Below are 144179 nucleotides of genomic sequence, written 5' to 3'. Positions count from 1 at the left end.
TCCAATTTTTATTTATATATATTTGCTACAACAACAACAACAAAAAACAAACCCCTGAATCAAACAGGTTTTGTATTCTGTTTTGGAAAACATTGGGAAGACATAGTTTTTCAGAAAACAGTGTCTTGGTTAAATTATCCAAATCACTGCTTTTCATATCTCGAGAGCACCACGTTGCCCTCATGTCTTTTCCATGGCATGAACTTATATAGAGTGGGAGTTCATTAGTTTGCTGATGAATTAGAAACATCTGTGGGTGTGAGAGATTGCTCATCTAGAAAGGAGAAAGTAAAATACTATTAATTCTTTATTGAGGAAAACAAGTATAAACATTTCCAGAAAAACTGATACATTTATCCAGCTAACTAAATTTATATTCACTAAATATATTGGATGCTACTCCTTATGTAAGATTTAATATATGCCTCTGTGATTGGCTTTTTAGAGGGAAGTAAACATTTTGTTTCATTTGTTAACACCTAAGTATATATTCTTTTCTAGGGGGAATTTAGTCCAGTTTATTTGCAACATGTATCAGTTACTTGACCTTGAAGAATGATTGCGTGATAGAATGATTATATAGAAATCAAAAATATTTTCAAATTAAAACTGAAAAAAAAAGAAAAAACAGACTTCTAAACCCAGGAAAGTTTACTCTGAGATATTTTAAGAACTAAATCTTATTTTCCTTCAATTTCTGTAAGGAACAGTTGGTTCTTGAAACAGAAAAGTAAAAAGATGGTCTAAAACCTTTTTGAATCTAAAAAGGTCAAACTTGATTGTATGGAGTTATTTTTAGCTCGGCTTTGTAATATCTTTAGCAATCAAGAAGAGAGAAGATTCATGCTCATATTCTGTTCTCAGAGGATACAAAGATCAAGACCTGGTATTCGACTTTTATGATTAATTACAGTGTAATATGTATTTATAGTCTCTTCTCTAATAAGTATTCATAATGAAAATAATTTCCAGAGTGCAACCAAAAGAGTCAAAAATGAAAAATATTGGGAGAAAAGGATCTATAGTCTGTTTAACTTATCACAAACTGACTTTCGGTTGTAATACCAAAGCAAAGCATTTCTTAACAAAGCTTAGACAGATTACGGATTCTTTAACTATGTAATTAAACCTATTTCATAGTCTAGGGTCTGAGGGACAAAGCCAGACTCTGGAACAAAGTAAGACAGTCAACATTGTAGTAAGGATAAAGGCCACAGAAAATCTGATTAAAGGAGGCTTTTAAAACATTGATTTTAAAACTTTATAGGGCATGAGGCAAATGCCAGAAGAAGATGAGTTCTGTGAGTATGAGCCTTGGATAAAAGGATGGTGACTTGAGGGCCATGTGTAGGTATTTATGAGTATGAGGAACAACATTATTTCTTTATAAAGAGATCTGTGTTCTTTCAAAACAGCCAGTGAATATCTTCACGAGCTGACTAGGCTTCAGATCCAGTAACTCCATTGTGAATGTAAGAAAACCTAATTGGAGGACCCACTGGCCAGGATGTGGGTTAGAGATCCAGGCTAAGTAATACATACACGAGAGCAAGTCTGGAAACTGCCCAGAAGCCAACCAGATGAATCACTGAATCCAACCAGTGGAAATTGATTTTACTGAATTTTGCGGGGTTTAAATTATTTCATACTCTAGGGACACATTTTCTTTTAGTTAAAATGAAACCTAATACAGTAGAAATCAAAATAGTTAAAAAAGTAGATAAAAGGACTTGTTTTATAGAATTACTTACTTTTATTTTCTTGGAATAGCTGAATTCTGTAATATCATAATATTAGACTCATCAAGTAAACTCAATTTATTCACAAAAAAGTAAACACCAATTTTCAGAACCAAGTCTATTATCTAATTAATAACTGGTAACAGTGAGCAATGCATATGCAAAAGGCTCTGTTTTAAGCAAATAACATGAGTGAGTGATACAATCATCACCCTGAGAAGTGGATACTATTATTTCTCCAACTTATTAACATAGGCACAGTAAGATTGGGAACCGTAACCAAATACGTCCCCCATAGGTGGCAGGAGTGAGCCCAGCTCCCAGTCTTGTTCCGGAGCCCATGTCCTTAACCATGACATTGCACTGTTAAAAAATGTTTTGTTTTGTTTTGTTTTTAACATTTGAGAGAGTTGCTTCTACCCAGCTGGTGTTTGCTAGGGGGAAAAATGTGTTATAGAATACAAAGAAATTTAGCATCTTCTCAAGATGACTGTGAAAGTCCAAATTATCTAGATATTTACCATCCCGCTCGCTAAATCTCTCATCCTGTATGTCAAAACATCATCATGAACCTCTTGCAAAGTCCCTCTAACTGGTATCTCTGCTTTCAGTCTCTTCCTCAGATAATTTATTATCCATACAGCCACAAGAAGGGGTCTTTTAAAATGTGATTTTTATGATGTCATTCCAAGTTTAACGTTGTTCATGGCTTTTCACTGCACTTTGTATACTGTCTGAGTCAGTTTCCTTTTCCAACACCACCCCTTGTCCCATTAACCCTCATTCAATATTGTCCTGGAATACTGACTTTCTTCTCCTCAAAGACTCCAAGATCCACCCCCATCCTCCAACTTACTGCTTTTCTTTCTGCCTGAAACATTATTACATTCAAACTCACTCACTCCTGCAGTTCACAATCATATTCAAATCCACGAAGGACTAGCTCTTGTTCATCATTCAGATCTAACCTTAGATACTATCTCCTCAAAGAGGGCTTTGTTCTCCCCTATCTCAGTGTTATGCATGCACAGTTCCTCAAATCAGCAGGAGTTTTCAGGAAGGCAGGTCCACAAGCATCTCATGTAATGGTCATGCCTCCTCACAGAGAGAGGATGGCCAACTCAAGATTTCCCTCAAGGACACCTCTTTCCCAAGGCTCATTTCTCCAGCCTCCTGGCTGGCTCACCAACAGTCGGTTTGCAACCTTGTGAATTTTCTGGGTGTAACCTAAAACTGGCCCCTGTCCGCAGAGGACAAGGAAAGACCAAAGAAGAGAGGCAGACAACTCCACATTGGTAAGTGGCTGTTTGAATAAGCATATGAGGTGACCACAAGTGGAGTAACTCTCCACACCTTTCTGCCAGAATCGTAAAACTTTATACTGAGGTCTTAATGGAGTTCAGTCACATACACAGTTCTGATGGTCTCAACAGCACTATACTCTCTAAGACTGTGTCCTTGAAACAGCTCCTAGTGTGGGAACGGTGGCCAGAGCATACATTCCAAGGACAGGAGGGGAGGTCAGGGGTCTCCAATGGCTCGGGTCCAGCTCATGGCTCAACTGGCAGTCACATCGTCTGGACGACTTCCTCCAACACAACAGAACTCCTGGGCATTTATCCCAGAAAAATTAAAATGTTTATCTATTTACAAACCTGTACAAGATTGTCATAGCAGCCTTATGGAATAGTAAAAACATGGAAATGACCAAAATGCCTTCAGTAGGTGAAACAAATTGTATTATATCCATTATTTGGAATACTATTCAGCAAGAACAAGGAACACATGACTTCACTCTCGCTGAGTGAAAAAAGATAATCTCAAAAAGTCAAATACTCTAGGATTTCATTTATACAATGTTCTCCATATTCTAAAATTATATAGAGGAAAATAGATTGGTGGTTACTGTAATTTGGAGATAGTGGAGGAGCTGGGGTGTGACCATAAAATGGTGCTACTAGGGAGAGCTTTGTGCTGCTCAAAGAGTTCTGTGTCTTAATTTCGGCAGTGGTTACACAAATTACACATGTGATAAAATGATACAGAACTATATACACACATGAAATTCCTGGCTTTAATATTGTACTATTTAATGTAGCCATTAGGGGAAACTGGGTTAAAGGCACATTGCACCTCTCTGTGCTATTTTTCAACTTTCTATGAATCTATATTCATCTCAAGTAGTTTAAAAAAAAAGCATTAGGGTACATGTAGTTGGGGGAAAATATTGCAACATTTAAAATGTAAATTGAAAACATCTGAGGGTAGAGGGCACACTACTATGATTCATGTAATCCTTGTAACTAAGAAATCCTATGTTTTCTAGCAAGAAAGTTTCTAGCAAAAGCAATGAAAGAATGCTCTTTCTAAAATTTTGGTTGTGGTGCTATATTTACTCGTAGGAGTAGAGGTGTTGAGGTTTGAACACAGTTATTCTTTTGTGTGTATTTCTTTCTAATAAATTCAAAAGACCTACATTTTTCTCCCAGATGTTTGATTTTCTAATACATGTCCATTCAACCTCTAATGTGACTGATATTTAATTGAAGATGTTCAGTAACGCAGCCTTGTTAAATCTGAAGTTAACACCACAAAGCACATTTTAGGTTGGGGAGGACTGTGTAATGGTTACTAGGCAGCATGTAATTTTGGTGAAAAAAAAAAAGATGATAAAATAGGACAAATTAAGCTACTATCAGACAAGAAAAAAAATCTAATTAAAATCCAGTGTACCAGAAAGTAGTTCAATTAATACCAACTTATCTACTGTGGTTTTTAGCTCCAAGTAAATTTCCAACGATATGGAGTAAATCTTTTATTACATCATTTTTCTAGTTCAGCAACTCTTCCATTTACACTTAAATGTACTGTACACTCTTGACCAAACATCCCCTGGACACTTGAAACTTGGGCTTTTCAGCATTTGATATTCAATAATCACTCAGTCTTGAAACTTACATTCATTTACTCATTCAGAACGTCAAACAAAGTGTGATGTTCCTACTGAGCATGAAGCGTAAAATAATAGATAAAAAAAGACTTGGCCCCTGTCCTCAAGGGGCTCACAGTCTGGTGGGGAAAGACAGAGAGATAAAAAGGCAGTGTGGTAAGGACTATGACGGGGACATACAGGGCACCACAGCAGCACATGGAGGGTCACTTGACAAACGCTGGCAGTAGCAGAGGAGAGGAAGTGATCACTGGGCTGATACTGAAAGATCAATCAGGTTTTCCATATGCAGACGACTAGGAAAATGTGTTTCAGGCTGTTTCAGGCAGAGCACGCATGATGGTCCAGAGCCAAAAGCCTTACCATCAGCGGGAACTTACTGCCGTGTCATAAAGAGGAGGGTGAGATCCGGTTGGCTTGGAGTTAAGAAAGAACAGTACCATCGGAGCCTTTGTGGGTGAAGACAAGATCAGCGTTATGAGGTAAAGCCCGAGTGCTGTGTTAAGGTGAGATTCAGGCTAGAAAGGACAATACCAGTGGGAAAGAAAGAGCCTCATGGTCTCGTGAGATGGTTGAGGAAGAATCAACAGGACATTACGAATGTTTAGATATGACTGAAGAGGCTTAACAGATTTCAAGGATGATGTTCAGGTTTTTTGTTATGGTATCTGCTATGTCCACTGGTTTGATGGGCAAACTCATGGAGGACGGATTATTCATGGAGGACGGAGAAGTAGCATTAGTCATTTTTGGAAACAAGCAAGCAATTTTGCATGTGTGTGTGCACGCATGTACATGGGCATGAGCAAAACAGACAGAGGTAGACAGTATTTTGTTATTAACTTGACAGCAAATAGCTGGAAAACAGGAATTGCAAATGAAGGCTGTGGGAAGGTCTATAAAGGACCAGCTTTGTTCTTATTGCTTTATTCTTGCTAATGCACTTGTCTCCTCAATAAGCCTGAGATTTTTTTGTCTGAGAATGTTCGCTGACTATAGGAATGTGCAGAGTCTGGACACAGAACAAGCTGGAATTGCTAAAAAGTTAATGCCCTAGAATTACCCTCAACCAATGAGGGACAGAGCTGATGCAAAAATGAACCACCTCCCGACTTCTTTGGTGGGATTAGGAAACTTAACAACGTACACTTAATTAGAGCCAAATGCCTGGCACAGACCAAAGACAAATATAAAACCATTTATCTGACCTAAGAGGAGCCGTTGGCTGCTCTTTCCATTTTAAAAATATAAGACCAGGCATGCGCATGATGAGATTGGTAGAAGTGCGTGAGTTCTATGTTGCAGGGGCCAGTAACCTCCCTTCACACATGCACGGGAGCTGAACTCTTTGCTAAGGCTTGTACTTCAGTTCTGTTCTGTCGGGATTGTAATTTCCACTACTTGTTTGGTTCATTCTCTTTGCCCCCATGCTTCTAAGATACGTCTGGTCCTTCTCCAGAAGCAGGACTCTTCCAAGACGGTCATTTCTTGTTGGGACCAATTAAGTCCCTTTCTGTTGATTTCTCTGTAGCCAGTGTTCTGATCTCCCAGATCTCTCTTGAATATGTTATTATTTCTTCAATTAGGTGGTGCTTCCTCTTCTAGAGACGGCTTTCGCCTGCTTCCCACCATCACCAGGCCTCCACTCAACGTGGTGGGTTCCTGGGCAAGCTGTGCCAGGCCTGGGCATTTATCTTCCTACTCACGTGTAAGTCGAGAGCAGAAGTACCCTGGGTGCCTTAATTACACAACATGTGTAGGTTTATGGGGTTTTTCGATTTTGTTTTTGTTTGGAATCTCTTCTTATGGATCTGCTTGCATGGTTGTTGAAAAACAGATTTTAATTTAATTACCTGCCATTAATCTATGAATCTGAAAACCTGCTTTTAGGAATTTTGAAGCTTAGCTTAAGGAACTTAAAAATCTACTCAGGGCCAATCTGAGCTATCAATGAATGAGACAATAATCACTGCAAAAAACAGAATCAGACAACTCTTAGTATCAAAAATGAAAGGAGTAAGTAACAAGTTATTTTTTTTCCAGTTTCTCTTCATGTCTCCTCATTTGATTATTAGAGTGAGGAAAAATGACACAGTGGAAGAGATCTGGGGGAAAAAAATCTTTGTAACATTTTTGAATAGTAATTATTGCCATTTGACAAAGTCATATTTCTCCCTTTACTATGTAACTTGAATAGGTTACACAATTTTCCAATTTAGTTACATCACATTTACTTAGAAATAAATTAGATAAGTTTTAGCAAATTCTTAGAACAGCCTCTGTACCTGGTAAGAGCTGAAAATATAGTAGTTACAATTGTATAAAAAGAGAATCAGAAATAAATTATTCAATTATACTTGAATAAGAATTTGAGTAAGTTGTTCCCTGCTTAACTGGCTTCTCAAGTTTCTACCATTTCTTTTGCCTAACTGCGATTCCCCCAGCCCCATTCCTTAAGTGCTCCAGAAAAACAGACTTGCTTCTTTGTTGAGCGAGTATGTTTGAAGAGGCCCTCTTTGCATGTATCAACAGAACCGAAACAGTGTGTAGATTCTGAGATGCATACTTTAAAAAAAAAAAAAAGACATTTTGCGTTACATGGAGAGGAAAAGGGCAGAAAATGCATATATGCTGGTTTTTAAAGTTCAGTGTGTTTGTAGCACTGTGAAAATGACTAGTTTCTGAGGCTCCCCAAATTAAACCCAGCCGGGCCAAATGCTAGAGCTCCTCCTAATGGAAGTAACTGATGAAGGTGGGACATTGTTAGTCTATTCTCCTAATGTCTAGGCGAGTAACTGGCGAAAGCCAGACACTCTTCCTGTTTGCACTCAGTTGAATGGTTCAGAGCAAGACAAACATTTCTTCTGTAATATTAGGGAAAAATCAGTTCTAGCTCCAATGATGAGGAAAACCGCTCAGTTATTTCTCTGGGTACAGAAACACAACTGCTTTTAATTGAAAGAGAGCTGACTGAATGTCATCTTAAGATAATCATGAACATTTGCTCAACTAAGTCATTCCATAGCAATTCATGCACAAAAAATTCCTTTGCAAAATAAAATTTTAAAAAATCTGTATTCAGAAAGTATACACATTCAGTTTATACCATTGAAGATCATCCTGTTAAATTGGATATGGGGCTCATAATAAAACTGCAGGATTTCCTGTCCTACTTTTTAGAGCTAACACATGTCACCACTTGTTGCCTCAGTAAGAGAGGCAAACAGTCTTAAGGTGAGAAGCTATTTCTTTTCCAGACAAGTATCAGGTATATTATTTGCAATTAACGAAATGACATATCTAGATTTCTCATCTTTGTAGATAAGTATTTTTATCCCCCTAATTAATTCAGATGCCTTTGTGTTTTTTTTTTCTTTTAAAAAACAGTCATCTTAAAATAGTTTCTAAATAAATTGCTCTAAGGAAATAAAAAGGAAGGGTTTATTACAGTCCTATGAAATATTCTTAAATGGCTATTCCTGTCAGATGTGTACAAAAGGACAACCAAAAATAAGGTGACAATCATTTACATTACATATAATGAGTAAATAGGTATTTTATCCAAAGTTTTATGCTCATTGCTTTTTTCTTCTTTATTTACAAGGAAAAAAAATGTGGACCTCAGTGCAGAAATCAAAAAAGATGACATAATTTAGGAGTAAGGACTTTATCTGAGAAACTACTGAGAACTGTGTAATGTTAATGCATGGATTTAAGCTATGTGTCATCTTGGAAAGGGCTTATCTGATGGGTTCTAACTGAGAATGAAGTTTCCTTCTTTAGGATAAAAACAGGCACCCATTCAAAGGTGGAGATACTCAATCTATTTCATCTTTCACAAAGAATTTATATCAATAATGGATAATAATTCTTGATTCTGGATCCAAGAAAGGCCAAAATACTGACACCAAATTTTTTAAATGCCTACTTGTTAATTTCAAGAGATAATAATCTCCAGGAGCCAAATGTCAGTGGCTGTGTCATCATATACTCTTCTTTCCTTTTAGGGGAGGACCAACTAATGAGAAACTAACTGACCGCAACCAGTAAATATTTTGATTATTACAGATCAAATAAATATCAATGCTAAACATTAGATAAAATGTTAATTTGAATTTTGGAATTATAAAATAACAGAAATATAACTGTTCCTTCAGGGCAGGGACCGTTTCTTATGAGTCTATGTATTACTGACGTTTAACGTGTACCTAACAATCAGTATATATGCTATAGAGATTTACTGTATGAGTGATATATGGATGAATGGATTCAAGTTAGACTGGGTTCCATTTCTAAGCTTTTAAATTTGGGGAGACTAGACTATTGAGAAAGGCTTCATATTTTTCTCTGATTATTAAAAATGTGTTTTTTGTTTTTTATTTTTATTTTATATTTTTTAATTGATGTATAGTCAGTTACAATGTGTCAATTTCTGCTGTACAGCGCAATGTCCCAGTCATGCATAGACATACATATTTCCATTTTCATATTTTTCATTAAAGGTTGTTACAAGATACTGAACATAGTTCCCTGTGCTATATAGAAGAAACCTTTTTAAAATCAATTTTTATATATAGTGGCTAACTTTTGTAAATCTCAAACTCCCAAATTTATCCCTTCCCACTCCCCTTCCCTGGTAACCATAAGATTGTTTACTATGTCTGCAAGTCTGTTTCTGTTCTGTAGATGAGTTCATTGGTGTCCTTTTTTCTTTTTCTTTTCTTTTGTTTTCAGATTCCACATATGATATCATACGACAGTTTTCTTTTTCTTTCTGGCTTACTTCAAAATGAGGTTTTTAAAAATACTACTTGTTTATTTTTATTTCTTCACAAAACAGACTGAGGATACATCTTTCGTACATTATGTATGACATTCAGACGTGCTGTCAGGTACTCGGTAAGTCAATATTGACGATATTTTATAAAATTTAATTGGGTTTGAACTATACTTGGCCTGACAGACTGAGAATTTTAAGTGATACTTAATATAATAAAGTATATCTCTTTGTAGGGTCATCTAGTGACCTTGCTAAATATTTCCTCTAGCTTCTCCCAAATTTTAAAGAGAATTCTAGGTTCTGCCTCCTTTCTGAATTAAACTTCAGAAAAAACATACAGAGTCAATAAATCCATAGATCTTTAAATATTTGAGTAACAATGTTGTATTCTCTCTGTTCAGCAGATTTAAAAAAAAATTGCCTCATATGCAGCAGACACTCAAAACATTTTTTGAATGAATTACAAAATGCATGAAGGACAAGTTGATGAGGTTATGGGTTGGCTTATGAATCATGCCTTTCATAATGGTGATGCAAATTCAGCCAAGTTTAATATTTCATTTTCACTGAAAGTAATTCATTTTATTTTTCCCATTAAATTTCATCTTGCTTTTCTATTATATTTAATTCTTTAAGCAGTCTTAAAGAGAAAAGAAAAACTGACAACAAATCAGTTGTAGACGTCTCATTGCTGAAATCAGCCATGGTTCATTCATCTGACAGATTATGTTGTTTTAATTGAGGATACTGTCTTCTTCTTGAAGAGAAAGCCACTTCTCTAAAAGGCTCAGCAACCGAGACAGGGAATCTCTTTAATTTTCCCATTAGCTAAAACTAACATCTGAACATCCTAAATCTAACCTTGTAATAACAAGAACAAAACGTACCTTAAAGAAATGATTAATTTACTATTAAAATGATTCATATTCCAATTAGTCTCTAGGAAGTCACCAGATCAGTTTGCTCGTTTAATCTGGTCAGGTGTGGTTTTAGAAAACAAATAGAAAGTCTTCTCCTTTCAAACACACCTCTGGGAAATTCTATTCGATCATGATGAATGATTTCAGAACCCGTGATTAAGAAGCAGCATAATAAGACATAATTCTTATTGAGTATTTTCAATCACGCTTTTCGAAAATATTTTAGAAGAATTCCTTTATTCCTAGCAACAACCCTAAACAGCAAGTAATGTTACTACTGAATTGTTATAGATGAAGAAACTGATGCACCGGAAGGCTAAGAAATCACTCAGGAGTGACACAATTAATAAAGCGAAGTTAACAGGCAGTAGAATTGACACATGAAGACTGGCAGCCTGGCTTCACAATGTTCAGAGCTGCTTCCTGCAGCTGTAAAACACAGAAGCTGAAACATGGTCAGCATCGTCCTGGTCCTAGTAGTCTTGGAGCAGCTTTCTGACTGAGTTCCTCAGTTGCAAAACTGAGATATTATGTATTTCCTACTGCATAATGCAGTGTTCAAGAGCAAAGATTCTGGAGCTAGACAGGGTTTGAAGCCAAGCTCTGCTACTCTCCAGCTGTATCACTTGAGCAAGTCATGGAGCGTGTTTGTGCCTTGGTATTCCCATAAATAACAAGTGAATAATAATATGCATATCTCATAGATATTTTGAGGATTAAGTTAGTCCCCACCCGACCTTACTCTCTGGTTGTTTGACTTAGGAGTCTGGTAAATGTAAGCACTCTACAAGTGCTTGTTAAATATAATAAAAATGTAGGGATGAAATTAATTTCAATAAATAATGGCTGTGAAGCATCAAACAGAAATTAGAAAGCAGGCATTGTTGTCTTCAATAAAGAAATATGAGAGAATATTCAATAATCTCTCTATTTTCATGTCTCATCAATCTGATCCTTGGATTCTGTGCTTTATTCTAAATTAATTTTAGTTACCATGAAATGCCAATTTTATTCTCAGTGCCTGGCTTTACTATTTGTTTCCCATATCTGTACAACCTCTTCTTCTCTGTATCTTTTCTTTCCTTCTTTTTCTGACCTCTGTTATCATCATAATCATAGTCATTATCATTATCATCCTGACATAGCTTTTAACTTAGTCCTCCACTTCTCTGGGAAGTCTTCTCTGGCTTGTTCAAGATCAGTAGGGTGGACCTCACTCTGTTCCCACAGCACCCTATACTGACCCTGTCATAACGCTTAACCACCAGCCTATATTCCAATTAACTTCCTAGTTGCCTGTCTGTTGTTTATCCTCAACTAAGCGTATCTTATAAAAATACTCCATTCCTCTAACACCTACCAGAGTTTTTGAGATGAAGCATTTTTTTTTCCGTATACGTATTGAGTAAATTCAATCTTTCTCAGTTGACTGACAATAAGGTCTACATCAGTGGTTACCAAAAGATGGTGTGTAGAAATACTTTCTCACTCAGTGAAAATGCATACATAAACATGGTCAGTTTTTACAAAAGTAAATTTAGATACTTTTTTTTTTTAAAGTTCTACAATTATGCCATTCCCATTATTTCAATTAAAAAATTTTTAATGGAGTGGAAGTAAATAATAAATGAATTGGTTTACTGTAGTCTTTTAGAAAATTTAAAAGCTGGCAATTTATGACTCCTACAATCTCTATTTTTTTAAATTTAGCTAATCCATAAGATCCAAAATTCTAGTGTAAAGGAAATGAGGCAGAGGAATACGGACATAAGAGGGTGATGCTGAAAATTATGATGGTGAAGAGGCTCTAAAAAGAGTATGTGGCATCTTTTTTTTTCATAATGTGGCTTAGAATTAGTGAAAACTTTATTGTGATAGTCATGAATTTTATGCTGTTTATTGTAATCTAAGTGAATATTCTATTTGTTGTACCTGTCTCAGTACCTAGGTTTCATAAACAGGGAGTCACAGCGCGTCTGCATTTCCATAAGGCATCCGACAGAGCTCCAAGAAATACTGTTAGACCAGGTATAGAAATATTTCATTTCTAATAATGGAGAGGGGTGAAGTCATAGCCTATAAGAGATGGATATGTGTCAGCGTCAGCTTGGGACATTACAGCATTTTATTCGGCTCAGGCACATTCAAAATTTTATTATTGACTTGGATGAGGACACTGATGGTCTGCCTATTTAATTCTGAGGGGGCAGGTATTGTAAAGAAACGAAATGATCGACTGCAGATTCAGATACAAAAAAGTCCTTGAGAGGTTAAAATAATTGATCATTTTAAGAAGAAATAAATACTAAACGACAATACAAATATATGCTTGTTTGCCAAGAGGAAATTCGCAAGAACAGTAAGTTAGTTAGTTACCCATTAAAATAAAGGTAGAAGAGATGTAGGAATTTTAATTCATTGAGAGCTAATAATAGAAAGTACCTAAAAATAGTTGTGATTTCCTTTTGTATTAATGAATTAAAAATAGGATCAGCACAAGAGAGAAAACAATTCCTTGTTTTTGATTAGTGGGTTGATTACAAGATGGTTTGATAAAGGCAGTGTATCTACAGCGGAGCTACTAAATGTTGAAAAGAATCAACCAGAAAGAAGATTTGGGAAAAAAAATGGTCTCTATCTTCAAATAATTATTTAATTATTTATTTAACTTTTTCATTTTGGGGAGCAAGTGCGTATTGTGTGTGCGTGTGTGTGTGTGTGTGTGTGTGTGCGTGTGTGTGTGCGTGCATGTGTGTGTGTGTTTATATGTTGTCCAAACCTACAGATTCTAGAAAGGTATTCATGAAGAAAAATGCTTTTCATTTACTTATAAAATATTTCAGATTAGGTAATTTCAAAGTCAATGATTGTAGAGCCAGTCTATTATAAACAGAGGAGGTAATAATAAAGTCATTTTCCTTCAGGTAAAGGTTAAAAGGAATAGTATTTTACTTCCTTCCAAACAACTGTTGGGAAACGCAATTACTGTGCAAACTTACTTAAATACTGTGAGCTGTGAAATGCATCCATTGTAATAAACTCGGATTTGATTTTTGCAGATAAGTACTGTCCTAGGTGAAGGTGTGAGCCATATGAAGAGGACAATACGTCAGATCTGAATATGTTTTATACATTTCTGCCTCTGAAAACGCATCTTATTCATGACAACAGAAGAGAGCAGATAATCTATTATTGCACTGCATTGAGAAAGTGGCTTTATAAAATATATTTGGGGTACTGAAGAAGGAATGGAGTCTAATATGTTACTCTAGAGCTTTCTTTCCCCAAATATTTCTCTTCCATCTTGTTCCCACTTACTGCAACAGGTAGAAGAGGAATCCTCTTTAACTTGAATAAATGGACTTTATTTCTCTCTTTTTTACTACTTTTCTTTTATTATGGATGTCACACCTCATTGGTCCAGCCTACGGATAATGTGTCATCATGATAAATGCCACCCAATTCTATGAGACAATAGTCTAGTGAAATGAGGGTTCCATTATGAGCTGTAGTTTACTTCTGATTTTAACACAGACTGGTTGAGGGACCTTGAGTAAATTGGGTCATGTCAGCATACTGCATCTCTTGGCTGCATTCTTGCTTGCTTTATATATATAATGAATGTGTTGCATATGGTAGCCTTTCAATATGAATAATCAAAGTTATTAATAAGATAGTTACAATACTGCGCTATTTTATAACTAACATTGCTAACTTCCTAACGTCTTCTCAATAGCCAGTTTCCTTACCAAGACTGAAGGAAGGCTTTTCTATCTGTATGTTGTATAACTTTCCTTAAAATATTTTAAAATTTATTTTTCTTTAGTAAGGTATAATTGACAAATAAAATGTAAGATGTTGAAAGTACATCATGTGATGATTTGAAATAGGTGTACAATGTGAAATCACTCCCCTCTACTAAGTTAATTAACATATCCATCATTCCACACATTTACTTTTTGGTTTGTTTGTGTCTGAACATTTAGTTCTACTCTCTTGGCAAATTATAATTGTATAAAACAGTGTTGTGTATGTTGTATATCTTTTATTGATTTTGGTAGAAGTTATTTGGGAAGTTCAGCTTAGAAAGTGGTTCTGAACAGGACTAGACCCATAACTTTTGCTATTTAGATATTATAGCTCCCCAAAGGACTTAAGCATAAGTGTTTGTTTTTAGTTAAATATTCTCTTTCTATAATGAATAACTTATTTACTTTTTATATGGATAAAAAAATTAAAAGGTACAATAGTGTATAAAATAAAAAATTCTTCCACCTCACTACCAATTTCTTTGTCTAGAGAAGTATTTTTTACCATCTATTAATATATAATACCTCTACAGGTATGATTGTATTTCTTTATTAATTTCAGCGGTATTCAACCCTACCTGCTCGTATAGTTTGCTTATCAATTAATAATATAGCTTGAGATTATCTCACATCAAGATCATGCATGTATACTTTATTCTTTTAATGACTGCATATTGTTTAATTGTAAAAATGTATCATAACTTATTTACTCAATTCCACATTCAGATTTTTGCAATGTCTTGTGATTGCAAACTATGATGCAAAGAATATTCTTCTGTGTATGTGCAATATACATAATTTTAGGAAAAATATCTGGAAGTGGGATTGCTAGTTCAATATGTGCATGTTAAATTGTAAAAAAATGTTGCAAATTGTTCTTCAAAACTTACATGGATTCATCTTCCATCAGCAATGCTTAAAAATACCAATTCCTCTTACTTGCTACTCTCATCAGTGAATATTGAATATACCAATTCAAGACATACGATTTAAAATTTTTTAATTTATTTACCATCCCTTAGTGTACTCTAAAAAATAAATGTTGCTTGAAAAATAAATGCAAAAAAAATCCAAAAAAAGATTAAAATAGCTTATGACTTTCTTTCAGTTATGTACATTTTCTAATTATATATTATAATATTAAAAGTTGTGATAAAAATGAAGAAATAAAAACCACATTGAGGTCTTTGGTTTTTGAATCTGATCACATTCTGTTAAAATGAAAATTTAAGGACAGCAGTTATCATTTCAACATTTTGAAAAGCAAAGTAACCGGGCTTCTGATGCTGCAACTTTAAATGTGATATAAAAGTCATTGTTAACTAAAATAATTCATTTTAGATGATTGAATTTTCATCGTGTACAAGAAAAAGTTTCTGGGAGAAAGATGAATACGTCCTGAGCCTAGCAACCCCACAGAATGACATTTGATTATGTTTCTTGGTCTTTTTATATATTCATGTAAGAATCTCCAGCCTTTCAACATTTGGTAGAAGTGATATTGTGGCCTGACGAAGACCAAAGTAGGAAAAATAAATTGTTTAGTGCGTTCCCCTTGTCATTCTCTTATTTGTTTATTTTTTAGCTATTCCTTTATCAAATTAGTTTTAGTTTCAATCTTGTTTCAACAGACAGGACAAAGGCCCCCAACGGTAATTCTGAAATCTTAATATATTTTAGAGCTACTGAACAAAAGAATTATGATGACTCCATGTGCACAGAAGATGAGGAACTGTAAATCAAGAGTTTGACAGTAATAATTTAAATTTTATCTCAGCCTCTGACTTCATATGCAGCTTTTGCCAATTCATTTAACGTTCAGAGTCTCTTGTCTTATTTGTAAAATCAGTGTGTGGAGGGTTAAATGAGATAACAAAGCAATTGGCACAGTTCTTATTAAATATTTACCATTTTTGACCCATTTTTCAGATAAGGAAATGAAGGCTCAGAAATATAAAGATGAATTCATTGACAGTAAGTCAAGAAGTCTAATTACAGTTGGCAGGGAAATCCAGTTGTAATTTTTTTTTTTAAAGATTAGAATACCTGAAACTAGAGTTGGAAATAATTTTGAAATCAGGTTTTAGTCCCAAAAGGACCCTACCTGCTAATTTTTATTTTCTGGTATTTATTTAGTTGCATAACAAGAATTAAATTCAGCTCTAACTGACTTCTGATCCCATGGGTTTGCTCATTATACTATCTAATATATAATAAGAAAAATATACTTAACAATTTGAAATTGTAGAAAGGGGAAATCTTTGATAAGACAATATGCCATTTTTCTTCAGAAACTCTAAAATAAATCAATTACAAAGGAGAAAAACTGGTAATTTCCTAAGAATAAAACAGAATAATGTGAGAGATGCTAGAAACTTTTAGAAAGCCTCGAACTTAGAGTTGGATTTAGCTGCGAGCCAGTGATGGACAATACTGTGTGGTATCACTTATATGTGCAATCTAAAACAGCCAAATTTGTAGAAACAGAGAGTAGAATGGTAATTACTGTGGGTTGGGGAGTCGGGGAAATGGGGAGATGTTGGTCAAAGAATAAAAACTTCCAGTTAGAAGATGAATAAATTCTGGGGACTCTAATGCACAGCATTGTGATCATAGTTAACAGTACTGTATGATATCCTTGAAACCTACTAGAAGAGCGGACCTTAAATGTTCTCTCCACAAAAAAAGAAAGGTAGTCATGTGATATGATGAAAATATTAACTAGCACTACAGTGGTAATCATACTGCAATATATAAAGGCATTAAATCAGTATACTGCACACCTTAAACTTACACAATGTTGTGTATCAATTATATCTCAATAAACATGGGGTGGGGAACGACAAGAGAAAAAAATCCCTCAGATTTTCAAAACTTGACAGAATAAAAAATACTTTCCAATGAAATGGGTTTACTACAGATTGCACATGACATACAAAAGGCACTAAGCACAATGCATGTTAAATGGCCGTCAGTACACGGTAGTGACCATTATTAACCCTATACAATACTAAAGGGAGGAACTTGCGTATGTACAACCTCAGTGGTACAACCTGTACAAGGCTGGCAATTTAATTGTGCCAATACATCCTTTAGGTTTCTGAAAAGAAGTGTGAGTGTTAAGACAGGTACATACAAGTTTTTGCATATTGGATATTTATCATTTTTGTCATGAGCATTCATTCTCCCTTCTTTGGCAGGGGGTGTTTAGGTGGGTCTGAGCCCACCTTTAGCTTTAAGGTACCATATAAGTCAGTCCAGGGCAATCAAAGCATAACATTCTCTGTCCATAGTTACTTGTCTCAAGATAGACACATGGCGCAAACAAAGCTAATTCTTGTCTATACGTACAAGGGTTTTTCAAGAGAGAGCCATTCTTTTACCCATAGTCTAAAACCTCTAAATGTAGATACAGTCCCACAGGCAACTGTCTCACCTTCATGCAGAGGCTGAGAACAAAGCCAACTTATCTGAGTATCTGAATCCAGTATGTGAAAAATAAATTCTCCTCCTTTGGATTTGCTTAAGCTGATTATCCTCTCTGCTTTCCTAAATTTTTTAATGTTTTTCTTTTTCCATGTCTAGTTCAGATTTTAACAGCTCTCTTTATTCGACTCCTTATTTGAATTCCGGGAGTACATATGGCCAAGATAACCCACATTTTTGGCACATCTTCCTAGTGTACCTTGGATTACTGAAGCTTAATTTTTCTTGTGCCTGTATCTTCCCATTACCCTCAGTGCTCCTCATCGCTCACAAATGTACATACAGATACACACAATCCACACACACAGACACACATCTTGATTAAAAACTCAAACCAATATGGGGAATGTACTTGCACACATTTTATTCCCCACAGGGCTAACACATGTTACCTTTTTCCTGACCAGATTCTTAGAAAACACTAATTGATTTACGTGTATTTCTCAAAATTGATTCAAGATACCAAAAAAAAAAAAAAAAAAAAAGATGAAAATGATGAGTGTAATCCTATTGTGACCACTGATATATTCAAAAGTCTACATGGTTTTATAAAAGGGAATATATTCTGATATTAAGACTAACTTGACTTGAAGGAATGAGAGTATGTCATTAAATACTATTCCAAATATGATATCCAGAAAGAGAGACACCTTGGGCAAATACATATGTACAGGCACCAAAGATAATTAGGAAATATTCTCTGAAATGTATCTCAGGCCAGGGAGAAAATTTGGAGGCTGAAACCTTCTTTGGAATTATGCTACCGTTGTAAATATCAAAGCAACTACCTTACTGCTATAACTATATTTAATACTTTGAAACATTAAGTGATTTTTAGATTGAGACTTTGGAATCAATAAACATGCAAAATGAAGAGGTTGAGGATGCCATATAAACACTTTTGTTAGCTAATGTATGTGTTGTCATCCCATGAAAATAAAGTTAAGGATAAAAATATTGTAATATTAAATGTATTTAGGCTTAAATGCACTATGTCTACTAGCTATTTGGAAAGACATTAGCTGGAAAAGAAGTATTCAACTTTCTGTTACTTTATTTCCCCCCTTCTTTGACCTTCTTCCCAGTAAGAGTTAAGCACTGATTGATAGCACTGATTACAGTTGTTCCTTTAGATTAAAGATATATTTGAATTTGTGCACATCATTGATGCCTTTTACAGCTGCCCAATTTTAAAGGCTGCATTTGAGGATAACCCTGAAAACTGAACGTCATTTTTAGATGATACTCTGCTGCTTCTTCCCTTGAACAATCCTAAAGACAAACCAATTGGGTGCTAAATAGCTATTTCTACTTCATCATATTTTTATGAAAAATACAGGTGACTTAACATAAATTGCTGATTAAATATTTTAATGTTATGTCTTTGCATGGGAAGACCAAATACTGCAAAAACTCAGATTTTTCTTGTTATATTGGTTTAATGCTTTGTAGTCTGCCACTTCCTTTTTTTCCACTTTATTTTAGATTATGTAGTAATAATTCCTGAATGATTTATATCTCCTGCATTTGGAAATCTTTAAAATGTTATTTTTCAATGTCTCTAATCTAAGCTTAAAAATATGTCATCCTTTTTTGATTAAGGTTCTTCTTTAGTGTGAATCTGAGTAAACATGAGCATGATTAAGTTTAATTAGATTGAGTTACCACGGAGAATGTGTAACAACAAACAGATAAACAGGAATATATTCAGCATTTCAAATATACGATGGGTATCCTGTGCACACATCTTGATCACATATTGTTTATTTTTCATGCATATGAGTCACAGTATGAACACGCATGAAATTTTGCCCATCAATTAATTGTCTTATTGTGGTGCAGAAAGTAATATATCAGCATATTGGAGGTTATATTTTATTCCATTACCACTACTGTCTTTTAGAAAACGTTCTTCTGTACCGTCTTAAATGGAGTTAATTAGTTATTAACACATTTTGAAAAACTTACAAAATATATTACAAATATTACTGTACCTTTATACAAATAATTCAGTATTTGCATGGCTGTTCTATGTGCCTTTTATAAGATGTGACTTTACGTTTTCTATTTCATCCTAACCCCTCACTTGCTTTACTCTTAAGTCTCTAGCTGAAAGCTAATTCAAAGGGAGAGCATTGTATGGATTCAGTAACTAACATTAATTTTATTAAAGACAATGATAACAGTAATAACTCTACATTTACTACATGATGCACCACACGCCAAGCAGAGTGCTAAGCAGTTTTATGAGTCATCACCTTGCTTCACACAGCAACACAAAGGGCAGGGTAAGATTATTCCCCCAATTTAAAACGAGGAAATGTTGAACTGTAAGGATTTAGTAACTTGAAAAGATCCTACCATTAATACATGACTGGGCCGGGCTTGAGCTCAGGTGTGCCTGGGGACTTGAATGGTTACAATGTATGGAACCACTGAATGGAAGAAAACGATCAGGAGTATGACGGAGCTTTTTTTTTGTAACAAATTATGAGAATGTGAGCAGAGGAGAGCACACAGAGGTTCCACAACATTTCTTTCTTAAGCTATAAAGACTTCTTTTTTTTTTTTAAGATGAAAACAATTATGGTATTTTAAATAAAAATCTCCCAGTCTAGAATAAGTAAGATTAGAGGTGAAATATATTAGCTGTATAATGTCATTATTTTAAGCTATTTATAATTTTAATGAATATTAGAGACCAAATGAAATGTATAGCATGATGTTTTTAACCCAGTGTGAGTGGGAAACAATATATGAAATTTTGACCCCATCATTTTGTTTCTGCTCTTCAGAACCAGAACCTTTTAACTCTCAGTTAGAGAATATTTTAACCAAATTATACCAACACAGATGGATTTTTATCAAAAGGTGTTTTCTGATATCATCCCAATTAAACAAATGTAATTTTTTGACCAATACTATGAACACGACAGTTCAGGGATGATTGTAAAGAAGAACGGCTATTTTCTAATACATTTTACAATGAAGATTTGCTTCATTTATTGAATTGTTTATTTTGAATCTTGTTGATGTTAGCTTCTGCGGTTTTGTTTCTTTTCAGTTCATTGTATTCTATTTTCCAGAAATGAAATTAGGAAGACAGTAGTCTCATAAGAAAGCAAAATACAGAAAAACAATTTTTTCGTATATAAGTTTTGTCAGTAAAAACTGATTCTTGCAACAATTTTAAGCAATAAAAAATTTACCGAGCAGTTTTAGAAACTGTTAAGTTTTAGTCCCTGCTGATTGTGTCTACAAAGTCAATTTTTTACTGGGTCCATTAGTATAACTTTTAAATGGTATTGACACTAATTTTTTAAATCACTGTCAGATGTGACTACTCTATATTTTATTTCAGGTTGATGTTCTTATATAGCGATGCGGCTTATGAACTGAATAAAAGATTTATGATTGGTATTTATTCCTTAGCTAATGCATAAGCATTTAGAGCAAATTATCTCATGTATTTCATTACTGAACTATGATTCAAGGTGGACAGATGTTATCATTGCAATAGCTTTTCCGTATATTTCTGAGCACTTTGAATCTGTACTTGAAACCTCCATGCTGTTTTCCAAACAAAAAGCGAGTAAGTGATGAGATGAAGATGCCTTGTGAATAAACATGCTCTTATGACCAAATTAATGTAGCCAGAAAGGCAAAGTGAAAACCTGGCTTTACTGGAAAAACACATGCCAGTTTGTTCAACAGGATGCAGCTTGATCTGAGTGGTGCTAGTGTGGGTCATTCTATTTCCTTCTTTTTGATAATTTGTCTTTCCATATTTTCTGTAATAAATCTGTATAACTTCTGAAATAAGAAAAAGAAATGAAGCAAAATAAAACAAGTAAACCAAGCAGAGACAAATGATATATGGACTTAGAAAGGTCTTCTGGGTGTTTTGTAAACGGCAGTCAATATATCACAATTGCAGACGAAGATTCAGGTTTTGAAAAAAAATCAGTAGCTATAGTATGTGCAAAGTCCCCAGAAATGGACCATTCTGGAGGCAAGGAGCCCAGTTAAGGAGGCTATCTTGGCCTTGTGGGTGAGGAATGATGACTCCTTGAACTGAGCAGGGCATGCGGATGGTGAAAAGTTAGCAGACTAACAAAGAGTTATAGCAGGAGAAAGACATAACCCCGTAGAAATAAGAATAAATGTCCAAATGGAATGGGTTTCAGCCCCAGGATCTCAACTGGCTCTCAATGTCAAGAAATAAACAAACAAGAAACACCAAAAAGAAACAAAAATAAGAAGCAATAAATGGTGATGTGTTAAGAATCCCACAGAAAAGCGTTCTTTGTGTCTCTCTGGATATTTTCATTCAAGCATGTGGATTTCTCTAGAGAAAAGCTATCCAATCTGCTACCTGGAGTGGGCTGGAAATAGGGATTGAGGCTGCCACTTCATGCCCGGGTGCCAGGCTTTTGGGAAACAAACAGAAGAGGATGAGGGTGTCTCAAGGTACCGTATTTTTATTTCTGTGTAACCTGTAAGAACGGCTTGGTAGGTTTCCCTAGAAAGATGGAGAATTCCCTGGCTTCTCTCCCCAACTCTCACTAATTCCATTATCTGATTAGGGAGCGTATCACAGGGAACTGGCTATGCTCAGCATCCCCCCTTCTTCTCTGTCTTTTTGGGAGCCAGCCTGACCACAAGCAATCTCAGTTTCTCTGGGCCATAAATTTTACAGTGGGGAAGTCTCCAGGGGAATCCTAGCGCGCCACAGTTGTGATTTTGATAGACTACGCAAGTCAGTGTAATTCTTCAAAGAAAAATTAGCAAGCCAATTGGAGCTTACCAGATTCAGTTCAGGCAGAGAATGAATCTGCTGCTTGCCAATGGGTTGGAGATGTGGCTTCTAGCTGCATGCAGATGGGAGGGAGGGAGGGAAATGAGGGTGCGGGTAATGAGATCTGGGGGGATGTCTAAAGCTTCTTAAATAGATTTCCAAGTCATTCACCTTTTCAGGTCCATTCCTCGAACCCTACGTCCAAGTATCTAGTATGTCCAATGGTGAACATTTTTCTTAATTGAAGTATAGTTGATTTACAATATTATATTTGTTTCAGGTGTATAATATACCAATCAATATTTTTATAGATTATACTCCATTTAAAGTTATTACAAAATAATGGCTATATTCCCCTGTGCTGTACAATATATCCTTGTTGCTTACTTTACACACAGTTGTTTGTCTCTTAATCCCATACCCCACCCCTCCCCTCCCACCTCCCCTCCTCCTACCAGCAACCACTAGTTTGTTCTCTATACCTCTGTCTGTCTGTTTTCTTACATATATTTGTTTTATTTTTTTAGATTCCACATATAATAGAGTCTTTCTCTGTCTGACTTACTTAACTTAGTATTATATTCTCTAGCTCCATCCACATTATTGCAAATGGCAGATTTACTTGTTTGCTATGGCTGAGTAATAGTCCATTGTGTGTACATATGTCACATCTTCTTTATCCATTCATCTATTGATGGGCACTTGGGTTGTTTCCATATCTTGGCTATTGTAAATAATGTTGCTATGAACATTGGGGTGCATGCATCTTTCTGAAATTAGTGTTTTCAGTTTCTTTGGATACATATCCAGCAGTGGAATTGCTGGATCATATGGTAGTTGTATCTTTATTTTTTTTGAGGGCACTCTATGCTGTTTTCCATAGTGGCTGCACCGATTTACAATCCCACCAACAGTGTAAAAGTTCCCTTTTTTCCCACATCCTCAAGAACGGCCAAGATGGCAGAGGAGAAAGACCCTGAGCTCCCCTCCTCTCGCGAGCACACCGAAGTCACAACTATGCACAACCACCATCGACGAAAAAGACTGGAACCTACCAGGAAAGGTCTTCTCCAACATAAAGAAGGAACCACAAAGAGACAGTAAGAGGGGCGGACTCAGGACATACTCAATTCCCATACTTGAGGGTGGGCGACCTGCAAACCAGAGAATCATTATAACACAGCGGCTGTCCCACAGGAGCCGCAGTTCTGCAGCCCCGGGGGCGCAACACGGGAAGGACGAGCCCCCGGGACATTTGGCTTCAAGGCCAGCCCGGCTTAATGCAGGAGCCCCGCAGGACTGAGGGAGATGGAAACTTCACGCCTAGGCGCGCACAAAATCCCCTGCGCACCGGACCCGGGGCAAAAGCAGTAACTCCGTAGGGGCCTGGGCCCGGCCTACCTGCTGGCCTCGGAGAGGCTCCTGGAGCGGCGGGGTGGCGATCCTCCTGCGGACACCCCGCCCCGGGGCCCTGCGGCCGCCACGCCGGCTCCTCTGCGTGGACGCCCGGCCCCACCCAACCGCCTGCAGGCGGCCCCTCAGGCCAGACAGCTGACCGGGCGGGACCCAGCCCCAGCCGTCAGCGGACAGGCTGCCTGAAGGCTGAAGTGCCCGCAGCTGCCTCCAGGCAGGGCCCTGCCCACGCGGGGCCCAGGCCCAGCCCCCCCGCCCACCCCCGCCAGCTGGCGGGCGCCGGCCCCTCCCCCGGGAAGCCGGCAGGGGCCTCCCGACCAGCCTCGCCCACCCAGAGACAGATGAGAAGCAAGGAAACAGCAATCCTGCAGCACAGGCCAGAGCCTCCCCTCGGCCAGCTGGGCTCTGGCCCTCCCCACCGGCAGGCCAACGCAACCTTCGGGGCACCCCAGACACTACACCCAACTGCGTCAGGAACCCCACACCCCCACCTTCCTCCCCAAAGATCTGGAACTGAAATGAGCTCTGGGATCCCTGGGTCCTGTAGCCAGACTCCAGGAACCAGCTCTGACCGTCAGGTGTCTGGCACTAACTCCAGGATCTGGCTTCAACTGCGAATAGGTGAGCAACAGCCCCAAAGTCTTCGGGACCCTGACTCCAACCACCAGTGAGCCGGCACTAGCCCCAGGGCCCCCCAGGGTCCTGTAACCAGCCTTCTCTGCATCCTCACCAGCTTTTGTTACTTGTAGAATTTTTGAAGATAGCCTTCCTGACAGGTGTGAGGTGATACCTCATTGTGGCTTTGATCTGCACTTCCCTGATGATGAGTGACTTGGAGCATCTCTTGTTGTGGCTGTTGGCCATCTGTGTCTTTTTTAGGGAAGTGCCTGTTCGGGTCCTGTGCTCATTGTTTGGTGAGGTCGTTGTTGTTTTGGGACTGAGTTTGTGTGACTTCTTTGTGTATTTTGCATATTAACCCCTTATTGGTCATATTATCTTCAAATATTTTCTCCCACTCAGTAGGTTGTCTTTTCCTTTTGTCAGTGGTTTCCTTTGCTGTTCAGTTAGGCCCCATTTGTTTATTTTTGCCTTTATTTCTTTTGCCTTCATAGACAGATCCCCCAAAAATATTGCTACGATTCATGTCAGAGAGTGTTCTGCCTGTGTTCTCTTCTAGGAGTTTGATGGTTTCAGGTCTTATATTTTGGTCTTTAACCCACTTTGAGTTTATTTTTGTACGTGGGGTGAGGAGACGGTCTGATCTGATTCTCTCACGTGCAGTCGGGTAGCCATATGGCCTTGTGTGCAGGGCATTGCTTCTTGCTGAGAGAAGAGGCGGGCAGACATGCTCAGTTTTTCTCTGCTTTGTCAGGCCAGGTACCACTTGACCATCTGTCTTCCTCTTCCCAATATTCCGTTGACAGCTCTAGATAATAATTGTTTAAGTTCTATGCATTTCATCATTGTAGATATGTGCCTATATTATGGTCTTACTGATGTTTTAATGGGGGTGTAGAGAGGGAGCAGTGTCAATAGAACAGTGTTGAATTGGCCGTATTTTTACTGGCAGTGCCCAGGTGTCATCACCAAGTGGTTAGCTAGCCAGGAATGAAGTGAGCAGATTCTTCTACAAATAATCATTAATTAGTAACATCTTAGCAATCATTTGAAGTTCTTTTATAGCCATAGAAATGGTGGTCAGATGAATTGTTACTTCTTAATTATCACTCTACATTTACATTCTAAGAAGAGGGCTATGGTTTGTAATCATTAAAAGGGGTATTTAAGATAAGGAAAAGAAATTTTGTGGAAAGATTGCTGACACTGGAATAAGAAAACCTGAATTCCATCCTGGTCCTATTTACTGACTACTTGTGTAGCTGTGAAATGTTGGACCATAATTGTGCTGTTAATTGTAAAATGAAGGTGGGAAGGTGGTTGTAGTAGACTGGCTCTGCGCTGCCATTTAGTTTTAAATTTCTGTGCTTCCTTCCCTTTTAACATTTTAGTAAACGTGTCTAAATGGAAAGTTTGGGGGCAAATTTGCATGTTCATTAATAAACAAAAGGCTAAATAATACAAAGTTACATTTAGTACCTACTTATTACATACTAATTTTCTGTTTTTTTTTTTAATTGAAATACAGTCAGTTACAACGTGTCAATTTCTGGTGTACAGCACAATGTCCCAGTCATGCATATATATACATATATTTGCTTTCATGTTATTTTCCATTAAAGGTTATTACAAGATATTGAATATAGTTCCCTGTGCTATACAGAAGAAACTTTTCTTTTTTAATCTTTTTTTACATATAGTGGCTAACATTTGCAAATCTCAAATTCCCAAATTTATCCCTTCCAACCCCCTTCCCCCAGTAACCATAATTAATTTTCTATGTGTCTTAGTCTGCTTGGGCTGCTGTAACAAAACACCACAGACAAAGTGATTTAAACAACAGACATTTATTTCTCAGAGTTCTGGTGTCTGGGACATCTAAGATCAGGGTACCAGCACGGTAGAGTTCTTGATGAAGGCCCACTTCCTGGCTTGCAGATGGGCGCCTTCTCCTTGTGTCCTCCAGTGATGGAGAGAGTGGGAGCTCTGGTCTCCCTCTCCTTAGAAACACTAATCTCATTCAGGTGGCTTTGCCCTCAGTGAGGTCATCTAAACCTAGTTACCACCCACAAGCCTCACCACCAAATAGAATACTAATCACATTGAGTGTTAGGGCTTCAACAGAGGAATATTGAGTGGACCTAAACATTGGGTACAGAGCATTATGTGTTCTATACGTATTAATTTATAAATTCTCACCCCCAAACTAAGGGACTAAGAACTTTTAATCTCTTCCCTTAAGAAATGAGGAAATTAAGGCACAGAGAAGTGGTGTGATTCACTGTAGATCACACAGCTAGGAAAGCTTGTACTAGAAATGCAAATTACACAACCCATATTCTTAAGCACTGTGCCTTACAATTGTGGTGGATTATATGTTATAGCTACTCAGTAAAATAAGTTAAATCTGTATCTTTCTCATTAGGGTTTGTTTTTTGTTTTTTGTGTGTTTTTTTCCAATAAGATACCATTTTATCCACTCTAACCATCCGTTAGTTTCAGGGACTGAAATGATCCTGAATGTTGAGTATGCCATGGCAATAAATTCTAATTCTTCTTCTAATCTTTTTCCTTTTCTGCAATGTCCAGATAAACTTTCAACAATAAAATTTCCCAAAGTAATATATTTTGTATTAGAACATAAAGCTCAAAAATGATAAATATCACTAATGCCACCATCTAGAAAAAAAAATTCCTGTAATTGTACGTGAAAAAAATACATGAAAGAAAATAAATTCCTAGTATCTAAAAAGCATTTAATGTGAGTTTGTAGTTTAGCAAGTATCAACAAACATATTTGTATTTTAAATCTGTCAACAAATATGTGTTCTGATTTTTTGCTGCCTCCATTTTAGTGATGACTTTAAATGCTCTAAACCTTGGCTTTATGAGAGTCAGCATTAAGAGAGGCTGCACTAGGAAAACTTTTTTTTTAACTAATATTTTATTAGTTTCATTCTAGTCTCTCTTTCTCTTTCTCTCTCCTTCTCAAAGAACAATTTTCAACTTTGTTCTATTAATTCCCAGATCATTCAGTCGGACAACTCAATTTACCTTCAAGGAAAATGTTGAAATTATATGATTTTGTGCACTGATTTTTGGAAAATGCTTCAGAAGTGATTTATGATATAATGAGAAAATGCTTCTTCAAAACAGTATAACCACTAATGGGATCTATGGCACTAGAATAGGAATGAAAATAAGTGGTCAATTGATGATACTATGAACAATTGGCAAAATCAACATTTAAGTGCATATAAAAGAAGCAACCAGTCTCCAGATGCTCGAGGATAGACACTGTATTTTTAAGCCTGACTACAATGTGGAGGAATGAAGCAAAACAAGTACATTTGCAAAAAAAGAAGGCAAAATTTTAATAAAAGAAATTGATGTTAAATATGATTGGAGAACTAAACACTTACTAATATTTAAGTAACACAAATTCAGTTTTAGTATTCATACCTGATAGAACTACAAAGATATACATGTGTGTAAACTGAGTCTGTAAGTGTGAAATATGCTTGAAGTCCATGCTGAAAATAAGTCTCATTGTTTTGGAGGTGGGACTCTAAACGTAAACGTATCTGCTACTGGGACCAGCAGGTAAGATGAGTATTAGTTGCAGAATAAGAAAAACGGTAAAGTTTTATTTGAAGATAAAACTTCAATATATTAAACCATTCAAGTAAATACCCATGAGTCAACATGCTTTACAAAATTTGACATTGTCAATTGGCTTCAGATATTTTTCAAAGAAAAAACAAAAATACGTGTTGAAAGAATTAACATTCCCTGGGTAACCATGCCAGATCAAACCAGGCGTTGTTCTAAGACTAGACATATTTTACATACATCAACGGATCAAATGCTCATAACATTTTTATAAAGTAGCTTTAATCGTTGTCCTCATTTTATGAATAAGGGAATCAAATCAAGAGTTTACGATAGAGGAGAAGGATTTGAATGCCGGCTACCTGACTACATATGACATTTTACACATAGCTCATTGGGGTAAGCACATTCAAGGTCTACCAGATATTGTCTACAATTGTTGTTTTAAATAACACCCTTACAAGTCAGGTTTGAGAGTTGATGATTCTCCACATTCTTGTTCACAGATGGTATTCTCATACATTATAATTTTTGCAAATTTGATTGTGGTATATATTGCATTTCCCTAAATCTGAGTAAAACTTGAGTATCTTTTCATTTGCTTCTTAGCCATATAATATTTCTCTAAAAATTTTTATTACATTTTAATTAATTATATGAAGGTATAATTTAAAAACAAAAAAGTGTATAGATTCAATGAGTGACGACAAGTTATTCACCTGTGTCATCTCTGTGAAACTCATTTTCTATCAATATCTCACATGCTTGGATCTAGACAAACACTGGCTTTCTGTCTTATCAGTTAGATTTTTCTTTTCTAGAATCTCATGTATATAAAATCATACAGTATCTAATCTCTCCTGTTTGGCTTCCTTCACTCAGCCTATTTTTGAGTTTCACGTGTGATGTGATGTGTATTAGTACTTTCTCCCTCTTATTTGTAAATAAGGTTCTGTTGAATAAATATATTACAACTCTTTTTCCATTCACTTGTTGATGGACATTTGGATTGCTTCTCTCTCTCTCTCTTTTTTTTGCTATTCTGAGTAAAGCTTCTACGAACATTGTGCGCAAGTCTTCGTGTGGACATAGGTTTTCATTTCCCTTGGACAAATACGTAAGAGGGCAGTTCTTAGAGCATATGATGGGTCCACATCCTTCAATATTTTTAATTTTAGTCACTTTGGAGGGTATGCAGAGCCATTCATTGTGCTTTTATTAATATGCATTTCCCTGATTAATGATTCAGCTCAGAGGCACCACCCTGCCCCACGTGGAATCACCCTCTCTGGAAGATTAGGAAATTGTATCTTAGACAGAAATCTGGGGCTTTCACATCATTTGTTTCTCCTTTCTCGGTGGTCACTGTGCTTGCCCTCTTTCCTCCAGTGTCTAAATACCATGAACCTTTGTGCTTTTCCAGTTTTCTGATTGTTTGCAATGAGAAGGTAAATTAGATTCCCGTTACTCCATTATGACCAGAAGCTGAAGACTCTTCATTGTTCTTTTTTCAGAATAAATGTTAATATTTTTAAACAATTAGTAGTTAATTAAACTTAATATTGCTGATGAAATTTAATTTAATTATATAGAGTTTAGGAGTTTCTGTGGTTTTCATTATTTATATTGCATAGGTTCCTTCTGGATTCTGGATTACCTTGATTAACCCTTAACATTTGTTAAATTAATTTGGTGATAAACTGTCACATTCTATATAAGCTGGAAAATGTCTTTAATTTTCTTCTCACATTAGCAGGACAATTTAGGTGCACATGAAATTTTAGTTTATCAGTATTTTTTTTTCCCAGCATCATGAAGATAATAGTTCCTTGCTTTGTATTTTTTCTGGTAATACTTTCTTGTCTGTCTTATACTTGTCTTCAGTTTTAAGATTTTTTTGTTAATATTCAGTAGATTGAGAACAGAGAGGAGAATAGAATGGTGGTTACCGGGGACCAAGAAGTGGGGAAACTGGGGAGGTACTGGCTGAAGGGTACAAGGTGCTGGGGATCTAGTGCACAGCATAGCGGTTATAGGCAACAGCATTGGATTATATATTTCAAGTGGCCAAGAGACTAGATCTGAAATGCTCTCACCACAAAGAAGAAATGAAAAGTGACTTTATAGAGATATTAATTAACACTACGGTGGTAATCATATTACAATATATAAATGTATGAAATCAGCCACTATATGCTTTAAACTTGTACATTGTTACATGTCAATTTTATCTCAATAATAAGGAGAGAAAGAGGAGAGGAGAGATGAAGAGAGGAAGAAAAAGAGAGGGTTACTGGCGGATTGATGGATCATATTCTTTCAAATTTGAAGTATTGCTACAGTGTGCTGAAACTGCCCTTACAATCAGATTTCCTTAATCAAGAGTAAGATTCAGTTGTGAAAATGGATCTTTTTCCCCTTTGAGGTCAACTTATTACTGATGGAACAGCACAGCACTATGTTTATGCTGAAATGGTTTTTTGAGCTGTGCAGGAACAGAGGTGGTAATACATTTAATTTATATTTCAATTCTGTGTCTCTTGAGTCTTGGCTCTGCTGTCTCATTTTCCTTTTTTGTGACAGTGGTGCATGGGGTGATGGCTATAGATTTTCATCAGTTACTCCCAAATCCCTACTCGCATCGGTATGCAGCGGCAGCCTTCTCTCTAGAATGTTTCTTCTTGTTTTGCTTTGGAAATCTGGCATTTTCTTTTTACCTTGTTCATTTCTCTCTGTTCTAGAAACAGAAAGTTATCTGAAACTTGGGTTGCTATTAAACTAACTTAAGTAAAAGTATTTAATTAATTTAAATCAGATTATATCAACATCGATTAACATCTGTATCTTCCAATTAGTTGCTATCAAATTCCATGTACAAAGGAACTTATTTCTGTTTTCTCAGAAATGATTAAAGACCATTGATGTGTTTGTTATAGTTGTGGAAAAGAGAAACACTGAAAAAATCTGAGCTTTGTAAAGCTGCCATCATTACCAAACCTAAATTTTTAGTACATTTATCACAATTACTCTTACATGTCCACTTACCAAAGTTTTTTTTTGAATTTTAAGCAACATCTGCAAGTTTGGAACACTATGTTTTTTCCGCTATATGTTCCTTTTTCTTCTCAGATAGAGATTCTCCTTGAAATGAAATGGTTTCATTCTCCCCATGAACCAGTGTGTACAACTTACAATCAGGCAAAGAAACTATAAAATTGTGGGATTAAAAGTCACTATAGTAAATGATGTGAAAAAGAAAGAACAAGTTAAAAAAATCAGATATTGTGATGCACAGAATGTATACAGAGGTCAAAATGGACCTTCTAGGCCAGAGTTAGAAAGTCTAGGAAGAAGGAAATGTGGAAGAGAGACCAGAGTGTGTGACATTTTAAGGAAGGTTTTCTCTAATTCCATCTCTTTTGTAACCTGGTGCTCCATTTTCAAGATTAAGATTTCCTTTTCTCCATATAAATTGTATGAGTTATTACATTTTTATTTGTGCACGCAGAGGTAGTGGCAGCAGCCAGCATGGCTTTGGAACTCTGCCCAACACTCTGAAGCCAAGGTTATTATCATTAATACAATAATCAGTGATAAGCAGAGCTAGCAAATTGTAGGCCAGGCTCTGAGCTTACTGCTTATTTACATTATCTTAGTTAGTCACTGTAGTAACTCTGGGAGGAATACTGTATCCATTTTACAGGGAAGGAAAATGAGGTTTGCAACAGTTAACTTGCCCCAAGTCACAAAGATAGCAATCAAGTATAAGAATACAGAACCTCCATGTCTCCAAAGTGCATGCTTTGAACCGTTACAGCAGATTGCAGAAAGCTTCTTACTTCCCTCCTCTTTCTCCTTGAGATTTTCACACGGAAGGTATCGTCTGGGCCTGCACCGTCCTCACTGTAATCAGGGTGGAACAAAAGCAGATCCTTGGGAAACCCTCCAGGTCCATCTCCTGTCCTGGCTGGGTGGGCTCCAAGTGCATCATTTGGCTGGGCCGCTGTGAACAACGTGAGGCCTTGGCACCTGCTGTTCCTTCTGGTGGGAAGATCCCCCAACCATCTTTTTTTTTTGCTTGTTTTTAATCAAAGTACCATCAGTTATAATGTGTCAATTTCTGGTGTACAGCACAATGTCCCAGTTGTGCACATACGGACATACATTTGTTTCCATATTCTTTTTCAAAAAAGGTTATTACAAGATATTGAACATAGTCCCATATATATGCAGCAGAAACTTTTTTTAAATCTATTTTTATATATAGTGGCTAACATTTGTAAATCTCAAACCCCCTCCATCTTGACAACTCATTGCTTCTGTATCTTGAAAACCTCACCAGGTCCCCCAGGTATGAATCAGGTAAGCTCTTCAACCCCTGAGCCCCAGGGGCTGCTCACTCCACCTTGGCCGATCCAGGGCCTTCACTCTCACCATAAGCACGTTATGTATGATACGGTATTGAATCTGTTGGTTGAGTTCCCACTGTCTTCAATAGATAATGAGATGAGAACAGGAACTCATTTTTACTTCTACCCCTAGTGCCCAGCACAGCAAATAGAACCTAATAGATTCTCCAAAAAAGTATTGCATTGATTGAAAAATGAATAAATATCATAATATAATTCCTGAATAATTCTGTGTTCTGGGCAATGTACTTAGTTTTTGTTTTTTTTTCCCCCATGCATTACCTCATTCAATTTTGCCAGTCAATCTGGAAGCTAAATAATCCTTCCACCCTAAATCCGAAGAAACTAGGGCTAGAGAGGATATGGCGTTTGGCCTTGTTCACACAGGCAGTTTGTGCCAGAGGAAGTTTGAATTTTGGATTCCATAAAGTTGAACCCATCACTCGTAAGCTCTGCACTTTATTAGATCCCTTCATGAGTGGAAATAATGCAAACATCAAGACGCATGATTTTAGAACGTGGTCTTACTGATACGCTCACCTCTGAACTCACAGTGCGTTTTGTCTCTTCTCTTGACTCTTTCCCTTGTGGTTTTAGTGAAACTGTGTTGAGGTGAAGAGTGGAGTCTTTGGAGTCGATCGGAGCTGAGGTTGTAGGTGACTCAGTGCAGACCAGCTTCGCCTTTAGGTTCGTGTTTGAGTTTACGTGTTGGATCCTCAGTGATGAGTCACTCGCCGGTAGGAGCCTCAGGATCCTGGGACGGTGTAGGAGTGAGCAGATAGCAGAGCTGCGGGTGGCCAGCAGGGCAAATGAAGGTTGGGTCACCAGTGAAGAGAAGAAGGAATATAATGAAGGATAAGCCTGCAATTAAATGGGAGGAAATAAGAATTAGAAGTCGATCAAAAACAGATCTTCCCTAGAGGTTGCAGACGGTTTTAGGGGGGCTGAGGTGTAACCTATAATGCGGTTACTCACGGGGAGGTTAAGTTTAATCCAGGGACATAACCAAGCCCATGCAGAATGCAATCATCCTTAGAGCAGATAAAGGTGAAAACCATACATTCTGTGTCCCATCTGTAGAAATCTTTGGTCTGTGGCTATCTCTGCTCTTTTCTGCTTCTGCCAACCAGACTTTTTTTTATTGTTTTGTTTTTTGTTTCATTTTTCCCCCCCTTAGGTTTGTATTATTTTTTATTCCTATGGATAAAAAACAGGATATCTGACCTCTCCTTAAAGGCAGATCTCCTTCGTTCCCAAGGACATTTGTATTGAATGAAGAAAAGCCAGATGGAACAGGTGGGAAGGGAATGTTCACTTATTCCTCCTGCATTACACTAGGATGCCCCGATCTCCCTGCCACCTGCATCATTTAGCAGTCCTGATTAAAGAGCACAGGGCCTGGCAATCTGCAGAAGGCTGCTCCCTGGCGCTGCCTGGACCGCCGTGGGCTGCGAGCAGCCTTATGGTCTCCAGACAATCTGTCATTTCTGCTCTGTCCCGATAACCTTTGGCAACAACAAAAGCAAACAGGTACCTGAAAGCCAAGGATGCCAATATAGGGAATTTGCCCTTTCTTTATTTTAAAAAATGCAGGTGTCATTGGCACCACAAAAAGTCATTAGCTCTTGAGAAGTTTCATTTAGATTCTAGATCACCTATGGGCTTGTTATAATTTGAGACCTAAAAAAAATGTGGTCATCATCTTTGTTATACTTTTTACCCTCTCTTCACCAAATTCTGCAAATAGGAGGAAATATTTGGGGAGACAGTAACTGCATATGTGTGTACCTCCGTTTATATCTCTTTTGTATTTCTCTCTCTATGTATGGAAAGAGGGAGAGGGAGAGATAAAAACCCACACACTGTATGACACACATATGTATGCACATACATACTTACTCTTTCCCCAAATACAGGAAGGAGAAAGTTAAAACCCAGATACACAAAGGAGGCTCTGCATCCAAACGTCTAACAGCTCAGTTTCCACTGAGCTGTGCACAGCGTTACAGACTAGGAGCCTGCAAATGCCTACAGATTGAGAAAGATAGTATCAGCGAGTGAAGCGGAGTCTCGAATTCCTGCCACCCTCTGGTAAGCCCCACTGGTTTTCAAACCCGCCAAGGGCACTCATCTTCCCAGTGCCAGACCCCAGGGCTGAGGTACCCCATATGGGAATTGAATCTATGGCCCCTTGGGCAGGACGCCTTAGCCTGGGGCACTTGCCAGGTTGCAGGTCTAGACCAGACTGCTTCTCTCTTCTTCCTGCCAGACTGTCTATGTTTGCTTCTTGTACCCTTCATTGTGGAGGATCTGTTCTGCTTGTTCTCAGAGAAAGTTGTTCCATGTATAGTTGTAGATTTGATGTGTTCCTGGGGAGAGGTGAGCTTAGGGTCTTTCTTCTCCATCATCTTGGTCCCGCCTCCTCAACGGGCCCTTTCTAATGTACTGTTGACAGCCTTTCTTTACATATCTAAGTTCAGAATAAATTCCAACCTGTATGTACCGTTTTCTACATTTCCATTCCCCTCCCCACCACCTACACCTGCCCCTTGGCATCAGACAATCAACAGGAAATGAATAAAACTCATATATTAAAGCATACCCAAGCAGAAGATAGACTGTTTAAATCATTGTCCCAGGAAAATGGTATTTCGTTGGTAGGCCCAATACTCTCATTGTTGGGTTTTTCCAACTATTTTTCCCATTTGGAGAAATAAGCTTTTTTTTTTTTCCTTTTTCTTTTTTTCATTGACATTCAAAAAATATTAGCTATAATGTTGAATCCACCTTTAGCTGGGAGCTTATCCACGAAAGCTTTCATTACTTTTTATTTATAAAGTAAAGGAATTGACTTAGATAACCTTTTAAGCCCATTTAGGTTCATGAAAAGTGACCTAGTTCCAATCCTGTTTCTAATCCTGGTTGGGCATTTTATAGCTCTACAACAGTGAGTTAGCTTATTATTCTTTTTAAACCTCAGTTTTCTCATCTGTAAAATGGGATTGTCATCACAACTTCACAGGGATATAAGAATTAAATAAAATAATATATGAAAATGATACAGTGTAATCCCTATAATAAATAAGAAAGCAACACATTATTGGGAGCTATAAATTAGTCATTATTATCCCTGTTATGCAATGGTTTATTTTCCTATGGAAGGTTTAGTTTAGGATCCGCAGAATACACCAATATGATTGAACATCAAAATTTAACTTTTCAAAGGGGCATTAGCCAAAATTTTGGTGGGAGAAAAGGTTCCTTTTCTTTGGGCTGCATATTACTTTAATCTGACCTTTGAATAGTCTTTTACTCAAGAAAAAGTTTTTGAATTGCAAATGTCCCTGAGAATACTTCTTTAATGAGTACCACCTAAGGCTTGAATTTAAGAACAGTTTAGGTATTTCTGTTTCCTTCTTTTTTTTGTAGTTGCCACGAGCGGAAAAAAAAAAACTCAATTTATGTGGATAACTGACTTCCAAATACGTGGATTCCGTTTCCACATGTTAATTCATCAAGTCCCAGGGGTAGTCTATGCAGAAACAGGACTGCTGGGTACCAAGAGTTTCACCGATATTAACAAAAAACAAAAACTGTTTAAAATACTTACCTTTTAACAGCTGAATAACTTTGTTAAAGAGAAGTGCTCCACAGTGTTTTGAAGAGACTTTGTTGCATCCCTCACCTTGAGGTAATCGTGATGCCAGAAATCCAAATTGCATTCAACAATGTGTCATAAACTTCAACTTCCGTGTCATAAACATCTAGGCAATGTCTCATTATCATGTGCCAAGCTCTAAAACTGGATTATTCTGAGCATAAACTATACTTCATCTTTCAAGATTATTAAAGTGCATAACAATGATCATATCCACTGGTTTTTCCCTGCTCTCATTTCAGTCGGAAACTATGTTGTGGGAGAGTAGGTTCTTCCCTTGCACAGGAAAGTATTCAAGAGCAAGGCGTGGTAAAGTGAAAGCAAGTTTATTTAGAGAGCTACACACTCCGTAGACAGAATGTGGGCCGGGCCATCTCAGAAAGGTGAGAGGGAGAGAGACTGAGAGCTGTAGGGGTATTTGAAGTTTAAATAGTAGATACACACTCCATAGACAGAGTGCTGGCCGTCTCAGAAGGTGAGAGAGAGAGCGCGACCACGAGGTGCGGAGTTGTTAGGTTTTATGGGCTTGGTAATTTCATATGCTAATGAGTAGGAGGATTATTCCAACTACGTTGGGGAAGGGGCAAGGATTCCCAGGAAACGCCCCCCTCGCCCACTTTTTGACCTTTTATGGTCAGCCTGGGAACTGTCACAGCACCTGTGGGTGTGCCATGAGGCTCAAGGTCTGCTGGAGGTCGAATCTTCCGCCTTCTTGGCTCTAACCAGCGGGTCCCATCCTCAGTTGCTGTGTCATTCCTTCAGTGGCTGTGCCCTGCCCCTTTCGCCTCACTTCACCTAGAGCAAGTGGGCAAAGGGAAGATAGCCACCAACAGCAGGAGGAGATGTTTCTGCTCAGCCTACAAATAGCTGTGCTACAACGTGGAGGGGAGAGTACAGTCTCATTTATGATGTCTGAGATTGCGTTTCCTCTTTAAAGGACAAAGCAATTTAATTTTCAAAAATATTTGAGTTTTATTATGAAAGGGAAAAAAAAACCTGTTTCAACAGGCTTACTGAATTTTATTTCCTCATTGAACTCCTACTCATTTTTCATTTGTGGGGAGAATTTATCATAGTTCCTGGTTTTATACTGAATGAGACAAAATCTCTGAGATTTCTTTTAATAAAACTTTAAATTCCTTGTTGTTGACAGTACAGTGTGTATCCTTTCCCTAGTAAAGCCATACTTTATTGTTTCAACCCCCAGTCTTCCCCTCCTTCCTCACCCACAAGTATTGTTACTTTAGTTTCCAAAATAGAACTAATGAGTTGATACACATAGGCTGTAGGTAATGTTGACACAACATGCACTTTATTTAATAAAACCAAATCTCACATCTGCTTTTGGGCTCCTCTAGTAACTTAATCTTTTCAATTATTCTTATTTCCAAGTCCAGATTTTCTCTTTAGATTTACTTTAAAAAAAAAAAAAATGATGGCTATCTCTTTCTTGAGATTCTGTATTTAATATATCACTGTTATAATACTTTTATTATTTGAACATAGTTTTTCCCATCCTTTAAACAGGCTTATTTTACTGCTTTGAAACCAGCCTGCTGTAGATGGCTGGTTTTCCTTGTCTTTCTATTAAATTTCCACCCCGACTCTTCTATCAGGATTCTGTGCACTCTGACAAGGATTGTTAACTGCTGTCTACCTTCAGCACTGGCCTTCCTAGTTGTGTGTCTACAAGATTGCTATTATTTCCGATAGCATTCATGGGTATAGAACTTTTGCACGCTTTGCTCCAGTATAAGTAAGAACCCCCTCCCCCCCAAGTGGTGAAGATAATTGTTCACACAGCTTGTCCTTCGTTGGACATTATTGCAGAAATGGAGCTGAAGAGGGTGATGAGTGCAATCGCAGGTTCAAACGTACATAGAAACATTCTTGCCAAAGTTTCAGTAGTTTTTTTTTTTTTTAAATAAATACTCCTTACTTGGTTGTTGATTTCTTGACTCTTGAAATTATTGCTTTTGAAAACCTGTCAAGTTTTATCATTATTTTTGGAGAGTGGAACTGCTCAGTCCTTACTCTGCCACTCTAGAAGTGTCCGCATAAATTACTATTGTTCCTGTTTTGTGCATAAACGAGGCTCCGAAGGAGCTGAGCAATGGGCCAAGCCAATATTTAAAGTGAGACCTGACTCCAGTAGCCACGCTCTTTCCGCTACAAAGGACACCAAAGTGTCTTGCACTGGGCCACCCCCAATCTGTAGCTTATGTAGGTTGACCTTTCCTTTCGACTTGAAAGGACCGTTATTTTTTCACGTTGTTTCTAATGCTTTATCTTACTAATTTTTCAAACAAAACATAGACCATTCGTCAAGAAGATCTAGTGTAATTTTTTTAAGATGAGTTTTGAAAGTATCATCTTTATAATGAAGTACAAATTATTTTTTTAATCTGGCAAAATCACTTACAGTATGTTAAGCAAATCAACGGAATTACATGAATTTCTTCATTTATAACAACTCTACGGTGAGATCAAAGAAGGTAAGATGCATAAAGTATATTTGGATGGACTGTTAATGAGGACATCAACTTTTACGTAGTGACATACGCTACATGTTCTAGAGAAACACGGGTAAATTACCAACCCAAAATGAAAAGAATCTTAATATTTTACAATCCTGTGGATACTTTGATGTGTCTAGACTATAAATGTTTTATTGGAAGATAATGTGACTTTTGAAAATGTAGTAGATCAGCATTCTGAAAGAGTTTTGCTGTTTGCTGACTAATACAGGGAAGGATAACCTGCCTTTTCTCTGTGAAATAATCTTAACCCCAGACATTAGGATAGCTGCTCAGTTAATGATGACCAAATGGATGTGTGGATTTGTACAGACATTCTGAAAATCGGAACTCATTAATCACTTGAATTAGCCAGATTCAACTGGCAGAAACATTACATGTGAGAAAAAAAGTAGTTTCAAAATTGGAGTTACAAAGAAACTCAAGTTTTTTGTGTGTGTATGTGGTAATATTGGAATATGTAGCAATGTGCGACCCCTTCCCCGCCCCTGACACCACATAGCTGGAGCTGAGGCATGGAGACTGGGCGTGTGCTGTTTTCCACAGTCCCCAGTGACTCCCTTAGTGTTGTTGACGGAAATAAATGCACAGCCTAAAAGTTGAGAGTTATGTTTTATTTAGTGGGAGGACTCGAGCCTGGATGACAGCCTCTCAGGTCGCCCTGAGGGACTGCTCCAGAGAGGTAGGGGAGGAGCTAGGACATAGAGGAGTTTGACAACAAAGACCAGGTAGTTGGAGCATTAAAAGATTACTTGTTAACTGAAAAGACCAGACATCTCAAGTTCAAGAATTTAGCTCTTTTCTATGTATGGGAGGAAGCAAACATTTGGGCTCATTGAATTCATTCCTTTGACAAGCACCTAGCTACCTAGGGCCAGTATCCTGTCCTTTCTTATTCTGAGTTCCCTCAGAGTGCCCCATTGTGACTGGATGCAGAGGCCAGGCTGCAGTCTTGTCTTCACTGGGGGCTGGTGGCAGCCGCTGATGACTTGATGGCTTCAGCATTCTTTGTTTACTGATATGGCTTGCAGTATTTTTCGTTCACAGTGTCATATTTGGTCTACTTTACATTTATGTGTTAGTTCCCTGGCAGTAGACTTTGTGACTCTCTGAGTTAAGTATTAATGTGTTACTATCTTTGGTTGAAAGCTGTGTCCCTTATCACCAGCAGTCTCCCCAGCACTAAAGTGCCTGATAAATATTGAACCATCTTTCAAAACCTAGCTTAGCAGACACTTTCCTCTGAAAACCTCACTCACACCACATCCCACATATCACTTCCCCATGCCTTGTGCATTTATTGGGAGTTGTAGGTCTTTATTAAAGTGTTGTAACTTTAGGTTCGCTTGGGTTCTCTTTGTAATTGTGAGCTTTCCAAGCGCATACTGTGATCTTCATCTCTGTAATCTCAGTGCCTACCATGGTAGCTGAAGGGTTCCAAGACATCTCAACTGTTGTCAGTGGTTAAATGGTTAACAACTCATCAGCTGGCATTAAATCCCAACACCACTTCAGTTCCCCTTATATTTCCAGCTTCATTTTAGACAGTATTAGTTCTTACAGGTTCAATTATCTCATCATATGAAGAGGGGCTGGGTACCCCTGTTACGTGTCTCATAGTGTCCTCTACTTTTGTCATAATATTTTTATTATTATTTGTGCCTGATTCTGTCTCCCTCCCCCACTAGAACTTTGATTTCTTAAAGAAAAAGGCCATGAAATATTTATCTCTACGTCCTTATTATCTACCACAGTTTTTAACACAGGTAGAGGGAGACTCAGCAAATGTTAGGAAAATTAAATTAAATTAAATTCACATGCAGAGTTAATCTATCTGCCTAAATTGTGGCTATCATGTAATCAAGTCCAATGACTGTTCTTGTTGGTCACAAGAGCTGGATAATGTTAGAAAACTCTTAACAGAAGGTCTTAACGAACAGGTATAATTAAATTCAAACAGATGGTCAGTCATAATGCCAAGTCCATTCTTATTCTGATTTCTTAGATAATTGTTACAGTGAGCCTTGGCATGGATGTAGTTTGATAGCCAAAATAATCACCATCCACTACATTCATTGTCATGAGAGCCAAGAAATCAATGAATGTGATGGTTCAGCTAGTTTACATGGACAGACTAAGTCATTTGGTTGGAGGATTTTAAAAGTATTAATTTTGCTAAGTCCCGAATCATTTTTTTTTAAGAAGATGCAGGTTTTATTTGTACAAACACAATTTACTTTGTTTTCACCTGGCCACCAGCTGACGTAGAAAGATTTTGCCTCACATGGTCTTGCCTGTAGGAATCAAGTACAGTTTTAGGTCCATCATTGAAATGAGTTTTCCATTGTCTTTCAAATGATGACAAGTATTTTGTACGTTAACTCTGTGATTATAGAAACATGAAGGAATGTGATAGCTCCAGGGGAGCTTTTAAAATCACAATGCTCAGACTCCTTCTGCAAAACCATTAAACCAATCTCCGAGGAGTAGATCAGAAAACAGATTTATTACATTAACAATAGATATGAACAAACTACCATCATATCAGCACTTTGACTCTGCTCTTTTTATGTATTCCAAATTTTGAGTTGAAGTGCTCTTGGTAACGCCAGATACCAGGTGTTTAGCAATTCCTTCCTTTGAAAGTGATTAATTAAAAAAATCATAGTTTAAGATCATACTATTGATAGAAAAGAGAGTCAAGCATTCCATTTTGTTATTGAATAATGTTAGCTTTATTATTATAATAGAATACAGTATGACATAAAATTAAGAGCTTCTGCTAAACTCTGTAAAGCAGTACATGCATCTGCCATGAACAACCTCAATTCATGTTGGGTTTTATTGCCACTTCACTGCACTAAGGTGCAATAAACATTCAATGTCATCTTTTAAAAATTTTTCCTGGGAGTTAACAGGAACTGTCCCCTATAGGAGTGGATCTTTATTTTCAAGGAAGACTTAACTAGGGTTACATGGTTTAGCAAAGCACTGTAGAAAAGCTACGTAGAGTAATTTGTCTTTGATAAGTTGTGCAATCAATTTATACAATAGAATTCTGTCCACATGTACTAACAAACTAAGGAATGATAGAAATGCAGTCATTGCATAGCAGAAAGCAGACTAAGAAGAAATATTCACATCTAATGAGCAAAATACAGACCAAATGTGGGCCACGAGGAGTTTGGAAGATAAAATGCTCTTAATAAGCACATTAGGTTAACGCCGAAAAATAACGGGATAAACAGCAACACAGAAGTTAGAGCCATATTTTACTTTATTTTCTATACATGATTATCTACACATGAGACCATAGGATGAGATATCCTTGGTTCAGCCTTTGCTGGCTTAGCTCAGTGAACTTAGGCAGGACCGAATCAAACAATAAAGCACATTTAAAAAGAAAACCAGAGTTTGTTTAGGAAAACACAAACTGTATTTTCCTATGTCATTGGGTAGCAGCTCTTTGAGAAAAACATTGCTCAAAACATGGGTATGGATCCCAAATGTCTTATTTGGTAATTGTGATAACAGGCTTATGTCATGGTATTCTAAATGTGGTTAGACCATAACTCATGGATTCTGGATGCTAACTTTAAAGATCTCTGAAACTCTTACCAGACAAAAGGAGACTTCAAAAATACCTTCCGCATAAATATTTATCTCTAAAACATCTGGGAAGTAATGAAACAGACTAGAATCTTCATAGGGAGTGTTAATTGACCTCTTGTCATTAAAGCCCTTACATAGTATGCCTACAAATATATTGCTACAGTATAAACGAAAAGTAATAATATTACTCAATAAAAGCTATTTCCTGTACATTCTTTCACGTATTTTTATATTTAATGCTACATATGGTACAACACTTATTGAAATAGTTGGTATCAGCAAAGATAGCAGTAAATATACAGGTGATTTTCTAGCTCCCACTAATGTTTTTCCATTTTCTTTCTATATTACAAGAGCCTAAAATAGGGAGACATGGCATGACTTGAGCAGGTTGCAACCGATTTACTACTGTACACTGGACAACAGTTTGAAATTGCAAGCTGTTCCTACATAAGTGTACTTTATCCCCATATGTTTTAAGTCCCATCTGGCTCCTTCAGGCTGTTCTGGTCTTAAAGGCAGGCTCTAAATGTATTTCCGTAGCATTTAACAACATTCTAACAGCTAAGAGCGGTGAGTCCCACACAATATTTTAAGAACACAGCCTTAAAAAAAGTAAAAAATGTACAATCTCATGCTGGATATTTACATATATAATTTATATATTCTATATTTATTTACTAGTCATAAATTTCAATCTAAAGCTTTTAATGTACTGTTATATAAAATGATACATTCAACAATTCTAGAGCTTGCAAAATATTTTTGCCCCTCTAAAAACATCTTCATAATGAAAATCAGTGATTATTGGACCCATGTGCTATCTGGATATAGACAGGGTGGAAAATAAATCTTTAAATTTTTTTTTTTTGGTTTTATTGAGTGTATATTTCTGTTAAAATGATTCCTCATCGAGTCTAGTGGTAAAAGTGTGGATGGTAGCAACGTAGCCTGTTTAAAGGCATTTATCTCCACTGGATTAAATGTGCTCTACGGCGAGGAATTGCACCTTAGCCTATGCAATTTCCATCAATTTTAAAATAGCATTTAACAACAAAATAATGCATTAGGCATTTCTTTTTTAAGGAGAAAGAATGGGGATTTTTAGCTTTGGAAACAAAATGTTAAAGCTATACATCAGTTTAAAAAAAACAAATACGTAAGAAGCACATTGTCATTTGTGCAATAAAGACATAGACTTTTTAAAAATTTTTCTTCCTTAAACATTATAATTTATTCTTTTAAACACCTTCACATAAAAATATTTTTGACATATACAGTATCTTTTTTTTTCTAGAATATTTGGAAATATATATCTACAAATGACCTGGAGTTACAGAGTTAAGTTTGATTTTTCTTTTACTTTTTCTCCTATCTTTGGATCTCCTTCCCCCTCCTTTTCATCTCTCTTTCCTTCTGTCTCCTTCTGCCACGATTTTGCTCTCTTGCTCCCTCTCTCAGAATCCTGTCTCTCAGCTGTATGGTCTGCTCTTGGGCTGCCAGACAGGGGTCTGTTGTTCTTATATGAATTATGGAAATAAGGAAACCTTCAAATTCTTCAAGACAGAGGCAATAAAGCAGATGGGAATTACCGTGTTGAGAACAGAAGGCAATTCCCAGTGCAGAGGACCCAACAACGGGATGTGAGTGACAGAACCTACTGATGTGGGCTGGGGGCTTTTAGCTGAGGCTCTCTGTTTAAATACGTAGCCCAGTAGACCAAGTTAAAGATTCCGAATAGGAGCGGGAAGGCTATCCTTGACAGTCGATCAATTTTGCTGACACTGTTAAAGGTTTTCTTCGGTTCTGGTGGTTTTGTTTCCGGCTTGACTTCTTTCGGTTCTATGGTTGCACTTTTAGCAATGGTGGCTAAGCCGGGGTCACCCCTGGCCAAGTTAGGAGTGTAGCTGGTTGCTGTCGGAGCGTAAGTGTTGTTTTTCTTAATGAGGGGATCCTTCACTTTCTTTGGCTGTAGAAGGAAAGAGTAAAAATATTTCGTTTAGTAAATTGTGGGAAGCAAATTCATAAGTTGCTGAGCAGAGTGGCCTTTACTTTGGAACTCAAACATGTGCTTTATGTAAAATCTGAGGGATGTATTTATGACTGCATTTTGGGGATAAATGAAAAACGCAGACACAAACATCTAGTTGTAAGATTGACAAGTTTGCTCTAATGTAACAGCACGATGATCTTGCAGGACATTTGGTCCTTTCAAAAACATCCATAAGATATTTGGTCCATGTCAAAGGTCCTTGAAATTTAGTCCTGTCCCATTTGTCCATAAGCAGGTATTTGGTCCATGCCAAGTGGTTTTGGACAGGACCAGATATCAAGGACCTCCAGCATGGACCAAATGTCTAAATGGACGTTTTAGACAGGACCTAATGTCTGCTAATCCATGGTGATTATAGATAATAATACTGAATCATACACCTGAATGTTGCTGAGATGAGATCTTAAATGTTCTCATCAGAAAAAAGAAATGGTAACTATGTGATGGGATAGAGATGATAGTTAATACTCTGGTGGTAATGAATTCACAATCTATAAATGTATCATATCAATCACATTGTACACCTCAAGCTTACGCAATGTTACATGCCAATTATTATCTCAGTAAAGCTAGGGAAAATGCAGACAGGTATCTTCCGGGATTTCCCATCAAGAGGTGGAGTGTATTTCCCCACAAAAGGCTTTGCAGCCTCGGCCTTTACCCTCTGGAAGCATGCCCCTGCCACATGGGGGGAGCCTGGACGAGACCACAGAGGGACAGGGGCCATATGCAGCGAGCAGTCCAGCCGGCATCAGGACCCAAACCTGTGAGAGAGACCCTCGTGATCTTCCCACCCTGTTGGAGCCTCCAGTTTACTGCAGCGATGTGAGTGAGCCCAGGTCAGACTAATAGAAATGCCACCAGGTTTTTTTCCCAGCCCCAAATGCTTGGTTGTTATTTCAGGTCACTAAGTTTTTGGGTGGTTTGTTTTGCAGTGATACATTACTGAGCCAATTATTATTCGCTGCCTCTCCCCATGTTTCCAGTAGACAAATGACAAGGCAGGGTTAGTCAGGATATCCTGAACTCCTGCTCCATGTTAGCCGCTCACCAATGTGACCTGTGTAGTAGTTGACAACGCCAGCATTTCGTAAAGGTACAGACATTTCTGAAAAATGAAGTGGGTCGTTTTTTAGAGGTACATGGTCTGACATAGTTACCACTAGTAACTTATGACTACTGAGCACTCGCAATGGGGCTAGCCTAATTTGAGATGTGCTGGAAGTATAAAGTACACCTAGGATTTTGAAGACATAGTATGAAAAAAAAGTATAACGTATCTCCTAAATAATGTTTAGCATTGTTTATATGTAAAGATAATGTTTTTAATGTATTGACTAAAGTGCATTATTAAACTTAATTTCACTGGCTTGCACTTTCTAAATAAGGCTACTAGAAAAATTTTAATTATATATACGGCTCACATTTGTGGCTCACTGACATTCCTGCTGGACAGCACTGGTCTAACAGTGTGAGTCTCACTCTTTCATGCACACTAACTCACCAGTTAAAAACTGTTAAAGTGCGAATGTCTTGGGCACAATCTCACACTTTGAATCAGAATTCCTAGGGATGGGAGCCTGATCATGGACGCTGTGAAAAAGCTACACAGAGAATACTGATGAGCAGCTAAACCTGGCCAGCCAGACTCGGCATACTCTGAATAATTTGTATTTTTATTGTATTTTTATTATCAAATCAGAATAAAATATTACTTCCAGAAGAGCTGATGTTTTTCACAAGGTGCTATAGACAGGGATTTTAAGAGGTTAATTTCCTTATTAACCAACTTCATGACCTCTCCACTACCTTTTTTCCTCTCCAAATCCTTAAGCATACATTGATTGCGACCAAAAAATAAAGGAAAAAAGGAAAAAAACCCAGATTTTTTTTTCTAGGATTAGGTCATTAAAAGGAAGGCCACTAACTCCACATTGATGCCCATTTTTAATGAAGGTAGATTTGTTTAAGCCTTATGGGGAGTGACAAATGCTATAATTATCTGTATAAAGTTGAAGTGGGTAAAGTGATTCCCTCTGAATATAGTCCAAATGACTACAAGTCAAAACTTGATATGACTCATTTCAATATAAACAGCCAGATTAAAGTGGTATTATGTCTATTGCCTAGAAAATAAGAGTTTTAATATATTAAAGGATACATTGAAAAGCGTGTATGTCCTTTAGATAAAATATATGTGCACTCTGATGTTGAAGAGGATTCTGATCTAACCAAAATTTGTTGAGTGACAGATACCTTGTTTAATGAACTGAAATGAATAATCTGCAAAAGGAAAAAATCTTGGAGAAGAGTTTATATTATTGGTAGATTTCATCTTTCCCACTGCCAACTATCATAATACCCCAATCCTAAAATTTCTCAAGTTGTTATTTTTTGATTTGTTTTTTTGTTTGTTTTGGGGTTTTTTTTTTCAACATCATGTTGAAAAGCTATTTAGAAATATCTGGCTGGTTTCTCGGGAAATAATAATAGCTTTTTTCACTTGTGAAAATGTTGAACTACCTGTATTCTTTAAGAAGCTGGTATTTCAGGATTTAACCATGTGGGGGTGAATCTTGAGAAGGCTACTGTACACTCACTTGATAATGTGACGACGTATGAGAATCTTCTTTTTATTTTCAAGCTATACGATGTTAGAGACTGAAATCTTAACTCTCCTGAAAACACTAACCTGGTCACAGAAAAAGGACAATTTTTTTATCCTCTCTGAATGATGAAGTGAGACCTGGATCACACTGTGATCACATCCCCTGTAATAAGCAAATCAAACTGGCAGAGCCCTGGGGAAGGTTTTTACAGAGACATAGATAAAATGCAGAAAATATTCTCTTTCTCATTAGGCTGGCAGGTATAGGTATAAATGTGTTATATAAATAAATGTATATATAGCTAGACCTTTACCTTTATTTATACATGTGCACTGAATAACATGAGCTGTAGATCGAGATTAAAATATTTTATCTGAGACAGAACACTTGAAAGACGAATAGCAGGTCAGAAAGAGAGAACTAAACTATGAGCTCACCCATGCCTCAGCCCAAATTCTGCGCTTTCCAGACCAAATTCAGTTCCCCTGACAAGTCACTAACAACTGATACTGCTGAGCCACAATCAGAAAGACACTGGCCTCTTGCAGCATGCAAAGGAGGAAGCTAGAAAAGCAACTTTCATCAATATTTGCATTTCATTTTGCATTTGTATATCCCCGATATTTGTGTATCATTCGTCCTGAAGACCTTTAGTTGAGTATTTCAGGGATTCTAAGATGTGCACTTTTGTCTCAGATCTTTTTTGTTGTTGTTGGGAGGTAATTAGGTCTATTTATTTATTTTAATGGAGGTACTGAGGATTGAACCCCAGACCTCATGCATGCTAAGCACGCGCTCTACCACTGAGCTATACCCTCCCCCTAAGATGTGCACTTTTAAAGCGTCCGTATCTATGACTTTGGGCTCTGTCTTACAATTGGTCATGCCTTATGCTCACTCATCTTCAGGTCTGGTGAGCTCTCTCCTTTGAGGCTGCCTTTTCTGTTCTAGAACAAATGGAGGGCCATCAATGGCAAAGGTAAATATTGGACAAAAACTCTATCTTCGCTCCCTCATCCCTCTCTCCAGCTGGTAAATGCAGTCCCTTTGTCTCTTCTCTTCTCTCTACTGAACCTGAGCCAATATCCTTGGTTTGAAAATTCAGAGATTTTCTATGGTGTGCAAGGATATTTCAAGGCAAGGTGAATTTTTAGGACCTGGTTCTCATCCATGTTAGCTGTAATAGGGCCTCCTGTACAGAACCATCTTTGTTTTCACTTGTGCGGGAGATCACTGGGGTGGTCCACTGATTCCTCTGTGTCTGAAAGGTCAATCTCAGGGCTTTTACTTGGCAGCATATTTTCTTTCTTACTTATGCATGTATTAGTGGTACATCTTTTTTGGTGGTGGGGGTAACTAGGTTTATTTATTTACTTACTTATTTTTTTTAATGGAGGCACTGGGGATTGAACTCAGGACCTCGTGCATGCTAAGCGTGCACTCTACCACTGAGCCGTACCCTCCCCGCTACTGGTATATCTTATAACCAGTAACATTTTAGGTTCTACTAAATGTGGTAGATGTTTTCACCACCAAGGATCCTCTTTTCTAGTATATTTGTGAAGCTGTGAGGGGAAAATAATCACTAAATGGGGTTCTTTACTATAGACCTTCTCAGACTTTTTAATATACCGTGACTCTGTGATACAGTATGCAGAATTATTCAGGTGTATTTGACCACAGAACTGTGTTTTCAGGGACCATCTCAAGAGACTAGTATTCTGTGTTTGCTGTAGAGTGATTCTTCTTAGATTACGTCTAGCTGTCTTCTAGATCTCTCTGACTTTGCCCTTCTTCCCATCGTCCAAGGCTCACTTGTATTTTGACATATTTTCCCTTCAAACTTCAGACATAGAAATATCCTCCCCAACTGTGCTTTAAAATCCACTCTAAACTAAGATGAGGAATTTTCCTATGATTTCTGTGCATTTTAATCCTTAAAGCAAACTGGAAAAAGACAGTATGTGTCCCAGTCTTTAGTGAAAACTAGAGGTCATGCATTTTGAAAATTCAGTTCAGTTGAGGCACTAACGTAATAACATGTATGACCAAATTTATTAGGCTCAGAAAACAACCCGAAGACTATGATTTTCAAGCTATAAAAATTATAATGGTGTAATTGCTCCTACTGTAAGGTTTGGTAAAACTGTTCACACATCAATGGAGACCACAGGAAAGCATATTTGAGTAGAAAAGTTTACCTTTGTGTTTCTCCTTCATCTCCTTCCCTCTGCTCTGCACATCTGTCCACTGAAAGGATCTCTCTCATTAGCAGTAATGAAATTCTCATAGCACTTAATCATGCATGACGCAAGAAAAAAGCAAACTCTTTAACCTCTCTGCATTCTTCATCCATCCCCCCCAAGTCCAAACATTCCATCCTATAGGTTTAAAAAGACATACTAGTGATGTATCACAGGGATGGTAAAGCATTTACCTTTTCTGGAACCACACTTTTGCCATCCCACGCATAACCTCTCTTGGTGAAATAGTTTACTGTGGCAAACTCGATCAGAGCTGAGAATACAAAGGCATAGCACACTGCGATAAACCAGTCCATAGCCGTGGCATAAGCCACCTTCGGGAGGGAGTTCCTGGCGCTGATACTCAGAGTTGTCATGGTGAGCACAGTTGTTACTCCTGTAAAGAAAGAAAGTGAATTTGTAGCGTTATCAGGGAGGCCAGCCTACTTGTACAAAGGGAAACCAGCAGTATCATGGACAGAGTGTATTTTCCAGTTCATTCCATTTTGGTCTGGGATGGATGAGTTTTAATTTAACCCCACTATAGTTTGCAGTTCATGGCAGGATTGAGGGGGAGCTTTTGGAGGGGAAAAACTGCCCTGCTATTGAGAAGCTGTTAATCAGATAGTAAACTCTTTTAAATAGGCATCTTGAGCATAGTGTCCTGGATAAGAAAGGAAATAATATTCCTTCACTGTCCCCAACTCTCTAAAATATAAAGCAGAGATCTTCACTGTCCTTGATCCACACGTAATCTCTGGATCCTCGGCTCTGTTTAATATTCTACCTGTGTACTTGGAATGTATAAACCACAAAACCAATAACTTCTTGATAACTGATCACGATAGATAATTAAATTATCTTTGAGTAATATTTTGTTACATTATTAGCTCTTTGGCTTTTGTACAATTTGTTCCTGATTCTTGAAATAGCTACTCTTTCATAAGAAATTCCTGAAATAAGTTGCATGTGACTTGCTTGAGGTCAGTTAGCTAAGAAGTGGCAAAACCAAATCTGAACGTATTTATCTGATTCAAATGTTTGCAATCTTTCTCTTTCTGTTAATGCTGCATCATCTTCTCTATTCTGCGAATCTATCCCTACTGATTAAAATCACCTGATTATATTCAAAGCAATTTTCAAGTCAGTTGCTTTTCCTTTATTTAAATAATTGGTTGGTGTAATAATTGAGTTGGTTTGTGAATGATATATCCACTGATGTTTATTTAACAAATTAATATTATCAACCTAATATACCATTTAGAATATTTTAAGTTCCTTTGAAGCCATTTGAAAATACATGGAAAACAATTCACAGAAACCCAGTGAGAGGGGCTCAGGTTGCCTAGCGTAGAAAAAATCGTAACTACTTCCAATGACTAGTCCCTCCTTACTTATTAGCTCTCAAGTAAGCAAGTTAACTTCCAGGGACTTCAGTCTCCGTATCCGTAAAAGTGGTGATTTAACATTCATTCTCTTGACTGTCTATGTCGTGGCTGAAATTCTAAGGGAGGAAAATTTCTGCACCGTCATTCACGAGATTATTTGAGGATTAAATATAGTAAGTGAAATGCATTTTAAAGATGATAAGCAAATTATAGCTGGAGAAGATTTTGTCATCCCATGTGTCTAGAACTAGATCTATGATGCCCCCTTTTTGATTAATTTTTAGAGAATCAGCAGACCACACAGCTGGTAGGTGGCTAACTTTGCTAAGCTGCTTTAAACCATCCAATATTCCCTAGTTTTCCATGAAGCTCAAGGTAGATGATCTTTGTAACTACATTAGGAAGTGATAGAATTAGGAAGAAACACTGAGACTTGTATTAAATCATATTTTTGATACATGGTCACCGTGGTAGGGAATAGACTGACTCTGAACTTTGGAGGTGTTACAGAAAGTCCTGGGGCATTATCCGTGTTACCTATGGTTTAGGAAATATTGGCTGGAAAATAGCCCCCAAATTTACATTTCAGTGATAACTTGAGCAAAGAGCAAGATAATTAACTGTCAGCATTTGGAGACCAGAGCAACCCAGTTTCAAATCCCAGCTTTCTAAACTGCTGAGTGACTTTGGGAAAATTGCCTCACAATTCTGAGCTTCTGAATTTTTTGTAATTATTTCCTTGTAAGTTAATTTTAATAAGCCTAACTCAGAGGGCTATTGTGAATATTAAATAAAACAATGTAATAAAGCATTCAGCACTTAGCCCGATACTAAAGGCATAGTTAATAACTTATTATGGACAGCTTTAATCCTTTTTGATAAATCCTTGCTAAAGTGAGTTTCATTTTTTTTTACCCAAATTTTGGTTTATGTAGGCAGCTGCTAGCTGTTAAAAGTAATTTGGGAATGGGTATTCTTAAACAAAGGGCATTCATAAATTAAAAACAGTGAAGAATAGCATAAAGAGAGAGGTGTGTCGTGTTTGTGTGTGTGTGTGTGTGTGTGTGTGTGTGTGTGTGTGAGATCTTACAATTCCTGCCATAAGGAAAGGGAAAAAACCCCAAAATGTGTTAAGAATCTATTGAATTCCAAGTACTGACTCTGGCAATTACATATTTTATTGTATTTTCTCACCTCATCTTTTAAATGGCACTATTTTATTTTAATTGGACTCTCAGTTTATGGGCAGCTGAAACTTAGAAAAATGAAGAATGAACCCAAAACTTGGGTCTTTCCAGGAGCAAAATCGCATGACCACACTGCCTCTAAACGAGAGAGAGCCCAGAAGGTCAAGAAGATGACGTTTAAGACCTAAGATGGCTTCAGCTCTGTTGCATTTCAGATGCCATTTAATAAACTGTTATAAGGTACAACTTTGGGTTTTTTTTTTTTTTTTTCCCCTTTTGGTATTTTTTTCTTTAAATCCCCATGACCTTCTCAGGCATCCCTAACAGCTCAGAGAAGTGTGCTGAATGCGGACTGAAAAGAATAGAAATGTGTACTAAATAAATGTTAAGAGGCTAAAGGTCTTGGAACGTTGTATTTGTGATTTTATTGAACTTAAAACATTAGAAATATATAACTTGATACAGGGAACTACTTCCTGCAGTTGAGTTTACAGATAGGTAGTTATGTTCTCCAAAAGGGCATGAGTCGGCTGAGACAGAAGATTGTCGGAAATGCTAAGAGCAAGGTTTTTGACTTCTAAAACATTCCAAAGTGACCTGGAGAATATCCAAAAAGGAAAGATAGGATTTGTTGGGGACAGAGAAGGGAAAGTCAGCACATATTTATTTATTTTTATTGAAGTATAGTCGATTTACAATGTTGTATTAATTTCTGGTGTATAGCATAGTGAAAAGTGAGCGTTTAAAAAAATCATTTTCACTGTAGGTCTGGGCTCATTCTACAAAAATAAAATATAAAGCATAAAGTAAACATCTTCTGTTTTCTTTTTAAATTTTTTTTCAACTTTGTATTTTGGAGGGAGGCAATTAGGTTTATTTGTTTATTTATTTTATTATTATTTTTTTTAATGGAGGCACTGGGGATTGAACCCAGGACCTTGTGCATGCTAAGCACGTGCTCTACCACTGAGCTATACCCTGCTCCCTTCTTCTATGTTCTTAATTCTTAAAAATTTCTAGTGAATAAAGGGCTCAAACTACACATACGTGAAGAAGTGAACATCTGATAAGAATTGAATCTTCAGTTCTAATAGGTGCCATAAGCACTGGTTAATATTTACAAACTGTGAGGAAGGAAAACAAAAAGTCTGGAAGGAAGTGCTCTCTTGCTCTGCAGCTGGAACCCTTCTTGATTGAGCCGTGTTCTTCGGCTAATGTCATGGCAAAGATTTGGTGGTTTGCAACCCAGAAGCGCCTTGCTAATGAAGTTCAGAAGAAAAGACTTGTTTCTGAGCACTGGCAGCAGAATTGCTTTCCTCTGAGATAACTGATCTTTCATACTTTGCATATTGTTGAAAGGTGATGCCAGAGGGGTCTCTGCCCATGAATAATAACCCTCAGTTTAGATTGCAAGGGTCTTAAGGCTTTTGTTTTGTAGTAAAGAGTTTTAAGGACAGCACGAGCCTAGTAAGATGTTTTCGGAATGACCCTTGATAATTGTACGTTTCACCAATTAAATATGTGGTCGTTATTAACAAATGGATGACGCTGCTCGCAGTCACCCCCTTCCATGCTTTGCCGTGGCCGCAGGGTGGACAGGGGTACATGGTCGTCATTGAACCCACAGATCCAGAGCTGAGAGGCTGAGTCTTACTCCAGACTCCTTCACCTAATAGCTTCTGCCCTCGGGAAGGTTACCCAGTCTCTTGTTCCTTAGCTTTCTTGTCTAAACACAGGGATACTAACAGTACAGAGGCCTTTTTAATATTATATAAGATGATACAGGGTTACTTCCTTCAACAGAGCCTGATACAAACGCCCTTAATAAATGTTCCGCATGATTTTATTGTGATTCAAATCTGAAGCTCCAGAGTATAATCTTCGTGAGGGGAGAGGTTTATGCCACATCCCATGCCTGGCACATAGTAGGACCTCACAGTAGATTTCAAAGAAAAAGTCAGCGACTGACTGACTGAATGAATGAATGAATGATGCAGTAAGTGTTTGGTTTTCATCAGTCTGAAGAGTACAGTTAAGTCAGTGTACTACAATACAGGCAGGAAAGACCTCTTTATATGAAATATAAACTTGTAAAATAATAAATTAGGGGGTGAGGTTTCCTAGTAGCAAAAGGTTAGTCCCCTTTAAACAAATTTCCATTAGATTGACTTAAAGTATCTAGGGCATTTAGAGGATTTTAATAGGAAAAAAAATTTGTAACTCTTCAGAAGTGCACACATTCGGTAAAATGAGATACCCTGGTACCAGTATGATGGTCATGGATGAGTTTTTCTACATAAGGAAAAGCCCTGCTTTCATATATGTCAGGAAGTAATTCTGCTGGTATCTTCTCAATTGTCAAAAAAAAAAAACCATACACTGACAAATGATTATGCATTCTAAATGTATAATTTAAATATTGATATTTCTGTGTGTGCTTTAATCTATCATGATGCATTTTAAGCTTGCTTCATTCCATTTCTCTCCTAAAATATCAAGGCAAATGTTCTTTAATCCTATCTATTAACATGCACTAAAACAGCTTACTATTTGAAGAAAGATTTTTGTTTTTATAATTATGTCGTAATGAGATTAGTAACTCCTTGAACCTATCCATTGGACTAAGTCCAGATGTTAAGGTATAATTATTTTTTTCATTCTGCTTGCAATGTCACAGCCCTCCAGACCCTTGCATGCATGTCCTGACTGGCACTTACCAAAGACGGTCCTTGCTGGTACAGACTCTCTGTTGAGCCAGAAGGAAACTTGGGAGAGAATTACCGTCATTATGCAGGGCAGGTATGTTTGAATAACAAAGTAGCCAATCTTTCTCTTCAGGTGGAAATGAGTGGTCATAACAACATACTCTCCTACAGGGGAAAACAGACAGGAAGGTCAGCAATTTGACCTTGAAAAGAAATTGTCTCTGAGTTTTTCCATCAGCAGCAAGAACATGGAGTTTAGACATATCCTTTCTCCATGTGACATCTGGTTCCCGGAGAGAAAAGCTTTTATCCAAGAAAGAAAAGAGATTTAAAAGACACACCAGAATGGCTCTGATGATGACACTGAGGTGCCAGAGATCTCACTGATATTCGTACATCCGAATCCTGGTACCTGATACACTTAAGATACAAAGCTGAGCATCTATTTAGAGATTGGGTTTAATAAGCAATAAGGCATTGCACTAGATCCTGGTGACGTACCCCCAACAGATTGGGAGAGACTGGATCCCCCGTTTGTCCACTGCAGGAAAGATTCAGGCTGTGCAAGTCACAGGAGCTGAGTTCCAGCCCCAGCACTTCCTCTTGGCAGCTGACCTTAGGTAAGTCATTCGGCTTAGCCTGATCCTCCAAATGAAGAGAGTGAGATGGAAGTCTCAAAATTTATTTTGAGGACCACCTTCATCAGAATCACCTGGGAGGTTTCAAAACATGCAATTCTTTGACACACACAAAGTCTTCTTTAAGGTAGGGGCAGGAAAACCCATCTTTGTCGCTAGCTTTTGAACTTGTCCCCATTCCTAGGCCAGTCTGGGACCCAGCGGACTAGCTGGGCACTCTCCATGGTCTTTACATATGCCAAAGTCTGATCTGATTAGGAGGCCCAAAGCAATAAATACACCCAGACTGCAGGAGGTGGCTTTTTTTAAATTGATGTGTATTTTCTCAGTTACAACTCTTAGAAGTTTTTAGCTTTCCTTACTCTGAATATCTACTTAGCTATCTGTGTGTGGGTAGGAAATAGGTGTATTCTTACTAAGAAGAACCTTGCTTCCTTTGATATCCACATTTCCCTATCTTCCTCCTTCCCTTCCACTCCGAACTTCAACCCTCCTCATCCTGTGGTTTACGTCTCAGCCCATGGCCGTCCAGCTTCAGCCCCTGTAACGTGGTTAAAACTGACCGTGGTCTCTTATTTTGCAAAAACTGGAACATCTCAGTCTTAAAGACGATCTCAGTTTTCAAGCTGAGTACTCATCTTCTTTGCAGCATTAAAAATTAAGCAATGCTGAGGGCCCCGGCCATCTTGATAGCAGTCTCTTGACTCACATTCTCCTTTTCTCTCTCCTTTTCAGTTCCTTTTGCTAACTCACCGGTTGTTTCCATCAGAGAGTACTGAGTTCTTTCAATCTATAGGGCACTCATCTCCATCCTTCTGCAAAGCCAATGTAGAGGTTCCCGGTACAGCTTTCTTCTCCATTTTTTTTCTTGACCCTAATAAGGACTTTTCCTTCTCATCCCTGCTCCTAGGGTCATTTTTATCCAGATAACTGCAGAATCTACATCTTTAAGTGACACTGCTCTGCAAAATCACTGTATTTCCGAATATTCCATAGATACTGATTTTTCATTGATGTCATCAACTCAGTATGTTCAAAAATGATATCACTTAAACTTTTCCCTAAGAAAATAATGACAAGCATAGAGCAGTCCTTCTTTTCTGCTTAGCGTCCATCTCTAAATGAACGGCATTCCCATCTATCTATTCACCCAGGCTAAAAAATCCAGAATTAATCCTTGAGTGTTAGTGGACTTCCAAAAGAGAGAGAAAGGAATCAGTTGGATCAACACAATTGTAATTTCACCTGTGTGGTATCTCTTAGTCTATCTTATCTTGTGGTCACTGCTCTTAACTTCTCTGTAGTCGTACAAAGTAAATCTACAATCATCTACTGTCTTGTTTGTCTCCAGTCATGCCCTAGCTCCAGTTTTCCCCAAATTTTGAGTTCAGAGGGGTCGTTTCAATGCACATGTAAATAAGCTAAAATACCTTAATGGAGTCACATTATCTACACGAGAGGTTCCCAATCTCAGCACTGCTGGCGGGCGTATAAGAACAGGTCATTGTTTGTTGCGGGAGCTGTCTGGTGGAATGTAGGATATTTAGCCACACACCTTGCCTCTTACACACTAGATGCCACTAGCGAACACTCTCCCTGCCCCTCAGTGTGACAGTCAGCAATGTCTCCAGTGTTACATGCTAGCAAGTCAACTCCCTAACCTACATTCAAGACTCTTCACATCAAAGCTCTAATGTGCCTGTCAGTATCATGACTCGTGTCTCACCACACATTTTCACATCTCAGTATCTTGACCAACAGAATTCTCTACTTGACATCTTCTCTAGCTAAATATTTTGTTCATCTATGGATTGGGCTCAGTCCATAGTAGACTAGGAAGAAATGTACTGTAGAGGATGTTTATTAGCTTTGGAAGCAAATGAATTTGGGTTCAAAACCCAGGTATGTTATTTTCCCGCTGTGTAGCCTTGAGCAACTCACTTAAACTCTCTGATCTTCAGTTTCCTCATTTATAAAATAGGGACAAGTGTATCATGGGGAGAATAAAGAATAAGGGCTCTACTTGAGATCATGCTACATAAGAGTTTAAAATAAATCTTAGCTCCTTTCTCCATTTTCTTCTTTCATCTCTCCAGTCAGCTGGTAGAAGTATAGGTAGAAGAAATGCCCCTTATACTCTCTACGGTAGGAAATCACCCATACATTAATTTATGCTTTGATGGTTTTTATTGATGATAACACCTGCCATTCACGGATCAATATTAAATAACTTCAAATTTATTTAAAGTTTCTGTTAACATTTATTATAACATCACATGTTTTTTATTTTAGCTTTTTATGTGCTTATATCCCTCCACCAAATCAGCATTAAGAAGAGAGACGCCTCTCTGAGTGTAGCATGGCTTCACATACCCTAAATTTTCAACTCCTGCCTTTGGTGAAAAGGGATGCATGAAGCTTAAGAACACACTCTCCACTTAACACCTGGTAGTGTCTCTTTTTTGAAAAGTAAATAAAATGTCAACTAATTTTTTTTTGGTTTTTGTATATACCTTGGGTAATGTTTCCAAGGTCATCTGAAAGATGATTCAAATTTGAGAAGAATACAAAAAAAAAAAAAAAAAAAAAAACAATTTCCCAGGAGTCTGCCTTAGATAGATATAGCCAGGGTGCATATCACTTCCCATGAGCAGGCATTATTATTCCTAACCATCCACTCAGCTGTGGCCTGCAAAATGTCACCAGCTCAAAGAGAAACCTCATCTCTCATATAATGCCAGAAAGATGAGTGTCTATATATATCCCATTATCATCTTTTGTTGTCCACAATGTGACATTTGGGGAAAATTCTGCAAAGAATATTATTTTGGAGGAGCTATTATTTGACACTGTATTTGTTTTATAAACCACTTCCTCACTAACAAATCAGAGGAAGCAGAGGAAAACTTCAAATCTTTTGAAGTCATCTTTTTAAATTAAATAAAATCTAAGCTTTGTACAAAATGTTGATGGAAAAAATGTTCACATATTGAGGTATAGGAAAGTCCCTCTGGCTCATACATGATGCTCACTAGCACAGCCTGTCTCGTGGCCTATCCAATGTGCCTTGTACACTGACTTTAACCGGTAAAGAAAGTAAGGTACTTAAAAACCAAAATGGAGTAACTCTGGTTCAGGCATCCAAAATGGATATGGGTGGCCATCATGGATGTGGTTTCAGACGCATTCCTGCATCATTGAGAGCTTGATTTTGCTGACCTTTATCAGACTCCAGGACACCACCAGCGATTCTCAAAACAGTTATCTCCTAGCACCTGCCAGCTGCAAACTTATGGTCTCAAGGTCTCCTCAGGGAACTATGCAGCCATTTCAGACCCCAGCCAACCCTTGCTTAACAAGCACCCTTACTTCTTGCCAGCTCCAGTTATGATTTTTGACAAGCAAGTTGTGGAATTTTATGGTTTTTGCCAACATAAGCCTCCTGTATTTTGTAGTCTGGCAGAACACAAGCACTTCTCAGGATCAGACTCTAGTCCACAATGATGCTCAAATAAACCTCTTTCCCTGTTAATAGGTTGTTTATTGATTATTTCCATCAACAGTATTTAAATAAGGAAAAGGTGGCAAAATCAGAATCACACTGTAATAGTTTAAAAATGAAAGAAAAATACAACAAAAAAAAAGTCACCTAAACTGGATTGAAAGAGTATCTCCAGACAGCAAGTGCTTATGTACTAAGCGTGTCAAATTCTTCTCCTTTGATTCAACAGTCTAGAAGAACTGTAATTCAGATATCTTTGCACATCATGTAACCCTGAGGGATGCTTGTAAATTCGAGTAAACACCTGGCTTCACTTTATTTGACTTCAGTTTTCCCATTTTGTTCAGTAAATGACAGTGTTTTGCTTAACTATTTCCTGGGATGCTGTGAGGATAGTGTGGAATGAGAAACGTGAAATTTACTTTAAACATTCCGAGTCACGTGCAGATTTACAGTGCACAGGCAGGAAGGACAGAAATGCATTGTCCCTCTAGCTCTAGAAATCAACCACTCATTTCTTCAACAGAATTGTAGTGGATGTCGATTCCATGTAAAGTAACATTTTCCTTTCGAATATTCTAAATTTTTATGTTTTCTAAAACGCTACCTTTTTTTTTTTCCCAAAGGAAGAAGGAATCAAAAATACCATATATTTTAACATCTGCTTCAGAGAATACTGAAATAGAAGTAAGGAAACAGTGGTCATAGTTCTAGACCACTTAACTAACTCTTTGGACTTGTCTCCTCCTCTGAAATATGATTAGGTTGACCAGAAGCCTGTATAAATCTCCTCCCCCCACCCCATCTTCCCCTTCACAAACCTGTTTTCACATTTTATGGTTCTGATTATTTCTCTAGAGATCGTGTACTAGGCTGCAGAAATGGGAGCCCCGAGGCTCCTCTGATGAATGTCAGTCACCACTGTTGCTCCCCGGTCAGTGAAAACACTTGCTTTTTGCTCATTCATTTTGACCCTGCCGGTTCATCCTTAAGTCAACTCAACCAGAGAAGACTGTCTCGAGAAACAGAATCCCACAGTTTCTCTTGGTCATTCATTCTAAGGAGAAACAGCAGTCATTCGCAAAGAGGAGACCTTCTTATTCAGCAAAACTCACCTGTATTTCCTTTGATCAAATCTGTGTATTGACTTAGGTTAATATGACGACTTTCCGTTGCAAGCTCTAAAAAGTATTTTGTATTGTTACATTCTTATCATTTTCTAGCCATGGTATTATTCTTACACCTACTGACTAATTTAATAAATTTGCTTCTAAGTCGTATGTTCTCGCCCTTTAATCACTGTTACAATTTTCATGTGGGCTTTCCTTTAAGAACCATTTAGGAAGCACAATGTGGTATAGCAGAATGAGACGGGGGTCATGCCTGGGGGCTAGTTTAAAACTGATCCTGATACTTCAAGCAGAAACGACTTCTTCCTACATGCCATCACGTAGTTCTCTTCCACTAACTGCATCATTATTATGAATAGTAATCTCTCATATTTGTAACATAACTTTTACATGCCAGATACTCTGCTAAGCAGTTTACACGCATTTTTCTATTTCAATTTCACAGTAGCTCATGAAGTAGATCCTCTGATTATCTCCAAATAGTACAAGAGAAAAGACAGAGAAAGGTCACCCTGTTAATAAGGGGTAAAACCAGCGTTCAGAACCTCACAGTGTAGCTCCAGAACCCACCCCTTAAGCTCTGTGCTTTACCACACTGTTGCATTTTCACACACGTCTAGCTTGCCTGGTACTAGTGTGTCATGTGGTTGCGAGTACACTGTCTCTAGCTAGACTACCCAGGTTCGAATCCCAGCTCTGCCACTGCCTGGCTGTGTAACCTTGGGAAAAGTATTAAACTTCTCTGGGCCTCAATTATGTCCCATCTGTAAAATGGAGATAATGATAATACGCACATCCTAGGACTATTGTGAGGATTAAAACAATACAGCGCACGTTAGCTACTTACATCACTCAACCATGAGCTTCCTGAGGGCAGGAATCATGCATCCTTCATCTGTCCTCTTCAGGCCCAATCACAGTGTCAAACACCGTAAATAAGCAGATGGTTGAAGGAATAAGTGAATAAATGAATGAATAACAGAGAATTGCATCCAATTTGAAAACTGAGTAGATTCATTCTTCTGTGTCCCTGTAACAGGTTTGCTTTGCTGGGTAACTAAGTGTCCTTCAAGCTAAGTCTCCAACTCATGTTCTTCCCCCAGAACTGATGGCAGAATCCAGTGAAGGGACTGTCCCTCTGATGTGTTTGCACATAATTAAAAAACCAAAGTGTTGGACGGGGCCGCCTATTTTCCCTCCCCTGGCACTGACGTGATCTAGAGGCATTTGACCTGAGAGAGGTCATTGGCAGTGTGTGAGTGTTGTGTCCACATGTGTGTTGGTTGCAGGCAAGTGGGGAAACACTTTCTAACCTTCTAGTCTGAATTGCTTCTCTCCCCACAGAGAATGTTAAGGAGGTGCTTCGTGTCTGATTATTCTCAATGTGTGTGCTCATCCCTGCCGCCATTCCTCGTCTGGTAGAAACAGGGAGGTAATAGTACTCAGTGTCATTTATCTTAATGTTTTCAGGGCTCCAAAAGGAGATGTGAAATACAGGATTGAAGACTTTGCAAAAGATCTTTGTTTCTTCCCATAGAAACCAAGGTGGATTTTTGATGAGCTAAGGTGGGCCCAGAGGAAGTGTAGTTCAAGTGTTTTATTGTGGAGTTGAAAACATACATCAAATTGAGCTCCCACATTTGAGAATTTGCTCATTATTTCCCTCACCTCTCCCCGTATCTTTTATGGGAATGACAAGGAAAAGCTCTTGTTTTGTACAAATTCACTGCTCTGGGCTGGAATGACGACTTTTAATGGACCAGCCAGCTTGGAGGTGGCGGGTTGGACCCCTCTCTTTCACCTTTGCCCTTTTGTGGCTGTGTACGTTTTCTGAGTAACAAGAGTGTAGGTAGGCTGAATCCTTAGGAAACCAGAGGTGGGGAAGGTCTCCAAGTTCATCAGACCAAGTCACTGATTTTGCAGACATGGGAACTGGAACATAAAGAGGAATGCAGGGATATGTCAAGGTCACTAGCACTGGACGAGAATGGAAGTACTCTTTCCGCCCAGCAGCCTTCGTAGCTTGCATTTCCTTCTGTTACTGCATGATGCTACCACGCTTGAATTACCGCTTCCCTGACACCCTCAACGTCCATTCTAATGACAGTGGAGGGAGAACTTCTTGAGGAAAATTTTTATGTCTATTATTCTGAATGCTCTGGGCTTAGAATAGTAAGTATTTGGCTCCCAACAAATACAGATTAACAAAATGAAAGTCAACCCTTGCAGCAATCCTTTTCTTGATTATCATAGGCTGGATTCATTTATTTTTTTATTCATTAATTCCAAGTGTTTATTTAGTGCCTCCTCTGTTTCAGCGACTATAGTAAATCATAGGCATACAGAAGACAGACACGGACTTGCCCTCACAAAAATGTTAATCACAGCACTTACCACCCATTTTGATAATTATAGTTTATGTGTTTGTCTTCACTTAGACTTTAGATTTTATAAATGCAAGGTATCTCCCTTGTCTATCATTGACGCTAGTGGCTTGGGACAATATCCAGTTAATAGTAGCGTTCAATTTTTAAAAAGTAAACACTGCTCATCTTTGTATCTTTTCCAACATAAATTGTGAGGAGGAAAAATTTTCAGGATTTTCCATGTTCTAGGATATTTTTCAGGACAGTAACAAAAACTACTTCATACCATTTTAAGGATCTACTGCATAACACTTTGTTCAGTGTTCTATATGCTCCCATCTTTAATGCAAAATTATATACTCCCCATTCTTAGAAGAGAACAGAGTTTCTAATTGGATAAGTGACTTTCCCAAAGTCATAAGGCTTCTAAGACGCAGGACTAGGACTTGAGTCCACATTGCTTTCTCACTGCAAAGCCTGAGATCTTTCTACCATACCAGGGTGCATTTCTAAAGTACGCCAAGCTGAGAAACAATCTTTTCCATTTTTCAAGATAAGAAATAAAATATTTCAACTTCTAGGGTAGCCATGGATGCTATAAAGTAAGGAAAAGGCAGATCCTGTTAAGCAGCAATTATCCAATAGTCAGAGTAAGATATATTGACCTATGACTTGAATTTAGAATAATCAGATTAGAATGATCATGGTCCTAATTATAAAGTTTGAAATCTAAGGAAGAAATTTTTCTGAGAAGAAGAGGAATTCTGTCCTTATTGATCACTAAATTGCCTTTTTCTTTTTAGAAATTACAAATCATACTGAACGAACTAATTAAAAAATTTAAAGACAGCCATAAAATTCTTGACCCTTGCTAAGCTTTCAGTAACTGAACATAATTAAAAATACTGGGATCGAGAGGCTAAGCTTTCCTAATTGTTAGAATCCAAATTTTACTTATAATTATCTGGCCCTGTGATCACATTTCAGTTAGTCACAACGGGATACTCTCACAACTAAATGTATCTTATTTCTTGAAACAACTTCAAAAGTTTAAAATTTGGGGTCCAGCTGCTTGATAGTATCTAATCTAGTTCTGAGTGTTTCATTGGTAAAACAGTTACAACACCAAGAAGGATGGTGGTCCATCTACTTTTCTTCTGGTATGTGTATATATATACATATATATTTTTTAATTGATGTATAGTCAGTTTGCAATGTTGTGTCAATTTCTGGTGTACAGCATAATGCTTCAGTCATACATGAATATACACATGTTTGTTTTCATATTCTTTTTCACCATAGATTACTACAAGATATTGAACATTGTTCCCTGTGCTATACAGTATGAACTTGTTGTTTATCTATTTTATGTGTAATAGTTAGTATCTGCAAATCTCGAACTCCTAATTTATCCCTTCCCATCCCCTTCCCCCAGTAACCATAAGATTGTTTACTATGTCTGCCAGTCTGTTTCTGTTTTGTAGATGAGTTCCTAGTGTCCTTATTTTTTTTTTTTTATTCCACATGTGACTGATATCATATGGTATTTTTCTTTCTCTTTCTGGCTTACTTCACTTAGAATGACAAGGTTGTCATTCCATCTACTTTTAATTCCAAAATAGAGTGATCAGTGTAGGTTTTAGTGGTGGAAGATCCCTGGCTAGAGTTACAAGTGAATTTGTAGGGGGAAAAAAGGCTTTTGGGCATCTTACATGTAACGATTGCTGCTAAAAATTTACCAAGTTTCATTGAATCATGACAATAAATGGGGCCTAGACGATGTTAATAGCTAACATTTATTAAAAGCTCTTTATGTGCCAGGAAGTGCGATAATAACCTACCTCTTCCTCTCCAAGGGTTCATGTAGCTAAATACAGTGCTACCCTGATCACAATAGAATAGAACCTTTATTTTGTAAACAAGCAGACAAGCAAAAACTCAGAGACCAGAAAGCATTAAATGGCAAATTCAAGGTCACAGGTCTACGGAGTTTCCACTAGTTCCCAGCCCAGCTGTGCCCCAGTTCAGTGCAGTTTTGACTCTCTCCACTTGTGTTATGGAAGGACTTAACTGAATTTGCACATTCTTACAAAAACTTTTCCAACTCCTTCTTCCATATCTAAAGTAACCAAACAGCACTTACCTGTGCTAGACTGGACAATTCCAGAGTCTACCGTTTGCCCAAGAAGGTCATACTGGTTTAGGCGCGACCCGTCCTCTGCTACGACCACGGAGCGTGCTGGTTCTCGGGTCCACTCGTAAATGACTTCTGCCCTCGTGTAAGCGTCTAGAGGGAAAGAATGGAAAGAAGTCCATGTCTTTTGCCACTTTGCTCTCCCCAGTTAGTTGATGTGTTCTGTCAGCTTCATCCTTCCTGGCACCTGGTCCCGGGGGTCAGCCTAGGAAAGGGCAGCCCACGTCGCTTCATGTAGGAAAGCTACAACACATTTTCCTCACTCATTCAGTTATCTGTTCATGCATAACAAATGGTTATGAAGCAACTGCAAAGGACAGCGTGCCTTGCTGAAGACACAGGCGTGAAGATAACAAGCACCTGATCTTGTGGAACATGCATTTCAGCAGTGGGGACAGAAACAGAGGTGCTAACGCATCCGTAATCCCAGGGAGTGTTAAATGCAGTAAAGCCGTACACAGCAGGTATAGGGACGGAGAATGAAGGGGATGGGACCTAGTCTAGTTAGGGACTCAGAGAGGGTTACCGAGGAACTGCCATTTATACAGATGCATGACTGAAACCTACGAGCGAGCCAGCTAAGTCTTGGGGCAGAGTACGCTGATGGGTGAGCTAACAAGTTCCTTCCTCCGGAGTGGGTAAAAGCTTGATGTGTTTCAGGAAGAACAGGAAGACCCGTGGGGCCAGAATGAAGACTTGAAATGAGGTTAGAGGTGGTAGCTTGGGACCAGCATCTGTCAGGCCAGGGGAAGGTCATTGATAAATGTGATAACACCTGACATTTTTCTGAGCATCCATTTTTAACGGAAGTCTGATTTTACTTCCTTTTTTAACTTAATTATCCTTCTCATAGGAGGAGGTGAGCCACACAGCTCCCTTTACACTTCCCAGTCATTCTCACTTGTCACGTCACATTTTAACCTCGTTGTCCTCCTGACGGGAAGGTTTGGTCATAATCCTGATCTTTAACTCAGGAAGGTTGGAGGAGGAGATGTACAAAGTAAGAGAGGAGAAGAAGGTGAAAGAGAAGGAATTTGATAGCTTGTCTGATTTCCAGTCATGGAACACCCACTCCACTTAGCTTATAATCATGGTCCCATATTCTCCTCCTTTTTGCTGTAGAGAGACATTAAACATTCAAGGAATATCACATTAGGAAAAAAAAAAACTGTTTCCAGGGCTCTTGAGTAGAAGATATGACAGCGAAAGTGGGTTTTACTGTGAAAGCTTTACCCCCACCCCGACCAACTTCCCCATTAGGGACTGTGGGCACAGTGCCGAGGGCCTACACTGCTTTTAGGAGACACAAACATGTACAGCCAAAAGAAAAAAAAATGAATATGATCCAACTTGGATTCTATTCACCTTTACATTAACATAGTCATAAAGTATAAAAATAGAAAATAAAAATTGAAATACATTTTTAATATATATTTTTGGAGGAACGGCCCACAAAGGCAAAAGTCCCTAGGGTTCATAAAAGTCATAATGTGTCCCTGCTTGACACACACCCCCCCCACCTCATAGTAACCTGGCTTGGGTATTTTGTCCAAATCTGTATTTGTCCTTGCTAAAATATTCTTGTGATGTCCAATAATGGTGGACTTTTTACACAAACACAAAGCTGCCTAAAATAAGATGTGAGCCTTGGCCCCTTATTCTCCAAACTAAATTCTTTTCAGCATGACCACTTGTGTCTGGGTGAGTGATGCGGAAAAATGTGGTCAGAATTCCCTAGATTTTTATGTGGGTGTCCAGTCTGCTATGGCATCATTTCTGAACCAACTTACAATCAGATACCTTTTTAAATAATTTTTTCAGAAGTTTGAGAGAATATACTGGGAATTAATTTAGTGGCTACTGCTTCTTTTAGAAACACATAAGAGTGACAGTGGATAATTCTGGAGTTTATCTTCATTGCCTTTTTTTTTTTAAGATTGTGGTGGTCCTTATTGACTTTTTTTTTTAACTCCACTCGTCTTTTATTAATTGATTTATTGTTTATTAGTTTATTTTCAGTTTTATTGAAGTATAATTGGCAAATACAATTGTAAGATATTTAAAGAATACAACGTGAGGGTTTATTATATGTATACGTTGTGAAGGGGTTTCTCCTGTTGAGTTAACACATCTCACTGACTTTAAAAGAAAAAAAGTGAAGCATTTCAGCATTGTATATGGTGGCATGATTGCATTTGTTAGGAAGATCTAAAAGTTTATTTTTTTAACAATCCCTCTGAAGAGGACAGAGCACATGTTTGAAAGATACCATATTGCTTCAAATTTGTAGGTACCTGTATTTGGTAAAATGTTTTTCTGGTCATGAAAACTCTTGTTTGTCGAATGGAAAGAACTTACCAAAGAGGACATATTGAGTTGGAGGTGACCTAGAATAAGTGAATGTCAACGTGGAAGGACTTTGGAGTCACATAGTCTATCTCGTCTTACAAATGGCACCCTAAGGCACAGGAACATTAAATGACTTGTCTCAGGGTGCATAGTAACTTAGGGGGAAAACTGAGATAAGGGCATAGAATGCCATTCATTCTACCCCACTGCTGTTAGCAAGGATTTCCTAGGCAAAAACTGAATGTCATATGCTCAAAAGCCAAGCAAGGATAATTGGTGGTCACGCAACCAATGATGAAGCCAGTTCTAGACCTTCCTTGTGTCATTTAACAACAAATTAAAGCTCTTGCTACTTCATTGCACTGTCATTAGCAGCAGTGCCAGGACCCTATCTTTTTTATACCTTGGCATGTGTTGCCAGTGGGCTGCTAATATAGCCGTAGAGGGAAAAGAAAAATGTGTTATCATCGACTTCTCATTTCATATAATTCAGTGTCTCATTTCTTGCAACTTCTTAGAAACTCCACTGTGTATGAAATCTACTAGAAAAAAGTCATTGTTGTGAAAGTGGAGATTACTCATTGTTTACGTCTCCCAGTAGAAATCTCTCAAAATGTGGAGTAAATTTACGTGATGAAAGTTGGTGTTTTAAACGCAGAAGACAGATACACCTCAAGTCTCAAAGCAGAGCTCTGCCATAGGTGATATATCTTATTATTTCTTGGTTTCAGTATCTGGAAAGTAGGTCCTATGAAAACTTGATTGATTTGACCCTACTCAGCATAAAGAAAAGAAGGTCAAAAAGTGTTTTCAACTACTTCATCAAAAATGTTAAGCTCAGATTTCAAATAAATCAGTAAATTACCTAAGAAAAATTTTTAAAATGAGACAACATAAACTTACTATCAGAAAAGCATCTGCGAATTAAGGCTGTCACTCCACTCTTATGGGACTTCGCTTTTCCATTTGCGTGAGGCAGATACACTAAATAGTTTTTTTAATTATTCATTGTTCAGAATTCATTTAAATTTCTACCTATCCCTCTCTTCTTGCTTCCAACATTGCTTGATAATCAGTCAGGGAACGATCATTTATTAAGTCCTCACCAGATCTAATACTTACCTAGATCTTACTGTCGGAATATAATCTGAATTAAACTCATATATGTGAATCATCCCATGCCACTGGCATATAATCTGAATCTCTTCTCCTAGAATCAAAGCTTTATTTTGTATATGTCTCAGAAAGCAGTTAGGAGCTGGCAGCTGCATTACATACATTGTCTTCGAGTAATCTGGCCTTCTCGAGAGGGCTTTATCCCCAACAAGCAGAAAGTATGATAGAGCACTGACAGTCAGAACCTAGTGGCGAGTGGTCAGGAAAACACCTGCTTTTCCAAGTTTGGTGCTTATCGACATCTGGATGAAGCTGCTTCAGACACTTGCTAAACATTTACTGCATAAGGTTTTACTAAATGATTGCAAAATCATTGTGCTTATCTCTTCCTTATTCTCATCTCTGATATTTGGGCAAGACGGCGGCTTTAAAAATGGGGTTGAAGCATTCGTAGCCCACTTTGGCCTCAGTTTCTTCATCTCTGAAATGCACTCGTTAGGCCAGGTCAGAGAAATGACTAGCCAATGAAGGAACCACGGCTGTTGCTTCTCATGGCCCTGGCAGGCCACAGGAGCGAGCCCTGGCGCCCTCCGCCCCGGGCACGTGCTGTCTGAGTCTGTTCTGCCCTGTCAAGAGCTCTCTGTGGAAGTTTAACTCCTCACAGTTCTTAAACCCTTGTTTCTGAGGCCATTTTTCCTGAGATTTAAACACTGAAGGGCGTTTAAAACCTGATCATTGTTGTCCTTATCCCTTTTATAAGTACTGATTGAGTGCCTGCGTTGTATTAGGCTCTGCGCTAGGAAATGCAGAACAAAATAGACTGTGCTCTCACGGAGTTTTCAGTCTCCAGGTGAGAACAATGTGAACCAATAAACAAAACTAATAATTACTTCTGTGATGAATGGTATAAAATAAATATGTACTGTGATCAAGAGGACCAATGGGACTATATGCAAATTTTGATAAGGTCTTCAGGGAAGGTCCCAGCAGATGATAGTTACGCTGAGATGTAGGAGATAAATAAAACCAGCCCTGCTAAGGACCAAGGAGGTGAGTAACACAGGCAGAGGAAAGAGCATATGCAAAGGCTCTGAGATAGAAAAGAGCTTACTTATTTTTTTTTAAATTTCAGTTTTCTTATATGAGATGTTATTTGTTTTCTACTCACTATCCATCACCTCCTTCCTACAGTTCCTCCAATTTTCTTCTGGATGATAATGTGCCTGGTTAAATACACTTTTCCCAAGCTCCTTTGTAGTTAGCCTTGGCCATGTGACACAGCTTTGATTAATGAGATGTGGGAAGATGTCTGTTAGGATTTTAGGGAAAGATTTTACTTTTTTGATACAAGCGCTGCTCCTTCTTTGCCCACTAATCCTCTTCATCTTGAAGGCAGAGGCAATGGCTGGAGTCGCAGCAGCCATTTTGTCATCAGGAAGACCTTCTAAGGATGTCTTAAGACATCATCCTTGTTAAGATGCTGAACTAACCAGCAGTCAGCCAACAATCACTCACCTTCAATATCTGGTATGAAAATATAAACCCCTCTTTTCTTAAGCAAAGCTCACTGCTTAAAGCATTCCTGACTAATACACTAAACATATAATTAACTGTCCAAAGCAAGATATCTTTGAAGGCAAAAGGGGGCACCGTTAGTAGTTATACCATAATATTAGGCATGAATCCGTACTGTTTCAGACAGACCATGATGTGTGATATTCCTAACTATAAAGTTATTTTGTGGATTAGATGAGCTGATGCATATACGAGTATTTAATGCACTACCTGGTGTACAGATATCACATAATACATAATGTTATTGTTAAAAATAGAACTGGTAATCAGGAGAAAGTATAACAGTCCATGACATAGAACGTATATTAAGTTGGGAAAAGACTAGGCAGGAGGGAGTTACCAGCAAAGGCCTGTTTAGCTGACAGTTTTTGAAGGCGTTTATCCTTGGGTCTCAGGATAGAATAGATTTATAAATAGAGAAAGTTGTCTCTCCATGGCCAGTGCTGCTGGGAGCCCAAGGGCCCTTTGCTATATTCTTTGCTAGCTGTCTTCCTACACTACCACTATTTTCCTTCTGTGAATCATATCTCCACCAAAATAGTTGCTCAGATTGCCTGTCTAGTGAGAACTGAGAGCAGGTTAGGTTAGTCCAGAAGGTGACTCAGTCCCTACATGGAACTCCCCTGCAGGAAGCCAGGAATACATCACTCCTCCTCGCCTGATGCATGCAAACTAATCAAAAGAGGAAAAGTAGGGCAAGCCCAGAGAACCTAACTCTGCTGGTCACTGTCTTCTGCTCTCCCCTCACATGGGCCTGCAAATATTCTAGTAGAAACCCTAAAAGTTATCAGAAAGGGAGTTTAGGGTTTTAACCATTAAAAGTGTTCATACAGACATGAATTTCATGGGATATCCAAACAGATTTAGGACTATTTTTAAGACTTTGACTCCTAAGAGCAAATTCTTTTTTGGCTTTGTCTTTAGGTGTAGGCTTCATTATTAAGGGACCCTCATTCTTGTCCTTTGCCACCTACCAATATTTCCATCAGGTACGCACGTTGAATTATTCTTAAGACCAACCAGATGTCCATAGTGATATAAAAGAAACACAATGATTTCCACTTATCGGAAAAAAGATATTATCTATGAGGTATCTGCATCCATACTCCATTTGATTTTCTATGACCACAGTTTCAACAAAAATAGAATTTTTCCACTAAATAGTTAAATCCATTCTTGCTAGTCCAGGAGGTAGAGAATCGCACCTTACTGAAATAATTTTAAAAAGTGAAGTCAAAGATGATGGCTTCTGGAGAGTACTTGCAGCAAATCATTTTTTAAACTTTCTTGATGTTCTTTATCTGTCCTTCTAACATTTATAACTGATTGGAGGTCTCTTGCTTCAAGAGGCCTCTCATAAGAACACAAGAAAAGAATTTAACAAATTAAAATGGATTTACTCACAGCTTCCAAATTTCAGTGGGCAGGCATGGGCATCCATAGGGAAGTCTTCCAAATGCATTGGACATTCAGCTCTCACCGTCAGCCTTCTCAGTTAAGGGAAACGGGGGATACAAACAAAAGCCCCATGGATTAGATACTTTCTGATGAATATGATTGGGGTATATTATTAACTACAGCAACCATATCAGCACAGCCGGAGAGACAAGCACAGACAGCAGTGCTATACTGAGCTGTCAATGGTCCCCAAAGAGCTATTTACAACAATGGCTAGATTCTAGCCACAGTTTTTGTTTGTTTTGAGAAAAAAGGTGGCACCTGATTTCATAGGATGAGCAGGCATTGCTCGTGTTTCCCAAAACAAGCCTCATCAACGCATCCACCTACCACAGCAAATCCTCTGAGAATAAAACAGGATGTAAACAAATAAACACATGGAAAAATACTGATTCTTGGTTGAGAAGAAGACATGGGTCACAAGGAGGGGAGGAGAATGTCTCCATTCCCCAGTGAAGCTCTCCCTCCTTCCTTCCCTAAAGTAGCACCAAGTGCATACAACAGCAAAGGAAGAATGGAACAAGGAACTGTCCTCAAGCTTTGTGAAACTGAAATTAACGTGGTCTCCTTGAGAGTTTGTATGTGAGTTCACTCTATTCCAATCATTTAGTTTTATTTACAAATCCACTGCCTAACTGAAGCCAAGATGCTGCAAAGCTTCTTTTTAGTCCCTATGTTCTGGGAATGTGAATACTGTTTATGTTTTAAGAAGGGTAGTTAAGAAAGGGAGTCACTGAAATACATCTGATCTCGTTTGGTGGAACTGTGATGAGATCTATACCCAAATTCCTCATATAATTTTCAGAAAATGCATTTACCTATATTATTACATAACTCAAGAAATGTGGTGAAGTGGCTTTATGGCCATTAAAATCATGAAGTGCTTCTATTTATTAAAGCAAATAAGAAATGTGTACATTAATGATTAAACTCGCATCCTTTAAGTCAGATTATTAAGGAAAGTGATAACACATCAGCAAAGATGGTGAAAAACTGGGGCGAAGGGAGGTATAGGTTAGTTCCTGGTGAGGAATACCACATACACCAGGGACTGTTAATTGAGAAGCTTTTCAGTATATGCAATTCTCTCCCCCAGATAACTGCCAGCTGGCAGGAAAGAATACTAGATTTAGGCTCAAAAGTGTAGGATATTTTACAAGGGGAGAATATTTCAAACTTCAAGTATAAATAGATCTTGCTTGGATGATCTGGGAAGTTCTCAACACATCTGCCCACTGATCCTCTATTTTCTTTCTCTCTTTTTCTGGATTTTTCATGCTTTCAGTCCTTTTATACTTTTACTAGCTAAGTCCAACACCTATCTAAAGTCTCTCTTGAAGCATTTTTTTTTCTTTCTTTATCATATGGATACTTGGATTAAAACGCTAGAAATTCTGGCAGCTTTCTCCAAAAGCAAAATATCGCTCTATTCCTTCTCTAAACAGACTCTGCCATGTTCTAGGAGTTGCCTTCATTGCCTTTTCATACCAAAGAAATGATTGGATGGTCTGAGTTACCAAGTGGGGACCACATCTACAAAAACAACATCCTAACAAGTCATTTCGATATGAAATAATCTCTTCCCTTAAGAATGAGTCCTGGATAATTCTTAATTTCTCAAAAACTCGGAATATTTTTAAGCATCGTTGTTTTTTTTCCTCTAAAAATGTTGGAAGCTTTATTTGACTCATGTGTCTTTCATTCAACCATAAATGAATGATTGGTATCTAGATCCCAGGCTTTCCAGTAATCTCAAAACAGGTGAAATGTTTATAAGGCAAAAACATCTGCGTAGCCTTCAATTTAAGCAAAATTAGGAATATTTATATCCTCAATCTAATCAACATCATTGTGAAGTCCTATACTTCAAAATATATATTTCCACATGAATTTATGTTTAAAATTTTGAACTTTTTCTATTTTTTTGTTTTTCCCCTTCTTTTTAAATAGAAATAGTTTCAGACATATCCCTTGGGATAGCTTCTAGAAATTTAATCTAGATCTTACTGGAAAGCAGGAATACATGAGGTTAATAATAGTAGGGAGAGAAAGTTCCTCTATTAAATTAGAGCATGTTGGAGATCTATATTGCATTTCTTAGTATACTTTTTTTTTTCATTTTTGTCTAATCAATTTGCTTCACATTTAATCCTTGCATAATATTTCAGCCAGCTTACTTTTCATACTAGAGTAATTATTAACATTGAAAAACAAGGGCAATAAGGAAACCAGATGGTCTACAACAGCCCATCAGCTTGACGCGCCTTGACGGCACATGGGAGAGAAAGTTGAGAAAAATTCGCAAATGGCAGCAAAGCCGTCCTCACCTCATGGTGTACAGCAAGGTCCCGTCCTCCGTGATCCGCAGGAGCTTGTTGGGCATGGTCATGTTGTGGGCCACTGACTTCTTTCCGTTGTGAAAAAAGGTATCCGGCGTCCAGATTTTGCTTGCCATGAGGTTATTTAGCCGGAGTACTGTCATGGGTCCTTTAAATTTTAACCTTTCATCCTTCCAGCTTTGACGGAAAAATACATCTATTGTATATTCCTAGGCAATTTTGGAAAATGGCAAAGAGTTCACTGTGCTGTATTTTGCATTGCAAATGGCTTGCAAAGACAGTGCATGATTTTTGCAACTTTGGAAGCAAAATATGAGCTAGATGATGTTTCTAGAAGGACATTTGTGATGGCCTGCACCTCCTGGTGTCAGGTGAATCATTGGGTAGCATAATTACTTTTTAAAAAATAGCTAAAGTGCCTGGAATATTTTTTGGTCAGAAAAATTCTGCTGATTGTCCTCTCAGATGCTTGAAAGGACAAAGTACCCTATTCCCACCTCTCCTCCATCACATTAGCTCTTGAAGAGATAGACGGCATTGCAAATAAAAACAAAACTCATGTTACAGGTTATTACATCCAGGAAAACGTTTTAATTAGACAATTCTAGTTATAAAAATGAAGCATAACGTTTTGGGGGTCCCTCCCATGGTCTCCGAAAACCATACACTCAATCCTACGACATCCATGGTTCTAAAGTGGATGTGATAACCCACTTTTCTTTTTGGCTAAGGAAGCATTGTTATGTATGTAGACTTTCAATTCAACACAATGAAGAAGATTATGAAAATAAGAAAATCATTCACTGGTCATTTGGATCTTTTCCAAAGGGAAGAATGCATTGTATGTGGGTGTGTCTGAGTGTGTGTTTGTGAGTATATGTGTGTTAGAGACACATGAGGAATGTGTGAATCTCATCGTCATTCACAGCCAGGGCATCAATTTATCTGAATAAACACAGCATCCCTTATGGCAATACCCAGAGACAAACATCTGCAAATCTGAAAACACGCAGTGTGACTTACCAGCTCCTCAGACTGAAAGGGGTAATCATAGCCATCTTCCTTGCAGTATTTGCTACACTGACACCAAATTTGGAACTCAGTGGTTTGAAATAAAGATTACCGCATTCTCCATTAATCTTAGAATGCTCCAAACTGGAAGGAAGACTGACTCGAAAACATCATGCTACATTTTCTCAATCCCCTAAACCCAGATGCATCAAAAAGCTGCTGCTTTTTTAAAAATTTTGTACATATTGTCTTGAAGATTTGCAAAATAAATAATGTCTGTGTTTAGGCTTTTTTGTGCATATACTTTACTCCGTATCTCTTTCCCAGGGTTTGAGCGAGATTGGGTAAAGATTGAATGAAGGTTTTCATAGCCCAGGCTTGGCACTGCTGAGCTCCTACCAGTCAAGTAACTAACAATTATTATTGGCTCCTCTATAATGCACCAGGCAGAGTGGTAAATGCTGATGGAACAGAAACAGAAATGTGTAACATGATGCCAGTCTATCTTTGCAGGCAAGAGAAGTGACCTTGTTTGTTTTCTCTCTGTCTGGAAGTGTCCGATGAGAGGCATTGGGATACATGACATAGAAATGTACTCAGCAAGAAACGTTTGTTAGCTATCTGTTAAATTCGACTGAGGGAGAAACTGTTTAGACTTGCAGGCTATTGGAAAAACTTGTGGAGGAGTAAGATGGGCATAGAAGGGTATTTTCCACAAGGATTACATCAGGAAGTGGTCCAGAGTAGCCATGCTTGCCCAGGAAGCAGAGTGCACAGATTTGCTCTGGATGGTGCATGTCTCTTCTCTGGTCAACAGAAAAGCTTACGAGATATGATGATGATGATATTTCTATTACTCAGGGATCAGCTACATAAACTCTGTACTTCACCCAGCTGAACGATGTTAGCCTGGTCAGGAGAGGCAACGGTCATTTGTCAATCAAGGTTCCAAAGAAGTCTATGCTGACCATGTTCCCATGAACCTAAAACATTTGTTCACTTGTTTGCCTGCTCCAAGGAGATTTCTGAATATAAAATAAATGTTCAGTATAAAATAAACTTAAAATATATGTATCATCACGTCTTTGACAAGATATATCCCAAAGACAAAGATTCCCCCAAAAAATTATGACAAAGACTTGCCCAGGTCCTAAGGTTTACAAGTTTGTCATATTTATAGCTAGCTTTCTTTTTTTTTTTTTTTTTACCTATGCTAATAACAGATGATGAAAACCCCGAATTCATTTAAGATACTCTCTCTCTGAATATTATCCTGGTCACACAAGCATGCATGTGTGCTCACACACACACACACACACAGCAAAATTAACTAGATAAGCTTCCATCTTCATGTTCCCCTCTGTTACAAGTGGAGATGCAAACGGAAATAAAAGCAATTGATAATGATCACCTCCTGCCTATTCAAGAGTGTAAATATTTGGCGTCCCACGTTCTGAGAATGGCCCCTGTGATGTTGCCATGGTAACAGCAGGCGGCTCCCAGTACCCACTTGTATAGCATCACCTCTGCCCCACAGTCGAAATTTATTAGACCAAGATGGGCCAGCGCCCCTGCCTCAGGAAGCTGGAACAAGAAGTCATCTTCTTGAGGCCATAGCGTCATGGTTACAGATGTAAATTCTAAATCTGCTAACTAGAACTGAATTGTTCCCTCTGCCGGATGAATGGTCGTAGGTCATGCTGTTACCTTCTCTAAACCCCCGGTTGACAATCTATAACGGGGGATCATAGCAATACTTGTTTCACTTGCCTGTTATGAGACGTGAGTTAACACAAGTGAACAGCTTACAAGACTGTCCTGTAAGTTCTCAGCAAACATTAAAAGGTTTTATTTGTCTCCCATTTTCTTTTTTTATCAACACAAATTTATATTTGATTTCCAGGTAGCTGGGAATGAAAACCAGTGCTATTTCTTTGGAAGGAAGGGTGGTAGGACAGGAAACCTGAGGAAAGTGAGGCGGTGCTCATAACAAAGCAAAACAAAAGCCGAAGGCAAGAGAGAAGAGTCTACAAAAATGTGTCTGAACAAAGTGTGTCTGCGCTTTGGCGAAGAATGTGCTCAGAGTTCAGTGTTCTAGCCCTCACCACTCGAGTGAAAAGTTGAAAAGTTACCCTGTTCAATAGAGTAGGTCCCTGGAGGACATGCACCTTATTCAGAAGACTGGGACAAAACATCCGCTATGTTTCTAAATAAATATTGTTCCCAAGTGTTCCTGCTTGTACCATTTATTACCATTTCTGTGTGCTTTGATTTAATACATTTTAAGCACGATGGAAAACAGGGTTCTGTGATTGTGCTGCATGGATATTTCTGTCCGAACCTAGTGCCCTGGGAGTGTGTGCTTTGATTGCCAATTAATGGTTTTTAAAATAAAGTTAAGGAGTTGTCCTAATTTTGTTTTCTATTCCAGATGAAGTCAGATGCCTCGGGAGCTGTAGGGTCTCTAAGGATGGACAGCCTGAGTTCAAGTTGCTACCTAGCTGGGCCACTTTCCTCCTCTGGAAAACGTGGGTAAGAATAATGCTTGGCTGAAATATTTGGCATGAGGTTTAGATGAAATATGGTATTAGCATGGTGCCTAACATACTGTAAGCATTCAATAGTGTTCAATGTTGTTATGGTTATTATTATTAATTAGGTATTTTATTAGTTCTCAGTTTAAGACCTGTATTTCCTGTCTTGAAAAATAGCTGTGTAGTTCTGCCTTTTGATTTTGATAGCCTCTAAATCATGCTGCTTATGAATAATTCTCCCATAATGTAGTTTAAAAGATCAATCTTCTCAAAGTGGTCAGGTACAATTTCCACTAGCCACCTAGCAAATCCATTGCAGACCTATGGCTAACTGGAACCTTTGACAGAACAATTCAAATATTGTCCTGTTCAAGAGTTTGAGGCAAAACCGAGTATCACTGGTTTGGACTCTGCCCTTTCTTCCTCCCTGATACTTGACCAAAGGCCATGTATGAAAAGTAATTCTTGATAACCTTAGGGTTAATGCAGATCCAAAAATGAAGTGTGTACCTTTTGTCTAAGACAAGAAAAAAAATCACTTGTTCCTGAGATCATATTTAATCTGAGCCAATAACTCAAAGGCATGCCAAATACATTTTAAAAGTTTGTGATTGCATATGGCTTTATATGGGTGCTGTCCCTTAACAACTTCAACTGAACATCTATGCTCTATGAGGCATCGTGCTAGGTGCCGGAGATAGAGAATAGTCATTTATGATGATGATGATGATGATGATGATGATGATGATGATGATGATGATGATGGGTAATATTATGATCAGTGTGTGCTATTTGTAATGCTTCATCCCCTCTCTTGGTGTTTCCATCTATGAGAAGAGACCTTCACCAGTGTAAAACTTCTGAAAGCTCTCCGTTTCCTCACACTCTTCTATTTGGGGAGGGGAGGAAGGAGGAGTAATTTAATTTGACAGGTGAATTTGGAAGGAGAAATCTATTTTGCCTATCTCAGCTTCTTCCTCTTGTCTTTTCCATTTTGGATACTGGCAGTCCATTAGACTCACAAATTCTGCTGCGTTCCTCCATGCTAGAAGTTCTATATGGACGGTCTACACCCTAGCAGAGGGAGGCCAACACTGCCTGCTGACCATGTGGGTTAATCTGGCTGATCTTGATGTGTACTCTCTGGAAACCCACTTGTCTGCAGATACAAGCCACCTTCTGTAACACTGCCATTATTAGTAATACAGATGATAGTCTCGTTTTCCACATACCTTACTCTGCTGTCTTTCTCAAAAGGTTCAGAACTGAGTCCCATAAGATCTTAATTTTTAAAAGATAATATAGACTCCTAAACCTTTCCCCAGATAAATACTAATTCAACATTAACTGTAAAAGAGCAATGCATTTGATACTGTGAGGGATGTGAAACTAGAGTGTATTTCTGGTTTTTTTGGCATCACTTTAGGAAGATAAGACAAATAACTTTAAAAGCAGTGCTATACAGGAGAGCAAAAGCTAAATTGTACTTTGCAGTCAGTAAATGTGATCAGAATGCAGAAAAGGGAAGTTAATCTGTTACAGGATTAATAAAAAAGAGTTTTCATCAAGCATTTGGGTCTGGATTTGGGCTTTTGTGGAAATACAAAATTTAGATGGGTGGAGGAGAGAAGAAATTTCCATGAAGGTTGCACGGCATGATAAGAGATTCAGAGGCAAAAGTAATAATAGCTACTAATTATTGAGCACAATCGAGAGACCTTTATTTACATATCTCTTTTAAAATTCCTAACAGTCTTACAAGGATAGGTAAATATAATATATCCAGTTTAGAAACTGTACACCTTACGAACTTATCCGACTTGCCCAAGGTCCTGCTGCTGGCTGTCAGTGAGGAATCTGAATTCAGCCAGCCTGAATCCTACAGCCAGCCCCGCCAGCCCCCAGTGGTGCGCCTCACAGAAAGTAGTGTCAGTGCTGGGAATGCTGGGGATGGGTGGTAAAATCATGTATGGCTTGTATAGGCTGCAGGCAGAGGAGTTGAAATTTGACCTCAAGGTTAACTGGGATCTATTGAATGTCCTTAATTAGTAAAGTAGCATCAGAGAATAGTGTCATGGGAAGACTGAGTTCCACTATGAGAGAGCTGCAATAGGTCCTCAGAGAGCAATCAACTTAGCAAAAATTATCGTTATCACACAGTATTTCAATAAAGTGGTCCACAGACTGACCACAGTGACAGAACGAATGGCCAGAGGAGCAAGTCCACAATGATGGCTAACCTTTATATTTCTAGTTCTTACGTCGTAACAATGGCTGACATTTGTTGAGTGCTTATTTTATGTCAAGAATTTTTAAGGAATTTTCATGTATTCATTCATTTCATACTTGTGACAACCCCATGAGGTATTACTATTACTCCCATTTTACACATGAAGAAACTGAGGCAGAGACAGATTAAGTAACTTCCCCAAGGATACACCCTAATAAATGATGAACCCAGGCCTTCTGGTTCTGAAATCTGTATTCTTACTATTGTTCTGCAGTGTCTCCCATGCACTCCACTGACTCTAATTTGTAGAGCTGGTGCATTTCATAATCTGTCTCAGATGCAAAGTATCTTATCCTAAGCCAGCATTTCCCAACGTTTGACTCACAGAGTACCAGTTCTACAGAATATCAACGGGTTGCACTCGAAGAAAAGGGTTCTGGACAAATATGATTGGAAAACACTAGATTAAATGCAGTTTAATCGTTTACCTTACATCATGACTTATCAGAGCTCTTACCCTGCTAAGCTGGGTGAACTGTGAATGTCCACCCTTTGGGAAATGCTGACCTAAGTTGATATTTTCTATAACTGATTCTGAATCATCTGAGCTACAATGAAATCAGAAGACTTTTATGTTAAGATGGTGTCAACAAAAAGACATTTCAAAAATAGTATTTAATCAATATGTCTTCAAAGTATTCCTAATGCTGTGTCATCATGGCCTCCTTATGATTTTTTGCTTATACGGGAGCTTGGCTGTTACGAGCTCAGAAATATTATATAATATCTGCAGAAATCTACTGATTTACCAACTCCCATCAGATAGAAGAGAAATTCATGTAAATTCATTTGGGAAAAGAGAGAACAGATATGTATTCATTTCATTCTCACTCTTAGAATTTAATGATTGCCTTTTGCAGTGAAGCTGAGCCTTTCCCACAGGTGTCATTTCATTCTCTGACTAATTCTGGTCAAGTATGCACTCAGCTTTTATACACGTTTCTCCTTTTTAGCCAAAAATAATTCAGAAATTGCATTGTTTACAGCTATGCCATAACAGGGCTGGCTATCCAGAAACCTACCATTCTTCAATCAATATGTCCTCCTAGCTAAAACACAACGTAATTCACACCATTTGGCTCACAGAATACAAGCCCAGGCAAGGAATAATTTCAGGGGTGAAAAAAAAGAAGGGTGCAGTGTTTGATAACCATAAATAGGCTTGATCTGGAAAGTAAATGGGCATTTTCTATTACGTAAACATTATATACATTGTTTATTACATGCTGTGCACATATAAGACCCCCAAATATAGCCAAGCTATTGCAAGTTGCTTCCTAAATGCCTTGTCTATATTTCTTCTTTTGAAAGTTAAATATAGAAACTATCCCCAAGAAACCCAAAAACGCAACGTCACTTACCATATCATGGTCTGAAACGGGTCCGAAGCTGGTGACGAAGATGTCAGTCTTCACTTCAGTTACACGCTCTGATGAAGCAGGAAATTGGGACAGTGAATGTCTATCAACAGCCTTTATTAGATCTCACCACCACATACACCCAAATGGGAAATTTATTGGCTTTGATTAGCTATTTCTAAAACTGGTCCACTGTGTAGTACTGATAATTTACGGCTTACACATGAAATTTCACACTTAATATTTTTCAATGGAGAATGGAGCCTAAATATGCCACTTTGGGAGACAGAGATTTTTATGGAGGGGTCAGATGACGCTTAATGAATTCTTCAAGAATGGCTACACTTGCCTGATGATACCAAGCCATTTCATTTCCTAATAAAAATATGTTAGCATATGGGTTTGGTTTAAGCTTAAATATTCTTCCACAGCTCGCTTGATCCTCTAGGTACTTAGGCTACTCTTGGGAAGTATATAGTGTATTGTAGCAAGCTTTATTAACTCTTTAAGGACTCTAGGGTATGTTTCATAAATGATTGCTTTCTGGCACTAAATCATAACTGAATTATCCAAATTACTCCCTGGAAAAAAGTCTGACAGCCTATGTAAGTTTCTTCAATTTTGAGGATGAGAAGAACACGTTATGGCATAGCACAAGTTTATTTAATAGATTTCATTTTCAACTTCAATGTGATTTTATTTTATTGGTCTCTGAGGCAGGCATATCAACCAATAAAACGCCTATATTGTAGTTGGGTGAAATTTTCTGGGAAATATAGTCACTCACTGAAGGAAGAAAGAAAGAAAGTGTTGCTCATATAAAAAGAAACACTTCTTTGAGAGGTGAGAATGAAAAAGATGACCTTGTAATTTTCAACTTTGGCTCTGAGAAATAACAATCTGGTAACTTAAGCAATGCATTTCGTTTATCAGGACATTTGTATCTTTGGTGTGTGACATTAAAAATGTGCTCCAATACATGCAATAATAAATTCTTTTGAGATCAAAAAATTTATCCCTTAGTAATTCACTTGTAAACAGTTAATACTTTGAGTATAAATCTGTCTCAAGGAAGTCATGTTGCACACATAATGCGCACCTTGAATGACACATGTTGAGGTGGCCACAATCCCCTCAATAATCAATCCAATATTTTTAGGCTTTTTTTTCCCCCTCAACAATTTCATTGGCTCCAAATGCTTAAATGAGCCCCCCGACGTAATAATTATGTAGGGTTTACTGTTCTAAAATACAGTACATGATTTGAGACAAAATAGAGGTGTGTTTTTAGAAATCATTTCCAACCTCAGCTTTCATGTTCTGAAGCAACTGTGTCCCTTAGGAAGAACAGCTGTCAGCAGTCTCAGCTGTATTAACTGCTTGCCTCTCATACTGGTCCCCCCTTTACCCTCTTTCCAGCAGTCATTTCCCCAAAATATACATCTCCCTCTGTTACACATTTTCCATATTTTTTTTTACTAGACTGATTCTTTCCTTTGTTTAAATATCTGTCATTTCTTAAGACTCCATCAAGAGTTCATACTTTATTAGAATGTCAGGATTGACTTTCAATTAAAAACAACAATAAACAGAAAATATTCACAATAAAATACTCCAGCTACTCACACAAACTAGAATTTATCTCATTCATTGAGCTCATTTTCTCTTTCAAGGTTTCCCTTTCTAGATTAAGAAAAGAAGTCATCAGTTGGCTTTTCTTTGAAATAATAACATAGCCCCTTACTTTCATGAAAAAATATAAAAAGAGCAGTTAATAAAGAATTGGGCATATTTTCATCCGAAATTCCTTGTGTATCAGGTATGCCCCTTGTTGAAAAATCATTGTATTTCTTATTATTTACAGATTAATTTTGTGCTATTAAAAGCTCCTTCAATTGTGTGATCAAGGGGAATTAATACCCGTATTTTCTTTCTGCATAATTCTTAAAATAGTCAGACCCTCCTGTTATTTTTTTTCCCAATTATATGACTCAATCTCATTTTGTTTCCAGGGTTGAATTTTGGTTCTTTCTAGATAACAAACTATAAGATTTACGATGAATATCTTATGGACTGAATGACATTTATGGAATTAAAATGATGTCCTTTTTTTTTTCATTGGTGCTTGTACGGCAGGGACCTATCATTAAGCACATGCTCCATTGAGGAATCCATACGAATCCCTGTCTGCGTGCTTGCAAGTGCTTGGTGCCCTGGGGCGGTTCTCTTGGACTCCTTTATCACTATGATCTATTTCCTGAGTGTGGGGAGGGCATAATTATTGCACTTCATGGCACCTCCCCAAGAGAGCTGGCTTAACAGACATCGGCTTCCAGTTGTTTTAGGAGCCACCAATCTGTTTTGTCTAGCATAATAAAATGCTCTCAAGAAGCGAGCTATCCACTTGCCAAATATAGGGTCTTATTTCCCTCTGCTGTTTTTAGATTGTTGGTAAATGACTATGCTATTCTGGGAAACTTTGTCATATCTTCCCCCTCACCTCCAATACGAAATCCCCATTGGAGGGGAAGATATATATATATCATTTATAATTTAAGGAACATTAAATCATTGGGATTTAAATGCTATGTTCTAATACTAGATTTTCCTGACTTAGCATTAGGCTCTAAAGTGTTATTAGAAATACCTAGAAAGCACTCAAGGCCTTTCTATGGATCACATGAGGAAAAGTCAAGGTATTTTTATCCTTCAAAAATATTCTATTTTAAGAGCAAACCAGATGAGTCAGGAACTTCTAATGACATTCAGCTAGGAAGATGACACACCTAGCCACGGTTAAACATGAATGGACCTCTTATATAATGAGAAAATTGTCTGCAAATGGAAATCAATTAAAATAACTCAGTTGGAAGAAATGTTCATAGGGCAGACTAAGCAAATTTTTTTCAATCAAATATTTTTGTCACAATAATCCTTCTCTGTCCAATATAAAAAAAGAATCAGCAGATTCTTTGAAATTAGTATAACTGTATACACATGTTCAAATTTTCAAGGGCTCAACATGGAATAGAGATATAAAATGGTATTGTTATGATGATATTTATTATTACAGTGTTTAGGAATATCTTAAGATAGTACATCAATGTAACTGAAGTTTTTGATAATAAATTAAAGTCAGTCTTTAAACAAGCACACTCTTCAAAGATAGGTATTAACATATATGCTGTTTATACAGCATAGATGAGCACACACATATATGTACACACAAGCACACACACATATGTGTACATATATACATACATACTATATTATGTACTCCTAACAGATCTAACAGCTAGGCAGCAATAGATCTGTTTTTTACTGGGGATTTCCTACCATGTTGATACCCTGCTGATAAGTATTTAAGTAACAGATGTTTCCAAGTGATAATTCAAAAAGATGATTAGTGCTCGAGGCAGAAAATGAGAAAAGCGGTGTAGTATAGTAAGTAGTAAGCACATTGGATTAAGAGTCAAAACACTTGGGTTTTAACTCTGATTTTCTTGGAGAACAGGTTGCATGATTTCAGGGATCATCTTTTAATCTAAAAGTCTGTTTTGCCACTTTTTCGGTGAAGAAATGATACCTTCACAGTCAACTCCATTGCACTGGAGTGAGGGTCACATAAGACTGTGACACCAAAAACACTTTGAGATGTATTTGCTGGGTACGTTAATTCAGTCAATGAATGTTTACTGAGCATTTTCTATGTGTCAGCCAGGCACTGATCTAGGTAATTGTAACAGGTGAACAAAACATGGGTGAACAAAAGTGCAATCATTACTGTTCTTCTATAGCGTACCCCATAGTTTTAGGTAAATAGGATAGATAGATAGGTAGGTAAATAAAAATAGGTACAAACACATATGCACAAATCATACTAATTAATATCAGATCATTATAAATGTTCTGAAAGAGTGTCTTTTGAAGAGATGACATTTGAACTGCGACCTGAAAGAGGAAAAAAATTCGGTGACCCAGGGAAAGACATCTCAAGGAGAGGGAAGAATAATGAAAGATCTGAGTTGAGAATAAATGTGTTATGTTTAAGAAACAAAAAGTCCAGTATATCTGGAGCCTTGTGATGCCCATCATCATGGTACAAGATGACACTCCAGAAGCCAAAGGGGCCACACCTAACAAGCATCTTTTCTTAGAGAAGCGGTTGACCTTTATTCTACTGCAGTAAGAAGCCTGGGTAATGAAGTAAAATAATGCTACTTGTGGTTTAAGAAGATAGCTGTTGCTCTGTGAAGAGTGGGTTGTAAGAGTGACTGTAATTAAAAAAAACAAAGGAAGAAGAAATCAATAGTAAAGAATTGCAGGTAATATTTTATTAGGAATGCCTAAAAGCACAACTTATTTAATATGGCGTTGGCCATATTTTCACTGGAAATGCTGTCTTACTGAGGAACTCAGGGTAATATTCACTAGGCTCAATTCCGTGGACTCATAACTTAGGAAGGAGGTTTATTGCCTCCTCTAAGCTACTTTGCTTCTATTAATTCACAGAGGCAGTTGCTATAGGGGGACTACATGGGCTAACATTAGTCATCGTAAGAAAGTATTTCTTAAAACTCCCCTTTGAAATGGCCTTGTTTGGAAATTGAAAACATCCCGGGCTCCCTACATAACCATCAATTATACTCCTGGATTGGACAATGTTTCAGCTTCCTGCCAGTCTGCCGGGAGTAACATTTTTGCTCCTTGCCCTTCATTTCTATTCCCTTAATTTTTTTTAGAATAATTGGCACTTGTCTCCTACTCGATAATGTAGAGCAACTTAGTTTTGGCTATGTTCAGCCACTAAATCTCCATATGGGGTAGAAACTCACATTTCAAGGTGTCTAACCTGACCCTTTTGTGCTTTCAGATACCAAGAACTCAAATGATGCAAGCATCTCCTAGGAAAAAAGGTAAAAGTTTATGACAGCAGACATTTGTCTCATCTCCACTGAGAATTTCCCTCCTCCCCTCCTTATATTATGGTACTTTCTATTGGGAGAGGGATTTTAGAGAAGAATGCGATTGTTGTGTTGGAGGAATGGGTTTCTTTTGGCTTATGTATATGTTTATCAAACCTGTATAACCTCGGGGAGGGTATAGCTCAGTGGTAGAGTGCATGTAGCATGTATGAGGTCCTGGGTTCAATCCCCAGTACCTCTATCCTAAACAAACAAACAAACCAACAAACCTAATTACCCGCCCCCCAAAGAAATTTTTTTTAAAAACTGTATAACCTGCAATCACTTGAGGCATCATCTTTCTGTTCCCATTATGGCATTTTAGTTACTTAAGAAGAATAATTCAATAATCTTGGAAGGATATGGCATCCTCTCAGGACTTCAAGTTTTTCAAAACAGCAGAGTCCATGACTATTAACAATGAGATTCTTATCTCAGAAACACTACAACACTTTCCAGTATTTTTTTTTCAAATAAAGAATTTAGATTAAAGCTGCAAAAAAAATCATCTGCAGAAAAATATATATTTTTTTAATATTCCACATTGGTTCTAGAATCAAGATAGGAAATGGAAATTAAACAAAAAGGTCAAAAGTAACTACACACACACACACACACACATACACAAAACTGCAACATTTACTAATAATTTGACCTTTATAACTTGAGCATGGTCTCAGTGGATACATTTTATCTTAGGAAATCCCTGGCACTGATCAGGGAGATGATTTATACACAACAGGAAAAGATGGGGGCAGAAAGTTTCTAAACATGCTAGAACATTCCTCTGGGCATCTCGGCTGGATTCATTAGACAAGCTGGCTTCCTGAGCTGACTGGATTTCTCAGCCAGCAAAGGTTAAAAGGTGTTCTCTGTTGATTTTAACAGTTCCTCTTGGGGTTTTGGTAACCGCTTTTTCTCTAAAATTCAGCTGAATTATGGAATGTCTAAGTATTTCAGCGGAAATAGATTGCATTATGCCAAAGTCTGAACATCTGTTCCATACCTTGTATTAAAAACACTGGATAAAACTGTAGCAAATTCGAAAAGAAGAATTCCAGAGTAGAATTTCATAAACTAATATGAAAAGCCATTATCTGGTAAGTGAAATAAAGCAACAATCACAATAACAATAACAAATATTGGATAAGTCTAAGCTTTTAAATTGTTTTTGGGTTTTGTCAGTAATTTAGAGTCTTTTCATTTTATTGAAAGTTAACTTGTCCTCTAAAGTTTGGAAATTCTGGCTTTTTAATAAGAACACGAAAATGTGTGTTTTAAGTTAGCTGAACATGAATAAAATGATTGCCTCTGATCTCAACATCACACAGGATGTAAGAACATAATAATAAAAGATCACATGAATATCAGATATAGTCTTGAGGTAGAACAAAGTCTAGTCTCCTAAAGTTTATCAAGTTGCACAACATTTCACAAAAGTTAATCTGTTTCTTTCCCAGAACACACCTATTATTCCACCTTTATTTATTTTGACATTAAAAAAAAACCAAAAAAACCCCTCAAGATGCCAAGCCAGTTCCGCAAGGAGCCAGTACCAATGTGCCAGTAGCTCGCATATCCAACCCAGTCTCCTTGCGTAGTTGGAGATGCTCTTATCTTAAAGCTGAGATCTCTTGCAACAGTTGGGCTAAAGGAAGTCTAAAAGGTCTCATACAGGCATTAAACAAATCCAAAATTGGGAAAATTAAGAATTAAGGCATAGGTTGTTAAATATTATCTTAGTGCTAAAACACCTTGAGAGAAAAATCCTGGCTGCATTCCAGTTACAAATATTCATCTAACTGATAGCTTCAGTGAAGTAGAAGCTAAAACAAACAAAACTCCCCCAAATTCTGTGACACTTACAGGAAAAAGAAGAAAATCTTAACTAAATATCTGTTAAGGGCACAACAGGAATAAATAAAGCCCATTCGCTACCTACATTCCTATCCGCTTATTCATTTCTCCTCTCATCCATCTGGGCTTGTCACGTGATGGGTACACACGTGTACTCTTTCAGAGGAAAGAGAGGTGTGGCCTGTGTATATGGTGGGGCAGAAGGGAAGGGAGAGATGTTGCTGGAAGGGCATCACTTCTACTTAAAAACCTGAAAACTTTGTTCAGAATGAGGTTTTGGATCTATGTTTATGGATCGCTCTTACCGCCCTGCTCCCCGCCTCGCAGAGTGCAGGGGAAACCAATATGACGGTGGCTGAAACTTTACCCGGATAGGTGCCATTCAGGGAGAGCCTCTTTGAATTTTGGAGGAAGCTGGAGAAAATCCAGGCTTCTTTACTTTGTTAAAATCACAGTCAGTAAGGAGAAACCTTGAGGAAATGGATTTTCTCAGCAAGCGTTCTGCTTGGTCTTGATTTAAAATGAAAACAGGAATCTTGATTAATCAGGGAACACCTGAGCCTCCCCATCCTCGTAACTCACATCCCTTTCCTTTACCACTGTCTCTACGTTGGTCTCCTTCGCCTTCTCGCTTTTTTTCTTTATGCTTTCTCCCTATTTTCAAGGCCCTCTTTTGTTCTCCTGTCTTCTCTCACCTTTTCTTTCTTATTTTGCCCTTTTTCCCCCTGGATTTTATGTCCTCCTCTCCCTCAACCACTTTGTTGTTCTATAGTGACCACGCTTTAAGCAAGAACCTTTCAAAAACATTTTCGGCCCCTGGTTGCCAGAAAGAACCAGCCCTCTACACCTCGTCCTCAAAAAAAAGGAGATATTAAATGAGAATGAATGCGGCACTCGCTGACAATGATGCTGTGTATTTTCTGGCTACTGACTATCTCAGCTCAAGTCTATTTAAAGGTTTCTTCATTAGCTTTGTACTTAAAATATGCACTAGCCAACATGTTTTTCTCTTTATATCCCTGAATCGAGTATATTCTTAGAATTCCACTCATTCTGTCCTTTTTAACTTTCATCTCAATTAAAAGAAGTCCCTTCCAGGCTATTTCTCTGTATGTTACCCTCTTCTTTCCACTTTCTCAGGATTGCTCTTGAACTTGAAAAGGTAGCCTTTTTGAATAGTGTTATAATATCTATAAAAGGATTTCTATCATCTGGATGAACCATGTTATATATTCTGTCTCTTAGTTATTAGATCCAGGGTGTGTATCCCCCAAGAGTAATGCTGTACCTTTGGACACAGTAACTGTTTCTCAAAAACAGATCATGATGAATTTGCACACACGAGAGCTTCTTACATTAGTTTCAAGTCTCAGCTTATCACATTTCTATATTTTCTGAGGACATCCAGAACAAAATTTCCCTGCCTTCTGCACAATGTTATTTTTATAAAAACCAGACTTTTATTATAATAAAGGAGAGAGTGGGCTCCTTTCTCTTGCAAGAGATTATCCCAGCTGCAATCACAAATCTACTAAGAAGAAGTTTTTACCCCCTTACAAGCTAATGATAATTTTTCAAGTATTTCCTCTATGCAGTTTTTACATCTGAAAGCAAATGGATTATGTTTAAAAAAAATCCAGCTTTATGATGGAGAGCTATTAGAATGCATGTCATACTGGAACTTCACTTACCAGCAATCTATGGTAAAGAAATGAAATTAAATAATTCTGCAGAAATATATGTATATTAATAAATATATATAATTAAATATATAATATATGCACACCTATGTATTAGATAATTTCAACTTACAGCATCCAGATATCATGATGTTAACATTTTTGTCTAATTCTGTAGCAGATTCTGTTTTATAAAACATTTTAAAACCGTGTTTAATATATTAAGTTTTCTAAAGAGAGATAAGCATTCCCAAAATGAACTTGAACGTGTTAATGACTCTGGAGATATTTGTAATAAACACATGTCGTTATATCCCTTAATACTGAAAAAGCACTGCAAAAAACATCAAAAATTAAGTTAGCTCGTATTAAAGCTTTTTCATAAATCTCAAGTCCATCAGACTTAATTGCAGTGTGTTCCAGGATGATATATAAAAGAGACATAGAGGAAAATATTTGAGCTACTTTTTAATTTGTTTTAATGTCTATCATAACCTCAAAATTACTGTTGCCAGGAACCATAAATGTCAGAAAAATCATCTTTAGCAAAGATTAAAGCACATTCATTCTCTTTAATTTTCCCGAGCCCTTGACTTCTCTATTACTGTAGCATATTATATCCATTTCCATTAAAAAGAATATATCTTGTCTGTCTTTAGACAACTACTATTTCTGTTCTTTAAATACATGTCTGTTTTTGTTATTTTGAGGAGATTAAGTAGATAATAGATTCCACCAAAATTGCAGCCTGAAATAATGTAGTTGTTTCTGTTAATAAATCTACCATCCTCTCCAGTCTTGAAAATTAGCTTTTCAACCCATTCTTAGTCTGCATTATACATCTTCAGGGTCTGTGGCTCTCCAAGACCTAGGTGTGCATGTGAGAATAGGTGAAATGCTTCCTGCTTACACTGTATTTGATTAAAGAGTTAACATACACATTTATTAACGAGTCATTATATATAATTAAGTGTAAATGAGCAGTCTCGGGCTTATTACTTGCACTCCAAATGACAATACATCCACTCAACTGATTATTAAAGAAGGTGTGTGTGTGTGTGTATAATTGTTTATCAAACTGAAAAACTATGCACAGAGCTTGGAGAGGATGCTCATATTCACATATTAAAGTGTTAAATGGGACTTCCTAAACTAGAATGAAGACAAGGTTTCCTAGATGTGTTACAAAATTCTGCTGATCCTCTAAGGATTGATATCATGGAGCAGGAAGAAGAGTAAAGAAATCAGATGCATGCCGTCAGTACTTTAAAAAGTCTTGCTTTTTATTTATTATTATTTTTAAAGCTTAGCTTTTTGAAAGTTATTATCACTCTCCTGACTTTCTTCTTCTCGTACAATCCTCCCCTACCTGCAGTCTTTGACATTTATTTCAAATGTTCTGAGCCAAGGACGATTTTCCTGAAATCACTTCAGATGTCTAAATGTGCACAGACCTTATATGAATACATCTCTCTCTCTCTCTCTCTCTCTCTCACACACACACACACACACACACACACACACACACACACACGCACTCCATTTGCGACCAGTGCGTTTTGTTCCTTAAGATTTTTTTCAAAGAACTTAGTAAAGGGAAACTAGGTAGAATAGAAACCTGAAGGAATTTGTATAGCGTGTCCTAGAATGAATGTTTGAGATTGATAAGAAAGGACACCTGGTAAGACCTTTGACATCTCTGAGTTGTGTCTTTGACGAAGGAGTTTCCCTTGAACCTCTGAGACACTAATGGCAGTTGGCAGCCTCAAAACAGACCCTTGATCCCTATCTGTGTGATTACACTACCCGAAATATTTAAAAAAAAAAAAAAAGACTCTTAATCCATGCTACCATTCAGATTTAAGATCAAACACTGGATCCTTAAACTTCTCATTCCTTGCAGATCTTTGCTGTCTAGATGAAGAAGAGATGCATTTCTCAGAATTGCCGTTGACTCGTAATTTTGACATTGCTATTAAATGGTTTCAACCAATGCAGCATAAGTTACAGTTGGGAGTCACAGATTCCAACCTTGGTTTCCTATGTGACTTTGAGCAATAATTTCCTTCCTTGTTTCACTTGCTTTCCTCTGAGATCAATACTTTGTTTGGGCTTCATTAGTCTTTGTTTAACTAAATAAGATAGGTTGATTATCTTATTCAAGGGTTATTTAAATAAGTGTATAATGCCTTACATTATTTCCTTTTATTGTTATAAATATCATATTAAGTGCTATGTTCTTCCTGAGTAGAAATTCATTAGCCAAACCAATTCATTGCTATATAAAGAAAAATACATACTATAGAAAATTAGGACTTAAGTGGGCAAACAGACAAAACTACTATCATCTATCGCATTCACCTTTTATCCCAGAGGTAACCCCAGAGTAATCTAACACAAAATAGTGGATCAATATGTACTATTCCAAAATAAATGTGTAGAGCAGTAGATTCAGATATTCCACTTGAATTCAGTGCAGACATAGCAAAGCTGAACGAAGTGGAGATGCAGTCTTTGGGCCGGAAGGGAGAACATTACCCTCCTTTTCCCCTTGTAAAATCAAATCATTACATGGGGAAAGATTATGACTGTCAAGTAAATGTAACATTTCTTTCATGTCAGTATGAGAAGTTTGAAATCCGCCTTTTACTACATATGGGTGTGTGCATGGAACTACCATGGTAAATTGAATTAACATTGAGCAGTCTTTTAAAAAATAGGATGAGTCATTACACTGCATGCTGCCATTCCTATTACTTTACCATGTAGAGGGAAGCAGTGCTTCAACAGTAGGGATGGTGTTCCCTTAAATAAAAACATAATAATGCTACCCACCTCCTAAGCCCGGTCTCAGGCGGTTGTCGTAACCATCTAAGAGTCGGTCCAAAATCCTGGTGAAGACAGTGGTGTTGTCTTTAAGTTCATCTTGTAATGATGGTTGTCCATAGCTGGAAAAAAAAAAAAAAAAAAAAAAAGAGAGAAACATTAATAAAGCAATATCTAAATTATACATTTCTCCTAAAACCTTTTTCCAAATACAGCCATCCTCAGATTTTCCTATTTCCTTTCTATTGAGTCTTCATTTGAAAATTTCTTCTGGCAAAGTTAAAAAAAGGTCATATTTTAATTCTTAACCATTTTTTTCCTATTTGCTCTCATAGATGACATGCTTTTAATTCTAATATTTCTAACTATGGAAGGAAAATTACAGGAGATGAGTTGTCTCTTTACATTTATAATTCTCAGCGTTCACACAGTGTTGTAATGCAGGTCTTCTCTGGGCAAGCAAGAACATCAACGCACACTAGTAAAAAAATAAATAAACCTGGGAAACTTCTTCCCAAATTTAAAAAAAAATGTATTTCTAAGGTACCAAAATAATTAATAGCTTTGTTTTAATTCACCATGTAGTGTAATCCTAAGATTTCTCCTACCAACATCCCTTCTTTTATTCGCTTCATATATATCTATGTTTTGTGTTTTGGGTGTTCTCTTAAGATATTTAGGTGAGAAAAATAGATAAAACTGATTCCTTAGGATAATTATGTGTTCACATCAGTGTGTAATTTCCATTCCTTTTAAGGTTTCTGAACCAATAATTGTCTATTCAAACCTCTAATTAATTGAATTTTTGTCATTTCTGGTCTTAGAAGTAAAGGCTACCTTGAAAAAGATATGATCCAACAGTCTTAATTTATGGTTTATTAAACTGAAATGCAGGGTTAGTGTTTTAAGAAAACAGCCATTTGTCAGCAGAGTTTGAACTAGAATCCAATTTTATTAAACTTTTAGTCTAAAATTTTATTCCATTCTTTCATATCAGTGTAATTGTCCCTATTTAAGTCTTTCTAAGTGAAGGTCTAGTTTTTAATCCCTCACCATTACTAGCCTTTGATTTCCAACCACATAGTGACCACAATGGTTCAAATATTATATAATTCTCACATCAATCACATTATTACCTATGCTCTTTAAAGTCATATTTTATGTAATGGTTAGGATGACACCTCCAAAATCCTTTCAGAGAAGAGTTTTCTATCTTCTGATGGATCACACTTACTGATATATTTCAATGACAGCTCTGACCTTGAGCAAAAGAAAAAAAAACAAATACACAGTATAAACTAAGAAACTGCCTAAAAATATCACTTTCCTGCCTCCTCTTTAATATGCTTTTGGATTCTCTCTTGTGTATTTATACTGCTGATCAATCTAAGAAGGATAGTAACATTTGAAATCAAGATTAATTTATTTGACCAAAGCAAGAAATACAATCAAAGTATCAATTCAAAAACAAACACTATTGTTTAAGTAATTAATTTTATATTGGCAAAATACAGTGGCCATTTTTCTGATAAAATTTTAATTTAATAAGGTATTCTAACAAAAAGCTCTTCATGAGATGAAATACACGAACTGTCTCTCTGTGAAACAATTTTACATTCTCCCAAGTTCAGCATTAATACCATGCAGATTGAGGGTTTACTCTCCTTTGGCAAAATTAAACATCTTAACTAATTTTTGAAATCAAGTTTTCAACGAGCTCTGTGTCTTCCAGGGCATCTCATTACATGACAGCAGTAAAGCAAAAATAGTTTTCTGAATGCAATTATTTATAAAAGCTCATTGTCGCAAAATCAACTGCCATGTCTGCATCTTTCAAGGATACTGGAAGGTCATCTTGATGAAGGTGGAAAAGAAATGCTAGCACACCTGGGGCTGTGAAGAGGGCCTGACCAAGTACTCTAAAGAAAGCAATAAAATAGGAAGAGGGAAAAAGATGAGATGGGGTGACATGACAGAAGACAATTAGATGGTTAATATGATTCCTAGAATATGGGGTGGTCTGTTACCTTTACCTGCATCCCCTTTGTTTTTACAGCTTATGTCAAATGCAGGAAATTCTCCCTCCTTTTAAAAAAAAAATGTTGTTTTCACCAATTATTTGCATTGGAATTCAAAATTCTAGGAGACTTTTCTCTCCCCCCCAGAAAACCAGTTCTGCTATGCCAATTGGAATGGTAATCTTTCTGTTATGTGATTTTCTAATCAGGTTATGCGTCTTCTTTAGTTTTAATTTACCATGGCCAATTGTAATTGTCAGAGAATAACCCTAGGATAAAGATCAAGATTATTTATTTGCTATTAAACACTTGTGCCAATGTAATGTTTCCTAAAGTGAATGTATAATTTGTAGAGGAATGTCGGTTACAGTACCTGATTTTGACTCCAGAGGAGCCACTATGTAATAAAACACTGTGCACTGACTCCATCTACAGGTCATTACGATAGTAACACTTCATGTAATTTTTTCAAAGCAGTGAAGAACATTTAACTCCTCAGATTAAGAGTATCTAGCAATAATGCATTTCCCGTTCATCTGGCAGTCTTGATTTGCCATATACAATAGCAAAAAATGAAAACAGACAACGTCTCAATTTAAAAAATCCTCCTAAATCCTTATCTTTCCACATTATTCCACCTCTCTACCTTAATTCATAAGGGTTCACTTTTCATTGCATTATGAAGACTCTTAGAAGCTTTTTATAATATGTCTAAGGCACACTTTTGGCCCACAGGAGAGACTACACAAAAATATAGAAGTAGATAAAGAGGAATCTGAACTATTTGGTCATTTATATGGTTTCTACTATTAGATGTTTATATGCTTGACTGGATCGTTAGCAAATATTTTGAATATGATTAATCATATTATTAAATTTTTCTCATAATTCATCTCCACAGGACTTACACTTTAATAGAGAAGTTCAGGTTTATCTAATGCACTTAAATACGGGTCTTGTAGATTCTACTTTTATTGTTTATATAAATAACAGTTTCAAAACATACTGCACATGCATTTATAGAAACTTTTAACTTTCAAATTACAGATATTACTTTAAACTTCCCACTTCCACAGAGTCACAAGTTACTCTATGGTCTTTACCAACTGGCTAGAAATTGTCTTACTGAAAAATCACCTCACATCGTATGCAGACATGAATTGGGGTCACTTTTTCTATGAATCAGGAGACCGCGTGTTTTGTTCCGTTAACAAATGAACAGTGAAAAAGTTCAATTTAAGAATTAAATGTTGAATTAGTACATTCTCTAACAAAAGCATGTTAAGTGTATTCTAACCAACACGCAAATAAGATGATTATTTTTTCATCCTGCTCTTTTTTATTCTTAGCTGGAATTTTCTGGCAGTTAAGTTTTTTGAATTCCCTTAGTCATGAATTCGTCCAAGGACAATTTTCTTCCCCCTGAAAGAGTAAATGAAAAGTTACAGAAATTCTCATGCAGCTTTAAAATAAAGGGTCCTCACCTTCTTCCAGTCAGTGTGCTCAGGAGGAGGGTCCAGGCCCAGAGGTAGTCAGAGAGACCCATGCTTGTCCTCATCGCGGGCTCGTGCAGCTGAAAAGTGGAACAAGTAGAGATCAATGTCTCTTGTGAGAAACATCAGGTTATAACCACTAGGGCTGACTGAGGCCGTGCAGATGAATGCTTTGAAGTCAGGCTATGACCTCACTGGAATATGACACCTCATTGGAAGCAATGGAAACCTGGACCATCCATTCTCCACTTTCCCTTCCATTTCTCCATTCAGAAATATATCAGTGTCTTAATTTCTCCTGTAAAAGAACACAAGTTGAAATGCTCTCAGGTGACAATATTGCTCAACCTCAAAACTGTGAGTTGGTTTTTTTTTTTTTCTCTAGGTTTTATATTTCCAGTATAGTTTGAATTGCTCTCTTCTTGTTGCTTGTCATCTGAAAATGTAGACCTTCCTGATTTGAGCTCCCACAACTAAACTGTGCATTGAAAATTTGAAGCTGGTGTCTACAACAGAGCATGCTTGGGGACCGTGACGGGGTAGGTTAATATGCTTTGATGACTGAATTCATCTTTGAATTCCAGATGCACCTTGATTTCAGAAGCAACTGCCATTTATCTTTAAAAAAAAATAGGAAACACACTGTTGAATGCCGAAGTCGTGCTTGCATTCTCTGCCTGTGATTGCCTTGTTAAATATGCTCACTAATGCTTCCGTGAAGCTAAAGGACACGCTTTATAGTCAAGCCATGTGCTGATCTCACACACAAACCACATTCACATAAATGCACACAGACATTCCCACACATATCTTTTATGCCCTCTCAAATTCTGCCAGGTTGCTGCTAGAAAATGTTTCATCTCAACCAGATGGAAGCTGGAGGGCTTTGCTTTGCATGAATAAGGGAATCTCTTTTCCCTCTTAGGTGAAGTGCAATCAATCACCGTCTGATTGTTGAATTTAGACTTGGTAGTGGGATGCCGGAGGAATTGGAGGAGTATGGCAAGCTTAGAGAGAGTTTAAAATTATAATCTGTGTGTGGAGTCAGTTTTTAAAAATCAGTGCACTCCCTGGTTAGGGAGCAGCTATGGTAACACCTTCTTTTAATGTGCTATAATTGATTCCAGTCATAATATGAGAAATGTTCAGGGTAACATGTGTTAGCACTTCCTTGAATCTGCACTCCTTAGACCGGTCAGTGATAAATGGATTGCAAGTCTTTTAAAGCGTATTTTTCATTAAGCACTCCATTGTTTGATATGCCTTTAAATACATCTACACAGATGCTTTCCACACTCTCCAGGATCATTTACATCAGTAAAAAAAAAACCATTCCAAACAGGTATGTAAGCAATGAAACATAATATATTTAGAGTGAAATGGTCTAGATCTAGAGATAAAAACTGTGAGCTTCATAGTTTTTCCTTAATTTAGTGACTGCTTTTGACACAGATGAGTTGAATACGACAAGAAATATTGGATAAATATCCTTATGTTGAAATATTGCTTCTAAATTTCTAAATTGCATAATGATCATTCACCCTGTTACAATCTTCAACATCTTTTATGAAGGAAGACAACTTCTCATACCTTATGAACATTTGTCAGTCTTTATTTTTAAAAAGGGTAATCCCTGAAGGGATAAATGAAACAAAACCAAACCCCAAAGCAAGCTTTTTGTCCTCCTCTGACATTTTAAAAAGAGGAAAACAAACCCATCATGGCACTTGAGTTGTTGAGTAAGAAAGTTTCTTGCAAATACAAACATAATAGTTTAAAAGAAACGCTAAGCTGCCTCCTTACCCCTTTCCACCTTCAACCTCCCCCACCCCCACCAAACACACACTCCAAACACCCATGTCCCATGCCACCCACATCGAATGCTAACTTGAGTTTTTCGCGTTCAGAATGCGAGAGACCCCCTTCGCCAGAAGGCATTTCAGCTGCGTCCACTGGAAAGGAGAAAAGAGGCATTTTTGCAGCCAGAAGGAGGAAGTGCCTTCCCTGGGATGGAGCCTCGAGACAGGTTTTCTATCCCAGCGTCTTAACTTTAGGCGATGCCCCTCAGCGCCCCTCCCCACCTCATCCAGCTCTCTCTTGCAAAAAAGAAAAAGACCAAAACAACATGTCACCACCCAGCCCGCGGAATACATTCAGATCTGCCTGAGAAAGGGGGAAAGAGAAGAAGAAAGAGAAAATAATAATAATGATTAATAATAATAATAATAATAATAATAATAATAATAATAATCCTAGATCGCTGCGGTTTTCACCCTGAATGAAAAACGTTCGTTGCTCCTACCTGCTACCGGATCAGGCTCTGGTCCTGTCCCCTCTTTCTCTTTTTTCCTGTAGCATTCCTGCCTCTCCAACTAGGGAAAGGCACGTTCAAAGCTGTGTATGTTGCGGTCCGAAGCCGCACTTACCTCGGGCCCCTTCTGGGCGCAGGATCGCTCAAGACCCGGGAAAAGTCTGCGAGGGAAGCTCGCGGAGAGCTCGAAGCCAGCGCGAGTCCGCGCGTCCGGGCGCGCCGGCCGGCAGCCGAGGGGCGTCCTCGCTCCGCCTGGCGCTCACTCGGTCTGAGCCATCATGGACCCTGCGTGCTCCTCTGCTGAAGATTTCACACCCAAATTTGCTTCCCAATATCCAATCTGCAGCTATACAACAAAAGATTTCTCTTTACCAAGACAGTAGTAATACGTCCCAGGGCAAACCGGATGTGAAATAGGCGGTGACTTCATGCCAGAGAGATTTTATTTTAGAAAGGAAGGTGGTACCAGCCTCTGGAGCTGGAGACCAATCCGCCCATTTTTTATATGCTGCACAATTTAACTTGCACCGCTCTGGCCCTAATCCCCTTCCGTCTAGCTGCAGACTCAAATCCTTCTACAATCTGCTGCAAGCTTGCCTTTTTGGGGGGGGGGGGTGAATAGAAATGGGGGAGGGAAGGGTAGAAAGGGTTAGAGACACAGGGACTATCCTCAGAAGCTTTCCCACACTTTCAATTTACGAACCCTCTATTTTAAGGCGTGCCCATTAAAAATACAACTGATCTGTATAACTGTTCCACCTTTGATCAAATATTTAACCACTGCATGCATATGAATGAATGCAAGCTATGAACCGGGGAGATGCAGGGCTACACATGTGGAGAGCGCTCTCGCCTCTCGCCTGTCTCCCTCGCACGCACTCCCACACACGTCTGAGTCCCTGTGTCTTGCAGAGTCACGAAGGATGAGGGCCGGTTGGGAAGAGTTCTGGCCGGGAGGGAACTGGCCACCGGGTTCAGAGAGTCGCTGGCACTTTCACAGGTTGCGAGCGCTTTGCCCCTCATCTCTGTCTGCAGCTTACAGGGCAGCAAGCACGCACTCCGGAACCGGGTTTTTTAATCTTTGGAGGCAAATGTTTGTCTGTTTATGTCGCGATGGAGAAAACGCAGCCTCCTTTAAACGTGAATTGTGCTGGGTTCCTAGGACGAGGAGTATTTAACTTTACGCAAATCGCCCGGATCATTCATTTCTAGGTTTGAGAGGCATATCTCCATTTCCGGAATCATTCCTTTGCCTATAACTCCATCATTCTCCGGATTAGAAAATGGGAGAGGGGGACGAGAGAAGATTAACAGAAAGGTTTTTAGAAGTCAGGTCAAAACCCGCTTCTACTTTTTTTTTTTTTCTTTCTCTTTCTCTTCCCTCCTCTATTACTCTCCCTGGTGGCTCTCCACCCACGAATAATTATACACTTAGGGAAGGAGGGTGTGTTTCAACATCAGTCTAACTAAATTTCCAAGGAGTCAGGGAGAACCGTAGTTCTCTTGTCGGATTTTGTGAATGGGAGTTTGTAGCAGAGAAGAGATGGGCGCTGTCTTCCTGGGAGCACTCACTGGAAATGACCTGCCGGGCTGGGAACTGTCCCTTCAGCACTTCCACTTGGCCTGGTAGCAGGTGCTGAAAAGAAAAAGATGGGGCACCTCGAAGCGATGCTTCTGGTGAATAAGGTCTGAACTTCGGTGAGCTCCCTGGCCATTTTCCCCAGGAGGATTTCTAGCAGAGGAGACACTTCACATAGGGTCGGATCTTGGCCAAGGAAAGAAAAAAAAAATCTAAATGGCCAGTCCATACCATGCATGTGCTTTTGATTCTACAAGTGTTCCTTGACTTTGTGCTGCAATGTGATCGGCTTTACATGATTAAAACTTAAGATAGGTGCTTGAAAGAATACAGAATATATAATTGAAGACCACATTTAGAGTTAGGCTTGGTTTCTTCTGAGTTTTGAAGGGGAAGTGACATTGGGAAGTTATTTTAGAAATAAGTCTTCAAGGAAGGGAGATTTGAAGATCATTTTATGATACTCCCTGTTTCTAGGCAGTAGTTGCCTAATCCGTTGAGACACAACAAATGTCAATGTATTCTTAAAGATGTCCATTGAAGGACCATCAGAGCTCCCCTGTATGACATTGCCCAGTTTTTATTTATTTATTTGCTTATCCATTAATTTACTTATTTATTGAGCAGTTCTGAGAGTAAAATTCATGTTCGTACTGACAATGTATCATGCAGTTCCATAGTTTTGTTTTAATTCAACCAAGACTATTAGTCCTAAAAATATGACTTTTTGTCTTTTTTTTTCCCCTCCTGGTTAAATTGTCACAGTCCTTCTACTTTCCTTTACAAATTGATAATGACTATATATCCTATATTTAATGATGTGCAACCAAATCACTCTACTGGTTGTTTTTTTCAAGCACAATCACTGAAACTTTATCATCTGAACAGTAATCTCTGAAAACAATGGCAATCACACCTTACTTGAGACTAAAAGCATTATGTGACTATCTTAGCCATCAGGATACACCTGCACAGCATTGCCATACATTGAAAAACAAATATTTATAAATAGTTATTGGGTTTGTCTTAAAACTATAGTACAAATATGGAAATGGAAATATCCATATTATGATTCTTTATTTAAGATACTCAGAATACTTCCAAGGTAATTTTTTGCTAGATGGCGTATATATAATTTGTTTGGGGACACGTATGTTTTTAATTAATAAATTTAATCAATAAATTGTGGGTGTTTAAAATATTGATAATTTGACTATTCCAAAAGAAGCAATTGCAACTCTGATTCAATAGTGTGTTTATTAAATTTTATCTAAGGTATCATTAACACATGCATGTAATACCAGGGAATAATCCATAAGAAACTCATGGCAAGGTTATCATTTATTTTATATTGTCATGTTACAATGACTTTTTTAGATAATTGTTGACATTCTTGTTGTTTCCTTTACCTAGGAGGGGAAAAAAAATCCTTTCAAAGTGAGTGTGCATCTGATTAAATTAAGTTCCAGAAATCACAATAACCATGATGTTTAATATTCTTAAAGAGTTTATTAGTGCCAGGTAATGTGCTAACCAATTTGCATAAATCATTCAATTTAATTCTCAGAGCAAGTCTGTGAGAGATACTCTTATATCCCTTTTTTTTTTACAAATCACTCAATAAATTATGGATTAGAGAGAGCGAGAGATTTGCCCAAGGTCACAAAGCTACTGGGTGTTCATGCTAGAATGCAAACTCAGATCTTCTGACTTCAAAGCTTCTTCTCTTAACCATGTTTCTCCATTACATTATTTCCTTACCATGTACTTATGAGCTCATGTTAAGGCCTGTTTATATCTATGTTTGACCACCTTCATATAAATCACATAAAACATACCTCTGAATATTTAAAAAAATATTTACTGACGGTCAGATTTTTCCTTTTGATGAGCTAGTGCATCCAACTGCAACATGGTGTCAGGCTTACTTTATTATTTTGGAGTTTCCTGCTCTTTTCCTTCTGTCTCATGAGACCAGTTGCAAAGGCCACTCTGAACAGTCACTAGTTCTGGACAGAAGGGATTTTGAGGTCACACCTAGGACCAGGGATCCGGGGAAGGCCTAATAGCTCTATTTCCAGTGTTAAAACCTGGTACATTTTGCTTTTTTTGTCAATTTTAAATGGCAGGAATCCCTGAGCTAACTGAAGAAGTGTATGGATTCTTTTCAACAGACATGTTTTTACTTTATCCAACTAAATGTAAACCGAATGAGAAAAAAATAGCAAGAATGTGCTCATTAATTCAGTGTGGCTTTTTTAAAACATTTACAAAATAATTTGGGGTGAGGGAGAAGAAGAGATAAGCAAAATGATAAAGTACCAAATAAGCTTCAGCTGAAGTCCAGGACACAGTGGTCTTTTTAAACATGTTTGCATGGCTCAGATATACACACTGAAAGGAGATTTGAAGGTTAACATTTTAATGGTTATCCATCTGTAACAATAAACATACAGGTGGCAGTTAAACATGATTCCACCCACATACATGTGTATATATTTGGATATTTATATGGAATATTTACACTCACTAAACCAGCTTCCCTTTTACTAATTTCCCTGTATATTATACAGACCATCTTGTTAATGGTCTCCAGAGGGCTGTCCCTCCTCTTGTAATTGATAATAGTTCAGTTCGGAAAAAAGAAAAGAACTTGGATTTAAGTAATAGAGTACATTTTTTTTTTTTTTTACCTTAACCTTGACATCTTTGTCCTCCAGGTTACTCAGACAAATTCTTTTTCCCGGGCTGGAAGGCCAGTTTGACCTCGTGGCAGAGTGAGAGCCCTGGTGATTACGGTAAGGAGAAAACCATTATTTTCTCATACTTAAGTCACAAATGTCTGACATTCGAAAGGAATGCAGATTCTTTGCCCCAACCACTTCGACAAATCAAAAAAAGATTTTGTAATGTTTTTTCCTGTAATCTTTGCAGAAGTAGAACCCAGTTTAGCAAGGCACAGTGAATGCTCAGATGTGGGCATAGAGCTGAAGTCCCTGACACCTAATCCATGTGTGACCATTGGTATGTTGCTCAACTTTTCTGAACCTCATTTTCTGAAGTTTTAAGACGAGGTAATATTATCTCCTTAGCTGGCTGCGGCATAATACGGGAAAACAAATGCCAGTCACACAGTCCTCTTGCTTAACGCCTAACAGGTACCCAGTGAAACCAGTTTCCTTCTCTCTCTTGTATCTCAGCACAAATCCAGTGTTTTATCAAACATTTTTGTGCATTATCTACAGCACGTCCATATAACTCACAGTACTGATTATGTTACCCACATTTTGCATAAGCTAAACATCAAATTCTCAGTTATCAGACAAGGTACTATGCCAAGCTAGCTTCCACACCGCCTTAAGTCCTGGGCTGATATTCTTATTTCTTGTTTCTAAGGTGTTCTGAGAAAAAGGCTGCTTCTCACTACACCTGCCTGAGGCATAGAGCATTTTACATATTATCCAAACCAGAAAGATTTGTGTTCTTCTGTGTATCTTTGATTGTTTTTGACATTTTCTTAATCTTTGTTAAAAGCTTCCAACTTCTCGCTCTGTGCATCCATTCCCTTCCCGGGTTCTTTGACCACGTTTATGACCATTACTCTGAACTGTCTCAGGTAGATTGCCTATTGCCACACTTAGTTCTTCCAGGGTTTTATTTTGTTCCTTCGTCTGGAACACGTTCCTCTGCTGCCTCATTTTGTCTAAGTTGCTCTTTGTATTTTTATATGTGTGGTAAGCTAGTTACATTTCTCGACTTTGGAGAAGTGGCCTCTGTAGGAGACGTCCTGTGCGTCCCAGCAGTGCAGTCCCCTCTCGTCACCCAAGCTGTGTGCTCTAGGGGTCCCCCCTAAGTTGGGCTGACTGTGCAGGTCGTCTGGTAGGCTTGGTTGGCGCCTAGTCTGGTGGCTGCCAGGCCCTGTCTTGAGCAGGTGGTGCTGGCCGTTTGTCAGGTCCTGGTCACCAGGTGGCTGGTTGAGGACTCTTAGGGGGCCCCCACGGCTAGTGCTGGCTCACTGGTGGGTGGAGTCAGGGTCCCGAAGACTCTGGGAGTTGCCCACCCGCTGGCAGGTGAAGCCAGATCCTGGGGTTGGTGCCAGACTACTGACAGGCAGAGCTGGTTCCTGGAGTCTGGCTGCAGGACCCAGGGATCCCAGAGCTCATTTCAGTTCCAGATCTTTGGGGAGGAAGGTGGGGGTGTGGGGTTCCTGACGCAGTTGGGTGTAGTGTCTGGGGTGCCCCGAAGGTTGCGTTGGCCTGCCGGTGGGGAGGGCCAGAGCCCAGCTGGCCGAGGGGAGGCTCTGGCCTGTGCTGCAGGATTGCTGTTTCCTTGCTTCTCATCTGTCTCTGGGTGGGCGAGGCTGGTCGGGAGGACCCTGCCGGCTTCCCGGGGGAGGGGCCGGCGCCCGCCAGCTGGCGGGGGTGGGCGGGGGGGCTGGGCCTGGGCCCCGCGTGGGCAGGGCCCTGCCTGGAGGCAGCTGCGGGCACTTCAGCCTTCAGGCAGCCTGTCCGCTGACGGCTGGGGCTGGGTCCCGCCCGGTCAGCTGTCTGGCCTGAGGGGCCGCCTGCAGGCGGTTGGGTGGGGCCGGGCGTCCACGCAGAGGAGCCGGCGTGGCGGCCGCAGGGCCCCGGGGCGGGGTGTCCGCAGGAGGATCGCCACCCCGCCGCTCCAGGAGCCTCTCCGAGGCCAGCAGGTAGGCCGGGCCCAGGCCCCTACGGAGTTACTGCTTTTGCCCCGGGTCAGAGCTTTTGTGAATGCCTTTAAGAGTGAAGCTTCTGCTTCTCCCAGTCCTGTGGGGCGTCCCGTCTGCCTTTAAGCCTTTGAAGCCAAATGTCCTGGGGGCTCGTCCTTCCCGTGTTGCGCCCCCGGGGCTGCAGAACTGCGGCTCCTGTGGGACAGCCGCTGTGTTATAATGATTCTCCGGTTTGTGGGTCGCCCGCCCTCGAGTATGGGAATCGAATATGTCCTGAGTCCGCCCCTCTTACCGTCTCTTTGTGGTTCCTTCTTTATGTTGGAGAAGACCTTTCCTGGTAGGTTCCAGCCTTTTTCGTCGATGGTGGTTGTGCAGATAGTTGTGACTTCGGTGTGCTCGCGAGAGGAGGGGAGCTCAGGGTCTTTCTCAGCCATCGTGGCCGCTCTCCTCCAAACCAGAAAGATTTAAGAGTATGTTCCAAGACAGAGCCCAGCACAGCTACACGCCCCAAGCACTGTCAGCCACAGCTTCCCCAAGGCTACAGTTTACAACGTTGTTTTTCCATAAGATCTAAAAAGGACCCGACAAATAACCGCCAGGAATAAAATAGACATGTGAGGGCCGAACTCTATTTAATAGTCCTCTAAGTAGGACACTATCCAGTTCTCTTCTGCGGCAGTTTTCAGTTATCAGCAACTCATGTGTAACCTAGATTCACCCATTTCCTTTCAAAGTCTTTTCACAGATGTCAATCCCATCAACCCAAACAGGAAACTGCAGATTTGTTTGTTTGTTGGTTGGTTCTTTAATTGAAGTATAGTTGATTTACAATGTTGTGTTAGTTTGGAAATGGCAGTTTTACTCAGTGTTAAGAGGAATTATAATACTCTTATCGTTGAAAGAAATTGTTTATTTTCAAATATCGAATAAAATGCCAATAATTTCTAAAACTTTGGAGAAGGGTTTTGGACTCTGTAGATCCCATTTGCCACTTGAAGACTGCAGTGTAAGCCAGGAGGGAGGTAAGAAAACAACAATAGCTCATGAAAATGCCATCACAGCCCTAGATTAGGTATTTTTAAGTGCTGAATCCTCTATGACTTGATTGAGGAAACATGCATTCTCTATTTTTATGGCACAATTAAGGCATTCAGGATGTCTGTGTTTCCTTTGATAAGGTTTGTGTGTGTGCACATAGTCTCTGTGTAAAGTCCTTTAAACCATTAGAATGTTTATTTACTGCCATTTTACTTTCTTAAACATAAGGAATAGATATTCAGTCAGTCTCATTTATTAAGTGTCTAGCATGCAGAATAGAAAAATAAAAATCTGAGTCGGGGAATCAATTTACAGAGATTGGTTATCAGAAATAATAATAATTTTAAAAATTAGGCATGCTGGTACCAAGAAACTGCATTTAGTTTATGCAGAATCTTCTGGTGTGATTAGGACGTGCCTAGTTTAGAGTATTTGAAAATTTTAATGTGGCTTCATTATCTGTTGGGACACCTGCATTTATGTATTTGTTTGAAATTGTAAAACACAGAACGTGACATGAACACTAAAGCGCTTTTAAAAAATCATTCATCATGCCCTGAATGGCCGTAGGATTTGTGGAAAGGATATGAAACGGAAGGATTTACTAGAACAAAGATCCAGAATTAAGACACTAATGCCCCATCTGTTCAATAGCTCCCAGTTCTTGGTGTTTACAATCACTGCGCTCTGTGCACTGAAATGCAAACGAGTTTGTGGATATGGATGCACTTTTACTGGGTTGCTCATAAATATATTGAAATGTAACTAATGTGCTTGTGCTTGATGTGGAAAATAGAACTAATTAGATTTTTTTTTACTGTCATTTACAACTAAAGGATCTCAACTTAACCCATTTCCGTTTTGCTTATAATAACATTCACCAAGCTTCCTCTTAGAGAATATTTATATATAATATATAAATAATATATAATATATATTTGCATGTTATATATAATTATATATATTATATTATATATTTTTTATTATATATATTATATTATATATAATTATATATAGTATATTATATATATAATTATATATAGTATATATACATAAATGAACTTGGGCATGAGTAGGGAGGAACTAAAGAGTTTTAAAGATAAATGATAACCACTTCTGAGTAATTTTATTTATCAAACAATAAACACACACAAATCTCATAAATGTGAACCATTCACCGTGAGAACTGGCGATCTGGCCCAGGAAGCGTTGCTCTGGATGAGTAAAAAGATAAAACATTAGAAACCACATAGTCTGATACCAACTTAACATAAAGAATCAGGATGACAAATGAAGATGTATTTATTTTTCCTATACTTCAACTGCTTATAAAGATGACAGCTCATAATTGTCTTTGAAAGATGTAAAATGAGATTCTGAAAGCAGTTGAGTGGGGTTCCTGTTTGTCACTACTCACTGTCAGTGTTAGAATTTCAACGTAAAGTAGACCATTCATAAATTTCATTTAAGAAGATGAGAGAATAAACTCCAAAATACCATCCCCTCCCCTTATAAAAGAGGTTGTCTCAGTTTAATAGCTATGATATACCAGACACTGTACTAGTCTCTCCCCTGCCCCCAACATAATCTGTGCAATTGCATTCTGGCAATAATGCTGTTTACAAATGGAGAACTTAGCTTCAGAAAGAATAAGGGAGTTTCCTAGAGACACTTGGGGTGTAAATCAGAGCCTGGATTTGAATCCGGGCAAAGATTTTGTGGCTTCCAAAAATTCATGTATAAGGCAGTGAAAGTAGGTCCCTTCCATGTATCTTGGGAGTAGAACTGTCAGGAGAGGCTGATGAAAATATTTCTGATCACAAATGTTTGTGACAATGAAATAGAGTTGTTATGAAGTAAAAAAATTTTAAATGTTTGGCATAGGGGAGCAGAAAACATACTGAAAGTCGAATTTGAAGTCAGACGTTTTCATTTTTTGTCAATGACTCATGGTTCGGTCACCTGACTCCTCTAAACTTCTGTTTCTTTATTTGTATTGTATTAGTTGATTAATAACTTCATTTTACATGGAATATTTGTGATCTAATACTTACAGAACACTTTCAATAATTGGCAGTTATGGTTATTAGCACAATCTTTACAATGTACTAAAGTGTGATAACATAGGACTTTTCCAACATTTCTTAGCCTTTCAAATATTGAAAATAAGTTTTTGCACATGGCAACAATTAAGTTGAAGCTCTGTAGTCGAACTAACTTAGCCAACATTTATCAAATACCAGATTGACCATTTGGGTTTTTTCATCATATTGTTATAGCCTGAAGCAAGAAAGCATTGGCCTTTGCAAGGAAAGAGAATTCATTATTTCAGAGAAATTTGACTCAGCAGGTGGTAGGACATAAGACATAAAATGCTTAAGGCTACAGCATCTGCAAGACTTAACCATAACCCCACAACAGGAGGTGAAAATTCTCTACCTAACTTCTGCTCAGCTATTTTGTCAATAAGACAATGTATGTTTAGTGAAAATATATGATGGCTTAATATTGAAGTTAGGTAAAATGGAATGCAAAACAAATGAGATGAACATTACTGAATAAACAGGTTAAAGAAAATTGCCTACTCTTGCTGTATTTTACTGTTTCTAATAATTGGGGTAGATACTGCAGAATTTGGAAGCAGTTCAGAAACTCTAGAAGGGAACATTGAAAGACAAGCCATTTACTGTCAATTCAGCAAATTCTGAAATTGAAAAGCAACCTTTACTAGACAAATAAGGAGCCAGGGAGAACTCTTACGGAGATCCATTTTTATACCACGCATTTTCTTTGATTTATGTGTGTGGGAATCTTTTAGCAGGGAAATTCATTCCATGGTGGATCAAGGAAATCATGTCAATGTTCTGAAATTCAAATGAAATATAAATAGCAATCATTATTGGATTGAAAATCATTCAAAATGTTTTGTTGTGTATTATGGTTTTTAATAGATCAGTTTTAATGAAAATGGTGCTTATATTTCTCCTAAACTCTCAAAGAAGAATAAAGCCAGAACTCAGAAACAGCAAAAAGCAACTTATCTAGACTGATGTTCTGTTCTTAATCCTTCATTATTAGTTCCGTGAACCATGTTAAGATACTACAGTTACTCTTTAGGTGACCTTGAGAGACTCCATACCTCTAGGAAAACTAGCTATTTCAGGAATTGAACTGTCCTAAGTTAGTCTGACAGCCATATGTTTAAATCATGATTTCAGTGCCTGGAGAAATTTTTGTCAGGCTCCCAAGCAAGCCAGTGAATTCAGGAGAACTGCCCCGTGGCTTTGGAAGAGCATGGTTGGGGAAGGTCAGTCAAGGTTCAGAAAGCCTTTGTCAAAGGCTTAAGGAGGACGCAGATACAAGCCCTTTTCTCAGACAGAGCAGCATCTTTCTCCTGTATACATGCTCATGGAAGGGCCCATAAATTATTTTAAAAAAAATCTGTCACAAAATGTGGCCCCCTCTCCTCACATTTCCCAAAATCAATGTGCAGTTTGGCTCTGAGCAATATTTAAGAACAACGGAAAGTAAAAAATTAAAACAGAAGACAAACAGACTGATCCCTTCCTTGAGAAGAGCTTGTAAGGCACCAGGAAAATGGAAGAGGGAAAAAAACCTCAAACATTCTAAGACTAAATTTGTTTAAACTTTACAGTAATTCCTTTACTATAATGCATGGATACAGGTAGAGAAAGCATTTGTAAAATTTGAAATTGCAGTCCCAGATTTTCTTATCATTCTTCCCCTTTCAAACATCATTCTTACGCTAAAGTTGCTAAAATCCCTTGTCTTTTGAAACACTGATTAAGACAAATATAAGTATAGTTTTCAGAGCTCAACACATCACATATCACGGACAAATAAAATTTTATATAAAATCTTAAAAAATAATGCTGGACAATGTTAAGTAGTTGCCTGTTCATGCCACTTTTATTTGAAGAGGCCTCAGTAACCATCCTTTTTACAGATCATAATTTCTATTTAGTTTCCAAATCCAAATTCAAATTGCGATTTCTTTGTTTAACAGCATACTCCACTGAAGGACATACCTGCTTAGGACGAGTAGCTTCACTTTCTTATGCCCATTTGCAGAATTCGTATCTATCTCTATATATTTATTACTCTGTATATATTTCAGAATTTATTTCATACAAAGTCTTTATAAAGGAACTAAATAATTCAGAACTGGTAAAGCCAATTTAGAAGTTCTTCTGAAGGAGTAAGTGGGAAAAATCATCAAGAATTTTGGGGGAGGAGAAAAAGTCTAGGCAAAGAGATCATCCTACCAGATAGAAAAATAAACATGAAAAAAACTGTAGTAAATAAACTCAAGATTCCTGGCCTAGAAAGACTTCTACAGCTATAAAAACAATGAAAAGCCCAGAAACAGATTCATACACATATGAGGAATTTTATGTGAAAAAGTAGTGTTCCAAATTAGTGATGTGATTTATTATTTATTACATGGAACAAGATTATGAAACATACATTAAAGTAAAACAAAAACAAAACGCTTTAATTTAGATTTGCACCTCCAACTGTAAATAAAAATGGATTCCCGGTGAAGGAAGGAAATTACAAAAATCCTATAAATCAATTAAATCAATAATAAAAGGCAAATGATTCACAGAAAAATGAGTGCCGAGGATGAAATGATACATCAATCAGGAAATTCTGCTAATAGAAACATGAGAGGAGATATTTAACCACAATTGTGATCAAGAAAATCAAAATAAAACAAGAAAATGTCATGGTTATCAGATTAATAAAAATGTTGTAAAGAATTTAATATTCTTATTTAATGTTCATCTGAAAAGTTACTGGTAATAAAATTGGAAGCATTTGGTTAGTTTATAGCAAATGATAAATACATATATATACAAATTTTAAATCAGTAATCCTATTTCTAGAAGTCCATTCTTTAGATATTTAAGTGTGAGTGGGAAAGGGTATATTTACATGGAGGTTTAATGTAGAATCATCTATAAATATCTCTGAAATTAGAAGCATCTTGTTCAAAAATAGGGGAATGGTTGAATAAATTTTGGTGTCTGTACATCATGAAATGATATACAGTGTTTTTTAAAAAACTAAGTAAATCTTTACCCATTGACACAAAAAGATATTCCTAAATCAAAAAGCAAACATATACAGTATGATTTCTGTTTTGCAAAATACGTGTAACAAGATAAAATATAGGTCTGAAGTGTCACACATTTCAGATACATAAAAGCACAACAGAGATCAGTTTTTTATTGTGTCCTTTCCATATAGTACAATTTTTAAGAGTGCACCTCTTTTGTAAAATTTTTCATAAAACAATAACAAAAAGAAAACAAGACTATGGTATGAGCTGCTTGATACAGAAGAAATAAATCAAAGACCCTGGAGTTTGCTTAAAATCCCAGAAGTCTGACTCTTAGGTTTACAGAGACAGGTTTGTTATTATAATTATCACCCAGAAAGAGTTGGGTTCTCAAAACTGCTGTGATTCCATTCTCTCCTCTTAGAAGTCGGGGAGCAAGTGGCAGCCTAGTGCTAGAAGCTCATGCTCATTTCTCCATCTTCCTAATTACAGTCATCCAGGAGTAACACTTCCCTTCAGAAATAAGATGCTTAGTTCAGAATCTTGGGCACTGTTCCAAATAATGTACTTATATGTTTATTGTAAACTCAGTAACAGATGATTAAAAAAATAGAAGCTGTCAATCAACGGAACAGACATGGTTGAGTGGGAGAGACATGGGGCGTGTGCTATAGATACCAGGTCAGTTTACAGTATCACCAGCGTGGAGACTTACAGCCACATTTTTTTTTTTTTCTTTTGTGGTTTCAGGCAGAATTCATTTTGTGTCTGCTACCTACCCTAGGGAGCATGTGTTTAAGTATGTTAGCATCACATGGATGGGAACCAGAGTTCGCCTAGTTCTCTGTCTGCAGACTTTGGGACTTTTCACGGAATTCTCATAGTCCTAGTATATTAAATCACCTTGTATCCCTTACTTCGAAAGATGCATATGTTTTGCTCTGTGGTTTTGCACCACAGGTATGTAAGTAAATAGCTCCAAATGCCTATCACACTGGCTCTTTTCTGTCATATGAAAATATTTTATTCTTTTTTTTTAAATTTTCACGTAGCTTCAGCAAAAAGAGTAAGCTTTAAAACAGAGAGTAAATTTAAATGTCTCAAGTCTTGTTTTCATACCTAAAAGATGTACCATCATAAATTCATTGTTTATGGAGATTTAAAAAAAAAAAACTACTTCATGGTCAAGAGAAAAGTAAAACTCTGCCTTTGCATCTTTGTATAAAAGAAATAAAGCAATTATTCCGTAGATGAATGTACATTACATTTGGGGCATCTGCTTTCTACCGGTTGAAAGAACAGCTTTCCGTCTAAAGGATGAAAAGATCCAGCTTAATCACTGATAAATATATCTGCAGGATTTGACTGAAACATTTCAAAGTTTAAAACTCTGATGATTGCATTTTGCTATTGCATTGTGGTGGGTGAGATTAGCATTTCTTATTTCCCACCCAGCTTAAACAGGTTTGCATTTCAGACTCAAGGTAAGTAAAGATACCTTGGTAGTCAATGTAGCACCACACAGTGAAGTAAGGCGCCCATCAATCTCCAGACTGGCTATAAAGAGAAGGACTTGTCTTCTGCTCCTGAGATAGGGGAGAGGAGAGGTTGGAGGGGTGGGCTAGACGTCTAATCTTAGACAGACATAAAGATGGCAGAGAGGATTTGTTCAAGACAAACTTCATGAAATAAGCATCCAAGTAGAGATAGAGCGGCACAGTTTCAGAGAAACATGGGTCATGTTCTAGCTCAACTAACCACTGAGCTGAGTCCAGTCACTTAAGCTTTCTGTGTCTCTGATTATTCACCTGATAATTAGGAATAAGAGCCACCTCAAGTATTTTCTTAAGAGACCTAAATTAGATAAATAAAATGCTTAGCATGATGCCTGGCACATGATAAATGCTCAGTAAACATTTTAAACAGATTACTGACATTATGTCTAATCTTAATAGTATTATTATTATCACTATTATAATAAATCTTTCTGAGACTCAGTTTCTAAATCTACAGACTGAGATTAATACGTGTTCCTCACAGTGAAGGGAAATTGCACTGTAGGTATCATTCCTGGAGATACTAACCCTCTAAAATTTTTAATGTAAGGAATATAGCTGTGTTGCCATCACTGGAGAATTTAGAAAATAGGCATGCAAATGCCTCACATCAAGGAACACATGTCTCTCTGAATGCACTGTACAACTTAGGATTTAATGAATGAACTCAAGAGCCCTTGAAGAAGTGATGCCAAAATGTATCAGCCTAAGCAGTCATCATAGCCTTCACATAATCTTATTTTAAAGACTACACTCTATAGTTGTAAGTGTTTAGAGCGATCCAGGTCATAGAAACAGTGATGTTATTAGAGCAGTCAGAATGCACAATCACTGCTCCTTGGCTCTGTGAATCGATGCAAAGGTAAAAATACGTTAATGCTGCAGTTTACAAATTGTATACCCTCCCATCCCCTTTTCTACTTGTTTTTAACTACTAAAAGACTCCATCTCTTATTGCAATTATTAAGCAAGAAAATTGCTTTGCTATAGATCAACCTATATATCCGTTATGCATAAGGCAAAAGACCTTACTGAACGTTTTCAAGATTTTAGCAGCTTAGGTTTTGGTGTCTAGGCTTCTACCGGACTAAGAACGTCTGTCCCCGCCTCCTGTCCTTACACATATAGACCGATTACACTCCAAACGATGACAGGCACCCTTCCATCTCCCAAGTATTGGAGCCATGCTGATTAGAGATATTCTGATTATTACGAATACCAGCAACAGTGATTGACATGTGGGGATTTTTCTCAGCACAGTCATTCTTAAAACATCTCCCACTGAGTTGAGTATTTCTAAGTGCTTCAGAAGATACCTAGCTGTCTATTCTCATTGAAAAGAATGGCCTGGCTACTTCCTATGTGCCACACCTAGGGAGACAGCCCTGAGAAACGGTGGCCGAGATGTCAACACTTTAGGGGACTGTAGGTAATGCTGGGTTTGGAGCTGGAAAATCTGGGTTTCCTTACTCACTAATTAATTTTAGACTGTAAGCTCCCTGAGAGTCAGGAACATTCAGAGTAGACAAATTGAACGAGTCATGTATAAGACAGAAGCTAGAAAGGCAAGACAGACATTGGGATGAAATGTGAATGAGTTAGATGGACTTGTTAGGAGACAATTCTCTGTTCTCTAGCATGTCTGCACATTTTATGGGCAGGAGACAATGGTTGCTTTGTTCTAAATTATTTTTTTCAAGGATATTTCTTGAGTAAGTTAGAGTGTCTTTCTTCAGAGCAAAAAGCAAGTTTTCTTATAGCTTTGGAAGGTAGAGATTGTGTTTCCACCTGGAACAAAGGGCAAGCATGCTCACTTGTCATAGTGAGAGATGCGGGTTCCTCAAGGGGAGAGTTCCTCTCCTGAAATGCACCCTATTTGATTTGTGGATGTTCCCTGGCTGTCTTCAAGTCACCGTGTGGAAATTGACGTGTGGGGCACTGAGGCAAGCGTGTGGCTCGTGCTCCTTGCTGAGCCTTGAATAATAGAGTCCTTTGTCTTTGACCCAGGAGTCTTGTGTCTTCCTCCAGCATCCATGACGCTGCAGTAGAATCAGGTATTAGCTTACAAGTAGGATCAAGTATTCGCTTCTTCGTAGTTCGCTACAGAATACAGAGAAATAAAGACGCACAGCATATAAAAGACGTCTAGAAGGATAAGAGAGTAAACAGTACCCTGTGCTTCTCTTCCTTCATGTTTAATAAAGGTTTACTTAGCACTGATTCATTGATTCATACGCGGAGCACCTTGTAGGTGGCAGGTATCATTCTAGGTACCAGGGACAGAGCACTACCCATGGCTGGCAAGTTCCCTCCTCTCTTGCTGCATGCCTACTAAGGAGCAGAGACAAATACAAATAGGTGAATAAGTAGATCTTTAAATTTCAGAGGGTTATAAATTTACAAAGCTAAATGAAAAGGATAATGTAATTAGGACAGCTTCTTTAATTAGGGTGGTTAGGGAAGGCCTTTATGAAATAACATTTTTTTTTTTTTGTATAAGTTCTGCCAGGTGGAGTTTTTTGGGAAAGAACAGTCCAGGAGGACAGAAAAAAAGGAGAGGGAGGGAAGGAGAGTGAGGAGGGGGAAAGGAGAGAGAGAGAGAGGGAGGGAGAGAGGGAAACAGCATGAATAGAGACACTGAAGCCTGAAAAAGAAAAATAAAAGCAGTGTGGCTGGAACATAATGAGTGAAAAGAGAAGTGATCCTGGATGAATTTTGCAGTTTGTGCAGGAGCCAGATTGCATTGAAGTCACAGACTAGAGAAGGCAATCGGATAGGATAGATGCTGTCTCTTTTCCTTTGTGAAGTTACATTGGCTCACGTTCCTCATTATTTTGAAAAAAGACACAAAGTCTATTGACACCATGACTCTTCTGAAAATAAGGAATACATTTGCACAGCGGAATGCAGGTGTACGGACTGCGAGGAAAAAAATACCTTTACCTGGAAATGCTCAGAGAACAGAACGAAGTATATTTGCAGCTAATTATGACTATGACTACTAAAATCCTAATATTGCTACTGCTTCTACTGAGAATAACAATCTAAAGATGAGGAAAAGGATGAGGAGGGGTGGGGAAGGGATAAGAAGGCAAGAAGGAAAACAACAAATTATGGAAGAGCAGACGTGCCAAGAATTATGCTCAATCCTCTGCGTGTTTTTTTGTGTTTTGTTTTTTGTTTTTCTAAAACCTCAAAGCTCCCCTGCAAAATGCTTCAGTGCTCCCTTCAGAGAAGGAAATTCAGGCTCAGAGAGGCAACACTCTTTGCCTTAGATTTTCCATCTAGCCAATGCCTGAGCCCGGATTTGAACCCTGGAACTCCCTGGCTCCAGAGCGAGGATCTTTGCACCATATGCAGCCTGGATTTTCATGCAGCATCTTTATGCTGCAGCTGTCCTTTTCCCTTATAAAGCAGGCAGCTTTGTCATCAGTTGGAAGAGAACTGTAGTATCCCAAAGATTGTTAGGTTCAGTCATGGGACAAAATGATTGGTGGTTTTTATCTGCATTGTTTGAAAAGCCTGGCTCTAGCCAGCAGCTGAAGTACAGCACATAACATTTTTTTCTTCCAGGGGATGTCATAGCAGACAACAGATTGTCTACACAATAAGACGGGCAGAAAGTGCCTGGATCGATCGTCTGGCATGAGAATATCTCTGACCCATGCTTTATTCCAGGTGCTTCTAGACTTCGGTCCTTTGGGAGCAAAGTTAAAAGTTTCTGGAAAATATCCCTAAAGAGAAACGATCATTATCGCCCTAAATAACATGCTTCATAAATGCACAAAGCCAAAGGGAAGGGGAACACGAATAATCATCTGAACTAAAAAGGCAGGTTTTGATCTCATGAAAGAAGAGAATTTCAGATCTGAGGGGATCTGAAATTCACTCCTAGGGTAACTAGTAATTAATGGCATGCTTTTTCACATTGGGAAAAATATTTAAGAGGTTGTCTTGATCAGTGTTTGCAACAGTGTGTTGCAAAGAATGCATGTTTCTAGAAGGGCTTGTGTTTTATGAAATAAGAATTTCATAGTTTGAAAAACCTCTAGCAGAATTTATTTATCCGTATCTCTTCTTTCTTAGTAACAGAACACTGTTTTTTATTTTTTATTGTGGGGATGGAATAGAGCCACGGTAATATACATATATGCCATAACCAGGTGAATGTATTTCCCAGCCTGTATTTCACCGAGGAGGCCAGTGAAATTTAGTCTCGTTTTGGATGGTGTTGTGAGGAAAGTCCTTCGAGAGGGCTGTAAGGAAGTGTGGAGGGGACCCATACTGCCACTTCCCTGTTTTGCTTTTCTGCTTGGAATTCATATGTGACGGCTGGAGTTCCAATAGTTTACAATCTTGTGACATCGGATTGTTTTTAGAATAAAATTCATAAAGTTAGCAGAATAGCATTGTTTTGTGCCAGTCTTAGCCTACCGAAATCCAGTGTTGTGCCTGGACCAGCCCTTGTGGTTATTATGATTTCAAGTGTTGGGGAGGAAAAAAAAAAAGAAAAAACTTTTCCTCTACCCTTCTGTGTTCTTCTAGCTGGTCTAAGAATTAAATTGACTGGAGACAGATTAACAGGAGAAAAACAAACAGAGCATACCCGTGGAAGAGACCCAGGAAGACTTAGTAACTCACCAAAATGGCAGAAGCCCTCGCCTTCAATACCGTCTACAGCTAAAGACAAAAGATGACTTTGGGGAAATTGGATTGGAAGGAAATTCACATGGAGATGAAAAAGCATATGTTTAGTAAACAAATGTTTGCTTTGCTGCGCAGACACAATGGGATACAGGCAGGACTTTGGTCTCCAGGCCCTGCCAAGTTCCTTTTCCCATGCCTAACCCACATTCTTGGTAGGGATCTCTGGTGATAATTTGATTCCTGTTCAAGGCCCTTGTATCTGATTTTTTTAGGCAGCTAAGGGTGAAGCAAGAAGAAAGATTTCCTGAGTCTTCTGTTTCTTAAAAATAATCAGCCTAAAATAATCCTCATGTCAAAGAGACACACACTGGGGTGCACATTTTGCTTCCCTACACAAGGCACCCTCAACAATTGCCATCAGGAAACTTTAAGAAAAAAAAAGTTTGTTATTTATAAGTCCTGAAAATTACATGGTACATCCAGGGCCACACAGCAGGTCTGGAAGAGAGAGGAGAGCGAGCAGTGGGCTTCGAGTTCCGCATCACTGGGGTCTAGGGTGAGGGCCTGTGATTTTGAAGGCTTACTCTTTGTTGGTGAATTTAAAACATAACAGTGGACATTTAAGCCATTCTAACCAGGTCTCTGCTACTAGCAATTGGATGCGATTCCTCACACACCCTGATATGTCCTACTCTCCTCTTAAAGGTCTTTGGGCACATTTGTCCATTAAAGATCCTCAAAATTACTGTCATAAATATTACATACATAAATAGAACAACTATTAAGAAATTACCACATACTAGACACTGTGCACATGCCGAGGATGTGGGAAAATAAAAGAGAGAGTGATTGATTCTGAGTTTGTCATGGAAGTTTTTCTAGAAAGAAGCTCAGTAAAGTTTTGAGGGGTGAATAGGAGTTTTGCAAGCAGAGAAGAAATGGAAATACAAGACAGGTAGGGAATGTAATAAATGAAAAGAGACAGCAATGTGATGTTTCTCAAGAACTTCAGCACTTTTGATACAACTAGAGAATAAAAGTGAGTTGGTCTTTAAATCAATATGTGGTTCCAGACAGAATTAAGCATTTAGAGAGGTAGACAATGGCAAAACTATGTTAGGCTTTGAATGCAAATCTAAGGAACTTAGATGACACTCTAGGCAGTGTGGTGCTATTAAGCAATTTAGGCAAAAAGAAACACCAAATATGTGTTCTTGAAAGACCTGTCTGACCTCAGCGTGGAGAATGGATAAGAGAGGCTTTTGCCCACCACCTATATTCCTTTACAAAGACTCTTGCCTCTGACTTCATTCCTTTAGGAAACTTTTGCCTTTAAAGGTCATAAAATACATCACCTCATGCAAGAGAATGTATTCACGAACCACTGCTCACTCACAAAGATTTTGGCAGAAAGTGTCACTGCTTCCATCAGATGATGCCAGAGGCTGAGTTGGTGGGGGGTGGGGGGATGGGGTGGGGATTGTGTGATGGTGTTGCATGCCCAGTGGACTTAATAAATAAATAAAAAACAAATAGGCATATTTAATTAGGCATAGTAATGGTTGGGTAGCTTAGACTTATTACCTGAAAACAGCCTTCTTACAGAACATAATATAAGAATATAGTCTACGTATGATTTAGTTTTATTTGGACTTCATCTAGTCGCTAAAAGGAATGTGGAGTGGACTACGGTGTTCACTCCCTCTGCTTCATTTTTATTATTATTCTACTAAAAGTTCTGATGTCCTAGAGCACAAATTCAGAAGAAAAGGACATTATTGCACATGGTGGAACTTTCTCTTTTACTCCGATTAAATCCAACTTTTTATCTCCCTAAGAGTAGTATATTCAACGAAACAAAAAGGCAATTATAGAGAACGTGGGAATTAGGAAGATAAGGAGCCAGGAAGCTCAGTCTTTTGTTTTTCACAAATGGACTCGCAAATCATGGAACTGAACCCTTAAAACATTATGAAACAGAACTTTTCAGGAATTATAGGCACTTGCTCATGTCTAGGAAACCTCCTGAGTCCTATCAAATTAGTAAGAGTCATGAAATCGCAAGATCTTGAGAGGACTCCGTTTAATGCAATGATGGTTCTTTCATCCAATGCCTGAACTTCACAATAAGGAAGCAAAACCCCGGGGAGTTAAGCAACTTTTCCAATGTGACAAAGTATTGGGGGCTAATAGGGTTTCCTGAACCTTACTTCAAAATGATTACTATGTGAACTGCTCCCAGGTGACTTCTTCTAGGTGTAAAGTCGTGGTCCAGGACTAGCTTTGCCCCCTCCCCCACATAGACAGGAGTATATATGAACTAAGGTACATTTGTTTTTCTGAATTTTTGATAGAAGTTACAATCCTGATTTTTTTTTTAAATTAATGAAAACCAACTAAAGAAACAACATTTGAACCAGTGTCAGAAATCAAAGACTGAAAGGTCCTCTGTTTGGAAACTGAATGTGACATAATTTAAATCAGATTTTAAAAGCTAAGTAGTGCTGAAGAGAGGACCATTACCGCAGAGCTCAGTGTACTGAACTTGCCTATAAAGGATGCCCACGGGGTTTTTTAAATGCTGCTCCTCCCTCAGTAGTCATCTATATAAGTAGGGCTAACAAACAGTTTGTATTCAGATGCTGAATTTAAGTGATGTAGAAGTTTATTTATTAATTTTTTTATTAAATTCTCTAGAGTTGCAAAAAAAGAAAAGAACTCAGTAGAACACTTTACATAATTACTTCTCTTAAGAAAGGGAGACATGAGAACACATTCTTTCAAATAATATAAAAGGGCTTCGTTATATTCAGTGAAGGCTCTGCCAGCTAAAAGACTGAAGAATCATCCTGAGGTTTCTAGAAATACTCAGTAACCCAGTTTCATAAGATTCCATTACATCACAGCAGGGCGCAAGTTTGAGAGCTCTTGGATATAAAAGGTTAGCCTAGGGAAGGAGAAAAGCCTATCTGGTGGAAGGAAATTATATATATATATTTTTTTTTAGTTTCACCTTTAGTAATTAAATTAATCAAATGGATATTTTTCACTTCCCTTCCGTAAAATACATATTTAGAGGCCATTCAAATGTGAATTGCTCTCATAATCATGCTAATTGGCTCTCTGGCAATTCCAGAGATGACTTCTTGATGAAGATGATAATGATAAGCTCTCAAGGGAATTCAGTTCTTTAAGATTTTCAGGTTATAAATCTCGTATCTTTTCAAGTTATAAATAAGAAGAAACACTTTCGAAAGGATGCTTGAAAAGGCTTCCTTAAAGTGATGGTGGTGTTGATAGTCATTCTCTCTAAACCTCAGGGTGGGAAGAAGGGAACCTCTGAATTACAACCTTGTAAGTTGAGTAAGAGTTGCAGGCTGTCCGATAATAAGACGAAGCTGTGTGTTCTACTTAGGCCCACCATTATGGTTTTCCCCAAAACGTAAAAACTTTGCCATTGCTCCTATTTTTTTATTCTATGTGGAGGAGAAAGATCGTTTTCTTCCTTTGTGCAGAAAAAATAAAAATAAAACTTTATACAGCAGAGAAGTAGAAATGTTTCTGGAATCCAGGAGCCTGGAAGTCTCACTTGGTTGCCCTATCTGACTATTTCTTTGCTGCAAAATCTCCATTTGTTTGCATGTTCACCTTCACAAGACTCAGAAAAGAAAACAGAGGGGAAGAACTATGATAGGTCTTCTACCCGCTGACTGTCATTAATTAGGCATGAATGAGTGACCAGTCCTGACCAGAGAAGCAGGCAGGTCAGTCTGTCCATGTGGCTTTTACCCATACAGGGGAAGAAAGCATTGGCACATCCCTCTTTTTCACTGGATATGGCCGTATGTCAGTATGATACCAAAAAACGCTGCAATCATCTTGCAACCGTAAGTGAAAACATCTCCAACTTGCTAAGGGTAACAGGACCAAAGTACCGAGCCCCTGGGTCCATGATACTATCGCTGACTTGCTGAGGCGCTCCTGGAATCAACCTGCAGCTGGGCTGTGAGAGAGAATTTCCCACACGTCTCCAGCATTTCTGTGCATCATGCAAGCAGCGGTCCTGAGAGCATTTGTTTCTTATTATCTCTTCAAGGACGTTTGTATAATGAACAGGCTTGGAAGGTAGAGGTTGGGATTCCTTTTTCAACAAAGAGCTGGCTGTTTACTCTTCAGTGTGAGAAAGGTAGTGTTTATCTCCAGGACAAAGTTTAGGCAAGCTTACAGCCTGTTAAAGAGAAGAGTCTGCCTTCCTAAGCCAAGGGTTCCTCTCCTGTAAATGCCACCAACTTGATGAACAAGCAACACCGGGCCCTTTGATTTTTCCCTGTGGAAGTGGGACTCATCGGACCAGGGCAAAAGCTGATCCTCTGGCCCTAGTTACTGCTGTGAGTACAAAAGCCTAGTTTCTGACCCAGGATCGTGTCTTCACTTGCGCTCATGAACCTGTTACAGGCCCATATTTTTTTTTTAACAGGTTAGAGTAAAATCTCAGACCCTTCACAGTCGTTGACCCTAAGCTTCCTGCTGTGTGAGGCAGTAAAATCCCCCAGTGATTTCCCCTTATTTAATGAGATATTTTATTGTTTATGGCTAAAGGCTTCCATTAAGATAGGATCACAGCACTGTTTCTGGAAGAGAAGAGCAAAATCCTCTTGATGTGTATTTTCTGTTACCTTACAGTCAGTTGCACAGTGCAGTGAAATTGGAAGAATTCGATATCCTGAGAACTTATAAAGCCACTGATCTCTTGGCCTAAGTATTATTTTTTGTTAAGTAGTGACAGTAAATATGACCTACCTACATATGCTCCTATGTAAGGGCTGTACTTTGCATATAATATATCGTAGCTTTTCTTGAATTAAAATCATAAAATTTTATTTGAATATTCTCTAGAAAGAAACTTAGAACTCTTTATATAATTAGTACAGCACCACACATTTTTTATTCTAATTCCAGGGTTTACAAAGGTAGATTTCTTGAATTCTAAAATAAACACCTTTTTTTTTTTTGGTTCCAAGTCAAAAAGTTTGTTTTTACATGATTTGAAGAAACTTATTTGTTATCTCTCTCTGTACCTTGTGGTTTAAATTTTTTTTCCTTCTTTTTTTTTTTTTTTAATTCTGTGGTCTTTATTTTATTTTTTATTTTTAAATTTTTATTGAAGTATAGTCAATATGGAAAACTAAAACACCTTTTCATTTAATTCAGTTCCACCCCTGGGGATAGAACTGCATGGAGATAAAGTCTTAGGTACTATTACAGAATTATTTCTTTTCCTTTTTTTTTTTTTTTTAATAGAATCATGCCTTTAGTTGACTCACATTTACATATGTAACCCCAAAAGCAAACAGAAAGAGGTATGTTTTTTCTCTCTTTTCTTTTCTCTTTCTGTTGGTATTCTAAGAATGAAGAGTGTGAACCATAATGAATCTTTTGTGAAGTATTCATCAGTGGGGAAAATGTATTAAAAATTCATGTGCAGTTTTTCTGTCCCATCTCCTCCCTGTGTAAAGGGAAAATATGTGCGGGGGTGAGGGCAAAGGGAGCTGGGAACCTGCGTGGAGCTGCGGGATGGTAGGACTGAAGGTGACCAGGGAGGCAGGGTAAGAGGAATATCAGAGCTTTTTTCAATTAAAAAAAAAAATCTTAAAAAAATATATGTACATATATATTCACATGACCATTGGAAAGAATACAATTATTTCTATTTAAATTTAAGTTGGGTATTCAAGATGTCATTCATTAGTCCAACAAATATTGTGATTCCACCATGTTTGTGCCACTATTTTAGGTACAGGACCTACAGGGGGAACAAGAAAAACAAAGATCCTGCCCACAGATGTCTAGACTCTAGTGGAATTCACATTACTGTGTGAGACCTGTGATTCTTTCTTGAAAGGAATTAACTCATTAGAACACTATTTTTATTAATACCATTTTTAGGCATTCCAGTGGCCTTGTGAAAGAAGGTGAGGAAATCTGAGGAGGAAATAACGTTCAACAGAATAATAAATATATCCACTGAAACCCCTTCTTTACGGCCAGGTTCTCTTTCTTAATGTCTGGGATCTTCAGTCTAGAAAGTATGTATATTCTATTATTATTACCAGGATTATGTATGGATGGGTTTTGTCTGTTTGCTTTTTTTAAAAATTTTTTCCCATACCTTTGCAAACTCAGATCTCGTTTCTCAGAGCTGGAAGCAGCCTGGTCCTGCTCTGCTGCCTCGCGTAGTAAGTACTGACTACTTTCCAGCTCCCAGTTCCTTGAATTTCAAAGGTCAGCAGCATTCCAAAAAGAAGAATAAAGACCCCAAACCTTTATAAATTGTGGCAGACGCCCTCCATGGAAACTTTGTTTTTGAAATACTTAAATCAAAACCATTAAGAAAGTGATAGCCACAGTATATTGATACATTCCTTCCAAGTTCAGGTTTTTAAACAATAAAGCATTTGTGGGCCTTTAATTTACCCTTTATTCTGTATTATATCTTCCATAAATATAGAGTTCCAAAACCACAAAGAAAAAAACTAAAATTCCTAAGAACGTTTGCGCTCTCACTAAGAATTTATGTTGTGTTTCCTTTTGTCAAGTAGCAATATCTTTTTTACAAGGGGGGCTTGTAAAAAAGACAAATGATTAGTAATAATTATCCTGGTTCCCACTCTTACTCTGTCATCTGAATTTACCTTATTTCCACATGCCTAGTAGTTATTCAGAGTATCTGTATAAGATGAAAAGTAGAATTCAACCTAGAACATAGTCCTTGAATGGAGTTGTCTTAAGCCCAGTTGTCTCTACCCCAGTGATGCTAGACCCAAGAACCATAAAACAAATGAAAAGTAATCCTTTAACAGGAGACTCATTTTGGTAATAAGTAAACACCAATTTGATAAACAAATTCATCCATGTATTCATACATAAGGTATAGAGAAAATTTAGAGAAAAGTGTGACCGCCTCAATTAAAGGAGGACTGGGCATGGCTTTCTGGGGAGCAAGGCAGCGACTGAAGTTTTAAGGTTGAATTTAAGTTTGTCAGATCAAAAAACAAACATCCCAAAAGGTATAAAAGCTTGGGGGAAAACCACAGAATGTAATGGACATACTCATTACTGCTTCAGCACAAAGTATGTTTATATTTGTGTATGAATGTTTGTGTGTGATGGATGAGTGAGGTTTACTTATAAGGGTGAGAATAGAGAGAGATATAGGAACCAGATCATGAGGAATTTTAAATGCTTGAATTTTATCCCACAAAATAAAAGAAAACCAAGAGCTGGTTAAAAAAAATAAACAAACAAACAAACAAAAAAACCCCATTAGATGTAAGTATCACATGGCCGTAGAAAAAAATTAAACTGTAGTTGGCAACTGGATAGTATTCAGAAATAAAATGCAACCTTAGCAATAGGAAATATTTAAGTTGTTACACACTGAATGTTTTGCATATGAAATTATATCTAGTTTAGTGTTCCATTTGTATTAGAGTTGGCATCTTCAGAGAAGGGTCCTGTTCCATGTGAGTTTGCTCTAACTGCTGCAGAGCTCAGGCAGCTAGGACAGAGAAGGAGGGAGACACATGTCTGTTGTTCAGAGACTTGGAACCCTGTCAGAAACTTCACTGTCACCATGTGCCTAACGCTGTGCAAAATACTCTCTCCCCTCCTCCTTTACACCCCTCCAAAGACAGCATGTGGGTCGTGAAAATGTAGTGCATATATGAATATTTTGCCAATTCTTAGTTCGTTATCCACACAACAGCCAGAGTGACCATTTAAAAAGTCGAATCAGATCATGTCACTCCTCTAACTTAAAACCGTCATTGGCTTCCCACTGCACTTAGAATAAAATCTGAACTTCTTTACCTAACCTGCAGGATCAAGTAGGATCTACTTCTCCAATCTCATTTCAGACACTTTCCTTGTCAGTCACTCACTTAATTCCAACTATGTTGGCCTTTGGTCAGTTTCTAGAATAATTCATGTTCTTTGCTGACATGCGGACCCTGGAACTCACTGATTCTTCTGCGTAAGATATCCTTCCCGTTAGCAGAGTGGCTCCTTCATACACTATGTTATAGATTAAATGTCACTCAACTCAGAAAGGACATTCCATATGGCCCAAACTACTGTTACATTATGCTGCTGTCCGTGGCCACGGTGACGTTAACTGTTGGAAGCAAGATGAAAACAGTTGGCACAATGGGCTGCCCACAGGGTTTGGACTCAACTCCGTGGCTGAAATTCCAGTTGTACAACTGACAAGCTGAGAGTGTTTGGATGTGTTCCTTAAAAATAAGTTTCTCTTAGCCTCATTCATAGATTCATTGATTCATTGAGGCACTATTCTCAACACTGGGGTTAAAGCAGTGACCAGGACAGACAATTCCTCCGCATCATTGATGATGGAGGATACAGATCATAAGTGTGTATTACAATTTCAGGCAGTGATGAGTGATCTGACTTGCTGGAGTCTCTTTTCCACAATTTGATCAAGAAAGTCTTTCTTAAAAAAAATGGCATTTTAGCAAAGTGACAATGGTATTTACTATGCTGTAAAGTGAAAGTAGTGACAGAGAATGTCAGCAAGTACCAATCCGGAAACAGAATCCCAGAGTGCTCCAGGATTGAAATGTATAGACACTGGGACCATTCTGCAGGGTTGCTGTTCTGGGAATTATGTGCATCACTTAGTCTGTTGTTCCTTCTAGTTTTTTTTTTTTTTTCCCTCCCAGCTATTGAATTCTTCATTTCTAATTGGGTCTGTTTTATTTTCCAGTTTCTTGTTTAAGTGTTCACTGTTTACATCAAGGATTCCCCCCTAATTCAGTTAACATTTTAATTACCAGTGCTTTGAATTATTTACCTGGTGAATTGTTTATTTCTATTTCATTATTTATTTTTCCAGGTTTGTTGTTGTTGTTGTTCTTTCAACTGAGCGCAGTTTCTCTGCCTTTTCCATTTTGCTTCAACTTTCTCTGCATCTATGGGTTTGAGTGAAAGGTATCTGCTGCGGTCTTGATTGAGTGTTCTCGTGTGGGAGTGTCCCTGTACAGATCAGATGTGCCCAGTGCCTTTGGTGGGAGAGCGAGCTAGATCTGACCTGCATGCAAGTCCCATCTGTCCTCAGGCTGTACTGGCTGCTATCACCATGGCAGGGCGTGGGACTGGAGATGGAGGGGCTGGAGCTGGCACCAGGTGTGACATGGGACTTCCTCTCTGTCCCACCAGGGGTGGGGTCTGAGCCCAAGCTGCTAGAGCAGAAGCCCTGGGGGTCGGTACCAAGCTGGCTCTGTTCCCTTTACGTCTGTGTGTTTCCCTCTCCCAGCACCAGGACTCTTGCCCCAGAGGGGGTCGTGCTGAAGTAAGTGGGGCCCCCGCAGGTTCTGAACTTGCATCAGCCACAGACAGAGGTCCAGTGTGCAGGCACTGGTAGCTCCTCTCAGACGTATCCTCGGGTGCAAGTCCCCTTTGTCCATCACAGCCGATCTATGACCCCAGCCTCCGCCACTCTGCCCCATTGTGGAACGGCTTTGCAGGGTGGCAGGGCTCTCGTGGACTCTTGGCACATATCAGGAGGTGAGCTGTGGTTGGGCAGCCACCATCAGAGATCTGGGCTGCTTCTGAGGTACTACTTGAGTAAGTACCAGCCCTGACCACTGTCCCATCCAGGCTCTGTCCCAGGACCAGGTCATCTCTGCATGGTTGAGCCTTTTCCCCTGTCCTGGCGCCGTGATGTGGAGTGAGTGGTGCTGAAGCATTTGCATAGCGAGGTGGTTGCTGGAAATCCAGCAGCGTTTAGAGCAGACCTCTCCCTGCCCTGCCTTGTAGGGAGGCCAGCATGTGTGTGCCTCATGAGTGGAGTCTAGGATTCCCACGGCCCTTCTGTTATTCCCAGTGGTCCTCTAACCAGCCAAGGGGGCCTCGTCTTCCCCTCGTAGGACCTCAGGACCAGGGTGCCTGATCTGCGGTTCAGATTGCTCACCATCCAGGGCAGGTGTCTGCCCATGTGATTCTCTTCCTCTGAGTCCCCTCCCAGGGGCACAGGTCCTGACCTGATCACTTTTCTTCCCTTCTTATCCGATTTGGTGTGTATCTTTTCTTATAGCCTTGGTTGTATAGGAGTCCTTCTGGCAACTTCCAGTTAGATTTCAGTGATCTCTGTTCCATACGCAGATGTATTTTTGATGTGTTCATGGTGGGAGGTGAGCTCCACGCTCCACTTACTCCGCCGTCTTGATCTGCCTTCCGTGGGCTGTGGTAAGCCTTGACCTCGGATAGCGTCCGTCCTCCAACTTCGTTCTTCTTCACTATTGTGTTGACTATTCTGGGTCCTTTCTCTTTCCTTATAAAGTTTAGAATCAGCTTATTGATATCGACAAAACAACTTTCTGAGCTTTTGATGGGGATTTTGTTGGTCCATGCTAGTATTATGATGAATGGTTTTTACAGGTTTCTAGGTGCTATTTCTATACTGAAGGGTGAAACAAACATATTTAGATGGTTTTATTTATTCTAGACCGAAGGACAGGAGTGCCATCTGCTGAGTTATTGTTTATGTTTTCTTTCTAGCTCAGATTAAAATGTGGAGATGGTGAACCCTGGCATGAGATCACGTGGTAAATCAGTATCCCACAAAACTCCAAGGCACCATGGATCATTTTTTTCAGTGTACAGTTTTTTCCGTTTATAATGAAGCCACTAAATTAGTCATCTTCAACAAATGTTTCATTAAATTATTGACTTTTTAATTATGTTGTATTTTTCTTTTACAAGTTATCCTTAGACCCTTTCTATCTGGCTCTACATTACCTATAGGTAAAATAAAAATCTACCAAGGAATTGTTTTTTTAAATTAAAAATTTTTTTATTGAAGCATATAGTTGATTTACAATGTTTCAGGTGTACAGCAAAGTGATTTCAGTGAGAATTGTTCCACATATACATATATACATATACATATATATATACATATATACATATACATATATATACATATATACATATACATATATATACATATACATATATATAATATATATATACACACACATACACATATACTCTTTTTCAGATTGTTTTCTATTATAGGTTATTACAAGATATTGAATATAGTTCCCTGTGCTATATAGTAGTTCCTTGTTTGTCTATTTTATATAGAGTATCTGTTAATCCCAAATTCCTAATTTATCCCTCTCCCCTTTCCCCTTTGGTAACCATAAGTTTGTTTTCTATGTCTGTGAGTCCATTTCTGTTTTGTAAATAAGTTTATTTGTGTCATTTTTTTTAGATTCCACATATAAGTCATATTGTATGATATTTCTCTTTTTCTGCCTGACTTACTTCACTTAGTATTATAATTTCTAAGTCCATCCATGTTGCTGCAAAAGTCATTATTTTGCTCTTTTTTATGGCTGAGTAGTATTCCATTGTATGTATATACCACATCTTCTTTATCCATTCATCTGTCCATGGACATTTAAGACTGTCTTGGCTATTGTAAATAGTGCTGCTATCAACATTGAAGGGCATGTATCTTTTCGAATTATAGTTTTCATCTTTTCTACATATATGGCCAAGAGTGGGATTGTCAGATCATATGGTAAGTCTATTTTTTAGTTTTTAAAGGTACCTCCATACAATTTTCCATACTGGCTTCACCAATTTACATTTCCACCAACAGTGTAGGAGAGTTCCCTCTACCAAAGAATCTTAATGAGAAATCACTTATTTTAGTTTTGTTGCTGTTTTGCCTGTTTTTAAGTCATTTTTTTTCCCAAATGATACAACACATACTAAACCAAAAATAGTGAAAAGTTTAGAAACTTAAAACATGGAAAAATATAATGATAATCTCACTGTTCATGTCTACCATTAATATTTTATTTCTCATTCTCTTTAACTTTTGTTGTCCATGGAAATATAAACACCCATACATGGAAATTATTCTCTCTTCTTCATAAACGCTTAAAAAAATGACCACTTTTGGAAATCCAGATTCAAGTTAGTAAACAGTGTTAATCTGGCCCTAAAATTAATCCAATATTCCACAAACTGGATAGATTTATATTTAGGCTGCCAGCAATTTAAAATTTTTATTTAATTAATATTTTCATAATGCCTCTGGATTTTAAGTACACTTTATCAGAACTAGAGTCTTTCAGAAACCTAGTTATAATTAGTCATATTCCAGATTCACAACTTTTTTCAAGTATGTACATTTATTTGGTTAGTCAACCCTCCTATTTAATATTTTCCAAATGGCATTTTCAATTCAGTATAGTTGATAATTTCTAACTACTTGCCAAGGAAGATACAAATCATTAAGTATAAAACATTGTTTTTTTAAAATTTTTTGTATGCCTATCATATTGTGGTTAGGGTATGTATGAATATATATATATATATATATATATATATATATATATATATATTCATTACCCTTAAATTCCTGTACCCATGAAATATAAACACTCTCAACTTTTACAAATACAGGTAAATGTAAATTCAAGATTCAATGCCTATTTATCTGAAGGCGTTAGAATAGATTTTTTTTAATTGAAAAGTAACTTATATTGTGTTTAATTTTGTAAGCATTTTTTCCAGTTTTAAGTACATAGTATTTAAATGAAATGGTTCTTTTCCAGTAGAGTCACCATGCCCAGAAGAAAATGGAGAGTCAAATCAGAAATGGAATCTGAATTGGGGCTGCACACTGTCTAATTTATGCTCTCCTGAGAAAACATTTTCAACTCTAATTCTTTTAGTTGCAGTAGATTTAAAGGATTTAAAGAGATTCCTAGTTTTGTTGGAAGTAGTCTTTCCCGACCTCTAAATAACAAATTAATCCCCTTCACTATCGCTATGACATGCTATCTCTGCTATGGTCATTTTTTTTTAAAGCATGACAAGAAACTACAAAACATGGATTCATATGTTTAAACTCATTTAATCAAGGAAATTGCATGAAAATTTCTTTTAATAGTTGTTTTGCCCGAAACAGATTTTTAGCATATGATTTTTTCTAAAAGTTTTCCATACTATGTCACCTTACAGTTCCCTTAATGTTTGATCTTAGACCACTTTTATAATCAAGAGATTAGAGGGAAGGTATAGCTCAGTGGTAGAGCACATGCTTGGCATGCACGAAGTCCGCGGTTCAATCCCCAGTACCTCCATTAAAATAAATAAACCTAATTACCCCCCCAAAACAAACAAACAAACAAAAATAATCAAGAGATTGATAGAAAGATGAGCTGAAAAAAGTACAGGAAAATTCTATATTGAAAATAATCTCTGATAGTAAATAACAGCTAATGAGATTAGAATTCCATATTGCATTTAACTAGCTCTGTCACTTTGGGCACGTCACAGTCTTCTGATCAATAAAACAAATGTATTGAAGTAGAAGTGATCCGTAAAAATATTTTTTAATCTTTATGCCCAATTACTCTAACAGTCTACTTAAGTCAGGTAACCTTTCTGACTTCGGAAGAAATGACATTACACTATTTGCCGTTCCCGCCACCCCGTTGCCACCCTCCAGTCTTTGAGTCAGAATTAGCCACTCCCACAAACGTTGATTACACCTTCTGAACAGCACTTAATGCTCTCCTACCTTGTTTGACAAATTGTTCCCATCACAGTCTATACTTCCAGGTTTTTATGACCACTTGTGCATTTTACAGTTTCAGGGATCACCATGGAGGGAGAGACACTAGGCAGGGCCCCCGGGTAGCTGTCAGGGTATCACCACGTACAGCTTGGATTTTCAGCTTGTTACGTCCAATAGCATGTCAGTTGCTGGAAGACCAAGGCTGCGTTTTGTTCTTCTTGTAGAGAGCACAAAGCCTAGCTTAATGTTTTGTGCCTGGTGGACTTTTACTAAATACACACACACACACACACACATGCCGAATAAATACGTGAATGATGAATTGATGTATAATTCATTATTTGGCAATTCATTCCTAGTCAGGTTTAACATGGAAAACACACTCATACATCAGATTTGATTGCTAATATCTCTTTGAAAACAGATCTTATAAAGCGGGATCCACAGCCAGTAAATGCAGGCAGATGAACACAGATGGGAGAGAGGGTGCTAAGGGAAAAAGAAAAAATCCATAAAACCTGAGATTGCAATGTTGTTATTTTTCTCAGGGTGTAATTTTTGTTTTGCCTCGTTTTTCGTCTTTCCTGTTTTTGGAGGTTTCAGTTAATGATTGAAATTAGGTAAAACTCTATTATAATGTCTTTTGGACCCTTTTAAAACCTGTTTAAGCAAAAAAAAAAAATTCCTCTTCTGTTATTGGGAAGATACTTTGAAAGCAATGATATCCTCTAAGCTAAAATATACCTTGCAAAATTGAAATGATGAAGGATTTCCAAAAGTGATGGCTAATCAGTGATAAATTACTCAGGTTAAAATTAATGCACCTGCTTAATTTTTCAATAATTATTTAAATATGGAGTTATAACATTATAAGTATTTAGACAAGTATCCTTGGTTATTGCTTCAAGTCCCTGATTATGTGTAGTCTATTAAAATGAATCTAAGATATATATATAGTTATATTTATGTATTATTAAATTTTTCTTGTATTAGTAGCTTTCACTCAATGCTATATTTGTATATAGTCCTATTAAGTGTAAGACAATGTTCTAGGTACTGTTTGGTGTTAGTGAAAAAGGAGCTAGAAATCTCTGCCCATGTGGAGCTTTCATCCTAGCGGCTGGAGATCACATAAACAGTGTAAAAATTGTATAATTTGCTTTGAGATGTTAAGTGCTGGAGAGAAAAATAAAGCAAGCAAGGGGAATAGGAAGTATAGCCATTGTAAATAGAGTGAAGACCTCACTGAGCAGATGGTATCTGAGCAACGTTTTGCAGTGAGGAAGAAAGACCAGTGGGGGTTTAAGGACATGTTCTGGACAAAAGGAACGTTAGCGACAAAGTTCGAACACTAGGTGCCTCGTGTGTTAAAGATGCCAGGCTAGCCGGTGAGGAATGAGTGACTTTAAAAATGACTTAAAAGTGATTTACCAATAAAGGAAAAAAATCTCCCTCTTAAAATTCTCACACACTGCACAAATATAAAATCAGTAAAGCTCGTGTCTCTCCCCAAATTTTATACCATAGAAACAGAGAGCAGGTGCCTTCTGATTATAGTCACTAATGAAGCTGAGCTGGAATAAAGCCCACAGAACCTGTTTGAGACAAAGGCTTGTAAACCAAGGACCAACAAGTTTTTTGCTCTACCTGTCCTCTCCCTCCATCTATACTGCATAGAAGAATGTGTCTCTGTATTAGCCTACGTAGAAACCAGCCACAGAAATCATATTTGATCCCCCCCCCTTTTTTTTTTGAAACTGTCCCAAAGGCAGTTATCCCTGCTTGAAAAGTAAAGCAGACCATTATGATGTGATGGGGTGCGGGGCAGGCTGAATGTGGATTATTTCCAGCTGAAGACAGTCAGGGCCCAGCAGATTCAAGAAGAGGCTAGATTTTACAGTTGGCGCTCTTACCACGAAAGGGGAAAAACAAACAAGCAAAAAAAAAAAAAAAATCCACAAGAGGGACAAGAGGAATTCTTTGTAGGTGGTGAATAAATTTACGACATTAACAGTGAGGATGGTTTCGAGAGTTTGTATCTATCTCCAAACATCACGTTGTGGAAATTAAATATTCACGGCTTTTTATTTGTTAACCATACCTCAATAAAGCAGTTAAAATTGGAACTGTCTGCAATTCAAATTTTACAATTAGGGAGAATGATATTCTAAATAATATTTTGTGCTATTCACATCTATCATTTTAAAAAAGCGTATCTTCCTTTTGCCTTCAACAGAGAGCAGAATATGTGAATTTAAAAGGAACATCTTTTAAAGGTATGAATCCCTAAAATGGAAAGAAAAAAAAATCTTACCATCAAATAGTTTCTTTTCAGCCTCTATGGCACCAACTAGAGAGATGCAGAAGTCACTAAGGTCAAGAAGCATGTGAATGCTATCGTGTGCGGACTTGTCCCCGAGGGGGTTATTCAGAGGACACCCAGCCTGGTGAACATGCCACACATATGTCCTGTTTCCTCAGACTGTTGCAACACTTAAATGCATTTGGCAGTCTAAGCACATCGTTTCTCTCTGAAGGAGGTTTTCTGCTGAAGGTTATGCCGTGCTTTCCACTAAAACATAATTGCGTTGGCTCTTTGTTAAGCCTCCTGTTCAGTGAAATCAAAGCCATCGTCAATGGATATGGTTCACTGGAAAATGTAAACTGGCTTCTCGACCCAAGAGAAATGGATTAAGCAATGCAAGAGGTTTTGCACACACTCTCTACACACAACATCTCTCTTCAGGGGGGAAATTTTTTACTGCAGTGTTTTTCATTGCACCTGCCAAATCTCTCTCTGCTGAAAACACAAATTCCCATTTCACATCAAAGAATGAGTAATGCCTTTGAGTGCCCAAAATATGTTTGTAATAATTGCTATTTCATCCTTTGGTGCCAGGACTAGACGAATGAAGTGCTTTATAGGAAAGCTCAGGAATGTGCTTTTGTCCCTTTGGTGTCCTGCTCAGACTGAGTGTGCCCACAGTCCACACAGGGCTAATGCAACGAAGCTCACACGTGACAGCATCTCGCACAAACAGGAGCACCAGAAGCTTGCATAACAGATCAGAGGTATCAAAGTTTTCTTTGGGGAGATAAAAATATGACACAGAAAAATATGATACAGAAAAACAAGCAGCCGGTTTTTCTCAGGAAGTCAGATCTGTGTTTATAGGGATAACATGGCAAGAAATTTAGACTCTGAAGTGTGTTACACTTCTCAACTTGGTGTAAGCAATTATTGCTACTCATTGTTGTACACTGTCCCTGCCCTTTGCACATGCTACCTCCACCACTATATTTTACATCCAGCTTGGGTTTGATTACCTGTATTTTAGCAAAATGCTTCATATACTTTTTCCATGTATCTTTGAAAAAACTGTTTAATTATAAAAACAGATGCCTCTTGATTTAAGCAGCTTTACCATGATGAAAATTATCTACCTCAGTGACAAAAGAGAATACAGGGGAGATGAGAAAGTAAAAATGACCTTAAAAATAATATGAAAGCTGGTGTGTGAAAAATAAAATCTCTTTCACATACTAGAAATTTAGAGGTGGAAAAACGTTTACCATCCCATGAATCTCATCTCTTTCTTAATGAATATAAGCCTTATTAATTTGAATACATTGTATTCAGTTATTTAAATTTCTCCTTATATTCTTGACTGCAAAATAAAAATTATTAAGCATTTGAGAAGAAAAGCTAACAACTACTTCTGAATAACTCTAAAAATTACACAGTTTGTGATCAGTATTGTATGTTATTAGTTGATGGACAAATTGTTGGCATTTTTTTACCCCCTGTACTTTTCACCTCCCCTGTGTCTTCCCATCCTCACACATTCCTATTGTAATATTTTTGACAAATTAAGGAAAGAATAACCTACAGAAGTTTCACCCCAAAATGCCATCCATTGAAAATCAAAGTGCTCATTTTTTAAGTTTATTGCTAAACCTCTTCCTGAACATGACATCACTCCTTTCATTCTCATTTCACAGCAAGCCTCGTCATAAACCACACTTCCGTGGGGGAGGGGATATACTCCTCCTGTAAGAGGAGACACCAGGGTGTGTCCACAAGGCAGAGGGTATTTTAAACAAATAGCACAACACACACCAGACCTGGGAAAGGGATCCTCAACGGAGCTGAGGAGGCAAGGAAAGCCTGAGGCAGCATGGTCTCAGTGCAGTGATGATGGATGAGATGGGACTAACTAAAAACTGTTAGTCCACCGAGAACGTTCCATGCAGGAGAAACAGCAAATAGAAATAGCATGAGACGCAAGTAAGCATGGCCTTTTGGAGAATGGAAAGAAGTAGAGGTGACGTAAAGACAGAGTTGGGGAGGTTGAGAAATACTGAGATGAGTGTGTAGAAGTGAGTGGGGGCAAGATTTTGCAGACACGTGTAGGTCTCGTAAGGATTTAAATGTTTACCCTAGTGGAGGGGGCAGTGAAGCATTTTAAACAAGGGGGTGATTTCTCTGGTAGTTCCGGCTGCTTTGTGAATCTCTCTTGGTAGGCTTCACTAACCTGGAGATCTCCCCATGCCCCAGATCTTCCTAAGAGTATTGTTCTAACTCCTTAAGAAGAGAAAGTAGAGCCGCGTTTTTGTTGTTTCACTGCCAGATCCACCCAAATGTAGTGACTCAGAAGGACGTCAGGAGCCCCCTCCCTTCCTCCCAGGGAGCAGCCTATACCTGATCACCTCTAAGGCTCCAGTTCTCCCCAGTCCCCGGAATCCTTCTGTACTCCCATCTAGTCTCCCTGATGAGCTGCAAAGGGAGTGCACAGTGACACGGCAAGTCTGTGCTGAAGCCCTTTGCCCTGCAGAGTTAAGGAGAGAACCTCAGCAGGGAGTTGCAGCAGTTTAGGATGGGGCATCTGGGCAAATTACTTCTAAGTAGAGCATTCAGTTTGGAAAAGGTGCTGCATGGGCTTCAGATGTTTTCAGCAGAAATAAATGCCACCACCTCGTTGCCGTGGCAACCATCATTCCATCCCGATGTGAACTCAGAGCTTCCTCAGCCATTCCATGGAGAACTGCGCCATCCCCAAAAGGATGTGCCGTTCCTCTTAGCCTGTCTACCTACTCCTAGGAATACAGGGCTATTTTATGTGTCGCTTCAGCTGCCACCATCCAATTCCAGATGCTGGTCAATTAAGAGGAAAATAAACAAAAGAAAAAAAACACCCACCATGTGTTTCGCCAGTTCAATACCTGGGAAACCTATTAGTCAATATGTGTATCTGCTGTGGAGAGCACGCTGTGTTTGTTAGGCTTGCAATATCACGTTCTCTATCTGAGAATCATCAGAATTCCAAGTTCCAATTCATAGTAAGTGACCTCAAGTGCTCCACTGTGTCAGTTTACCTTCCAGGTGATCATTCGGGAAACCAGCATCCTCCCCTCCTGTGAGTCTCCTGTCCTCCACAGTCTTTAAGTCCTCCCGTTCAGTCACTAGATGAGGAAGTATTTCATAGAGCAAGTGTGGAAGGGGGGAGCATGTTAGCTTCTGCCTCACACTCCATATTCCATGAGCTACAGCCCAGCCATATGGCCACACTCAACTAATAGAACAGCTGGAAAATAAAGGAGAGCTGTAAGGACAAGAAATAACAGAAACAGATTTGCAGCACAGCTAAGTAGTCTCTACCATGTACGTTATATCTTTAACCTTAAAATTGGGGGATAAAATGGTAAATTTTATATATATTTTGCCACAACAAAAAATATTGGGGGGGATGGGATCTTCAGAAATAGTCAATTTCTGGTTCATTGAAATTTACTAAAAAAAAAAAATCCTTTGGGGGGTCCTGCTCTCACTGTTAAAAGTAACATTCAATTAGTTCATTTTTGTGTCTTATTTAGTATGACAAGGTTTGCAATTCCTGGCATCCAGGTTGAGGGTCCAGAGGCTGATTAAGACTTTTAGCCAACAAAAAGGAAATAAATATTATTTAGAATTAAAATGAAGTAATAAAATATTTAATTCTAGGAACTTATACTGGATTATATAATGCTATATAACATAATGGACAAAACCTGCAATTGTGTTACATTTAGCGGAGCTGGATGCCAATATTTTAAAGTTAAAATTGGTTCTTTAATTAGCATTGAACCTTAAAAGACCATTAACTTGAGAACATTAAGAACTTCAATTAATCAAAATTTCATTTCCCTTTTTTTATCACAATATTGACCACACATGACTTTCCACATGTGAGAAATTGAGAAATAATTGGATTTTTTCTTTGCACTCTGATCCCAGATACTTTTCTGTGATAATCACTTAAAATTGTGCAAATTATGAGTGACTCTTAGCATGTTTTTTCTCTCAGCATCCATCATTTCATTTACTTTTCCAACACATAGTTATTGAGTGTTTATTATTTTCAGCCACTGTGTCAGACAGTGGGAACACAGAGATTAACAAATGGAGCAAAAAAGTGTAGTGTATATTCTATAGAGGAACAAGAATATCACACAAAGGGAAAAAAGTTTATTAACAACCATATGATATTTGTCTCAAAGAACACAGCCCCATCATGCGCACGTAGAACTAGAAATACATCTATGGTTTGTGTAGCCAGCACCAGCTGGTTGCGAGCAGAGGGGAAGTGGTTTGGAAAGAGCGTTTTGGGCACTGCTGGTACAAAGACGCTGGTTTGGAAGAGGGGTAGTAACGATGGAACCCCACGGCGAGGGAGAGGGAAAAGGGACATGACCTAGTAATGGAGAATTAGTTAAGGCCAGATTAAGCATGGCCTTAAAAACCGTAAAGGATTTTGGGCTTGTTCCTGAGAACAAGGTGGAGCCGTCAACATTTTAGAGCAGGACATCAGTTACAATTTGGAAAGATGACACTGGTTGTTCTTTAGATAATACAATAGAAGGACATCAGCCAGGAGGCTGTTACTTTCCTTTAGGTAAAAATAACCAGAAATCAATGCTAGAAGTTCTCTAGTAAGGAAAGAAGGCGGGGGGAAAGTAGGGGGAGACAATAAGAGGGTAACGGATTTATAATTATAGAAAATGTAGGAAGCCCATATAGAAAAGCAGAGGAAACATGTGAGTGATTACAAATCTGAAAGGATGGCTATCTTCCTTCCAGTATCAGCTTGCTTTTAGAAATCAACTCTGGAGTCAACACCTTTGAAATTTCTTTTCCAGTCCTCTGTTAAGTTACATAAATGGAGGATAAAATAAATCAGTTTTCCATGGCTTTAATAACCTCCTCAGTCTGGTGCTCCCAACACTCACCTACACAATGTACTTTATTATTGGCTAGTGTGTGCCAGGAACTGTGTTAGGTCCTGGAGATAAAGCAATGAAGAAGAGAGAATTTCTCCTCTCCCAGATTTTATAGTCTGTTGGGTTTCCAGGGTGCGTCTACTCAGACAATTTTATCCAACTGAATATTCTGCCTTTTTATTTGTTTGTTTGTTTATTATTGAAATGTCTTTCTACATTTTATTCTAGGCTTTGGCCACAGCACTTGAAATTAACAAAGTGTCCATTAATGGAGTCTATCAAATGCTTTGGACATACTGGCTATGGTGGCAAGTTGAAATCCAGAAGTTTGTATATTTCCATTGGGAATACACATTTTATAAACCACATACACTATCTGGGTACTTAATTTCAGCTAGATAAAATTTTAAAAGTACATAGCTGCCAAGATATGGAAGCAGCCTAAGTGTCCATCAACAGATGAATGGATAAAGAAGATACACACACACACACACACACACACACACACACACACACACACACACACACAATGGAATACTACTCAGCCATAAAAAGAAAAAAATTTTCCATTTGCAGCAACATGAATGGATTTGAACGGCATTATGCTAAGTGAAATAAGTCAGACAGAGAAAGACAAATACTATATGATATCACTTATATGTGGAATCTAAGAAAAATGGAACATTTTAGTGAATATAGCAAAACAGAAGCAGACTCACAGATATAGAGAACTAAGTAGTGGCTACCAGAGGAGGGGAGGGGCGAGATAAGGATGGGGGAGTAGGATGTACGAACTATTGGGTGTAAGATGGACTCAAAGATGTACAACACGGGGAATATAGCCAATATTTTATAATAACTGTAAATGGAAACTAACCTTTAAAATTGTATATTTTTTCAAGTTAAAAGAAAGATAGCTGCAAAATTGAATCAAAGTATACTTTCACTTCTGTCATTTTAGGTTGAAGCATTGGGTCTTTAGACTCTTTCTAGTCTATTCCTCATCATGAAATGTCCTTTCTTCCTTTATCTTCAAACTCTCCATCCTCAAAGACTGCTAATCCACAACTTCATTCCACTATGAAATCTCCTATAACTATGATTATATGTAGTCTTTACATCACCATCAAATTCTTGAGACAGTAGTCTATGTTTTTTTCTAATCCTCACCATTCTCTACTTCTTCAGGTACAATCTGATTTATACCTCCACAAAAGCCACTATAAATGGCTCAGGTCAACAGCGACCTACAGTTACAAAGTGTCCTGGGCAACTGTAGCCCTCATTTTACCTGCTCTCTCTGCTGTGCTCGACAGAGCTGGCCATTCCGTCTTTTCTGAGCTTCTGAAACACTTATTCTCTTCTTTGATAGCACTGAGTCTTTAGAAACACGGACTCTTAGTCTCCTTCAGTTGCTCCTTTCTCCTGTACAATTCTTCAAACATTCATTGTTCCTAGGGTTCCATTTTATACCCTCCATTCTTCTTACCCTTTATAATCTCCCCTGCTGATAATTTCAAATATGATTTATGATCTATTTATGTGCTATCGACTCTCAATTTTTTATCATCAATTTCCACTTACCTATAGAATTCCAAACTTATATACACAAATTCGTATTTTTTAAATCACTTCAAACTTAAAGCCCAGGCTGACTTGAAATGGCTCAATATTACATCCATAGATCCACCATGTGCTAATAAACCCACTAAAGCAACTCAGCTTCCGTTTCTCCAAAATCCACATCTACTTGGTTGATAAACGTCATTGAGTTTATCTCCCTAATATCGCCAAGTCTCTTCACTGCTTCCCAGGGACTCAGCATTGTCAGCACCTCTTCATCTTTCCCTGGATCTTCCCAACAACCTCTAATTTGCTCTAGCCTTCAGTGGCCCATTCTTGCTTTCAAGATAAGTTCCACACTACTTGAAAGAGCCGAGAGACTTCACTGTCTGGCCAGATCTCTTTTTTTCTCTTCCCCCGCTACAAGCGAAACCAGTTATGTTTGCTTAATATTTCAGTATTAACATCAAAGTGTTATCATTTTCCCTGTGAAGCCTCCCTTGTTTGTCTCTTGTGGTAGACTTAGCCACCTCTTCCTCCTGGAATCCGTAGCTCAGTGTGTGCTCTTCTTTTATATTGCTTATAACATTGCATTGTAATAGGTTACTTCCATGCCTGTCTTCCACCTTGGGATTTGGGGGTTTGAAAAAACAGTTTATTCATATTTGTGTCCCTAACACCTAGCACAGCCTAAGCTTATTGTTGGTGTCTGATTTTATGGAGGATAAAAAATATAAATAAGCAAATACATGAATTAATTTTAAAATGTCAGGAGTTACACTGATGGTCTGTGGTCTAATATCCTATGCTATTAAAATTTTAAGAGAATTTTGATTATGTAGTTTGCCTAGACTATTGCAAATCTGAAAGCAATTCCAAAAGAGGAAATACATACTCAGTTGATTCTAGATTTCAGTACTTCAAGCATTAACAACCCACTCTTCCATAATTTAGAAATCCTGTCTTTGGACTTTATGGGAACAGTCATTAGCCCCATGCTAGGGATAATTAATGAGAATTAAATGATAACTTCTTATACAACTACTGAGAGTAAAAGTAAACACAAACTTTCGTGAAAGCAATTTGGCAATGTATTTTAATAGCCTTTCAAAAGTTCATGCCAATTTATCCAGTAATTTTATTTCTGGGAATCTGTCTTAAGGACCCAAGCAGAGTACCTAGACATATTTAGGTAAAAGGATGTTTGCCACGACGTTATTGTGTCTTCAGTACTCTCGGCAGGAAATGGAGTCAGGGAAAGTAAATAAGAATGATGAATTCTAAGACAGACTATTATATAGTCATTTCAATCAATGTTTCTAAAGGGAGTAAGAAATATAAATAAGAAACTAGAAATAGGAGATCTATAAAAATACAGAGTGAGATTGCACATCTTTAAAAAAAAGTGTACAGTACATAATATTGGAAATACATGCATGAAAATAGACTGAGGAAGATATAACAGAACACATGTAATGATTCAGTGTTATAAAGATAAACATGAATTATCTTTTTTAGAAATTATCTTTAATCATATATTGATTTTATCATCTGAAAAAAATGGCCAATATGTAAATGTATGCACTGGATCTATTTTGTGCCTGTCCACTTTTCCATGAATTCTTCTCAGAGATCGGTTACTGATTCCTCCCCTGCAGAGAGGTCAGGATGCTACATGACCCTGAGCCACATATTGCCCTAGATTTAGCCTATATATTGGGTGCTTAGACACTGATTGAACAGAAAATGGAAGCTTGACAAAGGAAAGATTTCACTTGACATTTTAAAAACAGGATATCAAGGTGTTAGTCGGTTAGTATTTGGAACCAAAGAACAAGTTATAATAAACAAAGAAGCAATGGAACCCAAGGAGGTAGAAGGAAACCATGGCTGTGATCCACTGAGAGCACAAAGACGCAGAGGCAGTGATTTGACATTGAGAGAGACTTGACTGGGCAAGTCTAGCAAGGGTGGACGACCCAGCACGCAGCCCCTGAGAGGGGCAGAAAGAGCAAGGTCTAGTTCTGACAGTGTTCGTCTTTCTATGCTTCCTGACTGTATTGTCTAGTCATTTCTGCACCCTAAGCTCCGATGAAATATATATATCATCAAATAAATTCGCTCTCCTTCCTTCCTTGAGGTCACCTGAACCACTGTTCCTTGCAACCAAAATAATACTAAATAGGCAGGGTATATAAGACTGTTGGTTGTTGAAAGATTTAATGATTCCTCATGTCTATTGTCTTTACCTGTTGTTGTTAATTTCACTTGTCCTGCAGGACTTTAATCGCTCCTCGTAGCCCTTAGCCTGTTTGGCCTTGCAATACAACCATTTCTGTACCATCACCCTCCCGGAGAGGGCAAGCCCCATGCCATTCTTTACTGCTCTTAATTTTATTCCTTAAATCTCTTCAGTCAACAAATATTAATCCAGTGCCTACTTTTCCCCAGCACTGAGTTAGGCTCTGGGGTTACTGTAATCAATAAGACAGACATTGTTTCTGATGCTGTGGGGCTTAACAGTGGAGTGCAGGGAAGTAAATTCTAGGTGTTACGGTGTTACGTTGAATGAAGACTCAATTAAACATCACTCACTTAGTTAATTGGGAAAGTTGGGTATTCTTTAAATGTTTCAAAGCCAATTTCATCATATTTTATCTCAAATGAATTACTGAATTGCTGGGAAGAAATTCTGGTCTCAATTGGATCTTTACGACTTTTGAATAAAATATTTTGCCATTTTCACTTTCCTTTTTGCTACTACCGAGGAATTTCCATTCTGCTCTCCATGAGAAACAAGAGAAACATGATGCACAAAACCTCATTAAGTACTATTTGGGTGCTACATGCGAAGGACCAGGCACAGAGAGCTGTTTTCTAAGGTAGTTTCATTTGAATGTTTTATAAAATACAGATAATTTAGAAAAGTGCTTTTCATTTGTTTATTTGATTTTAGCTTTGTGATGAAAGTTATTTAAAAATGTCTCTCTTAAGCCTCATCCACATTTCAGAAACACAGTTGATAAATGAAAGAGTGATTCATATCACTAGGGTACTAGTTAAATATTATAGCACATTAGTACTGTGGTAGGGTTAGTATTCAGTACTGCTAGCTATTATGAAACAATTTAAAAAAATTAAGTAGAGCTGTATGATGGTATAAAAGATGTTCAAGATATATATATGTGTATTCTATCCACATATCTAGAGAAAGAACTATGTATTTGTATGTGTGTAGTAATCATTGTAAATTGTCCACTTAGCATTTTTACCTTCTTAGAATCCAAGTTGTCTGCAGAAATTCACGTTTCTTGTATGCATCCCATGTGTCTCCAGGGATTTAAGATTATCCAAATCCTTCTTCGTCATCAGTAATTGGCTCAGGAATGTGTTCCAGTGGAGCCCTATGGGCTGTGAGAAGATGTTTGCTGGGGACCGCCTAGGAAAGTTCTTCCTCTTCTGGGATAGTTTGAGAGCAGCTCTGTCTTTCTTAGGATGTTACTGTAGGTGGATTAAGACCCAGAACGGCTGAAGCCATCCTACTAAAAGCTCAATACACAGAGGAGGCAGTGTCCAACAAGGAGTCACAGGAAGCATAGCCAGAGGCACTGGATTAAGTCAACCTGGAAATCTGCATTTAGTTAGACTTTCGGTCAGGTGAGCTGGTAAGTGTCCTCAGTGCTCAAGCTAGCTGCTTTTGTATATTTAGCTTGTTGCATCCAGAATCACCTTGAGATTTTGCGTGTTGGTATATGTGTATGAGCACGTCAATTCATTGCACGGGGATAGAAAGAATGCATATCCACTAGCAAAGAAAAATAATGGAAAAAGGGAGTTTAAGAGAAGAAAAAGGAGTTTGCCACTTTTTATTCTGTACGCATTTTTACAATTACGTAATGGATATTTAAGGGTATGTTTAAAACGTAAAATAAAATGGAAATATTATGAATTATATTGAAATTATATATGAAAATATTATTTTATTTCCTAATAGTATGGTCTTTCACTTTTCCCTAGAAAACCACCTCCTAATTTCCAGTAAAATCACTGATGAATCCACCAGGAAGTCCACTGATGAGCATTTCAAGTTGTAAATGTTGGCAGTATATAGTGCACTGGAAAGCAGATAGGAGTCAGTGTCAGGAGATTTAGGTCCTGTTTCTGCCACTAATTTAGGTGTCTGTCCTCAGGTAAAGCATAGAACCATTCTGGGTCTGCTTTCTGTCATCGGTAGAGTGAGAAGAATGAACTCAGACATCCATCCTAAACATTTTTCACCCTTCTCTGATTGTTTTGGTTCTAACCTATATCCACAAATAAAACAGTTTAGATTGGATAGTCACTAAAGACAAAGAAAGGGACCAGATGAATTGGCAAAGTTTACTACCAGTGATTCCATAACTGTGGTATCTTGTGGTACCTGGAGAATAATGAGCAAAAGCACATAGAAATATGGTTCATTTCATTAATTCTTTATTCTTGAGTTAGTGTGTTGCAATGGTCATTAAAATAAAGCCTGCAAAAGGAACTGGATTTCTTTATCAATTAATTCATTTTTCTCTTAACTTGTAGTTTTGGAATTTCATCTATATAAAGATGTTTTCTTTTATCAGGTCAAAAATATATTCACTTTATTCTTAAGCATTAAGCCCATTTTTCTTTTCTGTTCTTTTCTTTCTTTTTTTTCTGGTCTCCCCCCCCCCCCCTTTTATTTCAGGTCCATGAGTAAAAGAAAGAGTAGGTCTTTGGAATGACAAAATGAACCCTTTGGCAATTAACAGAGCTGTTCAGTTACTTTCTTATCATGTTTTTGCTCAAGACAAGTTTGGTTAAAAAAAAATACGTTAACAAAAAATACTAGCATATTCCAACTGTATTTTCTTCTCCTCTGTTGTTTTTTTCTTCTACCAATAAATGCATTTACATTTGATTAATTATCCAAATATTTTCTGACCATAATGTAATTAACTTCTTTGTTGGCTATTTATTCTTACTTTTTAAACAAATAATTGGTGCTAATGGCTTCTTACAAGATAATATTTTATCGTCCTCAAATGTGATTTAGTATACTTTTTCTTAGGAATCAAAAACTCTTGAGAAATCGTTCCGGGGAAGTAAAGTCTCCAATGTACAGATGATGGAGTGAAAGTCTTAAGATGCTAATTATTTTTTCCTAATTAGTTAGCTAATTATATGGCCAGTCAGCCCAGATTTTAAAAGAAAATGAGATCCAGGTTCTTCCTCCCTCCCTTTTTGGCCTTATGTTTTTCTAAAGCATCATTCAATTTACTTTCTGGCAGAAAAATGATGAAGTTAAAATATGTCCAGATATTTGCAAGTTATTATTAAAATGTGCTTTAGGTGGGAAAATAAAGCGATTTCAGTTTGTAATATTCCTGTGTTCACAATTAACCCTTGTTTCTCAGACAAGCGGAGCTGTCAGGCCAGTGAGATGGTGTGAGCGCAGTGTAATATCTGGACCCCAACAGAGTCCCCAGTTAATGCACCCTTGTTCCATGCACTGGGGAGAGAGATTGATGCAAAGGTGCCAGAGACATAGGAAAATGATCTGATGTCCTTTCAAGTGGGTGTGATTACACCCTGGCTC

The 144179-nt window shown here is 38.0% G+C and overlaps 1 protein-coding gene across 2 annotated transcripts; it reads right to left on the bottom strand.

The window, feature by feature from the left end:
• Positions 1-43698: 43698 nt before the first annotated feature.
• GABRA1 (gamma-aminobutyric acid type A receptor subunit alpha1) lies at positions 43699-98072 on the bottom strand. Of its 2 annotated transcripts, none has more exons than XM_031437742.2 (10): positions 97650-98072; positions 95215-95303; positions 91722-91834; positions 80390-80457; positions 73182-73402; positions 70801-70883; positions 64306-64449; positions 54539-54691; positions 49441-49643; positions 43699-44310 (listed from the first exon to the last, which is right to left on the bottom strand). In XM_031437742.2, the coding sequence occupies exons 2-10, from the start codon at positions 95286-95288 to the stop codon at positions 43999-44001; spliced, it is 1371 nt and encodes a 456-aa protein (XP_031293602.1). In that variant the 5' UTR covers positions 95289-95303; positions 97650-98072; the 3' UTR covers positions 43699-43998. The 2 variants fall into 2 exon arrangements, with proteins under 2 accessions (XP_031293602.1, XP_031293601.1); XM_031437741.2 differs by lacking the exon at positions 97650-98072 and adding an exon at positions 97526-97601.
• Between the last annotated feature and the right edge of the window lie 46107 nt (positions 98073-144179).

Source organism: Camelus dromedarius, chromosome 27, assembly GCF_036321535.1.
Source record: "Camelus dromedarius isolate mCamDro1 chromosome 27, mCamDro1.pat, whole genome shotgun sequence".
NCBI lineage: Eukaryota > Metazoa > Chordata > Mammalia > Artiodactyla > Camelidae > Camelus > Camelus dromedarius.
The sequence above is the reverse complement of the archived record's forward strand: the minus strand, read 5'-3'. Positions and strand labels throughout refer to the sequence as shown.

Excerpts from the sequence above, each read along its gene's own strand:
- GABRA1 (XM_031437742.2), bottom strand. The coding sequence starts at position 95,288 with ATGAGGACAAGCATGGGTCTCTCTGACTACCTCTGGGCCTGGACCCTC. Across the intron at positions 91,835-95,214 it reads AGCACACTGACTGGAAGAAG|CTATGGACAACCATCATTAC; the intron begins GTGAGGACCCTT and ends TTTTTTTTCCAG. Across the intron at positions 80,458-91,721 it reads CCTGAGACCGGGCTTAGGAG|AGCGTGTAACTGAAGTGAAG; the intron begins GTGGGTAGCATT and ends CTGCTTCATCAG.